Here is a 116,749-nt window from a genome sequence, read left to right as displayed (position 1 = left end):
GCTGGCCCGGATCGCTTAGCCAGGTCCTTTCGCTGGGTCCATCCCCGCAGCCAGGGCGCAGTGGGGTGGGGGATGTGGGGTGGGGAAGGGTTTTTGTAAAAGTCCCATCTGCTGCTTGGGCCGGAGACGTCCCAACTCAAGCTGGGGTTTCTCGGCTCCAGCAGCAGGACACCTCCCCCTCTCCCCCAGCCCCCCCCCCACCCACAAAGGGTTAAGGGCTGAATCAATGATGCACCGGGGTGGGAGGCGCTTCCCCCCGTTCCTACTGCCCCCGATAGACTCCGGAGATATTGTCATGCAAAAGCAACCGACGCCTTGCCCATTGTCTCCCCGGCCCAGCCAAGTATATCACAGGGCGGCGAGTCGGCAGGAGCGAGCTCCGAGCCAAGGGGGGCAGGCAGCCAGGGGTGCGCGGAGAGGCACCGTCTCAAGGCATCCAGGAAAGGCCGAGGGGAAACTTTCCGAGCCAGGAGGACCAAGCGCTGGGAAGAGGGGTGCAGCGGCTCGAGTGGCAGCCGGAGCCCGGGGCGCTGAGGCTGGAGCCCCGGCTCGGACTCCAGAGACCGACCCCTCCCTCGCTTCTCTCCCTCCTCCGAGCTCCCCGGCCATCCACCTGTGCCCTCCTCTATGTACAAGATGGATTACTCCTACCTCAACTCCTACGACTCCTGCATGGCCGCGATGGAAGCCTCCGCCTACGCCGACTTCAGCTCCTGCAGCCAGCCGAACGCTTTCCAGTACAGCCCCATCCGGACCAGCTTTGGGACCAACCCTGGGTGCCCGCCGCTCAGCACGGCCAACTGCACCCTGGGGGCCCTGAGGGACCACCAGCCTTCGCCTTACTCCACAGGTAAAGACCCGAGCCCGGTGACACTGAAGCCAGAGAGGGACAGGGTGTGACTGGAGCTGGACACGGTGCAGTAGAAGTTCTCGAGATGTCCAGGTGCTAGCAAGCCAGAGAAGGGTCTACAGGGCACCCGGAGGATCTTGAGATGCGAGGCAAATTTGAGCCGATAGAAGTGTGGCGAGGGTCTGAGGGCTTTTTGCGCAGCAATCTGCCGCGAGATCTCTTTATATCGGGTTGGCTCTTCCCCCCCACCCTCCCCCGGTTTTTTGTTTGTGTTTTTTTTTAAACAAAAAGGTATAAACCAATTTTGCAAAATGCAGTTATAAAGATATAAGATTTGGCGACTAATCGAGTTAAGGAGCCGTATCCCTGTGTTCACAGCCAAACAAATTAATGGGTGATCAGGTTACAGCAACTGGAGGATTAGATCAAGAAATCTAATTTAATATTTGCAGAAATGACTTCTAGAAATTTTTTTTATGAAATTATTAATTTTGAGACTTGAGGGGTTGGGTTTGGTTTGGGGAAGGGATCGCACCCGCCTGAGACCAGCTGTAACAAACCGGCGCTCACTGCAAAGCCAACGCTGTTCCAGTCCACGCCTTACAACTCTTTCTCTCAGTTTCCTGACAGTTTGTCACTGATCGGACCGTGTTAGTAATTCACAAAAGTACTGAAATCTCCTGACAGCGGCAGGGTCTCTCGCCACTTGATTTTCTCATGCTACGTCCGTCCGAGAGACAAACCCACCCCTCGGCGGCCTCCTGTAGAAATAGATCCGACCCCCGTTTTAGGTACAATTCCTAATACACATGGTCACAGAATCCGCCCGGGGTTCGAAGCGAGCTGGCTGTGCAGACTTAGAGATATAGGGAGACACGTACATTATATGTGTTATCTACATCGATAGCAAGAGTAACATGTAAATATCCAGCTATACGGTGACCTATATTTAGATATAGCTACGTATATATTTTATCAGTAGAAACAAAGATATTTATCGTTATAAATATAGAGAAATCTCTCTCCCCATACAATCGAATCGAATCGAATCTATTCATCCCCATACACCTCATCTATCTAATCTATCTATCTATCCCCATATACCTCATCTGTCTATCTATCTTTCTATCTATCCCCATACACCTCATCTATCTATCTATCTATCTATCTATCTATCTATCTATCTATCCCCATATACCTCATCTATCTATCTATCTATCTATCTATCTATCCCCATATACCTCATCTGTCTATCTATCTTTCTATCTATCCCCATACACCTCATCTATCTATCTATCTATCTATCTATCTATCTATCCCCATATACCTCATCTATCTATCTATCTATCTATCTATCCCCATATACCTCATCTGTCTATCTTTCTTTCTATCTATCCCCATACACCTCATCTATCTATCTATCTATCTATCTATCTATCTATCTAATCTATCTATCTATCTAATCATCTCTTTATTTAACACGCTATTTGCTTAGTAAGCGAACTTGTATTAAACATTTTTTCTCTCTCTGGGCCAAGTTGCTGGTGATTGTAATTAGTTTCCCACCTCCCCCCCCCCCATTTCATTGTATTTCTCTGTGCTCCGTCTTTTGCCCCGTGACTAGCAGTGACTGGGCAGGGCCGGTCCCGGGGCACGCTCCCCGGGTTCCCACAGGGTGGACACAGGTCGCAGCTGTCACTGGTGTCGCTTCAGCCAGACTATTTTGACATTTTAACCATTCGCCCCTGCCTCAGTCTGGTGCGGGGCTTTCGGAGTGTTTCCGAGAGACGCAGGCGAATTGAGCGCCGACGGCTCCTTCTGAGTCTTTCCCAAGGGCGACAAAGCAAAGACGTTTGTCTTCCCTTATGCAAATGCTGCAGTCATGATCCAAACTATCACTGGAGTATGTTTCCCATACAGAGAAAGCCTCTGGGATAGTTATGCAGCATCAGATGGTGTAGCGACAGGGAAATCCTTGGAAAGGCAAAAATACAATAGACTACTAATGAACGAAGAATAAACCAAATAACTCTTCCATACGCTCCTAGAGAGCAATCCAAACAAGAATAATAATGGAATATTTAGTTCTTAAAGTAATTAACAAATTAAAAATGGATCCACCATAAAAATCGTAGCGAGGTAACTATTAATCGCATATTCACTATTTATAAACCAATAATTAGCAAAGCAATCACTGATCAGATCCAAATAGTACTTATCTGCGCGATAACCAAACAACAGTCGACAGTAAAATACTTGTCAGTCCAACAGTAATACCTGAATAGAAACCCCTAAGTGCAATATGATTAAAATAGAAAGCACAGCATCATAGACAATATGAATGAGCTCAACAGTCAAATGCATAATAATGAAACAACAGTCAGCAATGTAAGAGTTGTTAGCCAATGCACTATTGACACGGTAACAATTAGTAAGGCTGGGTGTGTCATAATAGCCTAAGTGAGTTAGGAACCCAAGCCAGTGGGAGTTGGATACAGTCCTTTGTAAATACCGTTGTGACTTGCTATTCCTGTCCCATAGCTATAACCTAGAGATAGCTCTAGACATATTCCCCCTTTAACTGCACTCTCTGCTCTCAGACCCGCTAATGTTTTCCTGCTAAGTAAAGCTCTCCCCCCATGTCTTCCCCTCTCTCCCCTTCAGTTCCCTACAAGTTCTTCTCGGACCCCTCGGGCATCAATGAGAAGAGAAAGCAGAGAAGGATCAGGACCACGTTCACCAGCTCCCAGCTGAAGGAGCTGGAGAGGGTCTTTGCTGAGACCCACTATCCAGACATCTACACCCGGGAGGAGCTGGCGCTGAAGATCGACCTCACTGAAGCCAGGGTCCAGGTAAGCCCAGCCCAGCCCAGTTAGACACGATGTGGCTTGATATTCATTACACAGCTCTTCCCTGAAATTCACTAACCCTTTTATCTAGCACCTTCCATGCAAGGATCTCAAAGTGCCTTACAGACATTAGGGAGTCAAGCTTCACACCATCCCTGGGAGGTAGGACAGTGTCATCACCCCATTGCGCAAATGGGGAAACCGAGGCAAGGAGCAAGACTGTGACTTGTCCAGCTCACACAGTGAGTTAGTGGCAATGCCAGGAATAGAATCGAGGAGGCCTAGCGCTCTGTTGCATGTGCTAACCATTGTTTCACCCTTCCTTTGTTTCGGGCCCCTATTCAACAAAGCTCTTAAGCAGCTTCTTAATTTTAAGCCGGTACCTCTGTCCTATTCAATTCGTTGGGACTTAAAATCTACTTGAAGTTAAGCACCTGCTGCGTTGCTTTCCTCAGCTGGGGGGTCTCTGTGCCCCAGTTCCCCACCTGTAAAATGATAATATTTCCCTACCTCCCAGGGTGGGTTTATAATCATAGAACCACAGACGTGTCAGGCTGGAAGGGATCGTGAGAAGTCACCTAATCTAGTCCCCTGCGCTGAGGCAGGGCCAAGTAAACCTAAACTGGCCCTGACAGGGGTTTGTCCAGCCTGGTCTTACCAACCTCCAGTGACGGGGATTCCACAACCTCCCGTGGAAGCCTATTGCAGAGCTTCACTCCTCTCAAGAGTTACAAAGTTATTCCTAATATCTGACCTAAATCTCCCTGGCTGAAGATTAAAGTCCATTATTTCTTGTCTGACCTTCAGTGGACGTGTGTCTTACGTACGACACTCCTGTTAACACGCCCCAAAATGATATCCGCCTTTTTGTACCTGCATCACATCGTTGGCTCATATTCAGTTTGTGATCTCCAAAAACCCTCCGCTCTTTTTCTGCACTAGTACTGTCTAGCGAGTCATTTCCCATTTTGCAGTCGTGCATTTGATTTTTCCTTCCTAAGTGTAGTACTTTGCACTTGTCTTTATTGAATTTCATCTGGTTGCTTGCAGACCAATGTGTTGAGGTCAGTTTGAATTCTAACCCGGTCATCCAAAGCGCTTACAACCCCTCCCAGCTTGGTGTCATCCACAGATCTCATAAGCATCCTCTCCACTCCATTATCCAAGTCATTAATGAAAATATTGACTAGCCCCTGACCCAGGACAGACCCCCTAGTAGATACATCCTCCCAGTTTGATAGGAAACCATTGATAACTACGCCTTGGATATGGTTTTTAACCATGTGTGCACTCACCGAATAATTCCATCTAAACCACATTTCCCTACTTTGCTCAGACTGCCATGTGGGACTGTGTCAAAAGCCTTGCTAAAATCAAGATCTATTCCATCTATTGCTTGCCCCCATTCAGGAGGCCAGTAACCCCGTCAAAATAATGACGCCGAATACAAGGATATGAGAATAAATACTAAGCAGCTGCTCGGATTGAGGCTGTATGTGTCACTAGATGGAGCATTATGCAGCACAGGGACTGGTGGTCAGGACACCTGGGTTTAGCTCTGCCAGATAGCTGGCCAGATCTGGGCCCCATTGGGTCGGGCGCTGCATAAGCACATGTGAAGACCCGGTCCTGCCCCAGATTCCAGAAGAGAATCATCCCTAGTTAGTAGCCTGCAGGTCAAGGCCCCAGTTCAGGAGCATATCCCTGTTTAGGAGAGCACGTTTAACCTTAAGCAAGTGCTTTCCTGAGCAACTTGCAATAGGTGCACCGTTTTTCCACCGGGAGGGTAATTAACCGTTAGAGCAACTTGCCTAGTGATGTGATGGATTCGCCATCCCCTGACGTCTTTAAATCAAGACTGGCTGTTTGTCTAAAAGCGACGCTCTGGCTCCATCAGAAGTTGTGGCCCTGGTGCCAGAATCCCTGGGTTGGTTCTCTGGCCTGGGATCTATGCGGGAGCAGACAACAGGATCACGGGGGTCCCATCCGGCCTCAGACGCTATGAATTTCTGAAGGCGGAGCCTTTCTTGAATCAGGCCCAAAGTCACGGCTCAGCTCCTACCCCGTGAACACTCGGGGTATCAATCCAATGTGACCTCAGCCCACTTAGGAATTATCCCGTACTGAGCCATCCCAGGGCAGCAGACCTTCGGCAGAGCCTGGCGCACACGAGGGCTCTGCGTTTTGATACAACAGCAGGTCCCCGCCCCGTTCAGACACCCGTTCAGCAGGTGGCCTCCTCCCTCGCAGGTGAGCGGGGCTTTAAAGAACCGCTTGTCACCGGCTGGAAGGCAGGGACCGTGGGGACTGGGTCTGTCTCGCTCGGTGCTTCTGACAGGCAGGCAGGATAATCTGGAGCTCGTCTCTGGAAGTGGTTGCTCCTGGGGCAAAGGAGCTGCCTTTTATGTTTTCTGGGAACGAAGCACTGGGGAAAGGAGCTGGCCCAACAGTGCAGGGGCCTGGTGTCTAGGCAGCAGCCCCTGGCTCTGTGCCGAAGGGGCCACCCCCACTACGTGCCCTCGAAGTACTAGCCAGCAGACACCCAGACTAGGGTTAGCACTCCTCGTCCACTGAACTCAAAGCCCTTTACCCAGGTGACAAGGCCCATTATCCATGTTGGACAGATGGGGAAACTGAGGCAGTAGCCAGGCAAGGGACATAGCCAGGGTCAGCTGGGAAAAGACCCCATGACTCCTGACTTTCATGCTTATTCCCTAAGGATCCTCATTTAGCGTTACCTTTAACTAGGCGTCAGGAGCTGGTTACACAGTCCCAGCAGGTCCCTGTGCCCATCCAGTCCTTGTTCTGGCTCTCTCCGCTGAGTGATGCACATTAGGACCAGAAGGGCGGGTGTGTGTGTGTATGTGGGGGGGTTAAACCCTCCCCCTTGCAAATTCCCTCTCGTAAAACACCCAGCGTCGGTGGCTGTCCTGGCACAATGGCATCACAGTGGGTCTCAGCAGCAGGCCTGGCCTGGCCTGGCCGATCACTGCCTGCCCTCGTCTCCCATCCTAGGGCCAGCAGACCCCGCAGATGCCATGCGGCTGATCCGCCTGGAGGAGCAATGCCGGCTTAGCACCATTCAGCCCCGCCCAGCCCATTTCCCCGGGGGTTAGCTGCTGAGAAAAGGCCACGCCGGCTGTGGGCCCCGTGAGCTCTGACTGGGCTGCTCACTAGCGGCTCCGCTTCGCCTCGTGTGGGGGGGAACCTCTGCACCAAGCACCAGCTCCTCTTAGAAAACAGGCTCTTGTCACTCGGCCCAAACCAGTCTGGCTCCAGAGCTGGGGGCTGGCTCAGCCGCAGCCCTCTCTAGTCCCTACCCAAAGCCATCGCAGGCTGCGTGCTAGCTCGTAACTCCGCTGTGAGATGGCTGCACCGTTACCGAGCCCGGTGGCTGCAGTGCAAGCAGCAGGAGCAGACAAACGGCTGAGGAAGCAAAGCTCCTGCCTCTGTGCAAACATCCCTGTGTCACAAACTACGGCCAGGTGCTGCAGCGCTCAGACCCAGGGCCTTTAGCACCAGCCTTTGCACTTGATCTGGAGGGGCCGCTGGTTGTGTGTAGCAGCCCCTGGGTCGACCTCTTATCTGCCCCTGGGTCGACCACGAGCGGGAGCCACAGCCACACAGAGTCAGCTAAGCCCAGCCACGGAAAAAAGCCACGGCGAAATATAAGAAGTAGGAGCAGATGCTAGTAAATTGAGATTTTGTTTTTCAGTGGTGGGCATCAAAATGGGCTTTGGGAAGAGAGACAGGCAGGGACAGAGACAGGAGACAAAGGGCTTGATTCTCCCCTCACACTCAGAGTTACTCCTGATTTACACAGGGTGAGAGCGAGTGGAACTAGGTGCTTCAGAACATGGACTCGGCGTGGGGCTGTACACAAGGGAGCCTGACCTCGGCTGAGCCCTCCAGGTGCTCCTGGAACGTACTAATACATAAGAGTAAAGGCAGGGGAAGGAAAGGCCTTTTCGTTGATGTAACCGTAACAATCATTTCTCGGAGCCCAGTTCTGCTCTCAGCGACGCCGGTGAAAATCCAGGAAACTCCATGGAGAATCCGGTGCTCATGCTGAAAGGGCCAATAACGAAGTTCCAGTACAATCCGTCAGTGCGTGGGCGGGCACAGCAAAAACTCACCAGCCCCCTGTGCCACAAGAGTGCACAGAGCATACGATTTTCGGGCCAGAGACCGTCCGTTTGTTATCGGTGCACCCAGCACCTGGCTCATGCTGGGGGGCGGGGGGTGTCTCCTGGCACTATTGCAATACAAATGTTCACAAATCAGACCTCAGGCCCCCAAATCATTAGATTTTTTTTTTAAATTGGGATCTTATTTGCCTTGGAGCTTTCCGAGCCTTTATTTATTTATTTATTTATGAAAAAGAAAGTTGAGATTCACAATCTCTTGACTCCAGGAACTGGAGCTTTAAGAAAAAACAGCAGCGATTGTGAGACTGGGACAAGTCATTTCCCCTCCCAGGAGAAAATACGTTACCGGCTGTTATGAAAAAGACGGTGGTCAGTTGTTCTTTATGCCCACTGACTGTACAATCGGACGCAACCAGCTTAACCTGCAGCCAGGGAGATTTAGGTTAGCTAATAGGAGAACCTGTCTGGCTCTAAGGGTTGTTATCTCTGGAACAGGCTTCCAAGGGAGGTTGTGGAATCCCCATCATTGGAGGTTTGTAAGACCAGGTTGGACAAACCCCTGTCAGGGATAGTCTAGGCCAGTGGTTCTCAATCTACTTGCCATTGTGGGCCACATATGCAGCTCGCTCTGAGTTACGTGGGCCCACAATATATATATTACCTATATAGCCCTGAGGATGTCACATGGCCGCAGCTGTGGGCTGATTGGGCTGCAGGTTGAGAACCAGTGGGCTAGATTTACTTGGCGCAGGGGGCTGGACTTGATGACCTCGCCAGGTCCCTTCCTGTCTGACATTTCTGTGATTCTATGAACATCGTGAGAGTTGGCAACACTGCCAATAATAATAATAAAAGAACCAACAGCCTGTCCGTGAAATGAACGGCTGGTAAATTTCCAACACTAAAGAAAAAGGACTAGAATTTTACAGTGACTACAATCACCCGGTGTAGCCAACAACCACCCAATCTCCAGTCAAACCCCTCCTTTAAACTCAACCCCCAATGCATAGCCCACCCCAGAGAAGACAGCATTGAATGAAATGCCCATCAGCACCATCGATGACCATCTATCACTATTGTGTCACATGGTGCTTTTGAGACCAAAAGTGGCTGGTCCCTTCCTGAGATGCACTGAGCACCTCCGTTAACCTAGCCCCCAGATCCTGAAAGGCATTTGTTATGTTCACGGCACGCAAACAGAGCAGTTAGAGAAAAACCTAAATCCTTGGCTGGAAGGTTGCAACGTAACACTGCTTTATGAATTAGAATTCACAAGAATAACACACAAGAACCAAAGAGAAAGAGAGAGAGAAAGCAGGCTGCTCACTGAGGCAGAAGTGCAACTCACCCCACCTTATTCTAGATGGATTGCTGCTAGCTAGGCCTGCTTGAACACTTCCCTGCAGAGCCCCCTAGCCTGCAAGCAGGATCAGGAAAACTTCCTGAGCATTTAAAATACCAGCTTACAATTTTAACACAGTTTTCAATATACTGCAGTATTGGGGCACCTAACTCCAAGTGATGTTAATGGCAGTTAGGTGCTTAAATACCTTTGAGGATTCAGGCCCTGCTGTCTTTGGGAAATCTGATCAAGAAGCGGGGATTTGTATAGGCGATTGGATGGAGATCCTCAGATGGAAGGTGCCATAGAGGTGCAAGTGAAATCATTATTAAGCCTTACTGTGATTCCATCGTTCAAGAGACAGCCGACTAGGTTGTGGGTGGACCTCTCTTTCCTTGCTTGACTTGGTTTTTCTCTCCCCACCCTCCCACTTCCGGTCACCATCCCACCCCTCACCCCATCCAGGTTTGGTTCCAGAACCGACGCGCCAAGTTCCGCAAGCAAGAACGGGCGGCAAACGCCAAGGGGGTGAATGGCGGCTCCTCGGCCAACAAGAAATCTGACCCACGCTCCTCTTCGGAAGACGACGAGTCCAAGGAGTCCAACTGCAGCCCCACCCCGGACAGCACCGCTTCGCTGCCCACCACGGGCAGCCTCAACAGCCCCGGGAGCAGCCTGAGCCCCAGCCCCGGCACGGGGCAGGGCCTCGGACCCAGCCACGCCGCCCAGTCCTTAAAGGCTCCCATCTGGCCAGGGGTCAGCACCAGCAACGGTGCCACCAACACGGCGGAGCTCCTGAAGGCGTGGCAGCCGGCCGAGGCCATGCCAGGACCTTTCTCTGGCGTCCTCTCCTCCTTCCACAGGAAGCCCAACGCCCTCAAGACAAACCTGTTCTAATGACCGGGAACGGACCGCGCCAAACAAACGTTGCCAACTCCTTCGTGTGCCATTGTGTGCGACAACAAATATCTCCCCCCCTCCGCCCCCTTCCCTAGCTAGTAGTCTCCAAGGTTCCTCTCTCTGTCCGCAGCGCCGGGTAGACCCCCTCCCTCCCCGCCCGGCCTCCGGGAAGGCCCCGATTCTCCCAGGCTGGAGGGAAGTACTGAAACAGACACCCGGCTGAGCCACGCCTGCAGCCCACCATTGCTTCTAGCACCACCCAAGAGGACAAATGATGCACCCGCCGCAGCAAACTGCCCCTCACCCCACACATCCCTAGGGAGGTCGACCTCGCCCAGCCATGAGGTCGGCTTAGCAAGTACCGAGCAGCTTCCCGTGGAGGGGGGACCCATGTGGCTGGCCAGGCACCCACCTCCGGTAGAACAGCTGTCTGGTGGATCAGTTACGGGGGGAGCTGCCCCCCCATACCCCCACAACGTGCACTGGCCTCTGTCTAAGAAACATCACCTTTTGCTGCCACCACGGTTCTCCTGGGGTGCTTAGATCGCAGTGGAAGAGTGGTCTCCTTTTTAAGCTCCTGGGATGCCAGGGTCCTCTGGGTGTGCAGTGGTCTCTGGACCAGGCCGGGCTTTGCCTCCTTTTAAATGTCTGTACGTAGGTCGCTATATCTAGGGATGAGGGGTACCCCAATGGCCAGCAGCCCAGGGAAGTGGGGACGTGGAGGGCAGTTAATCCTTCTGCTGAGAAGCAGGGAGCCTTCCCTAGTGTGCCACTGAGCCGTTAGCCACGGGTGGGGCAGGTGTGGGAGGGCGTTTCGTGGCCCTGTTTGGCTGGAGGCCGACGCTAGCCATCTCTTGGGTAAGACGCAGTCAGGGACAAAGCAGAGAGAGCGTTTCTTCAGCTTCCCATGAGCCCTTAAGGAACCAAGGAAGGGGTGTAACAGCCCTGCGTAGTCCCAGGGATGCAGGTGGGTGTAGTGGAAAGCTATGATCGGACAGTCCCTGGTCAGAAACAGCCAGCTTCTCTCCCCCACGTCGTCCATTCACCTAGATCCCCATCCTGAGAGGTAGCAGGGCTCCTCTGTCCGCTCCGGCTGGAAACCTGGTGTAAGTTCAGCACCAACTCCGCCTCACCATGGGGAGATGTGGATGGGCATCATGTGTAGCCCCTTCTGAACCCAGCCGACTGTTTTTGGGGACCACCAGGCCCAGCTCCTTGGGGCCCACTAGTGGAAGGCCCTAGCACCCTCGCGCTTAGCCCCAGACTGGAGGGGGCAGCCATTTTGAAAAACTATCCGAGGCGATGCTCTTCCCCACTGACTCCTAGGACGTAACACTGTGATTGAAAATACCGCAGCGGGCAGCCGGCGCCCCATGGCACTGGCCTGCTTTCTCCGTCAAGCCAAACGAACACTCATTAGCTGGATCCTTGCAACTCCTTCTCCATCCAGTAGAGGGCAGGTTTGAGGCCACGAGGCACTTTCTTTCGGCTGTGGCCAATGCTCATCGTTTCTTTTATTGCTCAGTGTTGAATTTCAATGGAGACATTGCCCAGCGGTGGAAGGAGGGAAGAAAGCACTTTATGGTGGGGCTGGGCAGGCCGGCCGACCCTGCGTCGGCATGTAGCTCGTTGGGTGAGCGAGGAGCAGAACGACACAGGCATGGCGGGGGGCTGCCCACGGCTTCTGCAGACCGTTGCTAGCAGTGCCTGGATCCACTGTCCCGGACTCTGCTGCCGCAAGGACCCCAGAGAGCCAGCAGTGACAGCTGGACCGTGCTCCCCAGGTGCAGAAAGGAAACCAGGCCAATATGTTTGTTTAGGACCCCTCATCCCAACGGATCGCAAAGCATTTCACAGACTGCGCACAGAGGCACCCCGGCGCCCGCCACTCAGACACTGTCCCCCTGTTGTCACTGCTCCTGGCCGTGGAGACGAATGCGGCGTGGAAGTGGAGCCGCGGCGGGCATTTGAGGGAGGTGGGATGATGTCACGCTCGAGGTGGGCAAGGACCCCAGGATTGGTGACTTTCTGGCAGAGATAAGGGCCATGGTCCATGCATGGTTTTGCCTCTTCCCTGGACGACGACAGCTCCAGCCGCCAGCACTGCTCACTAGCATGCAGGGTCACGGGGAGCCCCTTGCCTCGGACACCGTGTCGGGGCGTTGACTGACCCCCCAACCCCGCAGCACAGCATCTCGCTCAGCCACCAGGCTGAGGCATGGTTTGGCCCTGACTCCACCAGAAGGACTCCCCCAGCCCACGCACCTGCACCACCGGGGTGTCTCTTGAAGGTCTCTGACCGGGCCCAGCCCTGTTGACCTGGGACGATCTAAAGAGGAATGGCTGCAAAGTGCAGACACCTCAGACACTGACGTTAAAGCCCAGACGGCTTTTGTGCTGCCGGGCTCGAGCCTCTGGTTTTCAGACGCCTGTGGAGAGAGACGTGACTCGTGCCCCTCGTTCCTTGGGTGAGGGTGAGGGCAGAGGGAGCCGCGTGGTCTTGCCAGCTGCAGACTGTTCCGGAAGCAGACCATGGGCAATATTAACAAGTATTGAACATCTAGGAGCTTGGGAAGGCCTAAGAGCTGCCGAGGGAGGGGCAGGGTTGGGGTCTAACCAGAGCTCAAAAGGGACCGATCCCTGAATGTCTATTGCAGACCCAGAACTCACAGTCGCAGCACACCCAGCTACCGCAGCTGGGAGTTCCAAAGATGCCTCATGCAGTGAGGTGCCCAACCCCCACTGGAATACTGTAGGACTTGGTGCCCGTGCTGGGCATCCCAGCCCATGCTGTAGTTGGCGCCTGTTGTCACAGAGCAGACGCCTGCGGAGGGAGGAAATGGGTCAGAGGAGACGCTAGAGACTGCCCAGGTCTTGTCACAAAGCCTCTGGCTTCAGGCAGGTGTTGGCAGAGGATTGGTCTGGTGTGCCCTGCTGAGGTTAGAACAGCTGCGTGAGCTAGGTGGTGTGTCTGTGTGTTTGTGTGTGTGCTCTTCACAGAGATGGTGGGTGCTGGATCAGTTCCATTTGTGGTTACAGCCGGAGCCTGTCCACATGGACACCCCCACAAATCTACCTTCCATTGCCTGACAAACTCCTGAGCATCACGCACGGCCTGTGGCCATTGGCACCGATGCCCACCGCAGGCGTTCCTAGCACCGGGGCGGTAGTGCCACTTGTGGGTTCGGCCGCAGGGCACGTCCCTGCCTCGGGTGCAGGAGAGGCAGACCAAGAAGAGGTATTCAGCCACTCTCCAGTTACGTGATGTTGTTGTGCGTTCAGCTGGCACTAGGGGTGAAGGAGATATGGGATTCCATCCCCGTAGAATGTATCTCAGAGAGGAACCTACCCATAATGAACCTCATCGCTGGGGAGGTGCCTGCGTATGGGGAAAGTAAAAGGGTCGTTAATGTGGAAGAAGCAAAGTCATTAAGGTCCCCTGTAGATCTTCATAAAGGTCTCTGCTGACTTCGGGCACCTCCTCTGCTGGGAGGAACCAATCACTTTCTGTCCTTAATGACCAGAGTTGAAAGCAGAACATCCCAAAGCGCAGCTGGTAGGGTCAAGCTCATGAATTCAATGAGCCATCTAATCGGGGTGGTGAAGGGCCACCGGCCGACCCCCTGCCATTGAGCACTAGCTACGCAGACACTGCTCACTCACGCTTTTGTGCCTCTCATGGGCTCTTCCATTGTCCTCTGCTGGGTTTGGAAGTTCTGCCACATTGGTGAGGCCAGGCAAACAGGACGCAGCAGGGGCCAGGGGAGAAGGCATAGCCCTAATGCCACAGGGGCCAGGAGCATACCCTTTATTCAGAGGAGGGGGACGCTTGAGACCTTACAAGTGGGCTGTTTATCAAGCATGGGGTATCTTGCTGGCTGAGCCATCCCCATCAGGATCGGCTCCGCAGCCCCTTTGGGCGCTGAGGTCCCCTCTTGTTGGATGCTGTAAGACTGTTTTTTTTTTTTAAACTGTTCTGTAATTTATTGAACCCATTTGCAAATTATACTAATCCAAATAAAACTTAATTTATTGAAGAAGCCATTGGCTGTCTCAGCTCTTGAGGAAGGGGGTCGTGGGGGGCAGTAATGTGGCGGGGGAACCCCAGCTTGGACTCGAGAGCTGCGGGAATGCGGGATGGGGAATGTTAATTGCCACAACTCATAACCCCAGGGATAGCAAGGACAGTTGGTGCCCTGCCCACGGATCTCTGCAGACACCCTTCCCTGCAAATGGCGACAGAAGAAGGTTAAGCCATTGTTTTATTTTGGGATTCAGACTATATCTAGCATCAAGTCCTGGCTCTGGCACAGGGCTAGTCCAGGCCTAGGCATGTGAAGCAGGCTGTCCTGAGTTCCAATCCCTGCTCTGACGTGGTCTCCCTCTGTGGAGCTGGGCAAGTCCTGGCCCCAGTCTGTGCCTCAGTTTCCCCAATAGTACAATGGGGATAAGTGCCTGACTTCCAGGAGTGGGATGGTCCCTAAATGCCTGGAGCGCATTGTGCTGAGTGCTGGGTGTGGGCGGTCTCTGTCCATACTCAGCCTTCACGCAGCCATGATAAAGGGTTCTTCCTCTCGAGGGGAGAAGTCAGTTCCCAATCTGGGGCGCAGACAGCAAAAGAGCACCCCAAAAATGGGCAGAGGTGGGCTTGAAAGATCGAGGGTTTTTTTGCAGCTTTTTAGCGCTGATCACTTCACTCACCACTGATATAGATAATGGAGCGGCTGAAACAGGACTCCATTAACAAAGAATGAAAGGAGGGTAATGTCATTAATGCCAATCAGCGGGGGGTTATGGTAAATAGAGCCCCTCAGACTAACTGGATATGTCTTTTTGATCCAAGTTTGGTTGATAAAGGTAATAGCGTTGCCATAATATACTTAGACGGCTGTTGGACTTGGTACCCCACAACACTGGCTGTTTTAGATTCATAGATACTAAGGTCAGAAGGGACCATTATGATCATCTAGTCTGACCTCCTTGCTAAATGATCTGCTCTAGGGATTATTTGGGGGAAGTTCTCCAGCCTGTTTTATACAGGAGGTCAGGTTAGATGACCACAGTGGGCCCTATGAAATGCAGCCACCTCTGGGGAGGAACGGGGCAGCTATTTACCAGCCACGCAGCACCGCAACACAGTGGTTTCGGACAGGAAGTGGTGAAGAATACTGAACTGAAGGGAGAATTTTAGGGAGGCCACATGGAATTTTACACATTGGAATTTTGCCAGGAAGGTGGGACATCTCTACTCACCTCCTGAGAAAATGCCCTTGGCTCTGTAGCACAGGGTGGCTGTTTAAGGCCCTGTTCCCAGCTCAGCCCAGAACCAAGGCATTCTGGGGCTGGTAGTTCCCAGGACTGATGGGAGTTGTATTAGACAGCAATGCATGCTGGGAAAAGGGGTCATATATAAAAGAGCTCCTTTTGCCCTGGTCAGAGATGGACTGGGGAGGAGACATGGCTTGTTGGGAGCTGTTCTCAGTCTCCTGTTTCCCTCCTGGTTGGTGGAGGAGCTGCATGAGGAACGGCAGGATGGAGACAGAAAGCCTGGACCCAAGTTTATTTCTAATCTGGAACTAGTGGAGGGGACGCTGGAGAGGATAAACCCTGGGAACAAATGGGGCCAGGGGCCTGAGGGGGAGGTGTGGCTTGGAGAACTGGGCCAGGCACTTTCTTCTCTTTCTTTGGGGCCCAGGCCAGGAGCTGCTGACAGAGTGTGGTGGGAGACCTGCCCCCAGAGTGTTGGCTTGACCCTGTTGAGAGGGGAGATGTGGACTCCCCTCCATTGGAAGGGGTGGAGGTTGGTTTGGTTTAGTCAGAGGGTTCAACTGCCCAGGCAGTGAGGGGGAAACTGAGGCAGTGGCCTACCCCATGGGCTGGGTGGAAACCCCTTGCTTGCACGATGCCGGCCCCCAAAAGCATTTGCTTGAGCAGCTCCTTTCGGCAGAGCAGCCCCATCCGGGTTAAAGGAAGAGTGGCAGAGCCTAGGGCGGGCAGAGCTGTCGCAAAGCTGGGTCCGTCTGTGCCCTGACTGCTCTGAAGAGCGTCTAAGCGCGGCTCCTCCTGTTGGGGCTTGTCCCTGAGCGGCCTGGCTGGGTGAGCCTGAGGTGCTTGGCCTGGGGATGAATGAGGCTGTTTCCAGCTCCTCGGGGTGGGGGGGTTGGGGGGTCAGGATGTCCTTGTCTCCAGTAGGCTGTGGAGCCTTTGGCTATGGGGGAGCAGCCTGGGGAGACTCCAGCACTGGGGCCTATCACATGTTCATGCCCAACCATCCCTGGGTAACGTGAACCTTGGGCTGACCCTCCCACTGGCCTATCCCTACTGAGCACCCCCCATAGATCCCTGTGCTCCAATGACCCTCCCCCTAGGACTTTCTTCACTGGCTTGGGTTGGGCGCTTTCCAGCCATCATGTTCTGAGACGTGGGCCCTGCTCAACTCAGGCCAAGTCAAGGCCATCTTGACCTATTCCAAGAAGCAAGCGAAGGCCCCTCTCTGGGGGGGGGGCTCCCCGGCCCGTAGATGCCAGATCTCTAAGGGATGTGGAACCCTCCACGCTGGGATCCTTCAGCACCTCCAAACTGAAGCTAGGAAGGGCTGAAGTTCCCCTGTTTACATGGCCCACGGTCTGGCAAGAAATAGATGGGGGGGGGGTGCCCCAAGGACCTCCTCTCCGCGCTCCACAAGAAGGCGACTCAGGCCAAGGCCCTGCCAATACCCTGGTCTGGGGGAAATTGCTCTGACTCCAAAGGGGCTCTTCAAGTCAGCCCTGCGTACATGAGTGCGAGATTAGGGCATTTAATGGCGACTGGGCCTCCCGGCTACCGCTGGCTCCAAGTACAGCGAGTAAATAACCCAGGCAGAGCTGACCAGGGAGGAGATCGCGGAGAAGAAAGTCTGATGTTTCCACAGCACCTTCTGTGCTCTAGGGTCCCAAATGCTTGATAAACCCTCCATTAACAGATCGTTTTTGTCTGGGATTAGGTGGAGCTAAAGGTCGATCCAGGTGTGATCAGTGGGACTCCTTGCAGAAGGATCTCTTGTGACTAAGGGCTGCAGAGTCAGGCTTTACATCAGCCAGCAGAGATGGGAAAGATCCATTCGGTCAGCTAGCCCCCAGCCCCAGCGGCTTCTGACTGCGCGGTTACCAGCACCTTGTCAAATCTAGTCTTTGATGTCCCAAAGCATGGGGCTTCCATCTCTCCTGGGAGAGATTCCCCAGCCTTGAGCAGCTTTCCCCCTCCTAGGCCTTGTCTACACTGGGGATTTCTGACCATGGGTGGGCCAGCCAGGGGTGCAACTCCACCAGTGCAAACGCCCCAGGTCAACCTTCATTCAGGGCACGTCTACATGGCGATTACACACCCACGGCTGGCTCGGGTCAGCTGACATGGGCCAGCCACGGGTGTTTAATCACCGTGTAGACGTACCTAAGACAGTGGGTTTCAAACTTTTTTTTCTGGCGACCCAGATGAAGAAAATTCTTGATGCCCGTGACCTAATGGAACTGGAGATGAGGGGTGTGGGAGGGGCTCAGGGCTGGGGCAGAGGGTTGGAGTGTGGGGGTGAGGGCTGTGGGGTGGGGCCAGGAATGAGGGGTTCAAGGTGGGCGGGAGCTCTGGGCTGGGGTAGGGGGTTGAGGTGTGGGAGGGGGCTCCAGGTTTGGGGGGGCTCAGGCTGGGGGTTGGCGTCCAGGATGAGGTCAGGGCTCTGGGCTGGGGGTGCAGGCTGTGGGGTCAGGCTGGGGATGAGGGGTTTGGGGTGAAGGAAGGGGCTCCAGGTTTGGGGGGGCTCAGGGCTGGGGTAGGGGGTTGGGGCACGGGCTTACCTCAGGCGGCTTCCAGTCAGCGGCGCAGCAGAGGTGCTAAGGCAGGTCCAGCTCCTAGGTGGAGGTGCGCAAGCGGCTCTGCACGGCTCTTGCTTGCGGGCACTGCCTCACCAGCTCCGATTGGCTGGGAACTGGCCAATGGGAGTGCAGAGCTGGTGCTCAGGGTGGGGGCAATGCATGGAGCCCCGTGGCCTCCTTGCCTAGGAGCTGGACCCTCTGCTGGCCGCTTCCGGAGTGCAGCGCGGTGTCGGAACAATGAGTCTTTTAATGTCTCGGTCGGCGGTGCTGGCCAGAGCCGCTGCGACCCAGTGCCTTACATTCCGTACTGGGTCACGACCCGCAGTTTGAAAACCACTGCTCTAAGAAACTATTTGCTTTGACCTGGTACAGATGGCCTCTGCGTGAAACCAGGTAAGAAGAACTAATGCAAATCCTGGCTCAACCTGTCTACATCAGGCCTGGCCACGATGGCTGAAACCGGAGCAAATGGTGAGTGTGGACAAGGCCTTGCCTGTCACCCCTTCTCCTATCTATCCCCCCTTGTCCCTGTCTGTGTGCAGAGGTGTGAATTTAAAACCATGTGGTTGGAATACGGCCATTCTAGAGCATCCCTGGATCCCAGGAGACGGGGCATTAAAAGCTCCAAGCCCAACCTGACCCAACGCCCCCTATTCCCTGACCAGCTGGTGGACGTAGTCGCAGCAGGTGTTAACATCTCCTTTTGAGGAAGTTAGAGAGGGCAGGGTTCAAAACTGGGCTTATAAAAAGCCAACTTGCCGAGTCACTACCTTGGCACTGATAGATCCCAAACTGCAATGCAGCTGTCTCTGGGGCGGAACACGGCAGCTGTTTAACAGCGCCCAGCAACATGGCTTGCCGGTTTAGGGCAGGAAACGAAGGCGAATAGGGTATCTGCTTGAGGCTGCAGGGGGAGCTAAGGGAGGCGGGATCGATGTTACCAAGATGGAATTTGAGCAGGACGTGAGAACTATCGTGTTGTGGGAGTTTTAAAGAGCAGAAGTAGTGAGGCCTTTGGTTTTGCCCACCACCTACATGCTGGCACTCCCCTCCTACACAGCGCCACGGAAGGGAATTGGGTCAGTACAGCGTCAAAGGGAAGAGCGCCACCTACTGACTCACCAGCGTGACTTCTGCTGCAGCTGGGTGGGTCTGACATGGGTCTCCCACCTCAGCAGAGACCCAGCCTGAGACTGAGGGAGGGAGAAAACGCAGGTAGCTGTTTCTAAGCAAACAAGCCCTTTTATTGCTTCAGAACGTGAGGCTCCTGGACATAAAAAGTGAACATCTCGCAAAGTCTTCCGATCCTAACATGTAAAATTCTCGTCTCCCGCCTCCCCCGAGAAATAATACTAAGCATGAGAAGAGAGTTTCAATAACAATTAAATTAAACATTTAAAAAAAAAAAAAAGCTCGTGATTTCAACCACAACAAAAAACACAACACGACGGTAGTTTAGTAGGATTAAAGTCACACCAAATGCCTCGCAAACTAACAAAGAGACAAGGTGGGGTGCAGAGAGCGTGCCAGGCCACGCGGGCACCGGCTCCTCCCCGCACCTGATAGCTAAACCGCACTGGAAACCAAACACGTCCTTCATTTCTGTGTGAGAGCCACTTCATCAGCAGCGGAGATTCTCCTTGGGATGGGCAAAGGCCCCAGTGATCTAGCAGAGTCCTCCAAGGGTTGGATACGCTGCCCAGTCTCCTGGGGCATGCGTGCTCGCCTGTGTACGGCTCCGGAAAAGCGGATGAGCATCACTGCCTCCATTTTACAGATGGGGAAACTGAGGCACAAAGCAGTGAAATGAGTGAGCCAAAGCGCCGAGGAAGCAAGTCAGCATCAGAGCTGGGAACAGACACCAGGGCTCCCGACTCCTAGCCCCATGTCCACAAACCAGTCACTCAGAACAGCCTCCGAACAAGGTTCCAGTCCATCCTAGCCCAGAGACAGATGTGCTAACACAGGGACAGAAGCAAGCCATGTTTCACTGACACCGAAAGGGGGGTCTACACTGGACCAAATCACAGTGACGATCCCTTTGGTCGGAAAGGGAAATCGGTGAGCAGGGACCTGCCCTCAGCACCAGCCTAAGGGGCTGGCACAGCCAGGGCTGCTCCCCTTGGCAGCTGGTGTCTTTAAATGAGAACTGTGCTTAAAACTGAACTGTGAACCCAGTCACACTAGCCCTGGACGTGCTCTGGCCTTTCGCCCATCCTTGAGGCTTGATCTCTTCCTGTTCCACTTAGCACATCCCCTGGAATATTCCTGATGGCTAACAGGGAAAGGGGCCTAGAGAAAGTCAAGGAGGGAGGCCACGGCTTAACCTCATCTAGCAACAGCTCCTGGCTGCCACTGCTGCCTCAGCGGGATTCAAACTCGCCACAAAGAGGGGGGGTTTGTATCGGTCCCCTGCGCCACCCCTGGGCAGTGGGCCTTAGACTGTGGGATCGATCCCATGAGCAGCTGGCTCCAGGGGGGTTAGAGGAGACAGGTGTTAATGTCACACGCTTGCTCAATGCCTTTGGGTCCCCGCTGGGTGGCTGGTCCTGAGATTAGCAGCCTGCCATTGCTACGAGCTAACGGAGACGGGGTTAGTTCCAGTGAGCGAGGGTGGGGCTGGAGGGGCATGGGTTCTCACCTCACGTGGCCCACGCTGGGGGGTCAATAGAGTCGCCCAGGCCTGACAAAGAGCAGGGGCGAGTGCCCCACTGACTGCATTCCTGCTTGGAACAAGTTAGCCAAGCAGCCGCTGATGCGCTGCGTGTCCAGCAACCAGGCTGACGTGCCCGGCTGTGCGGCGGGCTCCAGTGGCTGGGGAAGGAGGGGAGAACGATGCTCCTCTTTGGGTCCTCGGTAGCAAAGGGATCAGGGTAGGGTCTGCCCCATCTCCATCCACCCCAGGGCCTTGCAGACCACCCTCTTCATGGCCACAAGGGGCAGCCCAAGAGCCCAGGTTAGTTATAAAGCAGCAGGCGAAGCATAGCTGGGAGGAGGCTGCTGAGAAATGTGGTTACGCCCGAGCAGCCTGTGTGGGCGGTGGTGGGGGTGAGCTAAGCTAACCAGGGAACAATTTCTACCCATGGCAATGGAAAGACCCACCCTGGCTCTCTGGTTAACGGGGGCCTATAAACGCTCTGGCGCTGGCCGGGTGCCGGAGCTCCACTCCCCCGAAGAAAACTGGCAGAGCTGGGTTTGGCAAAGGAGCCGCTTATGGTACCGGAAGAGCTACGGCGTCCTTTGCAGTTACAATCTCGAGGCATTCGTGAAATAGCCTCAGTTTCCCTCTCCCCCTAGCCCACAGAGGAGCTGCCGGATAGGGCCTTGGGCACCTTGGCCTCTGAAGGGGGAAAAGAACCCAGGTGTCCGGAGCCCCAGTCCCTGGCGTTAGAACTTTGGTCCTGCCTGGCTTGAAGGGAGGCGGCTGGGGTCACTGACTCGCTTTGGATTCGCTCAGCAGCAGGCGAGGACGCTGCAGACACGGGCCAGCGCTGCACCCAGGTTGTGATTTCAAACCAATTCCATTAAACTGGAGCAAAACCCAGTGCGTGTGCTCTTAAGCCGATGGCAGCCCCGCTTCTATTCATTTCGCTTAATTCAGGAAGGAGTCAAAGCTAACCTACATGGATATAAACAAAGTTTAATTTGGATTAAGGGCGCGGACACTGGGTTTCGCTCTGGTTCAACTAAACCGGTTTGAAATCACACTTTCAGTTAAACGGGTGCAACTCTGGTGTAGCCAGTCTCAGCTGCCGCTTTCTCCTGCTCTCTGCTAGCAGCTCAGACTGGTGGGTAAAGACTCGAGGGCAGTGGAAGGACTTGCTCTGCAGACAGCAGCACGTGGGGCAAGGCTGTAGCCCTCTGCCCCCATGTCCCACCACGAACGCGGTGCAGGCATGCAGCGAGAACGCGAACTCGGGGCTTGTCTTCGCTGCAGAGGGACCTCCCGTTGTAACTCCGGTGCTGCCCCTCGCTTGAGTCCCACCCCCACACCAAGCCCCTTGGCTGGCACATGGGCTGGCCCGCCAGGGCTACAAGCTCCAGCGCGACTCAGCTGACCCCTCCGTAGGGTGGACACAGGCGCGTGCCACCCTCCAGAGCGGGCAGTCCTCCGACAGTTCCCCCTGTGGGCCCAGAAAGGACAGGCAGGTTCTCCCATGCTTCCCTGGGAAAGAACCCCTAGCTCACTGCAGCGCTAAGGCCCTGCCCCCCTAGACATCTCCGACCTGAGCGGGGAATAAGGCGCCGGGTACAAACACTGCCCCCTGCTCTCATGACCAGCGGGCACAGATGAAGGCAGGATCCTTGGGTCCCCATGCCCAGGGAGGAGCAGCTAGAAGATAAGGCAGTGCATGGAGCCTGGCTGGACGTCTGCTGGGCAGGGCTGAGCTGGCAGGAAGGATGCCAGGGAAGATTGGCCAGCGGGTGGCGCACTAGGCTGGGCTGGGGGCGACCTGGGTTCAATTCCTGCTCCGCCAGACTTCCCCTGTGACCCTGGGCACGGCCCGTGGGCCCTGTCTACCCTGGGCGTGCTTTAGCGGGATGCTAAAGGCAACTACCTCACAGCCGGAGAGGAGATGAGGTAATGGGGCCCAGAGGAGGACAGAGGACTCAGTGGAGGGACCACTGCCCCCACCATGGGCTCCCACAGTCAATGAGAAGGGCTGAGATGGTCTTTACTCCCCAGCTGACCCTAGGGACCCCTCTCACTCCAATTCTTCGCTGGGGCAGAGGCACTTGGTGGAGAGACCGTTCCAGACGCAGACAGCCCTCCCCGGCCACCCAGGAAGGGGGGGGTGGGGTGGCTGTTTTATCAGGAGCCCAATGGGGAAAGAAGCAACATCTAGATCCAGCACACGGGCAGGGAATTCCTCCTTGGCTTCCCAGGTTAATTCCAGCCACCGACCCTAGTCAGCACCCATCACCAATTCCCCACCCTCCGGGCGGTTGCAGGCTCGCACCCTCTACCCCGCTAGTAGATCGCTCCAGCCCCTTGCTCAGCCTGGTTGCTCGTCTCCGCTCCCTGGTGACCTGAGCGCTGTAACCCAGCGGCACCTGTGCCCGGGGAAGGGGGAGAGGCCCTGCCCGGCGTTGCCCCCTGCATTGCCCCCACCGTGGGATGCAGGGGTGCAGGAAAGGGCCTGGCTCGGCTGAAGGGGAACGTCGGTGCAAAGGAGGAGGAGAGGCATAAACCAGAGCAAGCCCAGGCTGCCTGGCAATGAAACAAGACAAACCTTCTTCCCTTAGTTCAATAAATACGCAATAACTTAGGCAGCAGAGCGCCCTGCTCCCAGGGCTTCTGCCGTGAGGCCTAGCCCACTTCCATCCCCCAGCTATGGGATGGCCCCCGCCTTCCTCCCACCCATCGCCCCCTTGCTCTGGGTTGGCTCAGTCCCGCTTCCTCCAGGAAGCCATGGGAGGTGAGGACAGGTAGGATCTGTGTCGCCGTGAGGCAGCTCCTCCGCACTCCATGTCCACAGCCCCATCTCTGGGGTGCCCCCCCTGCAGACGCAGCATCAAGCCAGTGTTCCCCGGAGCTGCTGCGGGAGGGAGGCTGGAGCGCTGCCCCGGCCCCCCATGGGGATGCAGCCCGTGGCTGCCTCGAGTCCCCTCCCTCCCCGCCAGGGGGAAGGGGGGCGCAGGCATAGTGAAAGCCCCCGAGATCCTACGTGGGAGGAGGCAGGAGTGGGCCGGGGGACGTGAACAGGAGTCAGTGCAGAGCGGCACGCCCAGGGCACGGCGGTGTGGGAGGCGCAGATTCCCGCTACTTCCTGAGCTTCTGCAGGTTCTCCAGCAGGAGGCGCTTGTGGTTGGGATCCAGCACCCCGGCCTCCTCCAGGTCCTCGTCCGTGATGTCACTGGAAGGGGGGAGAGGACAGGAGCTCAGCAGCCAGCCCCCACCCTGCGTCCCTGGAGAGCAGGTGACGAAATAGCCCCCCTCTGGAGAAGCACAGACACCAGTTAACCCTCGCAGCACCCCCCTGCCCCCAGCCACAGGCAGGGGATATTATTTACCCACACGAGTCAGTGGCAGAGCCCCAAATAGAACCCAGGCGTCCAGCTCTAACCACGAGGAAACACTTCTCTGACTTCTCATGTCACCAAGGAGACTCAGGCATGGGTGAGATCCGCCTCGGCACATGCTTCTCAGGTGCCCGGAGGAAGCAGTGTTTGCCAACAGGGACCCCTGCCTGGGACCAGTGACGCTTCCCTGCCAGGAAGGCTGGCGGCGCCTACCCGGGGCCCTTCCCTGCAGAGACCTGCGCCGTGGGCAGAGGTGGCACCGTTACCCCAATACGGCAGCCCAGGAGCGGGCGTCAGGCGGCCGGAGCCATGCACCCACCCTGTGCCACGTGGCAGGTAACCGGGTGTCTGGACAAGAGGCGCCTTGCGCTACACGCCTGCTCGGAGAGGACAGAGCCCCTGTCGCGGGCCATACAGACTAGTGCCCCTCTCAGCTGATCCCGCTCTGGGAGAAGGGCCCTGGTTCTCCAGGGCAGTGGCGCCCCCTAGCGGCACAAAGGCCCAACTTCCACCCCGTGCTCCCCAACCCGCCAGCATGCTGGGATGGAGAGCGAGGGCCCCGGAGAACCAGGACACTGTGCTGGCCTCGGAAAGGATGTTGGCATGCCACGTCCGTGGAACGGGCCGGGCCCCCAGCAGCTGGCATTTGCTAAGATCCTGGGCAACCGGGAGACATCTCTGCTCATCCGTTCTCCTCCTTGTATGCTCCCCACCCCGCCCCGCTCCTCTCCCCATTCATCACACTGCTCCTTACTGCCTCTGCCCCCACCAACCGGGCAGAGGTAGCTTGTTCAATCCCCCCCACCCCTAAGCACTGGCGTCGCTCTCCGTGGCAGGACGGGGCGATCTCATCAGCGAGGCAGCACCCGGGTCACCGCTGGCTGTCCCATCACAGACGCCGATGGCTCCCCACCTCGGTGTCTTGCCCCTTCCTGCTCCTTAAATTCCCCGCTCCCACGGATTATCTTGAGGGCCCAACCAAATTCACAGCCATGTAAAAAACGTCACGGACCGCGAAATCAGATCTCCCCCATAAAATCGAGCTATTGGAGGAGAGGGAGAGGGGCAGGGCTTCCCGTGAACTGGGCTCCAGCTGCTAGTCCCGGGCCGGGACATGGCCGCTCTCGGTGGGAGATCAGACCAACCTCCGGGTACCTCCCCCAGCTGCAGGAAACTCTGGGGCTGCGCAGAATGAGAGGGCAATCCCGTGACCCCCCTACAACAGCTTTGTGACCCCCAACCCACGACCTCCTTTTGGGTCAGGACTCCCACAGTTACAACACCCTGAAATTTCAGATGAAAACCTCTGAAAACGTGAAATTTGACTTTTTAAAACCCTCTGGCTGTGAAATTAACCAACATGGACCCTGAGTTTGGTAGGGCCCCAGCTATCTCCATCCCCATCTCCTAGGATGGACCCATCTCGCCAGCCTCTCTAGGCCCCGTTGGATTCATGCCCCTGCCCCCAGCCCGAGCTCCCCGCTCCTGCCAAGCCAGCGCCCCCCTGAGCAGGGTGGTCACGCGCGCTGGAGCCTGATCCGGCCAGGTCCCCTCACCTGAGGAACTCCAGGTCGTCCCAGCCATTGTGGATCAGCCCCTCCTCGTACCTCTCCAGCCCGAGGGCCAGGAGCCATTCGCCCACGCTGCACTCGCTCAGGCTGGAGCTGCTCCTCCCTCCCTGGCCCAGCGCCTGCGCAGAGCAGATTGGCACAGTACATCAGGCACCCCGGGGCTCCAGCTGCCTCCATGCCCCTCCCCGGGACCCTCCTGCATGCACACGCCGAGCAAGGGGGCTCGTGCAACAGCTTTGGTGCCTGCTCCATGCATGGGGAAATCCGACTAACCCAGGGCCTGGCTCCAGCATCTCCCATCTTAGGACCCCAGTCACTTTGGACTGATGAATTCATGCCCCTGGGGGGTTGGGCAGTATCTGCAGGCCCATTGTCCAGATGGGAAAACTGAGGCACAGAGCAGGCCAGTAAGCTGCCCATGGCCGTACAGTGAGTCAGTGGCAGAGCTGGGAGGAGAACTCCATTCCCCTGACTCCAGGTGGCAGGACCAGGTAGGAGGCTGGGGCTCTGCCGGGGGCAGGGGACATCGATTCCAGGGCGGCTGAGAACCCTCAGCCTTCAGCCATTTCAACCTGGGGCCTCTTAGCCAGAACGGCTTGGCTGAGCCTGCCCCCGTGTGCACGGGGCAGAGGGACATTGCTGAGGGACCCCAGAGGGAGGGCGCTGGGACCCCTGATCTCATAGGGCCTCTGACAAGCTCCTGCAGGTACCTCTTCAGCCAGGTCTTCCTCGATGCTCTCCCTGATGGAACGGGGTGGGAAGGTGATAGGCCGGCTGTAGTCGGGGTGCATGCACCTGGGGGGCAGGTCCAGCCGCCCTTTGCTGAGCAGATGTGGGGCCGGCCGGCCCTGCTGCTCCCGCCCCAGGCCGCTGCCCCCTTTGCTGCCCGGATAATCCACCTCACTCAGGGTCTTGGCCATCTGCAGCACCGAGCAGGAGCGATCGTCCAGGAGGCCCCCCTGGGCCTGGGGGGCATTGGGGGGCTCCATCAGGAAGCCAGGTCCAGGGGAGGGGGGAGGCCTGGGGTGTAGCTTGGGTGGGGCCAGCTTGGACTCCAAGGGATCGCTGAAGGCCACAGCAGCCCATGGCTTGGCGGTGCTGGGCTCCTCCCGGCCAGCTGCCCCACCCAGGTCCTTGGCGCTGGCGTAGAGAGGGTTTTCGGCCACCTCGAACTCCACGGCCTTGGGCAGCGGCGGAGGCGGGAAGTCGGGGGGTGGCAGGTTGAGGGTGCCCGTGTCCTCGTCCGAGGAGCTCTCCTCGCCCCGGCCCGGGAGCGGCTGTCGGCGCCACTCCGGCTGCACGGGCACCGTGATCTGCACTTTGTTCTTGGGGGCCGGCCCCTTGGAGGCAGTGGGGGGTTCCGCGGCCAGCAGCTGGTGCGGGACCCCCTCTAGCACGTAGTAGGCCGGGTTATTGAAGCTGTTCTTCATGGGGCCGCCCTCGGGCTCCGAGGCCGAGTCCTGCTTGGACCTGAGGGCACAGAATGGGTCGGTCACCCGGGGGCACACGCCAAGGGGCAGGGAGGAGGAGAGGCTGGCCTGCGGGCGGGCATTGCAGGGGATCGTCTGCCTTGTCTATACAGACCGCAGGCTCTTTGGGGCAGGGACTGTCTCTCGCTATGGGGCACGTACAGTGCTCAGGGCCCCTCTCAGCTGTACCCCTGGCTCTGGAGGACTCCTCTACCCCAGGCATCTCTCCCCAACGGGAAGGTCCCCGGCAGCCGCTTGAGACGTCACCACCAAGGCACGTAGGCCCCCAACACTGGGGGTCCCCGGCCGTTCTCCCTAGGGGGAACGTCCTGCCAGCTCTCCGGTGAGAGGCTCCGTTGTTCTAGCTAGCTCACGGTGGTACCAAGGGGGCTGGGGGCCCAGCTTGCCCCTCACTGACCTGGCCTGAGAGGTCTCCTCCCTGGAGGTGCCGCGGAGTGGGGCTGGCAGGCGGCCGGCAGTCAGGGCGCTGGGTTTCTCCGGCTCGTCTAACAGCTTCCCGAGGGGGCAGGCTGCCGTCTCCCCCGGCAGGGGCTTCCGTCCAGCGGATCTAGCAGAGAGGGAGAGACTATTTGCCGATGGAGGCAGGGCCCGTCCATACCCTCCCAGCTGGAAGCTCACCGGTTCTCCGCAGGGCTCCCACGATCATCCCCCTCTCCCCCTCCCGGGGACACCAGGAAAGCGAGGCCGAAGCGCCTGTGTCATTCCCGATGCCCCTTCTCCCCAAACCTTCCAGCCCCTGACAACCCTGTCTGCTCCTGGGAAGCTTCTTCAGCCAGGGCCCTGTCCCAAAAGCCACCCGCCACCCCGGCAGGGTGGACCCTGCATTGCTCGCTGATCTCCCCTGACGCCAGGCCAGGATCCTCCTGCCAGGGAGAGACCAGGCCAGTGCAGAGGGTCACTGACCATCCCCATGAGTGACAGGGCTGACCGGACAGACACGCCCCCGGGGCATCCCTCCCCCCTGCCTTCCCCCCCGGGCCCTGCTTCTTCCCAGAGCGTCATTGCCACAGCGTGTCCGCCCCCAGCCCATCCTTACTTGGCGTGCTCCTGGCTGGCCCGGGAGACCGGCGGCAGCTTCCCCTTGGCAGCTCCGGTTTCGTCCTTGTCGATGCTGATCCACTCTGCGGGCGGGAGACACGCACCCGCTCAGCGGCCAAGCACCCCACCGGCTTAGCTCACTCAGCGCCTCGCCCAGGGCTGCTCCCTGGCTGGCTCGATGCAGTCCCAGGCCACGAGGATCCCGCCCCCGCCCCTTGGAGGGCTCCTTCTACCCACCTGGCACCATCTCGCTGGCTCCCCAGCTCTGGGGCTGGGTGGGAAACTCAGCCCCCAGAGCCCTTGTCTCTCGGGCACCCCCAGCGGTGGAGAGATGGAGCCACCCCCAGCCACTCACTAGATGGCACCACCTTTCCCCCGGCTGCTGGCCTGGCCTGGCTTCAAACCCTGAGCCATGCAATAGCAGCAGCCCAGCTCCGGCCTGCGTCTCTGCTTAATTGGAGAACAACATCCCAGCTTCTTCTAGGCAAATCCCCTCCCTGCCTGCTGGCTAATGGCTCCATCGGACCATGTAATCAGCTGCGGCAGTCGGGCCGCGTTCCCACAGGGTGTAACCCCTGGGTGCCTGGCAGGCAGCCCCTGAAAGGCGGAAAGGCCCCCCCCACTCACCGTAGAGCCTCTCCCGGGTGCCCATCCGCTCGGCCGGGACCCGGACCTTCATGGAGCCCCGGATGTTGCCCGTCTCCTCCCCGCGGTGGGACAGGTAGGTGAGGAACTGCTGGGCAGTGCTGCCGATCATGGACTTCAGGGCGATCACGCACTCGCCTGGAGGACGGGCAGGAGAAGAGGCATCGGCGGGACAGCCAGAAGGCAGGCACCAGTCAAGGTCAACAGGGTGGGGGAGAGAGGTGCCCATGGCACTGCCCTGCCCTCCCCTCCATCCCCAGCAATGTGACCCCAAAGGAGAGTGGGGGGGCGAGAGAGAAGACGCTGCAGAGACAGCACCACGGATCAGAGACAGGGGTGGGACTCCCTCACGCGAGAGCAGCTCCACGATTGCACTCAGGAGCCGAGCCCCTGGAGCGAGAGGGAGGTGGGTTGAGCCTGGAATGGGATGCTAGAGACCTGGGTTCAATTCCTAGCTCTGGAACACACTCCCTGGCTGACCCTGGGCAAGTCACTTAATAGCTCAGCTTCCACCTGGGAAAGGAACATGATGTTTCCCTACTGCCAAGGGGCCGTGTGAGGCTCCATGGGGAGGGGGGCTCAGATGCCACAGTGAGGAGAGGGGCAGAGACAGGAGGTGTTGCATTATATACCAAGAATATCTACACTTGTTCTGAGGCCCAGAAGGAGGTGGGAGACAGACCAGAGAGTCTCTGGGTAAAAATAAAAGGAGGGAAGGGGAATAGGGTGACATCATGGCAGACCACCAAAGGAGGAGGTGTTTCTACCACAAATAACAGAGCTATCCAGAACGCAAGCCCTGGTAACAAGGGGGGGACTTTAACTATGCAGACATCTGATGGAAAAGGCAACACGCAAACCTTTCAGCAAGTTCTCGGACTGTAGTGGGGATGACTCATTTCAGAAAGAGGAGGAAGTAACCAGGGGGGAAGCCATTTTAGACTTCATTCTGAAAGACGCGGGCGTAGGGAGGAGGGTTTTAGGTTTATTAGGAACTGGTGGAGCCTTTTGGGAAAGGAGGAGCTTTCACAGAAAGGACAGGCTGCACAAAATGGAACTAGATTGCTGGGTGTGTAAACTTGAAAAGGTTGTAGAGGAGTTTTTAAGCTAAGTGCCGAGGGAAAGCCAACAGGTGAATCACAAAATCATAGAATATCAGGGTTGGAAGGGACCTCAGGAGGTCATCTAGTCCAACCCCCTGCTCAAAGCAGGACCAATCCCCAACTAAATCATCCCAGACAGGGCTTTGTCAAGCCTGTCCTTAAAAACCTCTAAGGAAGGAGATTCTACCACCTCCCTAGGTAACGCATTCCAGGGCTTCATCACCCTCCTAGTGAAATAGTGTTTCCTAACATCCAACCTAAACCTCCCCCACTGCAACTTGAGACCATTGCTCCTTGTTCTGTCAAGACCATTACAGGTGCTGAGCACATGGTTCAGGACAGAGACATCCCTTAGGGGAGGATCTGTTAGCGGGGATTTTCTCTATCCTCATAAAGAGGAGAGGATTGAAGTTGATAAAGTACAGGTAGGAACTGAAGAGAAACAATCAAACAAAAAAGAGTCCCATTCAGTTACATCACATGAAGGCAGAGAGCTAAACATTGAGAAATGTTGTAAGAGCTTGTCTACAAATGCAAGAAGTCTCAGTACTAAGATGGGTGAATTCGAGTGGGTGGCATTAAATGAGGATGTGGATAAGAACATAAGAATGGCCCTACTGGATCAGACCAAGGTCTGTTATGGACCCTCTTAGGGTGTTGGCCTTCACAACATCCTCTGGCAAGGAGTTCCACAGGTTGCCTGTGCATTGTGTAAAGAAATACTTCCTTTTGTTTGTTTTAAACCTGCTGCCTATTAATTTCATTTGGTGACCCCTGGTTCTTGTGTTATGAGAAGTAGTAAACAACACTTCCTTATCTACTTTCTCTGCACCAGTCATGACTTTATAGACCTCAATCATATCCCCCCTTAGCCGTCTCTTTTCCAAGCTGAAAAGTCCTAGTCTTATTAATCTCTCCTCATACGGAAGCCGTTCCATAGTCCTCAGCATTTTTACTGCCCTTTTCTGAACCTTTTCCCATTCCAATTTTGATGTAACAGGCATCACAGAAACTTGGTGGAATGAGGATAAGCAATGGGACACGGCGATACCAGGGTACAAAAGATATCGAAATGACAGAGTAGGTCATGTTGGTGGGGGAGTGGCAATAATACACACATGTTTTCAATACATGTTTTCTTTCCCACATAGCGCCACTCCCCCACCAGCCCTGCTCTTGCCAGATTCTGTGAGCAGGGCCTGCCTCATACCAGGCCTCTGGTACAAGGGCTCATGTCTCAAGCTGACTTCCTATTACATTAGCTAATGTGACGCCGATTTTTCAAAAAGCCTCCAGAGGTGACCCTGGCTGGTAAGTCTAACTTCAGTACCAAGCAAACTGGTTAAAATTATAGTAAAGAACAGAATGATCAGATATGTAGATGAACATGATTTGCTGGGGAAGAGTCAATATGGCTTTTGTAAAGGGAAATCATGCCTCACTAATCTACTAGAATTCTTTGAGGGGGTCAACAAACATGGGGACAAGGGTGATCCAGAGGATACCGTGTACTTGGACTTTCAGAAAGCCTTTGACAAGGTTCTTCAGGAAAGGGTCTTAAGCAAAGTAGGGAGTCACGGGATAAGAGGGAAGGTCCTCTCATGGATCAGTAACTGGTTAAAAGACAGAAACAAAGGGTAGGAATAAATGGTCAGTTTTCAGAAGAGAGAGAGGTAAATAGCGGGGTCCCCCAGGAGTCTGCACTGGGACCAGTCCTTTCAACATATTCATAAATGATCTGGAAAAGGGGTAAGCAGTGAGGTGGCAAAATTTGCAGATACAAAACTACTCAAGATAGTTAAGTCCCAGGCAGATTGAGAAGAGCTACAAAAGGATCTCACAAAACTGGGTGACTGGGCAACAAAATGGCAGATGAAATTCCATGTTGACAAATGCAAAGTAATGCACATTGGAAAACACAATCCCAACTATACATACATAATGATGGGGTCTAAATTAGCTGTTACCACTCAAGAAAGAGACCTTGGAGTCATTGTGGAGAGTTCTCTGCAAACATCCACTCAATGTGCAGCGACAGTCAAAAAAGCAAACAGAATGCTGGGAATCATTAAGAAAGGGATCGATAATAAGACAGAAAATATCATGTTGCCTCTCTATAAATCCATGGTACGCCCACACCTTGAATACTGGGTGCAGATGTGGTCGCCCCATCTCAAAAAAGATATATTGGAATTGGAAAAGGTTCAAAAAAGGACAACACAAATGATGAGGAGTATGGAACGGCTGCCATAGGAAGAGAGATTAATAAAACTGGGACTTTTGAGCTTGGAAAAGAGACGACAAAGGGGGGATATGATAGAGGTCTATAAAACCATGACGGGCGTGGAGAAAGTGAATAAGAAAGTGCTATTTACTCCTCACAACACACGAACTAGGGGGTCACCTGATGAAATTAATCAGTAACACGTTTAAAACAAACAAAAGGAAGTATTTCTTCACACAATGCACAGTCAACCTGTGGAACTCCTTGCCAGAGGATGTTGTGAAGGCTAAGACTATAACAGGGTTCAAAAAAGAACTAGATAAGTTCATGGAGGATAGATCAATCAATGGCTATTAGCCAGGATGGGCAGGGATGGTGTCCCTAGCCTCTGTTTGCCAGAAGCTGGCAATGAGTGATAGGGAAAGGATCACTTGATGATTACCTGTTCTGTTCATTCCCTCTGGGGCACCTGGCACTGGCCATTGTCGGAAGACAGGATACTGGGCTAGATGCACCTTTGGCCTGACCCAGTTTAGCCGTTTTTATGTTTCTAGGTTATAGCCCACAGGAATCGGCGACAGAGCTGGGAACAGACCTCACCTAGGGCAGCCAGGACTAGAACCCTGGGCCTACAGCACCAAAACCCAGGACTCCTCCCTTTGAGCCAAAGGAGAATGCCAGGCGCTATAGCAGATCCCTCCCTTAGCCACTCTGTGACTCGGCCACTGGAGGGCGATGTTACTCCCAGGCCACACTCCCCCTCCTGCTCCTTACCGTAGGATTCGTAGCCATCGACGGACTTGACTGTGAGCAGCAGGTGCTGGTCCTGGAGATACTCGATCTCGGATAGAATCGGTTTCAGCTGCAGCCAGGGAGAATCCATGGAGAATGGACATTTACTCAGCACAAGGAGGCCAACACGCTGCATGTGGCAGCTACAGGGCACAGCGGAGCACGGTGCAGTAATACAGGGATCCCGCTCCCCCTGCCAATCGAACCCACCGCCCGCATTCTCCCACCCGGACCGAGAGCCGGTGTGCTCTAATGCATAGAGCACTGGCCTGGGAGAGTTGTGTCCTATTCCCGGCCCCGCCACTGGTCTGCTGGGTGTCCCTGGGCAAGTCACGCCTCTGCTCTGTGCCTCAGTTTCCCCATAATGATACTGACCCGCTTTGTAAAGATTATGGGATTGTTACTACCAATAACAAGGTGGTGTCTCCTCTGCGCAGAGGGGATGGCAGGGTGATTGGCTGGGGGAGGGGAGGAGTTCTCACCGTGGGCAGCTGCCTCGAGGACCACTGAACCTTCAGGAAGTTGATGTTGTCACTGCTCTGCATGTCGTTCTCGAAGCTCTTCTTGAACTCTGGGGGAGAGGAAGTGGCAGGCTCGGGTTAGGCACACACTCCCCTGGCCTTCAGACACAGTGGAGCAGTCCCATGGTACGCCTCTCACCCTGCCCCCATCTAGCCAGAATGGAACTGTCCTAGGACTAAATTGACCCCATGTGGGGACAGACACACCCCCAACCCCACCACTCTGCAGGCCTCTGTTGCTTGAGCTAAAGGAGAATCTCCACTAGCACAAGGAGAATTAGGGCTTTTACAACCTCTGCTGGTTGCAGCCGCTGGCGGGCCATGGGCTCACACACAGCAGATGGTGGAGAGGCTCCCGTCTACACTAGCCAGTGAGCTACATGGTATGTGTGAACCAGGCGAGTGGGGGGAGGGAGGGGGTGTCAGGCACGCACCTTCCAGGCAGGTGGAGTAGAACTCGATAAAGAACTTGGTCCTGCTGGCCGTCTTCACGATAGCTTCGATGTTCTCAAACTCAATGTAGGCCTGGTCTGAGGCCTTGGAGAGCCCTGGGAGCAGAGAATAATCATAGTAGAACACCTCACCTGGGTAGCTCTTACCTAGCACCTCTCATCCCTAGATCTCCAAGCGCTGTACAAAGGAGGGAGAGGTCATTATTCCCATTTTACAGAGGGGGAAACTGAGGCACGGGGAGGGAACGTGAGTTGCCCAAGGTCATCTGGCAAGCCAGTAGCAGAGCTGGGGACAAATCCAAGGTCTGCTGAGTCCTGATCCAGTGTTCCAGCCACGAGGCCAGAGTGTGAAGAGGGTTATGGCTGCCCCAAGAAGACAGGACCCACAGGTTCATATGAGGGACAAGGAAGACACCCCCAGCTCAGTTTTTATCACAGCTGGTATCAAGCCTGGAGAGCTACCAGGTCTGCCGGGCCCCAAGCAAGTTCATCTCCCTTCTGGGTTGGGTGATGGAGCCAAGTGTGCCCCAGAACTGACACAGGGCACAGCCGAGGGGACGACAGGAGAGCAGGGCTAACAGGAGGCATGGACCTAGGGTGGCACTGCCTTCTCCTGGGGCAGTGAGACAGGATCATGCAGGGGTCCGGCAATCCTGAGGTGGTGACGTCTGGGGTTGGTGAGGTATGCAGTGTGGTGGGGAAGGAGATTAAAGATCATCTAGGTATGGCCCCAAAATAACAGCCATACTTCGCCTCGGTTTTCAGTAACGAGGATCAGAGCGTGTGGACGAAGGCAGGATGGCTGATGGAAATGAGTGTCTAGAAATGGTAATTACCACAGCCGAGGTGGAAGAAAAACTTAACGAGCTTAATGTGCTTGAATCAGGCAGGGGGGACCAGATCGTTTCCATCCCAGGATCCTGAAAGCACTGGCACATGAGATTGCTAGGCCGGTAAGAAGGGGTTTTTAATGCATCTAGCTATTTGGCATAGCGCCGTATGAATGGAGAATAGCTAATGTCCCTGTATGTAAGAAAGGGGAAAAAAGTGACCCGGGCAGTTACAGACCTTGTTAGTCAGACCGCAGCAGGCGTTAGAACGAATTGTGAAGGAAAGAATAATGAAATTCAGAGAGGTAATTGGCAAAGGAGACATAATGCAACGTGAGTTTACCAACGGTAGATTGTGCCAGACACGGTGTCTCTAGGAAGTGGTTAGGGATCAGTGCAAGACTCATCAGGTGGGTAAGGAACTGGCTAAAGGGAGGAGACAGTGGGTTGTGCTGAAAGGTGGGACAGGAGGGAGGTTCCTAGCGGAGTTCCCCAAGGATCAGCCTTGGGACCAATCTCATTCACTGTGTTTCTTAATGACCTGGGCACAAAAAGCAGGAGCGGGCTAACGAAATGTGCTGACGACCCAAAGTTAGAAGGCAGCATCAGTCCAGAGGCGAACTGGAACACAGGAGGACCTGATGACCCTGAAGGCTGGAGGGACAGAACGGGGATGAAATTCAGTAGTCCAGAGTTCACGGTCAGGCACTTGGGGTTGAGTAAGAAGGGGGGAGGGAATCAGGTTGCTCTGTGAATACACCAGGGGGTGAGCACCAGGGAGGGAGATGAGCTTTGGAAGCTACAGGACAGTGCTGGCACAAGAACAAACGGAAACTAGCCGTGAACAAATTCAGGCAGGAAATTAACCAGCAATACGAGTTGTGGGGGCAAACAACTGAGCTAGTTTTAAGAGCGAGCTGGACAAATGGGCGAGTGGGAACTGCATGACGGGCAGGGGCAGGGCTCGGCAGCCCTGGGGCTCGCTTCCGGTCTATGGCTTACCTTCCCAAAGCTCATGCTTCAGGGTTTCCCCCTCCCCCAGTGTGTTCTGGGAGGGTTTTTTATCTCCTTCCTCTGAGGCAGGAGGGATGGTCATGGCTGGAGACGGGACACAGGATGGGGTGGGCCAGGGCTCTGAGGTGGCCCCGAGCGCTCTCTCTCTCGGCTGCGGGGTTAGCGTGCAGGTCGGTGGCCTGCAGTAGACAGGCAGTCACACCGGATGCTCTAGCAGTCCCTTCCGGATTTAAACGCTACAACTCTGCGACATCCGTGTCCCCACGGAGGCTCAGTGACAAGTCAGGGCCAGGGGCAGGTGGAGAGCGGCTTGGCCATTGCTAGCCGGTGGCCACTCAGCCCAGCGCAGGGCAGGCACATGCCCACCTTCCCCCCCGTACCTTTCTTGGAGACAAACTGGGATGTCACTCCGACTTCGAAGGCTCCGAAGACAGGGGAGTGGTCGCTGGTCGTGATGTCGTCGGTGCATCCTACCAACAAGCAGGCTCCACTGGTGAGCTCGCCAGCGTGCCCGGGGCCGGGAGCGGGCTCAGCAGGGGCAGGGAGTCCGACTGGCAGCTGATCAGGCCCGAGGGGAAGGCATGTCCCTCTCTAGGGGTGGACTGCCCCAGACCCAGGGGTGGAGTGCCCCAGTGCTCACTGGTGGGGCAGCTGAGGAGCTGGACACCGCTGGAGCCCCCTTGCCCAGCCTTCGCTGGGCATCCATAGGCACCTCGGAAACATCGCTGGGGAGAGAACTACGTTTCCCTCATGCCAGAATTCAGTGGGGAATTCTGATAGCCCAGGGGGCCAGTCCTCTCTGCCCACCTGCCGTCCCAGTTCCCCTCGCTGCCCTGCCAACATGCCCACCCCAGGCTCCCCACCGCCTCTTCAGCCCTTGGCCCCCCCGCTGAGGCTGCTCACAAGGGAGGGGGTGCGCTCGGCTAACGGTGATGAGACCCTTGTCCTGGGAACAAAGCCCACCTCCCCCTTGAGAACCGGACGGAGACTCGCAACTCGCAGGCCTCCGTGAATAGACCCGTTTGGGCTGGATTTGAACCTGGGACCTAGCAGGGAGAGACTGTCTACCCCCACCCTGTCTACCCCACGCCCCCGTGAGGGCTTTCCTCTCGAGCCCCCCAGGGCGAGCCCCAGCCCCGCACGGCCTGGCCCCCCTGCACTGAGGGAGGCAGCGCCCGCGAGGTCTGGGCGAGCAGGGCCCTGGCAGGAAGCCTGGGCTGTCGCTCTGCCCCACTCACCATCCCCCCAGGGGTGTCGTGTGGCTCGAGGGGGCGTGAGGGGAAGGGGTTTCTGGGGCTGAGCAGAGAGAGGGTGTCCCAGGCCCAGGGCAGGACTAGCCCCAAGGAACAGCCAGATCTGCAGGCACAGCCGGGGGAGCGCCTGGCACTGGGTCCCTGGTCACCTCCGTGCAGATGCACCGGCCACGGGCTCCTCCGCACACCCATGGGAGATGCTCCACCCCGGCTGCCAGGGGGTGGACCACCCCGGCCAGCCACCTGTGGGCGAGCAGGTGTGATCCCAGCCAGCAGCGGGTGCCGCTGACACCCCCCACTCACCGTAGGAGTTGCAGTTGATGTGGGTCTCGGGGTACGACTTCCACAGGATGCGGTCACACCAGGAGGGGACGTTGGTGCGGACCTGGGCGGGGGGCACAGGACGCTGGGGTGAGGCATTGCCAGGCAGCACCCTCCCCCAGCCCATCAGCCTGGCAGGGCCCCTGGCGCTGGCCCCTCACTGACCCACAGGGTCCGGAGAGCCAACCACGGGAACTGGCTAACCCTCCCCAGCCCCCCCAACGCCCCCCCCCACATACCTTCGCTTCCCCACCCCCAGCACCTACCCCGGTGGGCTTCTGCTTGTGCCACACGTAGGTGTCGCGGGAGCCCCGCTCGTAGCGGTAGGTTGGGGGGAAGGTGATCTCCTCCTCGCCTGCAGAGACACAGCCCAGGGCGTGAGGAGAAACAGCCTGGGCCCGGCCACCCGCAGCATCCCCCAGCAGCCACAATCCACACCCCGGACCCCAGGCCCAGCAATGCCGACCCCTGAAGGGGAGACACCCCCCAGCAACACCCCAGCAGGGAAGGGGAGAGCCCCCAAAGCTCCCCCACCCCAGCAGGGAAGGGGAGACACCCCCCCCCCAGCAACACCCCAGCAGAGAAGGGGAGACCCTCCCACAGCTCCCCCCACCCCAGCAGGGAAGGGGAGACACCCCTCCCAGCAACACCCCAGCAGAGAAGGGGAGACCCCCCAACAGCTCCCCCCACGCCAGCAGGGAAGGGGCAGAGCCGGTGGGGGAAGCAGACACCCGCCCCGCCCGCAGCAGAGCCGCCCTCACCGAATCGCAGGAAGACCTTGTGCTTCTCCTTCTCCAGGTTGAGCTGATCCACCTTGAGCAGCGGCTCGAACTCCTTGCGGTTGATGTAGTTGAGGATCTCCTGGAGGAGGCAGGACCAAGCGGGCAGGTCAGAGCGGGGAGGACAGGCCACCCCCACCCCCCCAGGCCTGCCCTCCCTCCTTTCCCCCCCAAGGGCCTGTGTCCCTCACCTCTCACTTGGCTGCCCTCCCCACGCTGCAGCCCTCTCCAGCCCGGCCCACGCCCCCGTCCCCACGGGCCCGCGCCCCCCTCACCTGGATGTCCATGTCCAGGCGGTAGTTGAGGTCCCCGAACCAGAAGAGATGGGTGAAGCGGAGCGAGATGTCGAAGGAGCTGAGCTGCTTGTCGCCCAGGGACAGCAAGCGCAGGATGTCCAGGTAGTTCTGGTTCCGCCTGCCGGAGAGGGGAGCGGTGGGCAGGCCGAGAGAGACGCGCCCGGCACAGAGGGGGGCAGGGGAGGGGACACGGATCAGAGTCTCCGGGGGCACAGGCTTGGGAACAGAAACCCAAGGCCTAGACTGCTCCGAGTTACTAAAGATCCCCAGGCGCTTCCCGCAAGACCAGCAGGTTTGCTTGGGTGCCCTAATTTGAGTGCTGTCAACCGCCGCCGTGCTCCTCCCCAGAGGCAGACGCGCTGACCCGCTGCGTGGGGCTAGTTACGTGTGTAAGCACCCTCTGGGATCCATCGGGATGGTACAGATGACAGATAGGGTGGTTGTTTAATATTCTCAGGGCTTCTACCAAAGAGAAGGCGTGTGGAGAATGAATGCTTTTCCCAGGCTAAGAGCTCCAGGCCTGACAGAGAGATCGGGGGAAGGAAATGGTGGCTTTCCTCATTTGGCGGTAGACCCACCAGCCGCGCTTGATGCTTAGCCTGGGAACGTCTGTGCTTCCAGAGTTCATCCAGCGGGACCGGAGCGTGCATGCTAACAGCGACAATCGCTGCGTGCTGACCGCCGGGCCCAGGGCGATGCGGCCCCAAGGAGCAGGGTGTGGGATGGTGCATGGAAATACGCCGGGACAGAGTGAGCGCAAGTGTGTCTGAGTGTACGCAAGCGTGCAAGGCTGAGCCCACCTGTATCTAAGAAAGCAAGAAGGAGCATGCAAAGGCCAGGGTGAGCGAGTGTGCCCCAGGGTGGGTGTGCGAAAGGACAAACCTGTTCAAACTGGCGCATGCGTGCGTGGCAAGTGTGCCCCAAACCGAGTCCGGGAGTGCAAGTGGCTGTGTGCAAACACTAGTGGGCCAGAGCGAGCATGAGTATGTCAGAGCGAGCAGGAGCGTGGCCAGGGGTAGGTGCGAGCGTACCCAGCGCGAGCGTGTCTGCATGTCTAGGAGTGAGCAAGCCACGTCTGTAAGCGAGCAGGAGCACGCGAGGGTCGTGCCTCTCCATGGAGACCAAAGTGTCGCCTGTCCAGAGCCATCGGCCATGTTTGCGTGCTGCCCACGGCCAGCGACAGGAGCTACCAGCAGCTCCCCGCTCAGCCCCGTTGTGCCTGGGGGGACCAGTGGGACCATCCCCCCAGCTCAGAGCTAGGTGACGGGCTCCCGCTCTGCCAGGGGCTGCCCTGCCCTGCGCCCCGCACTCACCTGGCTGTCTTCTCGTTGCCTGAGGTCAGGTGGCAATTCACGAAGCCAAAAGAGGTGCCATTGAACATGAAGGAAACTCCCACAGCCCCTTTATTGCCTGCAAAACAAAGAAGGGGAAGGGGTGAGCCCCACTCAGGCCGGGCCGGGGCTCGGTTCCCAGGCTCACTCTGGGCACTGATGGCCCATGGCACAGCGGCCGAAGCCGGCGCCGGCAGCTTGGAGTGAGCAGAAAAAACACAAAGCCAGTAGGGTGGGTGGGGGGAGGAGAGAGTCCCCGCTGGCTAAGAGCTGCACCAGATCCCTGGATCCTAGCCTTCCCTGGCCTTGGGGATAGTCAGACCCAGCCTCTCTCCAGCTGTAACTGACCCCGCAAGCCCCCTCCGCCAGGATCCAGGTGCTGCCCGCATTACCGTTCAGCTGCTCTGGGGCACCATCTACACTGCCTTAGGTGGCAGAGCCAGTCCTGAACCCAGCCAAGGGAGGAGAAGCAGATGCAGAGAGGCAGGCCCTGGGGTCATTTTAAAGCAGGGTAAATAACCAGGGCCTTCCGAGTGAAAGGATTGTGGCATCACAGAACAGTCTGTGCCCTTGTGCTGGAGGATGGTGCCAGGCCAGGGCTCCTCTCACGCCAGAGCAGAGGGAACGTCTGAGCCAACCAGGCTGGATAAAAAAAAAAATCTTTGATTTAAAAATAAATTAATAAAAAACCTGGCATTTAAAATTTAAATTAAATACAGGTATACTTTTAAAAGAGAAACCAATTTAACGTTCAAATGGAAATTAACTACCTATGTTAAGGCCTTAATTTGTTATAATCTATTAAAATCATTTAAATTAACTACAGAAAGTAATATTAAGAAGTACATGTTTGCAAGACAGTCAAAGCACTGAAAGTCACCGGCTAAGCACCTGGACCCAGAGTTTGCTGAAGGGCTAAACCAGCTTTTGACACCAGTAGCCTCTTCTACAGCTGCAACAAGAAATTTTTTTTCATTTCAGTTTATTCAACTCGTTCAGTTCAATGACTAGTTCATTCAAAGTTAAGCTATCAGCTGGGAGCTGAAAAAGCAGGAAAGCTTGGTTTCCTCCCTCATTCTATCAATAAAAACAAGGCGTGAGAGGATGAAATCTACTAGCTCTAAAATCTTGAAGGACATGGTGACCAGAAACAATCAGCTAAATTCACTAACTACAGCTCATACTTCTTGTGGGTAATACGTCACTTAGTTTTAAAGGCAAAACATGTTTTGATGAACTATTTTTCCTGATATCTCCAGCCCATTTATGGTCATTTTATTTAATGTAAAAAGTGGTTTTTGTGCATTTTAAATTGAATTTGGATTTCCATCCAAATAGAGCTTGGCACATATCACAAGTAAAAAATCCATTATTTCAATAAGAAATGTGTTATTTACCATTTCCTAACACAATGAAAAAGGTAAAAATTAAGAATCTGAATAAATGTAAGTCAAGCTCTATAGTGCTTAAATCAATGAGTATAGATGCAGTATATCCTCTTGCCTAGCAAAAAGATGAACCACGTTTAGGGTAAAGGCTAGATTTTGCTGCAATCAGCACATTTTAATGTTTGCCAGCCAACGAGACTCAACCTTTCTTTAGGGAAGTAACTAAAAAGTACCAATGCAAAATATGATTAAAATCGGTGATTTAAATTATGGTTTCCGGCTTGCTGATTTAGCTCACCATTACAATTGATGATTTAAATCAACTCATCTTGGTGCTAACTTGCCCCAACCCTGTGCTGGAGGGGAGGAAGAGAAATTCAGTCTCCAGGGCCCATTTGGCCATTGACCTCTCCGGAATCGGTGTGAGACCCACCAAGGCGCTTCACAAAGGCCAGTGAAGAGGCACAGACAGTAACGACTAGTGACCCAGACCAGATCAGGATGGACAACTGTATCTGAAAGACCCTGCACAGTATCCCAATCCTCTGAGCCATCCAGTCCCCTCTTCCACCACGCAAGCTTCAGTCCCAGTCTCAAACCCCAGCTCTAACCCCCACCCCGAGAATCAGAAAATGCTAATTTTGGATGGCAGCCCCACTGGACCTTGTGGGGCCAGAACATACAGACATGTTGCAAAGAACCCATGTGCACTGACACAACTGCTGTGTAAATCACTCACACGCAGAGAGTGTCTGGGACTAGAACTGTGACCTGCTACTCCAAGACCATAGGAATCTACCACTTGCATAGAAGGACCCTATCGGGAAAAACGTGGATACCAGGGTGCACCCTCACTCACTCCTAGCCAGCTATGCCAAAGGTGAGTGCAGAGTGCTCAGTCTGTCTGTCCCAGGTATCTAGTCTAGCCCCCGCAGGGCCTAGATCGGCCCCTACCTAGCGTGTTGGCGATCCCAGTCTTCACACTCGAGGTGCTGACGTGGCTGATCCGGTTCTCGTGCTCCGGTCTCACCAGGACGGCAATCTTAATGTTCCACAAGGCCTGCATCGCGATCTGGCAGGGGGCCAACAAGACAACGTTACACCTCCACTCTCCTGGCGGGGGCGCCGGAGCCTGGCTCGGAGGCAGCAGCTGCCCTAAGGTCACCGACCCTGAAACCCCACCTGCAGCAAGAACCAGGCGTGCAGCAATGAGAACAAACCCACCGAGACGCCCGGGAGTGCCTGCAGAGCCTCCCTGTGGCTCAGTGTTTGCAAACCAAGGTTTAAATGAAGTTTGGTGAGGTTGAAAGCCGCCAGGGTGGCTGCCAGGAATTGTAGTCCAATCTGTCCCCTGGGCAGACATGTCCGATAGCTGCTGCTCCCCCCCTTCCTTGTTCCAACAAGCACATTTTTGAACCACCAAGGCACAACCCAGATGTTTACAGGAGGCTTCTCTTCCTCCTAAGTCTTTTCTGCCTTAAGGAGTTGCTGGTCTAGCATTATATTAATGGCTGCAGGTTTGGCCTGGCGGGAAGAGTCCTCGACAGCGTGATTTACCATTTGCCTGTGACTTTACTGTGTGTTCAGGACTCCCCCCGCAGCAGGGGCTCCTGTGCCTCGGGGCTGGGCCCGGCTCCCAGCTCCGAGTGTGGTGACCAGGTGCGTGGGGTCATAGCAGCGCTCAGATTTGGCCTAGCCACCCCTCCATCATGACGGAGGAGCAGGGAAAACCGCCGGCTCGGAGTGGAGACAGGCCCGGCCCAGCTGGCGGGACCCAGGAGCCGCCACTGGCCAGGTGAGGGCAGCGTGGGCTCGCTGCTTCTGCACCAGGCCAGGGTGGGGTTACAGCGCCCGGTGGGCGCAGCTGCAGGTGCTCGGGGCCCCTCAGCGGTCAGGACATTTTCACGGAGCAGTCCCTAAACCCGGGACTCTTCCTGAATTGACCATGACTGCAGGAAAGGGATAAAAGCCCTGTTAAATGTAACGCCTTGCGCTTCACGCAGCTCTGCGGGTGCTGAAGGATCCCAAAGCAAGCAAGCGGCACTGAATTCCCCCTCCCACTGAATTCTCACACATGCATGAATAATGCTGCCACCTCTGGGGGGGGAGTACAGACGCCAGTGCGCAACACCCCGAATGCTAGGGCGCGGCTGGGAAACGCTGGCCAAGACACCGCAGCTGAGACCCCTCACTCCAAAAGCCTGACGCATCCACCTCAGGAGGTTAAGGGGCTCAGAGACCTGTGGCCGCAGGCATGGGCAGTGCGTGACTCCCCGCGGGGGGCTGGGCCTGAGTGCTGGAAGCTCCCTCGAAGTGTGGGGGGCCCGGACCGTGGCCCTGCCCTGAGGCCCGCCCCCACTCGGCCTTGCCCCCCCTCCCCCCAAGGCCACGCTGACGCTCCACCCCCACTCGGCCCCAGGCCCGGTTCCCACTCGGCCCCCTCCCTCGAGGCCCCCCCCACCCGTGCCTCTCTCCGCCCCCATCCCAAAGGAGCCCCCCCTGCCTGCACCTCTCTCCGCCCCCTCCCCCGAGGGGCTCCCCACCTGCATCTCTCCACCCCCTCCCCCAAGGAGCCACCCCACCGGGCCTCTCCCCACCCCCTCCCCTGAGGGCCCCCCGCCCGCACCTCTCTGCCTCTCAAGGGCGGAGAAGCGCGAGCGGGGCAGGGACGGGCGCACGGGGGAAGGGGCGGAGCGGAGATGGGAAGAGGAGCAGCGGGGCTGGGGGGGCGCACGGGGTAAGAGAGGGACGAGGGAGCAGGTCCTCAGGGCAGAGCGTGGGGTGGGGGCTACTGCCCAGATGCCCTTTCAGCAGCAGGCGGTGCTCCAAAGGGAGGTGCACCACGTCCCGTCTGGGGAGCCTTAGCCTCCCCCGGCCTATTATACCTGCCGCCCATGGCCACAGGCTTTCACACCCGGTCCCGACGCCCTCCCCCATCCACTCTTCCAGGTGAAAATGGCAACTCCAGCAATGCTGAAGATTCGGGAGGACGGCCACCCCAGCAACCGTCTCCCCAAGCCCTTCCGCTATCCTGCGGCCATCCACAGCCTGGGATCCACCTGGATTTGGAGGCTGGAGGCCGGGGAGTCTAACGGCTGACCCTCAACCAGAGGGGGTTGCAGACATCCTGGCTCTCAATACAGCGGGACAGCCCCTGGAGACGACAGCGTCCCAGCAGGCAAGGCCCCTCTTGAGCCGAGCGGCGCAGCCGGAGCATGGCATGCGGGGAAGCTGTCGCCTCCAGGAGCCTCCCCTCAAGATGCGGGTGGCCCACTATGCGGCTGTGTAGAACTGCAGAGCCCTGGGTCCCAGGCCATCTCCTCAGGCCCTGCCCCGGCGCTGGGGCTCTTACCGGGCGGTACTCTATCTCCGTGAACTCCTTCAGCATGCCCCGGAGGAAGTCGACCCACTCCTTGTCCCCCATCGAGTTCTCCTGGGTGCCAAAGACGTAGATGTCATGGGGGATGGTGACCGTCATCTCGTCCAGGGTCTTCCCCAGGCCTTTCGACGTAAACCAGGACGTGATGCTCTTGGGGGGAGGCACGCTTCCTGTGGGAGAGGGCATGACCCAAGAGAGCCGCAGTCACGGATGAGGTCACCCGGCTCAGTCCCAGGACGATGGGCCCATGGTTGGGCCACCAGCCTGGGACGTCAGAGACCGGAGTTTAGTTCCCTGCTCTGCAACAGACTCCCTGTGGTTTCCTTGGGCCCGTCGTTTAGCTGCTCCGTGCCTCAGTTTCCCCTCTGTGCAGTCGGGCCCAGCCTCACAGGAGTGCGTGAGGCTAAACACATCGAAGCTCGTGAGGTGCTGATACTGCAGTGATGCCCACTGCACACAATGCCCACCGCAAGTTCATAGAGATCGGGGACTAGGCAGGGATCAGCCAGGGATGCATTCTCAGGGGGTTGCAAACAGGTGTCAGGAAGCGGCAACCATCCTGCCTTGCCCATGTCGCTAAAATAGGAGGGGAACCTGATACGGAAAAGACTAATTTAGGGTAGCTATACGGTAGCTCCTCACTTAAAGTCATCCCAGTTAACATTGTTTCGTTATTAGGTTGCTGATCTATTAGAGAACATACTCGCTTAAAGTTACGCAATGTTCCGTTATAAGGTTGTTTGGCTCGCCCCGCTCCACCTGCCCACCTGGCGCTCCTGCCGGGGAGTGGGGTCGGGGCGTGGGGGCTCGCCCCGCTCCACCTGCCCACCTGGCGCTCCTGCCGGGGAGTGGGGTCTGGGCGTGGGGGCTTGCCCTGTTCCACCCACCTGGTGCTCCTGCCGGGGAGCGGGGTCGGGGCATGGGGGCTTGCCCTGTTCCACCCACCTGGTGCTCCTGCCGGGGAGTGGGGACGGGACGTGGGGGCTTGCTCCATTCCGCCCGCCTGGCGCTCCTGCCGGGGAGTGGGGTTGGGGCACGGGGGCTTGCTCCATTCCGCCCGCCTGGCGCTCCTGCCAGGGAGTGGGGTTGGGGCGTGGGGGCTTATCCCACTCCACCCGCCCAGCATTCCAGCCGGGGAGCGGGCAAGCCCCCGACCCCACTCCCTGGCAGGAGCGCCAGATGGGCAGAGTGGGGCTAGCCCCTGCACCCTGACCCCACTACGCCCCACCTCAGCTAAGCTTCACAATCATCATTGGTGAATACAGTATTAAACAGTTTGTTTAAAATTATTTAAAACTTATACAGTATATGTATATCATGTCTTTTGTCTGGCGAAAAAAATTTCCCTGGAACCTAACCCCCACATTTACATTCATTCTTATGGGGAAATGGGATTCGCTTAACATCGTTTCACTTGAAGTAGCATTTTTCGGGAACATAACTACAACTTTAAGCGAGGAGTTTCTGTACAGGAACTTCTCACTTAACGTTGTAGTTATATTCCTGAAAAATGCGACTTTAAGCAAAACGATGTTAAGCGAATCCAATTTCCCCATAAGAATTAATGTAAATGGGGGGGGGCGGTTAGGTTCCAGGGAAATTTTTTTCACCAGACAAAAGACTATATTATATTATATTATATATATACACACACACACAGAGTATAAGTTTTAAACAAACAATTTAATACTGGTACACAGCAATGATGATGGTGAAGCTTGGTTGAGGTGGTGGAGTCAGAGGGTGGGATATTTCCCAGGGAATGCCTTGCTGCTAAATGACGAACTAGCCCTCAAGGGTTAACTCATTGTTAATGTAGCCTGACACTTTACAAGGCAGAAGGAATGGAGGGAGGGGAGACAGCACAGCAGACAGAGACAGACACACACCCTCTGTGTGAGAGAGAGAGAGAGAGATGTGCATTTCCCCTTTAAGTATGCTGATCCCTGTCTTAAGTACGCTGCCTTGTTAATTAGATCAGCAAGCTGAGACCCACCTCAGCTGCTGCCTCCAGGACTGTCCTGTGTCCCCCCGCTCTATGGAAGGTGGGGTAAGCGGGGTGCAGGAGCAGGGTGGAGGGAGACACCCTGACATTAGCCCCTCTCTTCCCCCCCACACAGCAAGCAGGAGGCTCGGGGAGCAGCTCCAAGGCTGAGGGCAGGAGCAGCACATGGCAGTGGGGGGAGGGACAGCTGAACTGCCAGCAATTGCTACCTGCTGGGAGGCTGCTGCACAGGGAAATTAGGGGAGCTGATAGGGGGAGCGGATGGGGGGCTGCCGGCCCACCCTAGTGCCAAGCCCCCACCAGCTCGCTCCACCGGGCTGCTCTTCCTGCAAGCAGGGGACAAAGCAGGTGGCTGCCGAACAACGTTAGAAGGGAGCATTGCACCACTTTAAACGAGCATTTTCCCGAACTGATCCGCAACGTAACAACCTTAACCGGGACGACCTTAAGCAAGGAGTTACTGTATTAATAATGACAGGTTTCAGAGTAGCAGCCGGGTTAGTCTGTATCCGCAAAAAAAAACAGGAGTCCTTGTGGCACCTTAGAGACCAACAAATGTATCTGAGCATAAGAGACTAATAATATGTCACTTGCTGCAAGTTATTCAGCCGCTAGATGGCACTGTGTATTGCATGGAGTTCCAGACAGGTGTGGGCCCTGGTGAACAAGGCAGGCAAAAGTGGAATGCGAGGTGGGTGGAAGCCTGTTTGTTAGTGCTTGAGCTGGCAGCTGTTTTGTTTAAACAACTGCTTCCTATTTAAGACAGACTGTGATCCCTTATGTCCTGTCAGCAGGGGGGCTGGAGGAGAGGTGGGTAGGGTATGTGGCTCGGAGGTGGGATCACAGACTCCAAGGCATCCAGGTGGGAGGTGTTTAGTGGGGCTGGATACGTTCTGTGACCCTGGGCCATGCTCCCTGGGCTGAGGGGGACTCCCGCAGGGCATTGTGTGAGTGCGCCACATCACCCTTGCCCATGTTCCCTATTCCGTCCCGAAAAGCCCTGCCCCAGGTGCCCCGTGGCACTGACCCATGTTCCACGTGCCAATGAAGACGGAGATCATGTCGGGCTCGTCCTGCTTGGAATGTTTGTTTTTCATCAGCTGCAGCAGCTGGCAGAATGCCTCCCGCTTCTGGAGGAAAGGCAGGCAAAGGAGGCAGGTTAGGCAGCAGGAGGAGATGGGCCGTGGACAGGAGACCAAGGTACAATCCCTGGTCCTGGCCACCCACTCGTCAGCCAGCAATGGCTCGGACAGGTAAGGACTATACAATAGTTCACCCACCACTGAAATGCAGCCACCTCTGGGGTGGAATGTGGTTGCTGTTTAACGGGGCACAGCAACACTATGCAGCTGTTTAGGACAGGAAGCGAAAAAATCCATAACCAGTTACAGGGGGGAATCTGGTGCCAGGGCATGATTAACGGTCATGTGTGGTTGTGGCCTTGGTTTTAAAGGCAGCAGCTTTGTACCCCTATTCACTTGCTGGGCCTCTGTTCAGCCCACAGACCCATCTTGGAATTTGAATTAAGCTGGGTCCTTTACTTCTCCTGCATCATCACTAGAAGTTAAGATTTTCTAGGAAATCATGCCCTGGAAGACACCCATGCAACCCCTTTTAATCATGCCCTCAGGCCAGGCCCTTGGGGTCTCTGCAATTGACATTCTGCAAACAGCCTTGTCGATGATGCATGAGGAAGAGAAGCCCCATCCCCCTCCCAGGGCCGGGCTAGCTTTGCAGGAATGAAGACGTCCGGTTGTCACTGCAGTCAGCTGTCCTGGGAAGGTCTCCTAAGACAGGGCTTTCTTTTTTTAAATGTCGTTTCTTTCCGGAATGGAACCGGGCTCGAATGCTTTAATTTAGCCACACTGCCTTCCATCCTGCGGCCTCAGAGCTGCGTGGGCAGGACCACACCAAACACAGTAATAATAGACCCATGACTCACCCTAGCACTGACGAAGACGAAATCTTTCCGCTGAGTTTTATCCTTCTCCTTCTCGAAGACGATCCCCAGCTTATTCTGCACCCGCTGGGACTTGATCAGCTGTCGGACTGGAAAGCGGCACGGAAAATCAGAGCAGGCGTGACCCGTGAAGGGTCAGCCCCGTTCCTCTCCCACCACCCCAGGAGAAAGCCCGAGCTCTGCAGAGGCAGTAGGAGAGGGAAGACCCCAGGGTCCGACTGCGGGGATCCCAAGGCTGTAGGGATGGGCGTAGTGTGATTGGCACACATGGTATCATGCAACTAGGAGGCATCGCGGGTGAGCAATCAGTTCCTGAGTGACGCAGTTTTGGGGCCAGATCTAATCATTTTAGATCTCCGCATGCTACAGGGCAGCCCCAGCACACTGAACACCCCACAGAAACAATGAGATGCGGGGTAACAGCAGCGCCCAGAGGGCTGCAGCTGGTCCCTGAGTGCACGGGGAATACGGGCTGGGCGCAGCACCCAGCGGGGGCTCTTGGCTCTTACTCTTATCATGGGTGAATGTGTTCCAGTCCTCCTGGGAGTCCTTCTGCTTCTTGAGCACCACCAGCTTCCCGCCCTCCACGTCCACGCTCAGTGTGAACTTCTGCGACTTCCCGATCTTGGTGAGGTCCCCCAAGGTGATGTCCAGCTTCACCTGGGGCAGAGAGATGGCTGCACGTGGATGACACGCTTGGCACTGCTCGGGCCAGCCCTAACACCACTGAGTCAATGGAGCTACGCCGGGGAGGAGTTTGGCCCCGTGACTAGTCTTCTACCTGGTATCCCTGGCAAGAGAGACTGCCCGAGATGACAGGCGGGGAGCCACACTGAGGAGAAGCAGCTCCAGGGTTTGCCACTTTCTAACTCCCCCGCCCTGTGCATATCCAGCAGCTCCCGGCTCTCCTAAACACAACACTCCCCCCATTCGAAGGGCAGCAGCTTCTGGGTGGTGTAAGGGGGTGTCCGTACCCTGCACGGGGCCTGGAGGGGTTACAGGCCAAAGCGCGTTCTGGCTGGTGGAGCAGGTTAAAGGGAGCTCAGAAGCCCAGGGGGGTGGGGGGTGGGGGGGCGCGAAGGCGAACCGGCTGTAGGGAAGACAAGGCCTTCTCCTGGAAGTCAGATGAAAGGTGGAGCCTCAGACAGGACCCCAGCACTGGCCAGGCCCCCAGAGAGCGCCTTCTGCAGCCCCCTTCGAGAGCCGACAGCCCTGAGGAGCTCTGCCCATTCTGAACTCTGCTAGCTTCCTGACTTTTGGGACCACAGGGCCATGCCCCACACTGAAGGAGAGGAGTCGTAGGAAGCGGCCCAGGGTGGCACATGAGGAACCTCTACCTGCAGTTTTCCACCGGGGTTGCTCCCCAAGAGGGCCCTGGGCCAGGACCTTGTGGAGTGGGAGGGCCCAGGTCCCCCTTCCCTCCTCAATGGAGGGCAAGGCCCCAATGCCGACCAAGACTGTGATGCCTCCATCTTAGGGATAGGAGCCAGACATCTCTACCCCCCTTGCCTGGGAGGCGCAAGATAGCAAACGGGGTGCACTAACCACTAGACCCCTGGTGACTCTTCCGCAGCTGGAGTTCAGCTCAGAGACTCATATGGCAAAGATTGGCCAACCCTCAATTCCAGTCACCGAGGGCCTTGTCAGGACTGGGCCAGTACAATTTGAAACATCTCAACCAATGGGTGTTGACTAACAGACTCTGGCTAGTATCTATGCCTATCAGATTAATAATATGTATTATCTACACCATATATATATATATGTTAGAATGCAGTAAGTACAAATACTATGGCAATTACATAGCCTGAATTGGCCTATGAGTTGTACACAACCCCATTCACTTATGCTAAGTATCCCATAAGCCCTTGCAGTCACTGAAGTTCATTTTGGCTTGAGCAAGTAGGAAAGCTGTCAGACTCAGGACGTAAAAGGATTTTACCATCGCACCCGCTAGGGAGTTATTCTCCCAGGCCTGCACTGGAATGTCCCGAAGGAAGGGGACAAGCTCGGGGTTGTTCTCCCCTAGTACAGACCTCGGAGGTGCCTTCACACCCCTTGGCACCTGGGATGCAGTACAAAGAGGTTAGGGGTGCACACCAAGGTCCCGAAAACCAAGGCAAAAAGCCCAGGGGTTTCGAATGACGCACCTGGTAGCTTTTCCTTGCAAATGGGAAGGGTACAAAGAGAGGCTTTAAGGGGGTGACTTTGGGAGCTCACCTCCTGCGTGTGGTGAATGTGAGATGAGGGTCATAGAAAACCTTTTCCCTGCACTATGTTATTCTGGAGTCAGAGCAATAAACCTGACTGACGCTGGTTATTTGGTATCCTGAGTATATTTCATAACGAACCCAAGTGGGGTCGAGCAGCTGACTACACGATTTATCACCATTTTCCTTGGTCGAACAGCTGCTTGGTTTGCTCCTCGGCCCTATGGACCAGGAGAAGCTCCATAAACGTGTCGTTCCTGATCATCCAGGAGCCAGCATGTGCTTCGGAGCAACTCTGGAAAAAACACCGTCTCTGCTTTGCTTCTCGAGGGCCAGAGGCCAGGGCTCTGCATCTGAACCCCTTTGGCTAGTCGTGGGGAGAGGGAGCGCTCAGACTGAAACCCCCAGATGCAAATCCACCCCACGACTTTGGTTCTGAGTTGGGAGGGGAGGAGCGTCTGGTTTAGACACCATCAAAACCTTTCTTATGAGATTTTGGTGCTGCCAAAGTTGAACCCAAACCCTGGCTCCGATTCCCCCACAACAATCCCAAACCCGGCCCTGATTCACCTCAGAACAATCCCAAACCTTGGCTCTGGTTCACCCTCAAATAATCCCAACCCAGCCCTGATTCCCCACAAAAACTCCCAAACCCTAGGTCCAATTCCCCCTCAAATAATGCCAAAACCTGGCTCCAATTCCCCCTGGACTAATCCCAGACCTTGGCTCAGATTCCCCCTGAAGTAATTGCAAACCTGGCCCTGATTCACCTCAGAATCCCAAACGTTGGCCCCAATTCGTCCCCGAACACTGCCTCCATTTCACAGCAGACCCCCGAACCCCAGACCTTAGCTGTGATCCCTCCAAGAAACCCAGCCCCCAGCTGTAATTTGGCAGGGAGCCCTCAGCTAACCCTAACACCACGCTCTCTTCAGTCTGTCTCGGGGGCAAAGTGGCACCTGCCGAGTACCGTTCCACGGCCGGGGTGTGGGAGCTTTGGCGGCCCAGGCCACGGGGCGGGGGCCACGGGGTGAAGGCTTTACCTCGAATGCTTGCACGGGGATGCTCTTGGCTTTGCGGGAGGAGGGCTGGGCCAGGGCAGACTGTGCCGTGGAGCTCATGTCCTGGAGAGCTTTCAGAGCCTGGCGGGGAGAGAGAATCGACACGGCCTGGTCACATGCGGCCCAGACAGAGCATTCAACGAGCAGGTCCAGACCCCGCTGCCATGCAAAAGCTGGCTGGCTCTGGCGGGGGCTGCGAATCACTACAATGGCTGGAAGGGCCGGGGCAGGACTGAGAAGGTGGGGGTCAGACCCACGGCGCCATCAGTCCCCCCAGAAGTCGATGGGAGTGGCAGGTGCTCTGCACAGCTGACAGGCAGCTGTGGAGGTAGGTGGCTATGTGACTTGCCCATGGCCCCCAAGGGAATCAGTGTCAGAGTCGAGAGCCCCTTGGTCCCAGCCCTGTGCTCGGACCACGGGATCCCAGCTCCATCCAGCTGCACGGCTCCGTCCCTCGCCCCTCCACAGCCGAATCCAGCAGCAGCAGGAAGCGGCTAAGCTCAGCCTGAGGGAAGCACAGGGCAGGGTGACACCGCCACGCACCCACGGAGCCCAGGCCCGCCCCACTGTGCCGATACAGACCCACGCGGACCGGACGGGTTTGCATCCCCAGCCCCGTTCTGACACGGGCTGCGGGTGTCCAGGGACCGGGCCAATTCACCCACCTTCTTCTCGATGCTGGACAGGAAGTCCTTCAGGACAGACAGCTTCAGCACCAGGCTCTCCAGCTCCTGCTCTCCCGTCTGGCCGGCGGTCTGCAGCCGCGAAAGGGATCAAAGCAGAGAACGCTCAGACAGCACAGCGGCCTCGCGGTCCCAGCAAGGCCCACCGCACGCAGCGGGAGTGTGGGATCGGGGGTGCGTAGGCCAGAGGGGCTCCCCTGTCCCCACAAAGAGGGCTCAGTTTGTCCTCCCGACTTAATGCCGCTGCATCCCCCTTCATGTGAACGGGTCCCAAATGGGGGATCAGGGACCGGGTCCCCTTTTTGGAGGGGGGAAACTGAGGCACAGAGCCTCAAGCCATGTCGCTGATCAGCAGCAGAGTGAGGACAGAACTCAGGTGCCCAGACCCCCAGCCCGGCTCCTTTCCCTCAGGCTCTGGGAACTGACGTGTTTGGGGCATGTCGGCTCGTCGGGAGACTAGTGGGGAACAGGAAGCCTCAGAGTGAGCTGGTGCCAGCCAGGCCGGCAGCGGAGGGGCAAGACGCTCTGGGTTGTCCACCCACACTGATGGCCCCCGGGGACACACACAGTGTCCTCCGAGCCAGGTCTTCCCCGGGGGCAGGTCTCCAGCTGCCGGAACAGAGCATGCTGGGGGGAGATGGTCAAGCCCGGCCAATGTATCCAGGACTACAGGGCACCCTCCTGCAGGGGACGCCAGTCCCCGAGCTGGTATCGTAAGGGGCGAAGGGTGACTGAGTCTAGACCCAGAGTGTGGGGGATGACGGGCGAGCTGTGCCCCCCACCCCCAGGGCATGCCAGAGAGGGGACGCCATCTCCCGCTGCAGCAGCTGCTCTGATGGCCACAGGGTGGCGCCCCACAGCCCCGCCCCACCCAGCTCAGCCTGCCATCACGTGCAGGTCCCCAGCTCATGGGTCATCTCAGCTGCTACGGGGGAGAAAGACACCCAGCCTGGGTCACATCCAGCCTGCAGATCCGGGGAGGGGTAGGCCCTCACCTGGCGGGTCCCCCACAGCAAGGTCCAAGGGGAGGGGCAGCAGAAGTCGAGAAGACGCAGGGCAGCCATAAGCCTGGGGGAGGGATCCTAAGTCCCAGTGAGGTGGGGGATTGGCCCCCTGCAGTACCCCGCAGCCACTATGCCCCACTCCTGACCTTACCTGCTGGAGGATCCGGGAGACCACGGGCGAACTCTGCTGGTCAAACACCTTGGAGAGGATCTCCAGCCCGGACAGGACCTTGTCCACCTCGCTGCAAGGCAGAGGTGCAGATGGACATCAGCCAGCCAGCCCTGGGACAGGGAACCTCCCTGGCGCCCCTGCCCCAGCCTGTGGGCAAAGCTGGCCAGTCACAGCCAGCCACACCAGGGGCCAGCGCGGATTTTACAGGGGGCTGTCCCATGCTATCCAGGGGCCTGCAGATGCAGCAGGGAACAGGCGCCATGGGGCCAGCCCCTGTTGGGCAGTGAGATACCCATAGCGCCCTGCATGCCTCCCAGTGGTAGCTCCCACCCACAGCACCCCGTGGCAGAGGCAGCCCTGGAGAGGTGGGGATCAGCAGCTAAGATGCAGCCTGAGCCACCGGGGGGCGCCAGGCTCCAGGCCAGGCTCTTACCTGTGTAGCCTTTTGCAGGAGGTGACCAGGGTCTTGTTGAGATGGGGCAGGCTGCTGGCCCCGGCTTTGACAGCCTCCAGGTCCAGGGTGTAGCTGCCTTTCAGGTACTCGTGGGAGACTGTGCTGAGGCCGTTGGTGGCACTGTAGGGGGCGCACAAAGGTTAGCAAACGGGGGCCAAGCACTGGACACGCCGGCTGCATCCCGGGCTGAGCGAACGCCCGCGGGAGGGCACAGCGGGAGGGCTGAGTTCTGGTGACCGCAGGTCCCGGGAGAGAGCACTTCCATGGGACCCCCCCGTCTGGAGGGGAGCATCACTCCAGAGGTGGGGGCGCCCGGGAGAGAGTGGGAATGGATGAGGGGCAAAGGCGCCCGGGTGTGATTGAGGGTGATCGTGCATGTGTAAGCCCAAGTGTGCAAAGGTGTATGTGCATTAGCAAGTGTGTGCGCAGGGGAAAAGACAGCCCAAGCGTGTGAGTGCAGCAAAGCGGGAGTGGGTGTGCAAAGGGGAGAGGCAGTGGGGTGTATCTGGGGAGCATCAGAGGGACAGATTCTTACTGTTCCAGCCTGCTCCACCCGGAGCCACCTCCCCAGCCAGGGGGTCGGACTAGCCCAACTGTCCGAGAGCCCCCCAGGAAACCCAGCCTGGCTCAGGACATGACTCAAGGAGTGGGCCGGATGGGTCTCAGGCTAGTTGGTGGAGGACAAAATCACCAAATCATTGCCCTCACGGGCTCCCTGCTCTGGGGAGATCAAGGAACAGAGCGGGGGGAAGGGGGTTTGTGGATCAGGAGTGAGGAGCATGGGCAGAGATGGGGGGCTGCAGGTCAGGAGTGAGGGGCACCAGCAGCCCCCCCGCGGCGGGATCTCTGGGCCCTGCCTGGTGGTTCTGTAGACTGAGGCTCTTTACCTCTCGATGGCCCCGTCCTGCGTGGCTGGCCCGAGGCTGGCGGGGGAGAAGCTGGTGGAGCCAGAGCGTGGCGGCAGTGGGGGCTTTTCGTCCTCCCCATCTGGAAGGAAGGAGCAGAGCCAGGTCACAGGCAGAGCCGGGGTTTGGGCCTCGTACGTCGCCTGCAATAACTGGGATCCCCAGCTCACCCCGCCCTGGAGGGGCTGGGAGCCCGATCACCTTCCTGGGGGAGGGGGTCTTGATTTGATACCCACGGTGACCCTGGCAAACCAGGGGCTAGCTCCTGCCAAGGCTTTGGGCCTCCGCTGAGCATGGACACATTCATTGCTTGGCACCCGTCTGTTTCCCTGGCATGTGAGTACGGGTCAGAGGGGTATTGACCCTGGAACGACGTGTCCAGGGTTCAGGAAATGCTTGTGAGTTGCTGCCGGCATGAATCTCCCTGATCATTTCTGTATCCCCTGCTGCAAGGGAATAGCTAAGGGTTTGCTTTATCCACGTTTGCTCTGGAACTAGCCAGTCAGGTGGGATCATCTCCTGCCCACGGAGAAAGGCCATAGGACTGGCCCACCAGCGTTGTGTTTGGTGAAAGATCGGAGGGACCGACTGCCTCGGGGGATGCAACTCGTCTCTTGGGATGGGAGCAACCTGAATATTTTGTCATCGTTGGTGTACGGGAACCAGCTCTCCCTGAGGCCAGCGTGCCTGGGGGCCAGACAGCCAGGAGTTCACATTTGGTGCTGGCTCGGCAAAATTGAATTACAGACCACACGGCTGGTTCAGGGGCTCTGCCCCGCCGTCGGCACTCACGGCCGTGAGCCGCTCCAGACGGCGCGACAACCACGTCCCGAGCTGGTCAACTGCTGGGGTCCAGACCCACCAGGAGCCCAGAGCCACAGGCCCTATGTGGTGTGGCTGGAGGCGGCAGCAGGCAGCCCTGGCTCTAATCTCTGCATGGTGTGAAGGGGAGGAGGAGTGAGATGGGCCGTGAGTGTGAGGGAGGCAGCAGGACCACCCGATATCACCCTGCCCCAGCCCCCTGTATTGGACCAACAGGCCCATCTACCCTGGTATCCCGCCTCCCGAGACCCTGGATCACAGCAATGGGCCTAGCTACCCTGGTATCCCGCCTCCTGAGACCCTGGATCACAGCAGTGGGCCCCTCTACCCTGGTATCCTGCCTCCCGAGTCCCTGGATGACATCAAGGGGCCCATCTTCCCTGGTATCCCGCCTCCTACCACCCCAGATCACCTCCTGAGCCTGGCTTCCGGGGGAGGCCAGCCCAGCCGGCGAGGCCGGGGGCCGAGCTCCCAGGACATACCTGAATAATCCCTGTCCTCAGCATTCTCCTTCTCCTTCTCCCGCTCAACGGCAAAGAGCAGGGTGCAGACCAGGCCCTGGTTGGGCTGCAGGTAGAGAGCGATCAGCTCGTTCAGGGTCTTGAAGCGCCTCACCTGGACTCCCTGAGACGTCTGGGGGCACAAGGGGACAGGAGGGAAGCCATCAGCGTGAGCTCGGCCCTAGTACAACCTGCCCAGGTCCGGCGAGCACCAGCCCCCGGGGGCATCGGCCTGACCGAGGCCTGGCACCCCGTGCCCAGCTGGGGTCGCAGCAGCGAGAGCCCGTGCAAGGCACTGTGCCAGTGGCCAGCAGTTTGTCCTGGCCCCAGGGCTTCCAGTGCGAGGGAATAAGCTCGACGCACCCATGCCAGGGCTGGACTGTTGGCAGAGCGTCCACACACAGCAGCGCTGGGGGTGAGGCAGCAACACTGGCCCTGCCGTACACACGGCCGGCGGGCAGCACCCGTCTCCCGAGTGCCAGCACCTTCGTCCCCAGCCCAGCCTCGGCGCCCCGGGGCCCTGCTGTACGCAACGCAAACTTGGTGTGAGCCGCTGAGCAGGCCTCCAGGGGGAGGGGACCTGGGGATTTGAGCAGGGACTCTCTGGGGAGAAGGGACCAGGTGGGGGTAGTGGGAGTTGTCCTGTGCGAGGCGTTTGGTGGGGATTGTGCTTTCTCTTGTCCCCTCTTTCCGTTCAGATCCCTCCCCCCTGCCAAGCAGCCTGTCAGCACTAATGCCCCACGGCGATTAACATCGTACACAGAGCAGGGATTGAACCGGGGACCTTCAGCAACCTGGGCGCAGGCCTCTGCCCCTTGAGCTAAAGCCAGAGCTCCTCCAGCCACGGGCCGCGGTCATTTCAGGAGTGGGCTGTGAGAGGACGACCTGCTCTATGGCTTCATTCAGCCACCCTGCGGCTTTTGACGCCTGCTCGGTGTTGTCGGCCGATCCCTGCTCCACAGTGCGCTGGCTGGCGCTGGTGTGTCTGGCTAGCGTTCACGGCTAGCGGCTGGCCTCCGGGGCTGGGGACAGGACAGCATTAACCCTGCTGCCCGTCCTTTCCCCTGCACTAGTGCTCACCCCACTGCTGATCAGCCTGTGCCCGGCTGGGAGGTATTTTAACAGGAGCTTCTCCAATATCCCCATGTCCCGGCCAGGGGCCGAGGGCAGGTCTTGGTGCCGTCCTGCCCAGTGCATCTGTTCCTCCAGCTGTCCCGTGCAGGCTGGGCTAAGCCTTCTCCCAGCCAGAAATCCCTTCTCAGGAGCAGCTGGAGAAAGCCCTGAGCCCCTGCACCTGGAGAGGACAGTGGGGCAGGGCCCCTGAGAACACTGAGCCCACAGGACAGACCGTCATGATCAAACGTGGCTGCGTCCGAGTGCCTTCCGCGCCGGGCCCTCAACGCGCTTTGCTACTAGCAAACGGGTCCCGGCTTTGGCTTGCCAATCTCACTGCAAATCCGGGGCCTGGGCACCCCGTGCTCTAACCACTCGACTACACTCCCTTTTAGCTGCCCCAGAACGGCCTTCATGCATCTTGCAGGGCCTGTTTGTAAGACGAGGGCTAGCCACAGGAACCAGCGATCCGGGAGCTGCAGGCGGCCGCAAAAGCCACTTTTGGTGCTGTGACTAAGTCCCAGGGCCTGTCTACCCCACGCCAGGGGCGGGGCTGGGCTGACTCCCACCGAAGGGGACGGCTTGCAGCTACTGAACCGTGTACAGCTGAGACGGGGGAGTTCAATGGGATTCAGAGGCAGCACTGGGAGCCAAGAACTCCTGGAGCGTAACCCGGGCTCTGACACTGCTCCCCGACCAAGTCACTCTGCTGCGCCGTGCCTCAGTTTCCCCAGAGCTAATAGTCCCGAGCACCTTGTGAGGATTCCCTAGTTAAAGGCTGAGCTACACCATGGGGTCTTCGGAAGGTAGGAGACGACACCACCGCAGGACTTCGCTAATGCCTGTCCGGCTTTCATCCGCTGAGGAAGGGTGTGCAGCAGGAACACGCAGCCAGCCCGCCCTGCGAGGAGCGGTGTCACTGCTCCAGCCGCGTCACGAACAGCTGGGTCACGGCAGTGGCAAGTTTGAAAAATTGAAACCAAAGTTAGTTTCGGGTCTGAACAAAACTGGAAGTTTTGGTGACGTGAAAGGCGGAACCAAGGCCAGTTTCTCAGCAACCGAAACGTCCCGGGCCAACCAAAGCCAGCCGCTTCCCTTTGACTGCGACCCTTCTGGAACGTCGGCGACGTTCGAAATAATGACATCCATGGAGACTGGGAAAGGAAAAGTCGTTCCAAACCAAAACAGCAACCCGTTAAGAGTGGGGGTTGGAAGGATGCGGTGGGGGGCATCTTCCACACGAAGATTTCTGCAAAACCGGCCTGAATTCGTGCCACGTCCTGCCGTAAGCACAGCGGGCCGAGACCAGGTGTCCCTGCTCCACACGACGAGCATTCCTCTCCCGTACCCGCGTGGTAGCCCGTGCAAAGGTGAATCGGTGCCATCGTGTAGGCGGCAACAATTGGCCCGCGGCTGGCAAGTTCCCATCCCCCGGTAGAGATCTGCCCCGCTGAGCCAGGGCAGCAGAGCATGCTGGGGGAAGCGTGTCCGGTGCTCCCATCCGGTACCTGCTCTGAGGCCCTGCCAGGCACCCAGGAGCGGCGCTGGCTCAGTGCCCCAGGGTGCTGCCGAGGCCGGGGCTGTCACTCTAGGGCAGGCAGACGGGGCGGGTGTGCTGACTCGGCAATGCGGCGGGCAAGGCTGGCATGGGAGCTGGAGCACACAACACCCTCCTTTCTGTGGCTGTCCCTCCCCGGGGGCTGCGTTTTCCTGTCTGCCGGACAGCACAAAGGGGTTACTGTCGGGCTATAAATACATCGGCGCATGGACCAGCCTGACTTCCTGCCAAGATCAGCACCGTCTGCCCCGGCCGGCCCCGCTGCACAGCCCTGGAAAGCCCAGGCTCCGCGGCCTGCATTTCCACTGCCCCCGGACAGAGCCCGGGGAGACAGGCGCCCGGACGCGGAAACCCCCGTACTGCCGGGGTCCCCCCCACAAAGGCGGGGAGCCCTCCGGTGCTGAGCTCCAGCCGTGTTGGCGGGGAAACCCCAGAGCAGACAGAGCCCCCGAGTCCATCAAAGCAGAAGAAAGGGGGAGCAGTACAGAGAGCTACACGTGCTGAGAAAAGGGAGAGGAAACGGAGACAAAGGGGACCTAAGAGCCCCGGTGGCCATGAACTCGACGCTCCAGCTAGCTCTGCGGCCCAGCTGTGCATATCTGGAGGGGGTCCCATGGGTGGGGCTCTTTCACCAAGGTAGGGAGGCTGGTCCAAGGGCGTGCCAGGCACACCGCGGGCGGCGTCTCTCCGTTCTCCCCTTCCCACGCCGCTTGGGCTCAGTTACACCCCTGTGCCCTGTGAGCCCCCTCGTAGGCCGCTCCTTCACTGCCCCGTGCCGTGCCTCAGTTTCCCCAGCAGCCTGCCTAGGGCTCATCCACCCAGGGAATTTCACCAGCATCGTTATACAGCTGTAAGCCCCCGCGTAGATAGTCCTACGGCCGGGCTAACAGAGCCTTCTCCGCGAGTCAGCTTCTGTCGCATCGAAAGCCAGAACAAGGCCCTGTAACTCCAGGACACGTGTCCCCCAGGCAGAACCCGAGTAGTGTAACTTTGCCGGTAAAATTCTCCCTGGAGACCAACCCTTAGACGGTGAGCTCTGGGGGGCAGGGACTGTCTCCCACTGTGTGTGGGCAGTGCCTGGCAGGATGGGGCCTGAGCTCAGCCAGGGGCTTCCAGGCCCTCTATCTAATACACCTTGGTCTTCACCTGGGCTTCCCAGTCACTCTCTCCCCTGGCTGCGACTGGATTTTCCACACCGTCTTCTCGGCCCCGGGTAAGTGTCTTGTATTACAAGTAAACACAAAGTAAACTTGTATTATGGGGGGGGGAGCTGTCCTGGTGTGTACCGTGTGATGTGTGTATTGTGTGTGGATGTGCCCTGGTGTGTACTGCGTCTACTCCGTCTGTGTGACCTGTAGCGTCCTGCGGGTGGGGGTGTGCTGTTGGCTACATAAAAACGGCCAGATGGGGTCAGACCAGCGGTGCATCTAGCTCAGGGTCCTGTCTTCGGACAGCGCCGGAGCTACAGAGCGAATGAAGAGAACAGAGCAATTATCGAGTGATTCCCTGTTGTCTGGTCCCAGCTTCTGGCAGTTGGCGATTTAAGGACACCCAGGGCATAGGGCTGCGTCCCTGCCCATATTGGCTAATAGCCATTGATGGACCTATTCTCCAGGAACTGATCTAGTTCTTTTTTGAACATAGTTGTACATTTGACTTCAGGACATCCCCTAGCAATGAGTTCCACAGGTTGACTGTGAGCGGTGTGAAGAAACACTTCCTTTTCTTTGTTTAAACCTGCTGCCTCTTAATTTCACTGGGTGACCTCTGGTTCTTGTGTTATGAGTAGGAGTAAATAACTCTTCCTTATTCACTGTCTCCACACCAGTCATGATCTTATAGTCCTCGATCAGATCCCCCCTTAGTCATCTCTTTTCCAAGCTGAAAAGTCCCAGTCTTACTAATCTCTCCTCCTATGGCAGCCATTCCGTACCCCTCATCATTTGTGTTGCCCTTTTCTGAACCTTTTCCAAGTCCAATATATGTTTTTTTGAGATGGGGCGGCCACATCTGCACACAGTATTCAAGGTGTGGGCGTACCATGGATTTATAGAGAGGCAACTTGATATTTTCTGTCTTATTATTGATCCCTTTCTTAATGATTCCCAGCATTCTGTTCGCTTTTTTGGCTGCCGCTGCACATCGAGTGGATGTTTTCAGAGAACTACCCACAATGACTCCAAGATCTCTTTCTGGGGTGGTAAGAGCTAATTTAGACCCCATCAGGTTGTATGTAGAGTTGGGATGATGTTTTCCAATGTGCATTACTTTCCATTTATCAACACTGAATTTAATCTGCCACTTTGTTGCCCAGTTTTGTGAGATTCCTTTGTAACACTTCTCAGTCAGCTTTCAATTTCACTGTCATGACCAGTTCTGTATCATCTGCAAATTTTGCCACCGCACTGTTTACCCCCTTTTCCAGATCATTTATGAATATGTTGAACAGCCCTGGGCCCAGTACAGACCCCTGAGCCCCGCAAACCCAGAGCCCCCTCCTGCACCCCAATCCCCTCATCCCCAGCCCCTCCCCAGAGCCTGCACCCGCAGCCCAGGGCCCTGACAACCTCCCGAGGCAATTTATTCCAGTGCTTAACCACCTTGACAGTTAGGAAGTTTTTCCTAATGTCCAACCTAAACCTCCCTTGGTGCAATTTAAGCCCATTGCTTCTTGTCCTAGCCTCAGACGTTAAGGAGAACAAATTTTGTCCTTCCTTCTTATAACAACCTTTTATGTACTTGAAAACTGTTATCATGTCCCCCGTCAGCCTTCTCTTCTCCAGACTAAACAACCCCAATTTTTTCAATCTTCCCTCATGGGTCATGTTTTCTAGATCTTTAATCATTTTTGTTGCTCTTCTCTAGACTTCCTCCAATTTGTCCACATCTTTCCTGAAATGTAGTGCCCAGAACTGGACACAATGCTCCAGCTGAGGCCTTATCAGCGCGGAGTAGAGCGGAAGAATTACTTCAGTACCAGGCAAATTGGTTGAAACGACAGTAAAGAACAGAATTACCTGAAACATAGATTCATACGATTTGTTGCGGAAGAGTCAACATGGTTTTTGTAAAGGGAAATCATGCCTCACCAATCTATTAGAATTCTTTAAAGGGGTCAACAAGCATGTGGAGGGGGATCAAATTGATATAGTGCACTTGGACTTTCAGAAAGTCTTTGACAAGGTTCCTCACCAAAGAGTCTTAAGCAAAGTAAGCAGTCATGGGATGAGAGGGGGCTCCAGGTTTGGGGGGCTCAGGGCTGGGGCAGGGGGTTGGGATGCAGGAGGGGGTCAGGGCTCTGGGTTGGGTGTGCAGGCTCTGGGGTGAGGCCAGGGATGAGGGGTTTGGGATGCAGGCAGGGGCTCCGGGTTTCGGGGAGGGCTCAGGGCTGGGGCAGAGGATTGGGGCGCAGGGTTGGGGCGGCTCCCCGTCAGTGGTGAAGTGGCGGTGCTAAGGCAGGCTTCCCTCCAGTCCTGGCACCACGGACCGCGCTGCGCCCTGGAAGCAGCCAGTAGCAGGTCCGGCTCCTAGGTGGAGGCGTGAAAGGGGCTCCGCATGGCTCTTGCCCCCAGGCACCGCCCCCCGCCCTCCCAGCTCCCGTTGGCTGGGAACCGGCCAATGGGAGTGTGGAGCTGGGGCTTGGGCAGCACACGGAGCCCCCGTGTCCCCCCCGCCTAGCAGCCAGACCTGCCGCTGGCCGCTTCCGGGGCACACCGTGGTGTCAGAACAGGTAGGGACTAGCCCCAGAGCCGCCGCGACCCAGTGCCTTCCACTCCACCACCCAGTACTGGGTCCCGACCCGCAGTTTGAAAACTACTGGTCTAGATAATACTTAGTCCTGCCTTGAGTGCAGGGACTGGACTAGATGACCTCTCGAGGTCCCTTCCAGTCCTACGATTCTATGAAGTTCAGCTTACAGGCCTGTAACTGCCAGGATCACCTCTGGAGCCTTTTTAAAAATTGGCATCACATTAGCTACCCTCCCGTCATCTGGTGCAGAGGCTGACTGAAGCCATAGGTTACATTCCAAAGTTAGTAGTTCTGCGGTTTCATATTTGAGTTCCTTCAGAACTCGTGGGTGATGCCATCTGGTCCTGGTGACGTATTACTGTTTAATTGATCAATTGGTTCCAAAGCCTCCTCTATTGACACCTCAACTGGGGACAGTTCCTCAGATCTGTCATCTACAAAGAATGGCTCAGGGGTGGGAACCTCCCTCACATCCTCAGCCGTGAAAACCGACGCATAGAATTGTCATTTCGTTTCTCCACAACAGCCTCGTCTGCTCCTTTAGCACCTCGATCATCCAGGGGTGCTAAAGCTTCCTGCTTCCGATGTATTTTTAAAAAAGATTTTCTTCAGGTTTTGTGTATTTAGCGAGCCGCTCTTCAAATTCTGCCTGGCTGCCTAATTAAACTCTCACACTTGAGTAGCCAGAGTTTATGCTCCCTTCTGTTTTCCTCAAAAGGATTTGACTTCCAACACCTTTTTGCCTCTAACTGCCTCTTTTACTCTGTTGTTTAGCCAGGGTGGCACTTTTGGGGCTATTGGGGCTTTTCCTGTATTTGGGGGATACATTTCGTTTGAGCCTCCATGACGGTGTTTTTACACAGTTTCCACGCAGCTTGCAGGCTTTCACTCTTGGGATTGTTCCTTTTAATTTCCAGCTAACTACCTTCCTCGTTTTGGTGTAGTTCCCCTTTCTGAAGTGAAACACTGCTGCACTGGGCTCCTCTGGCATTTCCCCCGAACACTGATGTTAAATTTAATTACACTGTCGTCACTATCACTGGAGGGGGGGAGGGGAGGAGCTGTGACTAACATGGCGGTGGCAGGGGGTTCTGACTGGCATGGCAGTGCCCGGTGGGTATGGGGGGGCTGTGGCTGGCATGGCAGTGCCCGGTGGGTATGGGGGGGCTGTGGCTGGCATGGCAGTGCCTGGGGGGTCACGGGGGCTGGGGCTGGCATGGCAGTGCCCAGTGGGTGCATGGGTCTGCGGCTGGCATGGCAGTGCCCAGTGGGCATGGGGGGCTGTGGCTGGTATGGCAGTGCCCAGAGGGTGCATGGAGCTGTGGCTGGCATGGCAGTGCCTGGTGGGCATGAGGGGCTGTGGCTGGCATGGCAGTGCCCAGTGGGCATGGAGGGCTGGGGCTGGCATGGCACTGCCCGGTGGGCATGAGGGGCTGTGGCTGGCATGGCAGTGCCCGGTGGGTCTGGGGGGCTGTGGCTGGCATGGCAGTGCCCGGTGGGCATGGAGGGCTGGGGCTGGCATGGCAGTACCTGGGAGGTCAGGGGGGCTGGGGCTGGCATGGCAGTGCCTGGGAGGTCAGGGGAGCTGGGGCTGGCATGGCAGTGCCCAGTGGGCATGGGGGCTGTGGCTGGCATGGCAGTGCCCGGGTGGTTGGGGGGCTGGGGCTGGCATGGCAGTGCCCGGGTGGTTGGGGGGGCTGGGGCTGGCGTGGCAGTGTACGGTGGGCATGGGGGGGCTGGGGCTGGCATGGCAGAGCCTGGTGGGTCGGGGAGGCTGGGGCTGGCATGGCAGTGCCTGGTGGGCATGGGGGGGCTGGGGCTGGCATTGCAGTGCCCAGGGAGCCGGGGGAGCTGGGGCTGGCATGGCAGTGCCCGGTGGGTATGGGGGGCTGGGGCTGGCATGGCTGTGCCCAGTGGGTCGGGGTGGCTGGGGCTGGCATGGCACTCCCTTGTGGCCACGTTTGGGAGTGTCAGTCTCTGCACGGCCACACGCTGTTGTGAGCACAGCTGCTGTGTCTGAGGAAGCCCAGCCGGCCCCCTGAGCGCCGCACGCCCTGTGGCAGGAGAGGGGCCGAGGCCCCAGCAGGCCATTAGAGGGGGAGGCCTTGCTCTGAGACTGCTGAGCAGAACTGCTAACCACACCCATGGCCCGGAGAGAGCCCCTCGCCCACGGCGCTGCACAAGAGCTACCCAGAAATGCAGCCACCTCTGGGGAGCAGGGCAAAAACCTGCTCTTCAGAAGAGCCTCATGGGACCTGCAATGCCCATGCCGAGCAGACGCCCCTCCGGTGTGCGAGGTCTCAGCTACCAGACACCACCGAATTGGCTGACTGGCCCCAGGACTTTCACTGGCGAGGGCCTGGCCTCCTTGGAGCCACTGCACATCTCAGCGCCTCCTCCGTCCCCTCAGCCAGGGAAGGCGGGAGCCAGCCCTTATGGACGGTGCCCAAGCTAAGCCCCCCTCTCGGTAGCCAGCCCCCAACAGCCACCACACGGCACGGCAGGCACTGAACTCGGACCCTTGAGCTTCAGAAGCGGAAGCCTCTATGGCTTGATCCAAAGGACACCCTCAGCCGGCACCACTAGTAGGGCTTTTATCCTTCGTAGTAGAACAGGTGAACACCGGCACAGCTTACGGCATACGCCTGCGTGGACAGGGAGAGCAGGGGCAACCCCCCGTCCCCAGGACCCTGCCCCATTGCTTGGGCTCGAGATCTGGGTCCCAGCAGCGAGGACAGCAGTCTTGGCACACGGCAGCGTGGCGGTCCCTACCTGCACCGCTAGGAAGTCATCCTCATCTGGCAGGATCCGGTAGGTGTGGACGTGCTTCTGGAACCTGCGGCAAGCCGGAAGGAAGAGGGGTTAGAGAGACGGTCGCGGAGCCCCGCGAGGCCAGGGCGCCACAGAGCGGAAGGATGGGCTTGCGGTTAACGCACTAGGCTGGGACTCAAGTGATCGGGGTCCAATTCCCTGCTCTGTCGCTGACTCCCTGTGCGTCCCTGGCCAGCCCCTGATCCTCAAAGCTATTTAGGTGCCTAACCCCCATGGGTTTCAATAGGAGCTAGGTGCCTAAATACCTCTGCACCTTAATCTCTCTCTGCCTCTCTCCCCCATCTTGGACATGGGCTTCAGACTTCCTCTGTCCAGCCCTTGTTTACAGGGGCTCTAAGCTACCCAGGATGGGGGCAGTCTCTCGCTGTGTGTCCGTACAGCACCCGGCGCACTGGCGTCCCAACCTTGGTACAGCCTCTGAGAGCTACTGCAGTACGTCTCGTAGCGCTCAGGAAGAGCGGTGCTCTCACAGATCTCAAAGCCACTTAGAAACGTTCATGAATTAACTGTGGGGAAACAAGGCCCAGACAGGGGACTTGCCCAAGTCCATGTACCAAATCGGGCAGAAGCCAGGAGTCCTGGCTCCTACCCCCAGACTGTAGCTATAGGACCGTCTTTCCAGTGTAATGGCGCACCGGCTTACAATGGGTCTGGCCCGTGGACTGAACCAAGCAGCACAATTCCCGCCACGCTATGCAACAGGAAGCCAGCTGCAGCCCCCGAGCGCCCTGCCCCCGTGCTGAGCTCTAGTCCCCTGCCCCGTGGGAATGGCCAGCACAACCCCCGAGTGGCTGGAGAGGGAAAGACACCAGGGGAATTTTTTCACCCTTGTACAATTAAAAAAGCAGCTCAGTGCGATGGGCTGCAGTGCTGTAAATGCCGTGTGTGGGCCCCGAATGCAGCTATCACTGGAATGCCGCCGGCGGTGTTTTCCAGTGAGCAAAGAGCAGGACAAGGAGGTTACAACTGAAACTGCTTAGCAACCTTACCACGCTGCACTGGAGCACACTGGCTAATGTGTATGTGTAGCACTGCGCTCTGCTAGCTGTTGCAATTGCTCAGCCATGTGTCATCAGCCCTATAATGCCAGCAACTAAAGGAGAGTCTCTCTTGGCTTGGGTACGAGGCAACTACCCTTTTGGAGCAGGAAGATCTGGGTTCTGCCCTTACTGCTGCCATGACGTTTTGGATGGCCACAGTGTGCGATTGTTGTATGCGGTAACACTTACACACACACAGAGACACAGAGTGTCCCAAACAGCTCCCGGGCTACAGAGATAAGACAGACAAAGGACAGGAAGGGAAACTGAGTCACCAAGCGGGGACAGGACTTGCTCAGCGTCACCCAGCCGGTCAGCAGCAGAGCTACGGGAAGAGCCCAGGTCTCCTGACGCCCAGCCCGGTGCTATACCCACTAGACCGTACTGCCTCCCACAAACGAATAAAGGAAATTGATGCCTATGAAGTGCTGTGAGATCCGCAACTGCAAGGGGCTTGAGGCAGGCCAACGGGGCTGTCAAAGCACTGGCAACAAGGGTGCCTTTTAAAGACAAATATTTTGGCTTTATTGCTCGCCCCTCCCTCCCCCCAGGCTCCCCTTCGTGTTGCCAAACAAGCAGGGAAAACGCACTGGGTCTGACACTGCACCAGGCAGCCCTGTTTATTTCACCGGGAACGACCGACGCGCCAGGGAAGCTGCTGAAACAGCAGCCGGCAGGTAAGGGGCAGAGCGGGGCCGATGCCGCAGCCGGCCAGCCAGAGCCAGCCACTCACAGCTCAGCCTGGTGCGGGCAGGGCTCTGAACCGCGCTTCGCTCCCCCCCGCCCCCCAATCTGAGCCCGCAGGCGGACGGGGCAGGAGCGGGGGAGGCTGGAAGGATTTGCCCCTCTTGTCCGTCTGCCAGAGGAAGAACGCTCAGGAAGCTGGATTTGTGATGGCTAAGCAGCTTTCCCCCTGCAGGGCGAGAGGATGGGGGCTGTGTATAGACTGGGTCAGACCATCTCTGACAGTGGCCCCCTACCACAGCGTCAGGGAGAGTGCCCAGACCAGGGCAATCATGGCTTGATCCACCCCTGTCGTCCACTCCTGGCTCCTGGCACTCAGCAGTTTAGGGACACCCAGAGCATGGGGTTGCATCCCTGACCATCCTGGCCAATAGCTATGGATGGACCTATCCTCCATCAACTTCTCTGATGATTTTTTGAACCCCATTATAGTTTTGGCCTTCACAGCATCCCCTGGCAACAAGTTCCACAGGTTAACTGTGCATTGTGTGAAGAAGTATTTCCTCTTGTTTGTACTAAACCTGCTGACTGTTAATGTCACTGGGTGACCCCTGGCTTTTGTACTGTGCGGAAGGATAAATAACTCTTCCCTATTCATTTTCTCTGCACCAGTCATGATTTTATAGACCTCTAGCAGATCCGCCCCCAGCATCTCTTCTCTACGCCGAACAGCCCTAATCTTTTTAGTCTCTCCTTGTATGGAAGCCGTTCTGAACCCTTCATCGTCTTTGCTGCCCTTCTCGGAACCTTTTCCAGCTATATCCTTTTTGAGATGGGGTGATCCGTGGCATTATGACCTTGTGTGTGTGTGTGTGTGTGTGTGTGTGTGTGAGACCGATGCTCTCTACAGGATAGAATCAGAACTGTTCTGCTGTGTGTCATATGCCCTATACTGTTAACAACTAGCAAGGAGCACTGACTGGGTCAGTGCATTACTCTCTGGCCCTAGACAGACTGCTAGGTCTGGGGTGAGGCACATTGGCGGGTGGGCAGAGGTGGGAAGCGAGTGCAGACCTTAATGACCTGGGTGGCACAGTGCCGTGCAATGCAGCCTCAGGCTGCCAAGGGACCACACATCCCCACTCATTGCATTCCCGAGTGCAGCCCCACTCTTCCCTCCTCCACTGCCCCTTTCCTCCCCCAGCTGCATCTGGGGAAACAGCTGCCTTCTCCTATCAGCTGCCCGCTGCCTTCTGTCATCACCCAGCCAGCGGGAGGCCGGTCAGACACGCACATTCATGCCACCGCTGCATCCAGGAAGAAACCTGTTCTCCTAGGATTCCCCTGCCCACGGGGAAAGGTCTCTCTGCTTGTGCTACCCACTCCCCTTAACCACACCCGTGCCCACCTGGCCCCTTTACAGAAGGCCGATCTTCCTGCTCCACAGCTCTGGGCCAAGAGACTGAAGTTGGTTCCTTGTTTCCTGTTCCTTATTCGTGGTTTTCAGGTCCTTACTTAAAGGTCAACGTTATTTTAAAAGAGATCAATGTAAAGTGACGTTGATTTTAGGTTAGTGCGTTAACAGTGGAAATAACCAATCACTGATGTACTCATTAAATAAAGAAGCAGCTGGGTTTTGATAGCCCTTACTTGATGAAATAAGTCTCACGTCACTGCGAGTGTCACATCCCCATCGCCATCAGCTGGTTCTGAAGGAGCTGGGGCATGCCCCTTGCCAACCCGAAGCTTCGTACGGGTGGCCACTTCTCATGTCCCCATCACAGTTCCTTTTCCTTCAGCCCTCCAGTCACCCCCTCTGCGGCACCTGGCATTGGCCACTGTGGGAAGGCAGGATACTGGGCTCGATGGACCTTTGGTCTGACCCAGTCTGGCCGTTCTTATGTAACGGGCGGGTCTTCTATAAAGCCAGGAGGTTGGAAATAGTGTGTGAAGCTGCAGGAGGAAGCCTGCAGTGCCTCTCCCTGAGATAAGGGAGAAGGACCCTGGTAGAAGGAGTCCAGCGGTGAGAGCAGTAAGGCGGTGGAGATGCAGATCTGAACGGTTCACTACAGGGCCCTAGACTGGAACCCAGAGTGGAGGGTGGGCCTGGGTTCCCCTCCCATCCACGGCAGGGTGCGTTTTAAGGGGAGTGGATACGAAGGCTGCCGGAGTCGCTGATGGGGTGACACCGTCAGGGCAGCGGGCGTGAGGATGGCCTGATGCTGCGTGTGGAGAGAGACCTTGAAAGACCACCCTGGCAGGGGAACCGCTGAGCCACCTGGCTGGAGTCATGAGGAAGGGGCTGCAGACTGAGAGAGAGACGGACAGAGAGACAGAGGGCAACCGCAGGAAGGGGCATCGGCCTGGCGGAGCTAATCCCCAGAACAGCCAGGAGGCAGTGTCACCCAGCTGTGAGCAGAGCGCCCCGTCACAACACCCAAAGAGCGCATCCGCCCGTTTTGCCCCGGCATCACTCTGGGAGCTCTTGTTCAGCTGCTTGTCCACTTCCTTATGACTCGGAAAACGGAGCAGAGGGTATTCTTATCACGCTGTGGATGACAGCAAGCTGGGAGGGGTTGCAAGCACTTTGGAGGGCAGGATTAGAATTCAAAAGGGCCTGGATTGGAGAACTGGTCTGAAATCAACCAGATGAAATCCAGTAAAGACAAGAGCAAAGTACTTCACTTCGGAAGGAAAAATCAACCACACAATGGGGAATAACTGGCCAGGCTGAACTGCTGAAAAGGATCTGGGGGTTACAGTGGATCACAAGCTGAACATGAGCCAATAATGTGATGCAGTGGTGAAAAGGGCTAATATCACTCCAGGCTGTAGTAACAGGAGTATCATATGTAAGATGCGGGAGGTAATTGTCCCACTCCACTCGGCACTGGTGAGGCCTCAGCTGGGGAACTGTGTCCAGTTCTGGGAGCCGCACTTTAGGAAAGATGGGGACAATTTTGAAGAGTCCAGAGAAGAGGAATAAAAATGATCAAAGGTTGAGAGAACCTGAGCTGCAAGGAAAGGTTAAAAACCTGGGCGTGATTAGTCTTGAGAAAAGAAGACCAAGGAGGACCTGGGAACAGTCTTCAGATCTGTGAAGGGCCTTTCTAAAGAGGACAGGGATCCACTGTTCTCCAGGTCCACTGAAGGTCGGACAAGAAGTGATGGGCTTAATCTGCAGCCAGGGAGATGTAGGTCAGATATTAGGAAAAATGTTCTAACTAGAAGGATAACTAACGAACGAGGTTCCCAAAGGAGGATGTGGAATCCCCGTCATTTCGGGGTCTTCGTCACTGGAAGTTTTTACGAGCAGGTTAGATGTATTACAATGTATTTTGTTTGACTCCAGATCACTCCGTAGGACTCCTCCGGCCTCATCGTTAGTTACCACACCACCAAGCTTTGTGTCACCCACCAGCTTTATCAGCATTGGGTTTATATTTACTTCCCGATCGCTGGCGAAATGTTGACTAGCATCACGGCTAGTCCAGATGCCTGCTACCCCACACTATGGGCACCCACATGCAATGATGACTCTCCACTAAGGACTACTTTTTGAGACCTATCCATTAGCCACTTCTTAATCCATTTCAAGTGTGCTTTATCAATGCCATATAGGTCTCACTTCTGAATCCGAATGCCATGCAGCACTGAGCCAAATGCCTTATGAACCTCTCCGTGCATCACATCGACTCTAGGGGCTCTTACAGCTCACCACATTCATCGCCACTCCATGCGAGCCTCCGGATTAAGCACTGTGAGTCCACACCCGTCATACGGCATTTGTTTGTTCCTCCTCTCCCCAGGGCCAGACGCATGGGCAGTGGAGTGTCCTGTTTTGTCAGGGTTTCAAGTTTGGTTCTTAGTTGTTAAATATAGGTTTGATTGAAATATACCTGTTGCTATGTGTTTATGTTAGAGAAGGCCTGGTCAAAGACATGAGTCTGGTGACTGGAGGTGAGGAGGTCTGTGATGGTTCTTAGTTCCGGGGGGAGTTCATTCTGGAGTCTGGGACCAACCCACCCGAAAGTTCAGTCTGCTGCATAGATGAGCTTTATCCTTACTGTAGAGTTCCCTTGGGCCTGCGGAGAGAAGGTGTTGACCACGGCCTTTGCTCTGCAGCTTAGGAAATCTTTTAGCTATCCTGGGCCCCGGTTACTGAGCACCTTGAAGATAAGGGCTGAGACCTTGAACTCAAGCCAAAATTCTCCGGGAAGCCAGGTCGGGAGCGGAGGACAGTGGGAATGCTGGGGAGGTGCCTGGTAGCGTTCCGTACTAGATGGAGTTTCCTGGATGCAGAAGGTTTCGTGCTCAGATATGTTGTGTGGCTGCAATCCGGCTGAGCGGTGACAAAGGCATGAATAACTCCGTGCACGGGGATGGGACGGAGTCTCAGGAGATGGCAGAAAGCGTTACTCGTGGCAGCTGAGCGGCAGCGAGGAATCCAGGAGTGCTCCTAAACTATGTGTCTAATTGAGGAATCGTGAGTGTGAACCTTCTGCTACACGATGCTGCACTGTGGCTGCAAACTCTTCACCTGTATCAGTCAAACGTGTGATGTCGTCAAGGAATGAACTCAGCTTTGTTTACAAGACTTATTTTCTAGAAAACCATATTGACTGGAATTAATGATATTCCTTCCCTTTAATTCTGCATGAGACCTGCAGCGTGTCTCTCCCAAATTACACTCCCCCTTAACAACACAACACCTAAGCACCTGCCTATACAGTGTAATTCTTCCTGGTCTCTGGTCTGACTCTGCGGCCTGTAACAGACCGCACCAGCCCTCTCCTGGGCTTTGTTAGCGAGCACACTGAGCCGCACGCCTTGTGGCTCCGAGTCATCAGTAACACTCAAACGAGTAATCATGTCTTTTGCCATCCCCTTCCCCCACCACCTCTTGTACCCACTCCGTCCTTCCCAAGCAGATTATAACCAACCATGGGAACTGTCCCACCAGGTTTCCCTAATGCCAATTCTAATGGGTTTTTTTTTCTCATCAGTGAGAAATTCTAACTTCTCTTGCTTGCTACCCGGACTCATAGCGTGGGCAGACAAGCAACTGAAAACGTCGTCTCCTCAAGCTCTTTGCCACGGCAGTTCAGTTTGTTCCGGACGTCCTGAGTTTGAGTTTTGTGCTGCGTTTGCTTCCTTAGCACCCTCCCCTTGCGCTGGGAGTTTAATGCCCGACTGTCTAGCCAAGTCCCCTACTTGTGACATACAGGCTCTTCCGTGCGCACTGCCCCCCTCCCAATGTGGAACGTGGCCCAGTATTCCATAAAACCAAAACCTTGGGCCTCTCATCTGTCACACAATTAAGAGATCACCTCCAGTATTTTCTGTCTTCTGCCTTCTCGAGCTCACTGAACTGGCAGGATCACCGAGAAGATCACTCAGACTTGCCTTTTCTCCCATGCCGTTCCAAGATGCTTCTTCTATGGTCTGTGTAGCTCCATGCCGAGTCGTGTCATTGGTTCCAATGAGTATCGTCATCATCATCAGTGGACACTCGCCAGACAACTTCGTAACCCCGTCTAATCCTGCCGTCACATCTTGTATCTTCGCTCCAGGGAGACGGCACGCCATCCGCTTGTCCCAGTGTGCCCATCTGTGTTCTCGGTCCTCTCTTCTAAATATGGAGTCGCCAAGGATGATTGTTTGCATTAACAGTTGAAGAACCAATCTTGGTTGCTGCTTGTTTCATACTGCAAGGACACCCATCGCGTGTGTCCCCTGAAACTTCCTGTTCCATTCCTCCAGAGCCAGGTTCTTCGGTAGTTGACTTGCCGGGTGCCTGAAAACGTTTTGCTACGTCTAGCCGGGTTGAATGCCCCTGGTTCTCTTTCCCTTCTTGGTCACAAATCGCCTGAACCCTTCTTTGATTTCTACTCTGTCCAATTCCTGTATCGCCCACTTCCTGGCATCTGTGACAATGATTTCCAAACCTGGTGGTCCAGGGAAGTCTTCGTTTCCTCAGATGCTGCACAATGGTGCAACTTTTGCTTCCAGACTGCATGTTTTCTCCTCCAGTAAGGCCAACAGATTCCTGTTCTATTCCATCTTCCAGCAGAAAGGAAACCATAGAACATCCAAGGCAGGTCCCAGCAGTTGTCCTGTCATCATCCATACCTGCTAACTGGTGGAGAGCCATTCCTAAACCATGATTCACGCTCCCGCTCTCAATTCCTACCGAAATTCATCCAGTTTGCTGCTCCTCCTCACCTGGGAACTGACCGATCTACTAAGCCTCACTGCTCAGCTCTCTCCCTTGCAAACAGAGACCTCAAACACCGTTCTGTTTGAAGGCCCAAGGGTCCCAGTGACAAGGCCCTCCCTGAAACACAAACAGACCTGTCTCGTTGGGCCAGATGAGGGGCCCGCAGTCCAAGCACACAACACTCATCAAGAACAACCAACCAACAGCTGAAACAAAGATGACACTCACCAAGTCCGTCCACCTGCAGCCACCAGATCCACAGCTTTACCTGCTAGCCCCTCCTGTGGCCCCGCAAAAGGGTGTGTACGTGTTTGGGGCGGATGACTGGGGGCAGAGGCCACAAATTTTTGCAAAGAAAAATTTTCAAGTCAGGGAGTTTTACATTTCAGCTACATCAGGACAGCTTCACAGCTGTGGGGACGTGTCACCCAGGGTGACCCAAGACTTATTCTGCCGCGTACAGCCAGACAAAGCCCAGCTTCCTCGTCAACCTTCACTTGCAAATCAGACTCGGGATGAGGGCACGGCACGAGGGCAGAACAAAGCTGCAGGTCGGCAGGGGACTTGTCCCGGCTCGTTCAGAACAGTCTGAGGTCACAGAGACGTGTCACCTCGGGGTGACCCATGACTGACTTTCTCGGGTGCATCCCATCAAATCCCAGCTCCTTATTTCATTAGAGCTCGATGAGATTTCTAAAAATGTAATCTTAGACGGATAGATTTGTAAATGATTTTGGCTTTGGACAATACAAAACTACTCAAGACAGGTAAGTCCAAAGCTGACTGAGGAGAGTTACAAAAGGGATCTCACAAAACTGGGTGACTGGCAACAAAACGGCAGATGAAATTCCATGTTGATAAATGCAAAGTAATGCCCATTGGAAAACATAATCCCAACTGTACACATAAAATGATGGGGTCTAAATTAGCTGTTACCACTCAAGAGAGAGATCTTGGCGTCACTGTGGATAGTTCTCTGAAAACATCCACTCAAAGTGCAGCAGCAGCCAAAAAGCGAACAGAATGTTGGGAGTCATTAGGAAAGGGATCGATAATAAGACAGAAAATATCGTGTTGCCTATGTATAAATCCATGGTACGCCCACACCTTGAATACTGTGTGCAGTTCTGGTTGCCCCATCTCAAAAAAGGTATCTTGGAATTGGAAAAAGTGCAGAGAAGGGCAACGAAAAATGATGAGGGGTACGGAACGGCTTCCGTCTGAGGAGAGATTAATAAAACGGAGACTTTTCAGTTTGGAAAAAGGATGGGGGGGGGAGAGATATGGTAGAGATCTATAAAATCATGACTGGTGTGGAGAAAGTGAAAGTGCTATTTACCCCTTCACATAACACAAGAACCAGGGGTTAGCTGATGAAATTAACAGGCAGCAGGTTTAAAACAAACAGGAAGGTTCTTCACACAACACAGTCAACCTGTGGAACTCATTGCCAGAGGATGCCGGGAAGACCAAAAGTCTAACTGGGTTCAAAAAAGAACTAGATAAGTTGATGGAGGACAGGTCTATCAACGGCTATTAGCCAAAGTGGTCAAGATGCAATCTCATGCTCTGGGGGTCCTCTGAGTAACAGAAGTTGGAACTGGATGACCAGGGCTGGATCACTCGATAATTCCCCTGTTCTGTTCATTCCCTGTGCAGCACCTGGCACCAGTCTCTGTTGGAGGACAGGACACTAGGCTCCATGAACCACTGGCTGACCCATTAGGGCCGTTTGTATGTTCTCATGTAATAAGGAACTGGGAACCCTGGATAACGAGCTGGTACCATGAATAAGGAGCTAAGAATAAGTCACAGGCCTCTGCCACATGAGCTCAGGAGACACTATTGGCTGGTCCTTTGTTCTCTCGACAGACCAGCCCTAGAGGACAACGTCTCACCCACTCCCAAAGCCAGAGCCCCAAGCGGGCGGGGTGATGTGCCGCTGGGGGCTCCCCCGAATCTCCTGCTTCAGCTGGTGATGTGTGCCACAGGTGCCCAGGACCCCCTACCCCCAGCCTCAGTCGCAACTTGGCACCGACCACGCCTGGTGTTTAACCTTCAGTATGAACCGGCCTCCCCCTACTGGCCCCGGGGTCAGCAACCCGCTTACTCTCCTCCACGCAGCGGAGCTGCCTGGGGCCCGACGAACATCACCAGGGCGATGGCGGGTCCCCCAAGGATGGCGGGGGTGGGGGGGCGGCAGCCTGCGTGTGCCACTGAGTCAGCGGTTCTGCTGGCCTCCAACCAGCCATCACGTGGGCAGGCTTTGTGAGACAGGGGCCAGGCCCCCCAAGAGGAGGGAAGGAGCCGTAAGAACCTGCGTAGAACAGGATCAGAGAAACGGCCCCACAGCCCGTCACTACAGGCCCTGTCCTATGGATGGGGAAAAACAGGTTCCCACTTGCAGCTTGGCCGAAGCTACAGCTGCCCCCGGGGCTCTGCGTGTGCAGATAACCCCATGGTATCAGAGCAGGGACAGACTGGGGAAAGAGTCACAGCCCCTCTCCTGGCCCCTTTCACACCCGGCCCTGACAATCAGCTTGAGCTTCGACTGTACATTCTCCCAGGCTGGGGCTGTGTTTGAGTCTGTGAGCCAGGTAACCCTCCCACCAGGTTTTAACGCCCCCCTCCCCGGTTTTAACCCCGCCCCCGAATTTAGCCCTTCATGACATTTGCAAAGTTCCAGGCAAACCCCTGGCGCCGGTAAACGGATTGATGATGATGGTTCTCTGGACCCAGCTGGGTCGGAGCAGCGTAAACCCTGCTGCCCCTGCATTGTCCCAGTGCCTGCTGGACGAAGGGCTCCGGGCAGCCAGGAAGTTATTTATTTTTCAGTGGAAGCTTGCAGGAACCAGGGGCCGTGAGCCAAGCTGGGGGGGTGACGAGGAGGTGTTGAGAGACGGGCCGCAGGATGCCACCGTGACCCGCGGAAGAACGGGCTTGACCCCAGAACGCACCAGGCTTCCTGTGCCAGCCGATTCCAGCCAGCCCTGGCTACTAGCCCCAGAGGCCCCTCTGCTTTGCGGGTGGTGGGAGATTGCTAGGCGAACGGAGGGAGGCAGGCGGGGATAGAAACGTGTCACAGATGCACAGTTCCCAGCACAGGTCTAAGGCACGTCAGATTCAATGCCATGGCCAGTGCTCGCGGGCCACTGATGGCAAGACGCCCACCCACACCTACAGGGACCACGGCGGGAGGGCTAAGCGCTCACCCACACATGCTGCCAGCCCCACCGCCCCCTGCTAATGGGATTTCTCCGGGCTTCAGAGAGGGAACCCCTTGCCACCTTTGTTGTCAGCCCAGGAGGCAACGATGCCCCGGGGGCAAGGAGAAGACAGCTAAGGGGGTTGCACGCACAGAGTCCATCAGGATCCCACGCCCCACTGCTAGCAGCTGGCTGGAGGTCCCTAAAGGTGACTCGACCTGAAAACGCGGGAGGAGCCGGGGTGAGAGGCATCGAAGAGACTTGGCCACAGGACGTTAGACCATACATTCTCTCACTGTGACCGCACACCCGCCTATTTCACCCTCGAGGAAGGAAATCTAAAAATACCAACTGTATTTAAATGCACATGAGAAAAAAAAAAAGATAAAAGGGCAGGGAAATTTCAGTGGGTAAGGCAGGGTTTGCGGACAGCGGATCCCAGACTCAAGCCAAGTTATTCTGCTTTGTTCTAACTCAACGGGACACTCAGGACTTACCCCTGCGGGGACGGGTCAATCCACTTAACAGCCCAGTTTCCTTACTTCCCATTTGAGACGGGCCCGACCCAGAACACCAGATCCAGCTGCCTGGGCCGCAAGGAAGTTTTGATTTGGTTCTGGATCCAGATGCCATGACTCTGGAGCTGCTCCGCTCTTCATAGCGGTCCCCATTCAAACTAAACAGCCATGGTAACAAACAAACCCACCTGTCCCCATGCTGCGCAGAGTGGCCACCCCCACCAACAGCAGGGACTGATTGCTGAGCTGGCTGTTCCAGAATAACCAGCCTCTGCTACTGAGCTAAGAGAGAATCTTCATCAGCTGTTTGCAGTCCCGGGGCTATGACACCCAGTTGAGCAATTCTGATTCCATCCACTAGAGGGCAGTGACTCAGGCACATGAGCCCACCCCTCCCCGTCTCCTAGCAAATACTTTGCTAACATCAACCAAGCGGTGCCACCGCCAACATGGGAGGTCGACACAGCTAGACTTTGGTTGTGCAAAGCATCAGCTCCACCGACAGACCGAGCCACAAGCTTCAAACCCTGCTGGGATCTTCCCCTAGAATGGGGAGAGCGCCTCTGACTCAGTGCAGGAGCCGTGCACACAGGTGAATGTTTCGCAAAACCGCCAAAGGAGACAGAGGCTTCCACTAATTGCGTATCTGATGGGGACAGCCGCCACGCAGGAAAGGATTATTTTAGCTGATTGGGAACGCGCACCTTGTGTCACCTCACAGGGGCGGGAGAGCAGACCAATCAGCATGGTGTTACGGGGAGGCACTTTGGATGGATCAGGTGATAGGAGGGTCTGATTTTCTCAGAGCACCACAACAGGGGCAGAGTTAAGGGTATTTGGGTCCTTGACTGTGCAGTTCCATCCCTTACCGGGTATGTCTGGGAAAGCAAGGGGAGAGAAGCAGGTGGGGAGGGGAAGCACCGCTCTGTGGGCGCTTCGCTGGCATAGGGTCCCCTACGCCGGTCTGCCCCATGGACTGCAGAGCCTGACTGCACAGCGAGCCCCAGCTGAGGGGAAGCAGGCAGCTCCCCAGGAAGGGCAGAAGGTGGGTGCAGGAATGGGAGGGAGAACCAGGAGTAAGTGGGGATCAAGCCCAGCTGGGGAAAGCCAGGCCGGAAACTCAGGGAGTGAGGATAGAGAGCCCCGGGAAAGACCCTGACTAAAGCAGGGAGAAGACTGGGAGACCCAGAGGGTGGGGTTAGGAAGCGGCCCAGGGAAAACCTCTGGTAGAGGAGCAGCCCTGGTCATGCAGTACAGGGCCCTGGGCCGGAGGGTGCGACTGGGTTCTCCTACCCGCCCCCAGGAAGGGGGGCTGCAGGCTGAGCCCAGGAGAGGCTGAGGAAGGGCCCCAGAGAAGGCGGAAGGATTCTGTTTGTGTAAAAGACGTTTTTGGATGTTCAGTTCAGCCAGCCGTGACTCTGGCCGGGGTGGGGTTACGATGGCGACCCGGCCGGAGTGCCGAGTCACTGGCAGAGAAACCAGCATGGCTCTGGAGAGACGGCCGGCGGGGGTGAGAGAGCGGCTACGCCATGCCTGGCCACAAGGGGGCACCGAGCGACGAGCGGACTTGGCCCAGTCGCCGAGGTTAGGGCAGCCCCGAGACCACTCGAATTTACACCGGACTAGTGCAGACGGGTCACCAGGGCCAGGAGCTGCAGGAAGGTCCCTGACATCTCCCCACGCCCCTGCAAAGAGCTGAGCTCAGCCAGAGATGAGAATCTAGCCCTTAATCTCTCTGTGACTCAGCTCCTCTTCTGTCAAATGGGAATAATAATCCCGGAGAGCGTTCCCATGCTGGCTCAGCCCCGGGGTCCGTCCAGCCCAGGCTCCTGGCTCTGGCAGGGGCTAGCCCCAGCCGCTTCCGAGGAAGGTGTGGGAACCCCAGCAGACAGGTGTGGGGGAATCTGTCTGTATGTTAAGGGCACGTCTACGCTGGAAACTTCAGTCAACCTATGATAGGTTCACGTCTACAGAACCCCCTTCTGCTCGTGGTGTGCGTCCTCACCCAAAGCGCTTCCACTGACTTCAGAGGGGCAGTGGGGAGGGCTGAAAGCCTGGGCTCCCCCCTCCCAGGAGCCTGGCTGCCCCCCCGGGCTCTTGGCTCCCTGCTCCTCGCTGCTGGGAGCCCAGCTGCCCCCCTGGGTTCTCAGCTCCACACTTCCAGCCACTGGGAGCCTGGCTGCCCCCAGGAAGGTCCTGAGAAGAGGGTTTTCTCAGGGGAAAGGGCTAGGGGGACGTTCCCAGCGGGAAGCTCTGTGGCTGGAGTCCAGGCAGCTCCTGGCCACCCAGTAGGGAGCCTCAGTGCAGCCTGACTCCCTGCGGGGAGCGGGGAGCCCAGGCAGCAGCCAGGCTGGGAGCAGGGACCTGGTGGGCAGCCCAGCCAGGAGCGGGGAACCCAGAGGGCAGCCAGGCTCCGGCTGGAGCCCCCCACCCACTGTGGGATGCTGGCCCGGCTTTCTTGTCAATTTCATGGCAAACTGACACTGACAGCCAACAGCCGATATAAGTAACCTGCAGTGTCTACTGCATGGCCCTAACTACACCCACAGAAGCCCGACGCCCCTCACGGAGGTGGAGTTATGTCGTCGGAGTAGTACGGCACTTACGCCAGCTGCAGCACGGCTGGAGAGCGCTCGCTGACTTAATGAGGTCGACGTACGCTGCCTCACCTCGACCTGCCTCTGCAGTGTAGACCAGGCCTGGTTTCTGATCGTTACAGATCAGCTCGAGCCCTGCAGCCTGAGGTTTAATATCGCTGCCAAACTGTCTGCTGGCATTAATTATAACTCTGGTTATTCTTGTTCTCCATGTGACCGTCCACGCCCTTTTTCAGGCTTGTTAAGATTTTGCTCTTGATGACTTCCTGTGGCAGGGAGTTCCACAGTCTGCATGCACATGAGGTGAGAAAGTGTTTCCTTTCATCAGCTTCTTGTAACACCTCATTTGTTTTCTCACAGCTGCACCTGGAGCAGAGGACTGCTGGTTGCAGTGACGTCCAGGTCCCATCCCAGAGTTGATACAGTTAATTTAGACTCCTGGAAGGTGCATGACCAGTTTAATTCTTCACCTCCAAGATGCATTACTTTGCCTTTATCGAAAGTGAACTTCACTTGTCATTTCTCCCCTAGCTTGGTCTGGTCTCTCTGAAATTCCTCACTGTTCTCTCAAGCCCTAACTAACCTACATAATTTTGTGTCATCTGAACATTTTGCCCCTTCACTGCTCACCCCCTGTCAAAGTGGGGATTTCACCTTTAGATCTCCCCTTTGAGTCAAGGCTGACATGTCTCTCCCCACACACCCTGGTGGCCCGGTGCAGAGCCATTGGGGGGGGGGGTATATGCCTGCCTCAGTTTCCCCTAATGGGTTTGCAGTGAGTTCAATGAGGCTTTTCTGCCGGGAAGAGTGCCCCTTCAGAGGTCTGGTTTATTTAACCCAAGATCAAACAACCCTTCCCTCCAGCCTCCTAACCAGGAGGGGACGAGTTAACCTTGGTCTGTCTGTTCCCCTGCAGACAATGCATCACCTCCGTCCATCCTCCTTACCAGTAAAACTCTCTTGGCCCAGGACCCCCTTCTAAAGTCTGGCCTCTTGCCATCATCTGGGGAACGGTGCCCTCTGGGCTCGGGCCCTGCAAAGGTCTAGCCGCACAGCTCTCCTCTGCAGTGGTGGGTAGTTCCTCCGGAGCACCTCTCCCAGGTTCCCCCTAGCCAGTTCCCCTGAGAAAACCCTCTTCTCAGGACCTTCCCGACTGAGCCCTCGTTACCCTTCATTAGACCTAGGCGTCCAGTGGCCAGGGCGGCCCAGAGCCGTAGCCACATGTGTGTGGGTGGCTGGGAGGGCGATGGGGATCAAAGGCAATCCCGGGCAACGGTCAGAGTTCTTGCAGGGGAGCGCAGCTGGAGGATCCAACGCGAGGGGCTGGCTCAAGGGGTTGGAGAGGCAGGATCCGGCAGCACGGCAAGGCCAGGCAGCAACCGGCAAACAACAGCTTCCTCTTCCTCCTGGGGCCTCTCTCACAAGCTGGCAACCTCTGAGCACACTGCCTGGGCACACGGCCGTTAGCAGGAAGGCTGCTGGGCAGGGGCAGCGGTTTGGCGCACTGTGGTGGCAGGGCGGCAAAAGATTTCCGGGTTCGAAACCTGACAGCTCCTTAGCGAACGGCCTCCTTCACACCTGATGACTCAGATGTGGCTCGGGGTGGGCTGGCTCTCCTTAGCGGAGCCTGTCCCAGGAAAGCTGGGTCTCCACCCCCTCAGGGCCGGCGACTCTGCCCTGTCCAGATCATTAATACATACAGTAAACGACCCGGGGCCTACTACAGAGCCTTGAGCCCTCCACGGGGCGCTTGCTGCCACGATGGAAACAGAGCCGGAAGGGAGAGCTCGGTGGTTTGAGCATTGGCCTGCTAAACCCAGGGTTGTGAGTTCAATCCCTGAGGAGGCCATTTCGGGAGCTGGGGCAGAAACTGGGGATTGGTCCTGCTTTGAGCAGGGAGTGGAACTAGATACCTCCTGAGGTCCCTTCCAACCCTGCTAGTCTATGATTCTAGACCATTTCAGCCTATTTTTCATTCCCATCTCTGGCCAGTCGTCCGTCCATGACCATACTTTGGCTCTCACCTGCCGCTACTTAGGCCGGCTCCGCCCTTAAAACTACAATGCGCAGGGTGTGAAAAATCGATATGCCTGAGCACCGTAGCCATGCCAACCTAACCCCCAGTGTCGATGATTTCGGTCGGGGTCCCTGCAGCGCCCGGCACATACAAGGGGCCCCCGATCTCGGTCCGGGTCCCTGCAGCGCCCGGCACATACGGGGGCCATAACACACAGAATGGTTTCTTCTATGATGAATATCTTAGAAATATCCTTCAAACTCACTCCCCCACAGCTAAATCCAAAGCACGCGCAGGGGGCTGAAGACCGCAAGATACGAGAACATCTTCTGCTTTGAGATCCCTCAGGCAACCCCCCTGCGCTTAGTAATGACCCCAGGGGCATCTGAGCTCCCCTCACAAGCATATTGGTGGTCCCGCTGGCACAGGACTGAGGCACATTGACAGGGCAATGGGTCGTGCTGTTACTGCCAAGGCCTGGGAATCAGTAAGGTCTAGTGGCCAGAGCACTGCAGAGGGCTTTAGGAGCCTTAGGTTCTATTCCTCGCTTGGTCAATGCCAGGGATGAGTCACTCTTCTGCGCCATACCTCAGTTTCCCCGTGGGGATAATGATACTGGCCTTCCTCGGTAAAGTCCTTTGAGATCCCCAGATGCAGAGAGTTGCTATTATGAAAGGGGAAGTTTCAGGGCTGGTGCCTTTCACTTTGATCCCTGAAGTATGCAAATCAAGGGTGATTTGAAAGTCAGTTTCTAGTTTAATGACCTGTTTGCTGGTAAGAACCTGCCAGGGAACAGGGGACGCCCCCTTCCAGTAAAGATCTGCATGAAATCTGACAGTCCTTCTGCTTTCTATTTCCTGTCTCTCTCCTTCCCAGCACCTGCCCCAGCTTCCCTTTGCGTCCAATTAACACAATACTAGCTGTATGCAGGCAGCCCCGAGCTGCTTTCTCATGAGCTCTCCCCAGCTCAGGGTCAGGCCAGGCCTTGGAGGGAAGATTTCCAAGGGCAAGCAAGGGTGATGCAGGAAGCAGGGCGGGTGACTCGGCACCCGGCGCTCTGACTCAGCGCTGAGCCAACAGCAGTCACCGCTCGGCCCCTTCCTTTCAGTCTCTACAGATGAATTTCTGACTTGTGAGGCTGTGTTTGGAATGCAAAGGCAGGGGGAGTGCGGAGGGCGGCACGGGATTCTGCTCGTGTAGCTTAGGGGGCGCCGTTCTTGGAGAAGAGGGCCCGATCCCTTGAGTTTATTCGATCCCCTGGACCGGCCACAATATCCTGGTCAGCGTGGTTAATTCCATCTTGCCTCCGTCAATTTCCCCTGCAGTTTTCAAATGGATCCACTATAGTCTTCTTCCCTTCCTGTCCTGAACGGCTGCACAGTGTCGCTGTGTGCTGGGAAACAACTGTTATGCTTCACCCCAGAGGTGGCTGCACGTCAGTGAGAGAGGGTGGAAATTCTCTCACACCCTTCCATGAATCAGAAACGAGGGCTGCACACAGAGCGAGAGACCCACTCTGCCCTGGAGAGCCTGATGGCTAAACAGATGGAGGGGAGAGGAGCACAGAGAGGGGGAAATGTCCAAGGTCACCCAGCAAGTCAGAGGCAGAGCCATGGATAAACCCAGGTGTCCCGAATCTCCGTCCAGGGACCCTACCCACCAGGACATACTGCTGGAATGAACAGCATGGGGCCGTGATCCATTGCAAAGATGTATTTGCTGGTACCCTGAGCTGTGAAAACAAGACGCCTGGCTAGATGCCAGCTCAGCCTGTACAAACTTCCTTCTGCCAGCTCCAACTCCCACGGGCATCCCATCTGCTTGCCACGCCAGAACTCCCTGCTCCGTGCCAGCACTAGCTCCCGCCCAGAGCCCTGCAGGGGGCATGGGCACCTCACAGGATGAGGGGAGCAAGCACAGCAGAGCACGCCCCTGCAGAGGGGCCCCATCACTGCAGAGACGCAAGGGCAGGGGGCGGTGGGAACGAGGGGGTGAGCGCAGCGTCGGAGCGGGTGCCCCCGACCCCTTTCCTAGCTCCATGCTGTCGAGGAACCTCCGCTATCCGCTGTTCCCAGGATGGTGATGATGAAAACTATTCCATAGCCCTTCCACGCACAGGGCTCACCCCTCTACCTGCGTGAACCCTCCCAGCCCTAGTGGCAGCCGGGGGAGGGGTGGCAATTCCCCATTTGCAGAAGGGGAAACTGAGGCACGGAGCCGAGAAAGTCGGTGGAAGAGCCAAGAATGGAACCCAGACGGCCCAATTCTAACCACACCCCACGTCTCCAGCTTTGAGAGCCGACACGGGCAGCAAGCTCACCAGTCTGGGGCAGCCCAGAGGTGTACCCTGTTCCCCACCCCCATGCCCACACTGAAAAACCCATGCCAATGCCCCCTGTGGGGAGCCCTGGCCAGATGCTGGGAGAGCCGCGCCGTATTCTGCAGGCTCCAGCTTCTCCCCTGACTCAAGGGCCTGTGGGGCCCGTCGAAGTCACATGCTGCTCGGGGCTCCCGGAGGGCTGGGTTACTGATTTCTTCCTGACTAATCCCACCCTGACAGCCAGCGACTCAGCTCCAGCGGGCAGCTGAGCAACACAAAGAGCCATTGTGCTGAGTGGCCAGCTATTTACTACACCCCGATCTCCCCGGGCTGCAGTGGGGCCGCGGCAAGGCCCCAATGCGGGCTGATGCGTCTGGGCTATTTTAGATGCTCAGAGGAAAGTAATGAGGAATAAGACGCCGCTGGGAGCTGCGGGGCTACACAATGGAGCCCTGGGTTCAGAGGGTGCCACTGTCATACAAATTACCACTAGTCAGAGGGGAAGCGAGTGAACCAACTCAGTCACACCAGGGCCGCGGCAGTGAGAGAAAAGACAGAGCTGCCGCCTGGAACCAGTTATCTTGGCAAGGCACTAGAATGTACGACTGAACGAAGAAAACGTGCTGTGTGGTTAACCCGTGGAACTCATTGCCACAAGAACTCTGCCGGAGTGAAGACAGGTAGCGAGATAAGAAGAATCTCTGCAGTTATGGTAGCCAGGATTAAAATGCATAAGGGATATAAATCCTCAGGCTTCAGGGCTTAAACCAGCCCCTGCCTGAGGGGGTCAGGAAGGCTCTCTCCCCTATAACTGCCTATCTCTGCGGGGGTGCCTTCCTCTAAAGCAGCTGGTCCTGGCTGCTGTCAGGACATCAGCTCTGGTCTGACGCCGCATGGCCATTCCTGCCTCTGAAGTTGGAGGGTGGGGGCGGGAGGGGGATGTACCAGGCTGGGGACGTGGCAGGGGCTGGGAATGACTGGATCCTGGGGATGGGGCTTGCGGCAGTCAGCACTGGCCAGGCCCTCCCTGACATCAGGAGCTCGTCAAAGCCGGACAGGCTGGATAATCCGTGCAGTTTCCCTGAGGCTCCATGCGGCGGGTGCTGACGATGATTCAACCAGGCGGGGGAGGGGAGGGGCGCCCTGCCGCTCCGGGGCCTGGGCACCAGCTGACAACAGAGGAATGCCATGGCTCCGCGACCTGGCTCCAAGCCTCCCAGCTGTGGGGCTCGGGCCATCTCCGCTCCGGCAGCCCGGCGCGGCCGACCGAGCTGCTGGCACTGGTGGCCTTTGCTCTGTAAATTGCTCTGTAAATCGATAGGGCAGAACCCTCTGCGAGAGGAATGTCTCCCCCCCTGCCGAGCAAACATCCCCTCCTGGGCAAACATCCCCTCCCCCGACAGAGCCCCCTCCCCCCGTGCTAATGCCCTCTCCGACTGCTGCACTGCACGGGGGATCAGCACCCGGAGTCAGGAGCGCCCCTCAAAGGCCCGGGGTGCCTGGGTGCATGTCCTTGGATTCAACTGTGATCCTCTCATTTGTCCGCCCAGCAGCTCTCTGTCCTGGGGCCAGGTGGCAGAAAAATAAAGATTCTCCTCTCCTGCTGATTTCAGGGTCTGGCTGCACCCCTCACCCCCAGCGCTCAGCCCAGCAGCAGAGCTGAGCCAGTCGGACGAGATCCCCAGCCCGCAGCGGGCAGGCTCCGAAGGCTGGTCTGACCCCACTGACCCCGAGAGGGGCCAGTCGGCAGGTCAGCAGCTTCCCTCCTCTCGGGATTTCGGCAAGTGCCAGCAGGCACTGCGGTATTGCTCCCTGGCGCCTGCCCCGGCAGCAGGCCCGCGGGTCAATACCTGCTCTGTTAGCCAGATCAACGGGGAGGACGAGTCGGAGCTGGACAATAGTGCGGGGGTGGGGGGGAGGCCGGCCAGGGGCTTTGCCTGGGGAGAAGGCAACGGCGGGGAAGGGGGCGGATGGGGCTCCTGCAGGCTTTTCCAGTGCTGGGGGAACAGGACCAGCTGCAGGGAAAAGGTCACGACTCAGCAAGGTAGAGCAATGGGAATGCGCCCTGCACCCCTCTCCCCACAGAGGCAGGTAGATCTAAAGCGCTGGTAAGACTTTTGCCCTAACAGCTGAGTGCTCTGCTTTCTAGACTGTATCCCTCCTCACTCCGCCCGGGGAAGCAGGGCAGTGCTGGGCCAGGCAGCTCTTTGGGGCAGGGAGTGTCTGGGTTTGTACAGCGCCCAGCGCAACAGGGCCCTGCTCTGTGCAGGGAGCGCCCGGGTCCCCCAGGCTGCAGCTAAAGGATAATACCGGCATTACTCCCAGCTGGGAAACTGACGCACTGGGACATGAAGTGACTTGCCCATGGTCACACGGAGTCCGGGGCAGAGCTGAGAACTGCCTGGCGGCCTCCCAACGTGGCACCAGAACCCCCTAGGCCGTCCTTCCTTCGGGGCCAAGCCAGCGCTGCAGCCTCAACTGGCTCAGATCAGCCAAAACCCGGAGCCTTCAGAGCTCACCGCTGATTTCTTCATCACGCTTTCTATCACGGCTCCGTGGATAAAGGGTTAAAGAGCCGTTTGCAGATTAATCAGTTCCTGAAACCCTCCAGCGCACCCTCCCCGAGGCGCCCGTAACCACCCACCGAACGCGCGGCTCGCGTCCGTTAATCATTAGTCAACCTTTCCCGAACCAGAGCCATCAGGCCAGATTTTCACACCGACCCACGGGGGCACCGGCTCCTCCCGGGACAGGGGCCGAGGCGTGACAGCGGGAGACGGCCATGTTTAAAGATTTCCCCGGGGGCCGCCAGCGCATCTGTGAAGGTGGAGCCCTGCGAAGGGTTAAGGAACCCGCTTGCCTTCCTGTAACCCAGGAACACTCCCTGTCCAACTTCCACGCAGAGTTATTTTTAGGTCCCAGCAGTGGTTTATTTTGCCCTCCGCGACTCAGGCACACACGGCGCCAGGCGACCTCCGTGCCCTCTCCCTTGGTGAAAAGCCCACACAGAGCTGCCGGGATCCAGGACGGGCAACAGACCCAGGCCCGGGGAGCCCAGTCATCAGCTGGGTCAGAGCAGGGCAGCTTGCCCAGGTCTCTGCCGGCCATTTGCCTGGATGGAGACATGGCGGTGGGCAAGACAGAGGCAGCCTGTGAAAGATCCAGCCTCCGTCCCTTCTCAGCCGCTGGTTTGAATCCAGCCCAGGGCTGCTGTCATTTACAGACGACACCAGCCCCTGACTGTTCGGGGGCCTAGCTGAAGCGAGTTTGAGGCATCTCAGCGCAGCGGACAAGCACCCCCACCACATCTCGCGGTGAGGAGGGGGAGGATGGGTCTCAGCCAAGAGGCCAAACAGTGACAGAGCAATGGAAACTCGCGTGCCCCCTCCCCCAGCAGGGAGCCCAGGGGAGAAGATCCAGTCCAGCACCTGCAGTGCAATTGCCGGGGCTCTCCTTAGGCCCCAAGGAGACACAAAGCTGCCATTGAGGCAGCAGCCCGGTGGTAACAAGCAAGGAGAGGGTGGAAAGCCCATGGGGGCGGGGTGGCAGGGGGGGAGGAGGGAAGCGCTCTCCGTGGGGAAGCAGGGGGGTGGGGGGCTGTGTAATTAAAGCTGGCCCTTCTCTGTGCGGCGCGAAGGAACAGAGCGTTCTCACCACAGCACAAAGGCACCATGCATGAGGGGAGGGAGCGGGCATACTCGGCACCGTGCCCAGGGCAGCAGCTGGAGCTGGAGCGTGTTTGCAAAGAGAGGAAATTGCTTTTCCAGGGCCAGCCCTTCGGGGGCTCCAAGGCCAGGAGGAGCTCACAGCGGGAGGCGGGCAAACAGTCAGGGTGCCCAGAGCACCCAGCCCGGCGCAGCTCAGCCCCGGCACTGTGGACTGAGAGGCAGCGTGGGCTAGTGGCTAGAGCACAGGGCTGGGGGCGGGGGGCAGGATGGGTGGGATTCACAAAGATGGGCTCCTAAATGGTGAATCCTGCAGCACTGAGCTCCCAGCCCAGCTTTGCCCTGTGGCTTTCGGCAAGGCGCAAGCTCCCTCCAGCGAGGTACTTCTCAAATACTTTCTGTTCCAGGACCCTCTCCCCTACAGCCGTCCCCACCGGAACTCGTGGGGCCCCTGCTCTCGGCTGGGATTTCCCGGTGTTGCTGCTACCCATGCTGGAATACTTCCACTGAGTGGCACGCGGGCGAGCGGTTTCTCCGCTCACGACAGGGCAGATGCAGAGTCACTCGAGTGCCCGCTACTCGCGGGGATTTTCCTATGGCGCAGGCAGGAGGGGCAGCGTTCCGGCCGTGCCGTTGCCCACGCCGCGTGGCATCCCCGCCGCCACCCCAATCCCCGCATGTCCCCCGCGCCAGCGGCCGTGTTAGCACAGCGCCTCGGCAACGCCTCGCCCCCGAGCAGCGCTGACTAGACAAGACTGAGAGAATCGCGGAACTGGTCCACGAGGCGACAGAAAATCGCCAGGTCATTTCCTCCAGGGCTACCATGTGAGCGGACCTCAGCCCTGCCCACACAACCCAGCCCAGGTCACCAGCAGAACCAGCACCTCTAAAGAAACACCAGCCAGCACAGCCCTGCTCGGGCGCCGAGGGGCCGGACTAGAGGATAGTTTCCTCTCTCTGAGAGGAAGGGATCCGTACAGATCCCCAGACCTTTGCAACGAGGGCGGTCGCAGGCAGATGACTGGCTTGGCTTGGGGCAGATGGATTTTGTAATAAAAGCACAAAGCAGGGACACTTGCTGCCTGGCTCATGAAGGGAGGCCCAAATTCATTGCTCAGGGGTGCCAGCGTGAGCCCAGACTGCTCCCAGGCGGGTTTGCGGAAGCTGCCGTACAAAAAAAACTCTTCATTCCCTAACCTCTGGCTGTACCCCTCTCCCGGAGTCCGGACATCATGATCCACGTGTTTACTTGGAATCAGGGGCCCGAATGGCTGATTGGCAGAGTGCCCAGAGATCCCTAGGCTTCAAGAGGGCCCCAGTCCCACAGCCACACACCGCAACGTGTTGGCAGAATATCCCCAGCTACCTGCGGCTTCCCGGTGGTCATCACCTGTCCACAGCAGAGACAGACCCCCCTCATCTGTCTGCTCCAAGAAGCCCAAGCCATGCCACTTGAGCTAAAGGAGAATCCCCATTAGCCGGTAGCAGTAGAGGACCTATGACACAGTTACTATGCTGCACACAGCCCTGCCGGGACGTTGCAACATAACTGTCCCCTTGGCAGGGCCGTATCAGAGAAGGGACGTGGGCATCCATAGGGAACCTGGCAACGGCCTCACTGGGCATCTCCCCACTGGATGTCTCATTCCCTCTGCCAGTGGCAATCTGCTGTGCCAGGGAGTTTGGACAGGCTGCCCGAGCCCTGCAGGCTCACGGATTCACTTGGCCCACTAAGGACACACACCTCAAAGGGATAGACTGATGGCCCCCGGCGTGGGCCGACTGGACTGCAGCCACGGTTAGTGAGCGCTGGTACTTCTGGTTCCCCCTCCCTGCCCTAGCCAGGGGTTACCAGTGGCTGCTGCCCAAGACAGGCCTGCTACAAACACCCAGCCCAGGCAGGTTCCTACCACCACCTACCACCCACTAGGTGCAGAGACTTGCTCAAGGTCACGGAGCAGCTCAGGCCTCTCGGCTGCCCTCCTGTAGCCGGCTGACCTAGTATGTTGGGAAGCACTGAGCTCTAGCCCCGTGGCATGGTTCGTGTCAGTGGGGCGACCATGCACCCTTTCCCAGGCACCAAGACAAGGAGCCGGGACGGGTGAGATTTGCAGAGGAAGGAAAGTCAGGGCACGACAATGGGACCTTTCTAGAGTGAAACAGGACAAACCACCCCCAGCAGATGCTGCACGGAGCCCAGCGTTGAGACCTGCACAGTGAAAGGACGGGGAATATTCGTGCCACTGCAGCATGAGGCCTGGATCCAAACAAGTCTGAGGAAGTCCGGATGCCGCTCTGAGTTTTGTGACTGGCCCCTGTTGCTACTGTAATGAGCTGCCAAGTGTGGACATGGAACACTGCCCTCTATTGGATGGAATTCAAACTCCTCCACTGTGTGGCATAGGCCCAAGACTGCTAATGCATGGGGATTCTCCTTCAGCAAAAGTGGCAGGACTCTGGACTTTAGAAGCAGATGGATTTGAGTTGCAGCCACGCGGTTGTGAAATTCTGTGCAAGGAGGGGTCCCAGTTGGCCAGAGATTTGTTAGAGAGTAATGGGCTGGACCTACAACACCCTTGTAAACTCAGCCAAAGCTCTGATCTGAACGTCGCAGCCTGGAACCCGGCTCCTCCAGCACTGGAAGGTGCCTGGCATCGGCGCTCACCCTACACGGGCTCCAGTACATCCTTGAGCCCCAGCTGCTGTGAGTTAAGTCGAGTGTCCAGCAATTGGAAAGGGGGCTGGCTGGGGGGGTTAACGATGGAAAAACGCCTCCCTGTCACACTCCCCAAGAGCAGGAGCGAACACTGTTTGCCACAGGAAACATACCAATCCCCCGGAGCAGAGCCTACCGCAGGAAGCTCTGGACCCATTAAGGGCTAGCTGCCCTGGCTTGTAAGGCACCACGGAGCAGACTTTTGAAGGTGCTAAGCACCTATTATAAAAGTCAATGGGAGCGGCAGGAACTCAGCACCTCTGGGGGGCAAATCAGGCCCGGCAGTTATTATACAAGGACAAAGGCACAAGCTAGGAGAGTCTTCGATTTGGGCCTGACAGGGGCAGGAGGGAAAAGAGATGGGGCACTAATGCCTTGTGGGGTATGGAGGCTGCAGAGGGCTCCTGAATGGCCCTCCAGTGCCATGTCGGGGATCCTTTCCAAGCGGAGAACGCAGCAGGAAGGCAAATCGGTGCCCCAGCCCCCACGCCTGGCCACCCTATGGGTTACAAGAAGGCCACTTTGCTGGCCCGGGACACCATCACCAAGGAAATGAGTCAATTTCAAAATCAAAGCCTTAAAGGTCATCTCATGCCCCGGCCCACCTAAGCTGGCTCTTACAGTCCCACCCATCACTTGAGCATCCGATCCCCCACCCCAGAACCCCTTGCCCATGTCTGGGGGGTTTCAATCATGGGTTCTGTTTTTTCTCCCCCATCCTAATGTGGGACAGGCCCACACGCCGTGTCGGGGGAGGGGGAATGGCTGACTCTGCAGGGGACCAGACCCACGGTGCTGTGGGATTCACGCCATGAGCAAAGAGGGAACTGCCTTCTCATCTCTTTCAGCTGCAGACACCTTGCGTCCTACCTGCAAGGCCAGTCAAGGAAGGGGACCTGTAGCTAGCACTTTACCCAACAACCCAGCCCTGCCCCACTGGGAGGCAGGATCATCCCCTCACTTTACACTGCAGTGGCCCAGCTCTGACATGGAGCATAGATGCATCCTACATCAACAGAAGGGTTTTTCCATCCATGTAGCTACCCCACCCCGCTGGTAAATGGCTCAATGGAATAATTCTTCCCTCGTCCCAGCTGCATCTACACAGGGCCTTAGGTTGACCTATCTCCATTGCACAGAACCATAGCTAGGTTATCTCACTTTTAAGTGTAGACCTGGCCTGAGACACACAGAAGTTAAGGAACATGCCTAACAGTCACAGCAAACCAGTAGCAGAGTCAGGAGTAGAACCCTAGGCCCCCAGCCCTGGGTTTATTTCACCTCATTTTGGGGTTTTCTGTCACTCCCATCACTGGAGCCAGAGAACCCCCAAGCAAAACCTTCATGGACTGGGGAAGGTCTGGATTCAAATCCCAGGCCCGCAACAGCCTCCCGGCCTGACCTGGGATGAATCACATTGCTGGTCCGTGCCTCAGGTGCCCCCTCCCGATCTTGCTGCCCCCCGCTGTCCCTAGTAAATCCTTCGAGGCAGGGCCTGTCTCCGGTAGCACCTTGGGGCCCTTAAATTGGTTGGGGCTGGCTCTAGGCACTACAGTCACAATTATACTGACTCCCACTGCCCAAGAGAGATGTGCAGCTGGACCACCCGATCCACAGGTCTGAGGTCCAGCCGCCATGCCTGGATGGTGGTGTCCATTATACAAACAGCTCTGCGTAGGGGAGCGTGTCCATACACACACACACACACACAGTGTTATGGCCTCTAACTTTCTCAGCTCTCTGGGGCTGTCTATTCTGTACAGCCCCTAGCCCACAGGGGGCCTGGATCCATGGCTGGGGCGGAGTACAGGGGCATTGGCAGAGCAGGCTGCAGGATCTGGTGACAGCAGATCTAACCGCCCGCCCCTGGGGTGGGGGGCTTACTCCAGATCTGCATCCTGCCTCCCCTCCTCTATGATCTTACCCGCCCCCGAAGCGCCGGCCGGAAGGAAAGCCAGTCCCCGGGGGCAAGCCCCGTCCCTGGGGCACCCCAGCGCCCTGGGCCCGGCCGGGCCGGAGCGGGAAGTCAGGGCCCGCCGCCAGTCCTTACACTGCACATACAGCCCCGGGGCAGGGGTACCCGCAGCCGGGACAGGCCCGCTCGCCCCGGCCCATTGCACCGTCCCCTGCCCTGCTGGTCTCCTGCACAGGCCAGGGGGTTTTGTGCCTGATCCTCTCCCCCCCCCCCCACGTCCCGCCCGCGCCCATCCCCGTGGCGCCCGGGCGGAGGACTCACAGCACGCAGAGGGCGTAGGCGCCCGACACGCTCTCGCTGTCCCGCACCAAGAAGCTGCCGTCTCGCCCGGCTCTGGCCAGCAGCTCCTCCGCCGCCGCTCGGCTCAGGTCCCGGTGGTACCAGAGCGGTGCCGGGCTGGCGGGCCCCGGGCTGGCGCCGCTCCCCGCGCCGCACGCCATGCCCCTCCCGGGGGCCGGCTCAGCCCGGGGGGGGCCCCCGCGCTCGCGTTGCCAAGGGCGGCTGCAACCACCGCCACAAAAACCAAACCCGAAAACAAACAAACAAACAAAGTTCAGCTCGCTCCAGGCCGCCCCAGAGCGCCCCCGAGCCCGAGCGCCCGGGGCAATGGGCAGCGAAGCGCCCGCAGCCCAGCCCGGCTCGGGGCTATCATCCCCCCGGGCAGGGCGCAGCCGCCTCCCTCCGGGCGCGCCGCGGGGCCGGGGCCGGGGCCGGGGCCGGGCGCGCCGCGGGCGTTGTCCGGGGCCCCCGGGACCGAGCCGGGGCCGCTGCGGTTCGGCGGCGGGGAGCCCAGGCCGAGGCGTCCCGCCCCGCCGCCTCCTTGGCCGGAGTCTGCTCCGCCGGGCGCCCCTCCGGAGCCCGCTCCGGCTCTGCCCCGGGCCGGGGAGAAAGTTTCCTCCTGCAGAACAAAAGGAGGAGAAGTTGCAAGGAGCCGGAGCGGGGGCTGCGCACGGGCTCCCTCTTCCTCCAGGAAGCCCCCTCCGCCCCCGCGCCAGCGCCGATGCGGAGCAAAGGGCGAGGGTTTTCCAACATCCCCGGGGGGGCGGGGGCCAAGCTCCCGGGACAATGGGACATTCAGGGCTGCGGGCAGGAGCCGCGGGCGGGGGGGGGGAGTTGCTCCTGAGCAAACAGCCGCGTGGTTTCTCTCCCTTCCCAAAAAAGGAGAAGGGAGGGGAGCACCAGCAAGCACCGCCGCTCGCGCCTGGGCTTGACTGGGCTTTTCCCCCACGCGGCTGCAAAAGTTTCGCCGGGGCCGCTCACGCCCCCTCGCTGCCGAGCGTCTCGCCAGCCGCTCTCCTCCCCCTTCGCCGCCTGGGGCCGGCCCGGCGCGGCTCCCCTCCCCGGGACCGCTCCCGCAGGCGGGGCTGCTTCCCCGCAGCGCGCCCTCTTCCTGCTAGATGCGGTCCCGCGCCGCCCGTCGGAGCATGTCTGCTCAGCCCGTGGAGGGAGAGGGCGAACGCAGCCACCCAGGCCGAAAAAGGTAGCTAGTGGCATAATAAGTGATGAATAAACTTCCTCCTGCAGCCTTGCGTGACAACGGGTGGCTGCCCTTAAAGGGACAAGTTTAAGAGGAGCAGCCGTGTTAGTCTGTATCCGCAAAAAGAACAGGAGGACTCGTGGCACCTTAGAGACTTAAGAAATTTATTTGAGCATAAGCTTGCGTGCGCTACAGCCCACTTCATCGGTTGCATGCAGGGACCGTGCCTGGGTCGTAAAGACTGGGAGTGGATGGGTCATTACACAAAGTAAAACTAGTTCCCCATGAAGAAAAGGAGGACTTGTGGCACCTTAGAGACTAACCAATTTATTTGAGCATAAGCTTTCGTGAGCTACAGCTCACTTCATCGGATGTTCCCCCTGTTTATCCCCCCCTCCGCTGTTCCTCAGACGTTCTTGTCAAGGGCTGGAAATGGCCCACCTTGATTAGCACTACAAAAGGTTCCCCCCTCCCTCCTGCTGGTGATAGCTCACCTTACCTGATCACTTTGGTTACAGTGTGTATGGTAACACCCATTGTTTCATGCTCTCTGTGTATATAAATCTCCCCACTATATTTTCCACTGCATGCATCGGATGAAGTGAGCTGTAGCGCACGAAAGCTTATGCTTTAATAAATTTGTTCGTTTTTAAGGTGTCACAAGTCCTCTTTTTCTTTTTGCGGATACAGACTAACACGGCTGCTACTCTGAAACCTGCCTGGGTCTTTGGTTCTTTTACTGGGGGGGGGGGGGGAAGCTTATAAAAATGGCTTAAGGGATAACCAACTTTATAGCTCTATTTGGGCATACGCTTTCGTGAGTAAAAACCCCACTTCTTCAGATGCATGGAGGGAAAAAATACGGATACAGGCTAAACATATAAACAAGACTTCAAAGAGAAATGGCAGAGCCACAATTTATTTGCAAACTTAACACCATTAATTTGGGCTTGAGTAGGGCCTGGGTGCGGCTGGCTCACTACAAAAGCAATGTTCCTTCTCTTGGTATTGAGACCTCCTCATCAATTACTTAAAAACAACGAGGAGTCCGGTAGCACCTTTAGGACTAACAAGTTTATTTGGGCATAAGCTTTTGTGGGTAAAAAACCCACTTCTTCAGATGCATCAGTTATTGGGAGTGGACCACATCCACCCTGACTGAATTGGCCTTGTCAACACTGGTTCTCCAAGTGTAAGGTAACGCCCTTCTCTTCATGTGCCAGTATATTTATATCTGTATCTGTAATTTTCACTCCATGCATCTGAAGAAGTGGGTTTTTTACCCACTGAAAGCTAATGCCCAAATAAATCTGTTAGTCTTTAAGGTGCCACTGGACTCCTCATTGTTTTTGTGGATACAGACTAACACGGCTACCCCTCCGATACTTTATAGATCTGTGTTTTAGCGCAGATCTAGGAGCTCTGTGTAAGTCCCAAAGCTGGTCTCTCTCACCAACAGAAGTTGGCCCAATAACAGATATTACCTCCCATGCCTTGTCTCCCTTGTAGCACTAGTCACCTTCCATCGGGAAGGATCCCATTTAAAAGGTTCTTTATGCGGCTGCCACCTCTGGGGTGGATTGCAGCTGCAGCTTATCACCAGGGATCCTAGTTTTCCGTGATAAAAAAAACCCAACATTCTCTGATCAAAAAAACATAAAAATCCGTGTTTTTCCATGATTAAAATGAAATGCTGAATTTAGTAGAATCCCATTTCTCAGAGCCTCCATTATCCAGCTCTCTCTATTAACAGAACCACCAGCCGCCTGGGGCTGACAGCACCAGGACTGGGGCAATCAGCCCCCAGGTGGCTGGGGCTTGGACTGTCTCAGCTGGTGGTTCCGTTAACACAGAGAGCTGGATACTGGAGGCTCGGATAAATGCGGTTCTATTCAATATACTTTTATTTGTTCACAAAATGTAAAAACTAAAGATTCTCTGTAAAAACGCAAATGCTCTGTTTTTCTGTAGCAAACAGATTTCTAGGATCCCTGCTTGTCACCGCCCCAGCCACTGCTTGCAGGACCTTGGGCAGATCACTTAAGCGCTGTGCTTTGATTTCTCCTCTATAAAAGGAAGACAATAATTCTGGCTTGTCTAGTTAGATTGCAAACTCTTCATAATAGGAACTGTCTTGTACCAGGGCTTTGGAGCGAAGCCCAGAGCTGGAGTGTGGAGCAGCTCTGGAGCAGTGGAGCTGCAGGTTTTTGCCTGGAGCTGGAGTCCAAAGCCCTGTCTTGTATTACATGTTTGTACAGTACACAGCTAGCACAATGGGGCCTTGATCTTGGTTAGAGGCACAAGATGCTACTAAATAAATAATCTTATTTCATATTTGTTTAGGGCTGACAACGTGCTCACCACTGTGTAACAGAACATGGCAGGAAATGGTTTATTTCCTCCCATGAAAAATGTTGATGACATTTTAGAAATTGTGTTCCCTGAAATTCTTCTTTCCAAATTCCTCAGGATTTTGTTGAAAAGCCAAAAAACCAGCAAATGAAAATTAAAAAAAAAAAAAAAAAAAAAGTGGCTAGTCGGGTGAACACTTGTGGGCTTCCTGAAAATTTTTGCTCCAGTGGTTGAAATCTTTCAGTTTTACCCAAACTGAACAAACAAAAAAGAAATGTCGGGGTTCAACAAAAAACACCCCTCCACACACACACACAAAACAATTGTCAAGACCAAACATTTCATGGCGAAGTGTCCATGTGGAGTAAAGGATGATTCTTCTTGGAAAAAACCGGTTTGAGTGAACGAGTGTGGTCCGTTTGACTGGTCAGTACACACAACACCAGTCACGGCTCACAGGAGCTTAGGAGAGAGAGAAGACAGAGCAGCCTGGGGGTCGGGTTGCCAGTTTTGGTTGGACATATTCCAAGGTTATTGTTTGATTCCTGGAGGAATCCAGGACTCCTGTGGGATCCAGGCGTGGGGAAGTGTACATGGGATCCTGCTGTTTGTTTAAAAGATACAGGATCATCACACTACCATTTGGGACAGGAAGTGAAGAAGAACACCGGTTGAAACTACAAGAAGAATTTAGGGCAACAGAATGTAATTGCCCGAGTTGGAATTTAGTGAGGCTAGCACCATCAATGTGCTAACTCTTCTGCAAATCAGGAGGGGAGCTCAGGCTCGGTATGGAAAGAGTTCCTCAGCCTTTCAGAAGGGCGGGTGATAATAACAAAATCCACAAGTGGGCAAGGCCCTTGGCCTGGCCTCTCACCCAAATGGCCATACTTTGCCAGCAGCACAGCGCCCCCAAGCACCGCATTGGGGTATTGCTTCGGGACTGGCTGGGGGGGGGAGGGTGCCACCTACTGGCATGCCACTTCCTGCCAGGGGATCGCCTCGGAGTCAGGATTCAAACTCAGCACCCTGCGGAGATCAGCCAGGGTGTGAGCAAACCACTGACCTGTCACTGCTCTATAGCTACAAATAGACCCTCCCCTTTAATCCTGTTTCAGTACAAACCGGGGGGCGGGAGGGGGGCTGCATTTTGTCCCACAATAAGGATGTGACTGGCACGTGAGGCACAAAACCTTCCCCTCCCCCGCGGCAAACATATTCACCCTGAGGAAGGAGAGGGGAAGCCACAGCTCAGCAGGGTGCCTGGAAGCGGGACTCAGCTCTCCCTCGTTGGGCCGCAGGGGTTCTGTACCTCTTGGATCGCTGATGATCCCCCTCCACAACTGAAGAGCCCTGGAGGGGCCTCCCCCACCCATGCTGCCTCCCAGTCAGAAGGGGGAGTGTCACAGCTGATTGATGAGTCACCGCCCCTCGACCCCACCCCTCTTCCAGGCATGGGGAGAAGGGGCTGGAACCCCAGTGGAGTCAATGCAATGACACCCAATGACAGTGGCCGTGAATGAGGCCAGGTCTACACTGTACACGTAGCTGTGTTGGGCAGGGGTTTGATCCCTGACCTGATCCCGAGTGTAGACACAGTTATACTGGCAAAGCTGCACTTTTGCCTGTATAGATTGTTTTGTCCGGGGGGGTTAGGGAGGGCTGGACTAAGCGAGATCCTCATTAGCTTTGCCAGTATAAGCCGCGTCCACACTAGGGGTACGTCTACACTGCCGTCAGGAGGCGTGACGGCGTGTACACGTACCCGAGCCAGCGTGGATCTGGCTTAGCATGTGCCCAGGCCACTCGAGCCGGTACCCAGGTCCTGGGCGGGCAGGGCTAGCTCATGCTATGGCAGCTTCACTGCTACGGTTACTGCTGTGGGGTGAGCTAGCTAGGTCGAAGCTGGCTGGGGTGAGTCTCCACATGCTGCAGTCACATCTCTGAGTGCCGGGTAGCCCCACCCTAGGAGTGCAGCGGGCCAGTACGCCCACACCAGCAATGCACGCCCACCCATGGCTCAAAGCGCAGGGTGCGTTGGCCCAGTCTCTGCCAGGCGCTGACCAAGGGCTGAGCGCAGGTCTCCTGCCCAGCCGTGCAGGGCACCACCCTGGCCTACTGGAGACAGTGTCCGAGGGGGGCTCAGTGTCGAAGGGATCTGAGGCCACCTCAGGGCCCTGGCTTGTATCTCTTCCTGTCCTCTAGCCATGTCCCCAGGGACAGCAGCCTGTGCCCAGCCTTGCAGCATGTAAATGAAGGCCTGGGAGAAAGAGGAAGGCAGAATTTCACAAGCCGCAGCTGCAGGGAGCACTCGAGCGAATCCCTGCTCGGATGGGTGAGCTGCACGGAGTATTTTAGACACCAGCTCCGGCCTAAGACCGAGCTAGGCAGCTGCAACCCTGTAGATCTCCTCGTGGGAAAAGGAAGTAGGATCACTGCGACTTCCTCCAGGCTTGCCTCCCGTGGGCCAAGCGGGGGCAGGGGCCTGGTGGGCGTGAGCCATTACTTGGGAAACACGCTCAAGAGCTTGCCAGAGAGAGGCGCTCCCAGGAGGCAGAGGGAGGAATGGAAGCTAGAATAACAAACCAGCGTGGGCCTCCCCAGAGAGACCCTGCAATAATGAACCGGTGCATAGAGCCGGGAAGTTCTTGGGTCACCTGGCTACCCCCTACCCCTAGCGAGAGGGCGCTTGCCTATGGTGGCTGGTGTCAGCTCCCGAATATCACTGGCCTGTCAGCCACTCAAGCACTCTCCTCTGGGCTAGGCCAGCCCTGGCTTCGCCTTTCAGGTTAACACTGGGTGCACCCCAGGCCCCGAGTCCCTTTGGATCATTCCCCTGTGATAGCCAGTCCCTGGCACTGGCTCCTCACAGAAATCCCACCTCTCCTGCCCCCCAAGGAGCAGTGTACCCCACAGTTAATCAGTGTTACCTTCTATCACTGCTCCTGTAAACCACACAGCACCTGTTAGTAAACAAAGGAAGGTTTGTTTAAGAAAATACAAAGATTCTACTGGAAACAAGCGAGAGCCCTGGAAACAAATGGTTCCCAGACAAAACGAAATCCTGAAACACGAACCTGGGCCTACACTTACTGATAGTTCCCCTGCCCAGCTGATACAGTAGGTTTCCCCCTCACCGCTCAGTCTGTTGCAGAGCCGACTGGCTTCACAGGACCCAGGATCCAGTTTTTTATGAGAACACCCCCGCCCCTCAAGAGGTCTCCATCCTTAGTGAAAGGATCGGGATCACCCACCGTGGTATAGTGGAACAGCCTTTGGTCTCTGTTCATAGGCAGGGCGATCCCCTGTCTGTTGTAATGTCCCATTTTCACCTCCAACTGCTCTCGAAGGTTTGCAGTTTTCTTTGAGGGTTTCCATTGATAATCTTGGGATGGAGCAAGGCTGGACAACTGAATCCTGGCATTACATCCCTGGCTAACTGGGGCGGGGTCATGACTCCCTGCAGCTGGAATGGACCATCACAGAGACACACTATCCCCTGGTGATTAACTTCTACTCCACATCCATAAAGCACACTGTCAATATCAACACATTCTTCCTTCAATATTCCCCACACATACATCTCGCATTGATCATGAGTCTTCATAAGTCAGGAGCTTTCTCTAGATACATTACATAAGGGGTAGGCAACCTATGGCACGCATGGCATACAAGCTGATTTCAGTGGCACTCACACTGCCCGGGTCCTGGCCACCGGTCCGGGGGGCTCTGCATTTTAATTTAATTTTAAATGAAGCTTCTTAAACATTTTAAAACCCTTATTTACTTTACATACAACAATAGTTTAGTTATATATTAGAGACTTATAGAAAGAGACCTTCTAAAAATGTTAAAATGTATGACTGGCACGCAAAACCTTAAATTAGAGTGAATAAATGAAGATTCGGCACACCACTTCTGAAAGGTTGCCGACCCCTGCCTTACATGTTACTCTTTCTGGGTAAATTTCCTGCAAGATGTGTGTTTGGTGCACTGCGTTTGTCAGGTCTGAGGCGGGAGTTGTTGGCAAAGAACAAGGGGCCTCTGTGTCACCACAGCCCAGTGCTCATGCCAGGAAACCCTACAATACTTGGCCCAGAGTCACCCTACAATAACACACCAGTATGTGCAGCCCAGTGCTTATCAGGAGCAACCCTACAAAAACAAACTAGTGTGCACAGGACCAGATTGACTGTACAATAACAACCAGTGTGCTCAGCCCTAGCGTGACTCTACGATAACAAACCAGTCCCCTGCCATGAGTACAGGGGACTGGACCAGATGACCTCTCGAGATCCCCTCTGGTCCTATGATTCTATGCAGCCCCAGACCGGCCGTACAAAAACAAACTAGTGCACACAGGCCGCAACCAACCCTACCATAACAAACCACTGAGGTGAAGCCCCCCAAACTTCCACAAAACCCTACAATAACGAACTAGTGTGTACATTTCCAGAGTGACCCTACACACCAGCGAGCTCAGAAGGAGGAGAAATGTTTCCGTGAAGACTTTGATTTTGGAATCACTGTGACATTCTATGCCCTGGGGGAGCGTACTGTAACCCCCCATATTCCTCATTTTCATATCATCGGGATCTTACATATAAAGCATGCTGTGAAGGCTGAATCCCCACTCTGGCACTCCGAGTGCAGAAGGTGGGGGCCCGCAAAGATTTTAAAAATTAATACTGGCCACTCCAGGCTTGTATTACACTCCCAAGGTTACAGCTTTTCTCTGACCTTGGCTTAGTAAACGCTGCCACCATCCAAATGCAAAAAAACCCCTTGCACCCAGGAAGGAGCACTTGGGAATTCCTCCCTGTGGGGTACCCTCAAGTCCTTTCACCCTCCTCTTCCCCTCCCCCCGGGGAAGAACTGAGAAAGAAAACAAAGGAAATTAGCTGTCTCCACCAGCTAATTAAACAGCATTTGCACAAACCTCTTAGGACACCAAAAATCCAATCCTATTTTTAAAAAAGGTAAATTTTATTAAGAACAAAAAGGAAGAAAAAACATCTGGAACTTAGGCTTTTGCTAGATTTTAAAAGAGCAATTCCAAAAATTAAGTACCAAGAATAGCTTTCTTGGGGTCCAGCTTAAAAATTACAAGCAAACAAAAGCACCTGGGGGTTACCTCCCTGTCCCAGTGATTCCTTCTAGGTATGGAAAATGAATTTTCATACCTGGTTCAAACTTTACACAGCATTCCTGCTTATAGCATTGCTGCTCTGTGTCTCCTTCTCCGGAGAACAACAGACAAAGGGAAAGTTTCTTTCCCAATTTTAAAACGTTCTAGCCTTCCCATTGGCTCTTTTGGTCAGGTGCCCACTTCCTTTTCTTCACCTGGGGGACTTTTTAATCCTTTACAGGCAAAGCAAGCAGAGAACAGCTACCAAGAGGGATTTTACAGCTAACTGGCTGGCTGTCCATAAAAGGGAACTACCCCTCTCCCCCCTTCATTTATCACACATGCCTTGTAAGGTATCAGAGGAAAGCCTATGATCTGCTGAAAGTCATTTCTCTATCCATATATGTATATCACTAATGCATATGAAGTTATGAGAATTGTGTTGTATGGTGGTCACTAAAACATCCTGTAACTTGGGGAATCAACCAGATATTAGCTCCCCAGAGGCAACAGCAAGGAAAGTAACCAATGCCTGGGTGGGATGTCAAATAACCCATCAACCCCATTGTCCAGCAAGGAGCTACAATACAATGACTCACCTGTATGAGGCCACACCAGGGGAATTGCTCAATCTTGCCTGGAGAGACTAATGCTCACCTGACACTCAAGGGGGGGAGGGAGCAAAGCCAAGGGGGAGGAAAGGACATGATAAAAGGAAGAGATGTTTGCCATGCTCTCTCTTTCTTCCACCTCCATCTACAGACACCACCACCAAGCCACTGAAGCGCTGATCAAAGGGGAGAGCCTGGCTGAGGAGCAACCAGCCAGCCTGTGGTGAGAAGCATCTAAGTTCGTAAGGACATTGAAAGTGTTAAGATCAGCTTAGAATGCATTTTGCTTTTATTTCATTTGACCAAATCTGACTTGTTGTGCTTTGACTTATAATCACTTAAAATTCATCTTCATAGTTAATAAATCTGTTTGTTTCTTCTACCTGAAGCAGTGCGTTTGGTTTGAAACGTGTCAGAGGCTACCCTTGGGATAACAAGCCTGGTACGTATCAATTTCTTTGTTAAACTGATAAACTCATATAAGCTTACCGCGTCCAACGGGCATAACCGGACACTGCAAGACGGAGGTTCCTAGGGTTGTGTCTGGGACCGGAGATATTGGCTAGTGTCATTCGGTTGCAAGTAGCTGGGAGCAGCTTACATGCCAGAGGCTGGGCGTGACCAGCCCAGGAGTGGGGGTTCTCACAGCAGAGCAGGGTAAGGCTGGCTCCCAGAGTCGAGGATTGGAGTGACCTAGCAGATCACCGGTCCAGATAACACCAGAGGGGAATGTCACAATCACCGCACTGTGCGGTGGTGTCTCATTGTTCCCTTGTGCTCCCTGTCAATCTGGCTGGGGCACTTCTTGTCTTATCCTTGGACTGTCACCTCTTTGGCCAGAGACCACCTTTGTTTTTCTGTGTCTCTACAGCACCTAGCAGAGTGGTCTGGTCTGTGGCTGGGGTTTGGAGGTGCTGCAGGAATACAACTAGAATTAAAATAGCTGCGAAAGGGTGGGAGAGACTCTGTGCCTCATAAACCATGGAGAAGCTCATAAATTTTAGTCCGTCTGTTGACAAACTGGAGGCAGTCTTAATCTTATAGATTCATGGGTTTTACAGTCACCAGGGACCACTGTGATTATCCACTCTGATCTCCTGCATCACGCAGGCCAGAGAACCTCACCCAGTGATTTCTGCCTCATGCCCCTAACTTGTGGTTGAGACACTGTTCTATCCGGGCCATTCACGCCCTGCCCATCAGCACGGCCTCTGGGAGTCGTACAGCACCTAACAAGCTCCATTGCCAGGCTCTCTTGCTTGCCTCACCCGGGGGTGCTGCATTGCTTTTATACAGCACTCAATGTCAAAATCTAGGCTCTCCTGTGGTGTTAAGTCAAATGCCCCCCCGGCAGTCTAAGGCCTGGTCTCCACTTTACAGTTAGGCCGATAGCAGTACGTTGCTCCCCTGGCCGATGGAACTAGGCCAACCTCACTCCCGGGCAAGGCACAGCTGGGACGATGGAGGAACGCACTGCCGAGGGAGGGAGTGTTCCTACAGTGCTGGGAAAACCCTTCCGTGGGGGCGGGCTGCGGTGATACTGCAGGGTTCTCCCGGCACAGATATGGTGATCTAGCTACGCCCCGTAGTGCAGACACCCCCTCCGTCTGTCACATGAGCCCAGTTCCCTTCCTCGCCCCGATCTGCGATCTCGTCAAAGAACGTCGTTGGGCCGTTCAACGAAGCCATAAAAGCTTGTGTCCTGCTGTTAACGACGCTCCTGGGGCAGCCCCAGGGAAGCCCCGGCAGCTCAGAGAGGAGCAACACACGGAAACGGGGGCCGGAGAGCGTGACTGAGGGGAACTCAGAAGTGCCAACCAGTGACCCGTGGGCGCTCAGGAAGGCTGAAGAGCACCGGGCGGACGGCCTGGATCTCGCCGTCTTCAGCAGCTTCTCCATGTCAGGTGGCCGGACAAGACCAGAAATGAGTGTATTCGAAGCAAACTCTGCAACCGCCTCCCTTGGCGGTTTCGGCAGCTCTCTTGCTAGGGACACCTTGTCAGGCTGGAAGACCAGCGGATCCTGAGGTGTGTTTACCAAGGCCACTAGGTGGCTGGCGAGCACGTGGTCACCAAACGCTTTGGTGGAACAACCAGATTGCCGCTGATGGACATAAACTGCCCTGCCAGCAAGATCAGCTTTCGGACCCAGCCGGAGATCAGTCCAGGATCGTTCTGCAAGGAGCCCACGCACCTTTGGGGGTTTGCCACGGTGACAGTGAAGCGAGCCACACGTGCCTCGCTGGGCTGTGAGGTGGCGAAGGCAGTGGTTTCAATCGGTGGCCCGCAGGGGACCCTGGGGGTCTGCAGCCTAGGGCTAAGATTTCTGAAGGGGTCTGCACCCCCATTCAAAATTTTGCAGGGGTCCGCAATGAAAAAAGGTTGATAATGGCTGGGCGAAGAGCCAAGAGAACCCAGCCCATGCTACACACCAAGAGGAGGAATTAGTTAGGGAGGCGCAGTGGAGGGGGGGGGGGGCACGGGTGGATGAGGAGCTTTGGGACGGAGTGAAGATGTGGAACAGAGGCTTGGACTAGCTGGGGAACCTTCCTGGCAGCCAGATGGGTGCAGCTGTGGAAGGGTCTCTCAAGGGAGGGGGCAGAGGCCCCATTGCTTGGGCCACGGACTGGTGACAGCCCTGGCCAATTACAACAGGGACCGTGGCTGTCTGCACGGGGTGTGCCTGGTGACACCCACTGCTGCTCACTGCAGACGTTGTTCCATGCTGACGGGGTGGCATGACCCGGATTAGGAGTGGAGACTCACTGATGCAGCCAGCTCCGTGGAGTGGACGGGGGCGGATCTTTGCTCCCCGCTGCACAGGGCACCCCTGACCCAGACCCTCCTCCTGGTGCCTGGGGCGTCCGCTCACCCTCCCTCAGCCGGCTGGAGAATTAGCTGAGCGAGCAAAGCTGGGGAGCTGAAGCAGCATCGCTCAGAGATTAAGCCTGCAGGCCCCACTGCACGGATGGCACAGGCTGTTCCCTGGCCCTGCTTGGCGCACCCTTGGCCCTTCTCGCTGGGCCCATCCTCTTGGGCCTGATCCAAGCTCCTCCAGCTGCATGGCATAAGGAGCCTGAGAAGGGCACAGCCCAGGATCTGGGGCACGTTCACCCCCACGCCACTGAGGGCACCATTCCTCTGGGATGACTTGCCCAGCCTGCAAGCCTCTTGCATGACTCACTCGGGCTGGTGCCTTCGGGATGCTCTGGGTCCATGGTCGAGGGGATGCACGTGGACACAGCGCCACCTCTTGGCCCTCAGGAGAGTCTGGGCAGCACCAGAGGGTCTGCTCAGGGGAGGTGGGGTGGGACTGAGCTCTCCTGCAGGGTGGGGACAGGTCAGGGGCCTCATCAGCATGGTGGGACCTGCTCCATTTACCCAGCACAGCCAGGGCTAGGGACGAGGCAGGAAAGGAGCCTCGCAATGAAGAGAGCCAGAGCTGGAGCAAGGAATGCCCGCCCCACACCCATCTCCCCCTGGCCCTGCTCACTGCGGAAGCCAGGCAGCTCTGGTAGCTGGTGATGAGTCCCCGTGGAAGTTGCATGGGGCAGGGTGGTCGATTTGAACAATATACCAAGGCCCCCAGGGATGAGTGAAGGCAGCCAGGCCGGAAGCAGGATGCCAGGCCCAGAGGGATGGGGTGAGGGCCGTGGAACATACAGGGAGAGCCCGGCCCATGGCTTGTGCTGAGCAGAGGGGTCAGTACGCAGGAGCCAACCTCTCTAGGGGATCGATAGAGGCCCACTGTGACCAGCTTGTCTGATCCCCTGCCTAACGCCAGCCAGGGCACGTCCCGGACTAATTCCGGTCTGAGCGAAACCAGAGCTCGTAGGAAACCAGCCCGTCAGGATTTAAAACAGCACCAGGGAGGGAGAATCCCCCGTACACATTGGAGAGTGGTTCTAAGAGTTAATTACTCTCATAGTTAAACACTGACACCTTATTTCCAGTCAGACTTTGTCCGGCAGCGCGAACACGCAGGAGTCTTGATCCAGCCTGAGCCCAGACACAGCTCAAACACAAGCCAGAGAGTGAGAGCGGTGGGGACACCAGGGCTACACACTTGCATTCCAGTGTCTGTTTTCTCATAGATCTGTAACTCTCCTGTGCTCCGCTACCCAGGGAGCTCTTGGGCAGGGCTGCTCCTGAACAACTGTGTGGGCAAGGCCTGAGAGCAAAGGCCCGAGAGCAAAGGCCCCTTGCAGAGCCCACAGGCTGCTTGTTGTAACTGGCACATGGGCAGATTTGGAAGAAGGGGCACTAAGGACAGAGTAGGGTCTAGGCACCCCTTAGGCCCGCTGCCCAAGACGGGGCATTAGATGGGGAGCCTGCAGCCTGGGCACACCCCAGAGCAGCCAGAACTCAGAGCAACCCCTGGAGCCGGGGGGGCTTGGAAGCACCCAGGCCTCCAGGGTTGGGTCCAGTATCAGAGCCTGGTGACTGGCCACAAGGGGCCCCACCCAGCACTCAAACAGCAGCATTGCTGGGCCTGGCGCCAGCGGGCCGTTCCACAGCCCCGCTCCAGGGAGTCTCCACAGAGCTCTGTGCTCCTCCCTGCCAGCAGCTCCCCGTCTCCCCCCACTTTCAGTTACTTCTCTTCCTTCCCCGGGGCCCTCGGCCAGCGCGAACCAGGCCTCCCGGGAATTCTAGCAGTAGGAAACCAGGTTCTTTGTACCCAGCCCCCGATCACTGCCCAGACCAGCTGAGACTGTGGCGTACTGACACCAGGTCCACCCTACTGCCCCATGCAATAGCTACACCGCTCCATCCACACCCCTGAATGCTGTAGCCAGGCCAACCATAGCCCCTGGCATAGACCATGCTAGGTCAACATAGCCATTGCCTCGGGTGGGGATTAGCAATGACAGAGAGAACCTCTCCTAGCTGTGGGGTAGCAGTTCCCCTAAAGCTGCACCAGGGGGCTGCACTGCTGAAGGTGAAGACAAGCCGAGAGCATCCTTCAGGACCTGGAGGTAAGTTCATACCAGTTGTGTATAGGCCCTGCATCTTCCCCTAGAGCATCCTCCCAAGGGCTATACAGCCAGGGTGCAGTGCAGAACTTCTGCCAACATGAAGTTGTCGAGATCTGTCTGGACACCGCTCTTATTAGAAAGGGTGGGGGTATATGTGTGTGTGTAGATCTCTGATCAGAGACACCCCGCTGCCCCCTAGCTTCTTAGTAAAGAGCCAGCCCTTCTGACATTTCCACTCCCAAGGATTCGCTTTCATTCCCATGCAGAACAAGAAATGCACCCATTGGGGAAGGTCTGAGCTGGTCTATTGTACATCCTCAAAACACAGCTCAGCCGGCATTCAGGGGCTGGACCTATCCCTTGCCAATGCCCAGTTTGGGGATGTAGCGTTGTAGCTGCCTGATGTGCCAGGAGAGCAGGGGGTGGGGATGCATGAGTGAGGGGAGCCAGGGGCAAAGTTCCTAGCACCAGGCAGGAGAGGATGCTGCAGCTGTCTGCATTGCCCAGACCCTGCTCTGCAGCCCTGCTGCAGTCAAAACATTCAGGGCCCCCCCCCCGGGTATGAGCAGGGGATGGAGCCAGGCCTCCACGCACTGATCACTCACACCCACAGCCACTCTTAGAGCAGACTGCCCAAGCCCAGCTCAGTTTAGGACAAAAGGTATCCACCCCAAGGAGCCGCTGGCTGGGCCCAGTTCTAGCTTTGCAGCCCCAGGGGCCGAGCAAAGAGGCCATTTCTATCAAGGCTGAGACAAGCACACAGACCAGGGCTAGGACAGTTTATTTTTACCAGATTCTCATACATAAGCTGTGAGCCAGGGGAGGGGACACCTGCATTTCTAGGGAGTGCAGGATGGAAGAGATCAGAGAAGGAAGTAGGTAGCTGAGGGCACCATAATTAAAGGGGACCTGCCCTGGAACCTAACAGAATAAATACATCCAGCCAGTGAGTCACTACCTGTTACAGAGCTCAGATCCCCAGGGAACCAGAGGGATCTCCCCACAGTGCCTGCTGGAAGAGAAGAGTGTGGCAGGGGAGCACTGAGACAAAGTCAGAGGGACATTCACAAGGGAGGGGTTGGGTGGGGACTAATCTGGTTCCATTGTGTCTTGCCAGGATTAGCAGTAACCAGACAGAATCTGGACTCTGCTGGCTAGAGCCCAAAGCAGGGCCACAGGGTGAACACACCCCGTGCCCCGAGCAGAAATGTTTCCTGTATAAGCCAGTGGGGCTGCCAGAGGCTCCCAGCTGCTCAGAGCAGGGACAGGAGAGCAGGAGGCAGGAGCAGCAGGACAGCCCATGGTGCAGGAGAGGCATCTCCCCTGTTCCGGGCGTAGTACTTGGCCACGGCCACATTGGGATTCCCATGGGCAGGGTCGAACCACATCTGGATGCAGCGCCCGCTGCCCCGGTGCTCCAGGGTGTATTTGTATGAGTTGGACCAGATCTTCTCACACAGGTCTGCCGGCCGGGGGAAGATGTACTTGAATGGCTGGCATGTGGAGCCGCGGGGGCACCGGTTGGTCCCTGGAGGGGGAGGGAGGGAGAGAGGGTGGCAGTGAATAAGTATGGCTTGACTCCATCTAGCAAGACCTTCCTCATCACTGGCTGCTAGGCATCTGCTGGTCCCAGGCTACTGGCTGAGCTGGCTTGTGGGAGAAACTGTCCTTCCCTGTGAGGTGAAGTTCAAGGGCTTGTAGCCATGTCACTCACCTCCTGGATTTATCCCTGACTGGCACCCTGATGGGATGGAGAGACAGATGGAGGAACCCACTAGCCCAGGGGACCCCAGCTGGGGTTTCCCACCCCCACAGCTCTGCCAATGCACCTTGATCCTTCTAGGCCCTCCATCACCCTAGGGGCTGTCATGCATTTATCCTCATGAACCCTCAAGTGCTCTTCTCCCCAATAGACAGGTGGGAAACAGACAGAGACTGAATTAAGGTCATACAGTTAATCTATCAAAGATCAGTGCTAGCCAATACAGGGTCCCAACACTTTGCTAGTGCCAAGGCTGAAGGCAGTTTTGCAAAGACGGCTTGTCAAAGGCAAAAATCTATCCAGTCTAGGTCCCAGTACAGGTGCCTTCATGAGCCACTGGTATAGAACACAGCATGCAAGAGAGATTAGAAGAGTCCAGAACAGACACCAAGTCAAGGAAGTGTTACAAACTGGTGGGTTGGGTCTTAGAAGTTACTAAACTCTCCACACATGGCTCACTATGCTGCCAGTGTGGCTTTACTAAATAAATAAAATCTAGTGGCTCTCAGCCTTTCCAGGCTACAGTACCCCTTTCAAGAGTCCGATTTGTCTCTGTACCTCCAAGTTGCACCTCACTTGAACTACTTGCTTACCAAATCAGACAAAAATACAAGTGTCACAGCACACAAAAATTGCTGACTTCCTCAGTTTTACCCAATTATAAAAGATCAATTAGAATATTTATAGTATAAAGAGCAGTACAAGAAGTCACGGTCTGAAGTTTGAGATTAGACTGACCTCACTAGTGCTTTTTATGTCACCTGTTGTAAAGTTGATGTACCCCCAGAAGACCTGTGTGCCCCCAGGGGTTGTGTACCCCTGTTGGAGAATCACTGGTTTAAATGCACAATTCCTCTGCACATCTGCTAAGGTGGACATGCTACATAAAACAAGAATGGCTTGGCAGGAGCAGGTAGGAAAGTCTGTTTGTATTTCACCAGGGGTGTTTAGAGGGAACCACAACAGTGATCTAGTCTGACTCCTGCCAAGGTGTAGGATTGGTTGCGACAATACATTTGGCTTGGTTTGCTTATTTGGCCTCCTGAACATTGAGAGAGCCGGGAGTGTGGTCAGACAGTGGCCACCCCTACAGTCAATAGCAGGGAATTGAAGTGGGTCTCAAGTCACAGGCTCCAAGCACTGGGTCATCCTTCCTCAGTGCATCATCTGCCAGCCACTACTCCAGCCTCGGCTCTGAGCCCCATTCACTCCCCCGCCCACTGAAGGTACATGGGCATTCACAGCCCAGATCTCGGCATCCAGGTCTCCTGCCAGCTCCTTCTGCACGTCCCTGACTGGGGAGCCCCATTTTACACCCTCTGGCTCTGCCCCTAGGATTCCACAGCTGTTGCCTCCTCCAGGACCAGGACCCCCACTGGAGGCAGGGGATACTGGTGAGCAGAGCATGGCATGGCCACAACTCTAGAGGGGCACCACACACCCAGTCGCCATGGGGAGGAAGACCCCAGAGCCCCATGGCCGCCTGCTGGGCAGTTCTGCTCACACAGGAGGCAGGTTTCCTGGCCCCTGCTCCAGCGTGGGCACCATCTCCACAGTTGAAGCTGCCCCAGGGTCACTGGACACCAAGTTCAGTCCAGGAGACCACCCACCCTCCTAGTCCAAACCAAACCAGGGACTGCACCGAGAACAGAGGAGACTACAGCCTCAGCCCTCAATCCCAGGGTGCTCCTCTCACAAGCCCTGCACCCAGGGTCTGGAGCTAGTCTGAGGGCTGCTGCCATCAAGCGGCAAGGAGAGGTGAGAGCCCCTCCTCCATCCCTTGGGCCTCTAAGACAGCCCCAAACCCATAAGCAAGGTGTGACCCTGCCCCACTCAGGGTACAGCAGTCCAGCTACCCCCACAGCAGGCAGAGTTTGTTCTCGGCCGCTCACTGACCCGAGGTCCAGTTCCAGCCCTTGTGCCAGTTCTCTTTGCAGGTGATGGCGTCCTTGCAGTCCTCCCACCACTGCTCGCAGTCCTCCTTGCACAGCGGGACGTTGAGGATCCTCTCCTGGCGCCAGCTGGTATCCGCCTGCCAGGACACAGGCTTGTGAGCATCAAGGGGCAGCTCTGGGCCCCCTGCAGGCAACATCAGTCACCCCAGGGAGCAAGGGTGAGACACATGCTCTCCCCCACCCCCTGATCTAGCACCACTGAATAGAGCCAGTGCGTGTCCCAGCAGAACCAGGCCCAGTCCCCAGGGGAAGGGAGAGCCTCACAGCAGCCTCCCCGCACACCTGAACGGCAGCATCTACAGCTCAACCACATCCTATGCGGGCCACCCAGGTGTCCAGGGAAGAGATCCTGGATTTATTTCAGAGCCCTGGCCAGGAGCAGCATCTGCCATCTTACCTGTTGCCTCCCCAGCAAACACGCTGCACGAACCCACCTCACCCCGGGACAGAGGCAGCGTCAGTCCCGCCGAGAAACCCAGCCAAGCTGGGGGCATGCGCAGAGCTGTGCATTGGTGCCAGGCTCTCTGGGGTCCTAGACAGCAGGGGGGATGGCAGGACCCACGGGGCACTGCCCAGGGAGGGGGAAGCTAAAGGAGCCGTTCAGTGCAGCCTCCTGACCTCAGGACGCTTTGAGGGGATTGTCCTGCCCGCGTGCAGTGGGCCCTGGCCAAACACGGGGACACCAGCTGACAGTGGAGAATGGAACCTGGGGCCTTCGGCCCAGAAAGCACGAGCCCCCGACCGCTCAGGCTGGAGGAGCCACTCTGTGCGGTGCTAGTTCACGCCTCACTATTTGGACCCACCACTAGAGGGAGCCGTGAGCACATGCACCAAGCCAGCCTGCTCTCCCGCCCGCAGCGCCCAGCCCAGCGCCCCCTGACCTGCTGGATCCAGGGCCCCAGGTTGGGCGAGCACTCGTACAGACACGTGTCCTGGATGAAGTGCCACTTGCACTTGTCTGGCATCACCCTGCAGTGGGCCCAGTTGAAGCTGTACAGGTAGGACTGGTCCTGGTGCGCCCCCGTGCTGGTCTCGGCCGTGCAGCAGGCGTTGTCTTTCCACGGGACACACTGGGAACACAGCAAGGGACGGGTGTGCAGGGGACTCCGGCCGCTCGCCCCGGGGGGCGGACAGGATGCTGTGGATGCAGCAGCATCACCGGCCTCCCGTGGTGCACGGCGGGACTGCTCCTGCATCAGAGCACGGCTAGGGCCACGGCTAAGGACCAGGGACTGAAGGGCAGGGATGCTATTTTGCCGAGTGCTTGGAGATCTTTAAGTCAACAAAATGACAAGTGGGGAAGCTACAGACTGGGGCACAAGGGGCAGCCGCCGAGCTGTTATATGGTGTTTTATTAGGGCCTCCAGATCTACCTCAATTGTGATCTCCTTGGGCGGGGGGAAGGTGCAAAGAGGAGACCAACTGAATTTGTCCAAATGAAAAAGCCTCCTAGTTACAAGGCACCACTTCAATGTGATCCTCAAGTTAAGGAATATGGGACTAGAAATCTGAACTAAATTTGTTTGTTGGGAACATGTGTAACTGGTGAGCAAAATGGGATGGGCTGTTCTGCCCCGCCCTCTTTTTTTGGGGGGGGGGGGGGGAGTTAAAACAAAAACCAAAGACCCCAGGACTTTGGGAGGAAGATCAGACTGCCTGCTGGCTGGGAGATGGGGAAGTGAAAGGTGGGACATGGCTGCCTCTCCCACCATCTTCTGCAATCTGCTGGAACACCTTCCTTGTCCTGATCCCAGGAGATCTTGTTACCAGCCTGGGCTAGAGAGCGAGACCCACCTGACATGGCCACCTTCACCAGCTCCAGCTCAATCCTAACTTCGGTTCCTGCTGTCAGCCTCCCCGCCATGCCCCAGTACATCACTTTCCTTCCCGACCTTTGGTCTGCTTTCCTCTCTCTCTCCCTTGTGCCTTCTGTTTAAGAGCCTGGCTTTCCCCACTAAGACTGTATCTTGCAGCACTGCATCTTGCAGCACTGCTGGGAGCCTGTGACCAGAAAGGCAGCACCCAGTGGGGGATGCAGATTTGCTGGGTATTTGGAGCAGCTGATCAGACCATGTGCTGGGCCAGTTTCTCCAGCAGCAAGGTTTCAGAGAGGATAGGCAGCTTCTGTATCTGGTGCTAACTCTTTGATGGTCTTTTCTCTACCCCTGTATGTTGGTCTTGTTTGGTCTTCTAGGACATGGGATCTGGCTTATTGGGATCAGCTCCAGATCATTTCTACTAATGCCTCTTCTCCCAAAAGAGGGAGACCACCATCTCCTAGCAGCCACACAGCAGGGAAGAACACTGCCTTGTCGGGGGGGGGGGAGGGAGCAGGGAAGAGAACTCTGCAGCAAAAGCTAACAGGAACAAGGATTTTGTCAAAGTTACAGCCTAACTCAATACTGTGTTTCAAATTAGGGTTGCCACCTGTCCAGTTTTCACCTAGACAATCCGGATTTCAACTTGTATATGAAATGGTACCTGAACAGCCCTGATGTCTGGGGTGTTTTTTTTTAAATTGGCAATGGAAAGCAGAGAAGGGTCAGGGCCTCATGGGTGCAGTTACCAGCCATTAGAAAGGTGGCAACCCTCTTTCAAATGCTCCAATTGATTCTCTTTTTATATACATGAAGATGTTTTTAATGGTGGCTCTCACCATAGTCCTAAGCAGGCTGAGGTCTCCGTACTGAGAACCCCAAACCACATTTAAAACTGTTAATGAGGCCCTGTCACTGTATAACACCCAGGGGTGCTGGAACAGTCTGTATAGTGGGGGGTGCTGAGCCATTGAACCAAACTGTAAACCCTGTGTATGATGGAAAACGCTTCAAGTCAGGGGTGCTGAAGACCCCCTCCCCCTACACCTCCAGTTCCAGCACCTGTGTTAACACCTTCAACACTTGGGCCAGTTTATTCTAGTGATATTAACAGGGACATATCCAAGTTTGCCCTCAGCATCAGAGGCAGAGCTAGGATTGCAAGGCAGGAGTCCTGGCTCCCCAGCCCTCTGCCTCTGTCCAAGCCCTTCCCTAGGGCATCAGCAAGGGACAGGCCTCTTTAGAGGGATGAAGTAGCCCAGTTCGCATGGCTGCTGCCAGAGAGCTGGGTCCCATTGCCAGCCCAAGGACGTTGGCACCATGGCCCTGCCTGCCGCAGCCTCTTAGGGCTGAGAGAAAACACACAATTCTTGGTGTCACGAACACCTCCAGTCCCTGCCCTGCAGTCCTTCATGGCCCCCCCGAGAGCGTGGCGTAAGGAACAAGCCTGCACTGGAAAGAACGGCAGGTCCAGGGGAGCCAGTTACCCCTCACCTAGAGCTCCAAGTGGTCAGGGATGGACTGACGTGTCAATAGGACAAGACCCTACCTGGCCATGCAGCGCCCCCTCCGGGCCTGGCTGGGTTTTGTGGTGCTTGGCATCCATGCACACGTTCAGCACCGATTCCTTCACAGCACTGGCCAGGCAGGCAGCCAACAGCCCCAGCACGGCCCACTGGGCTGCCATCTCCCTGGGACCAGAGCAAGGGGGGGGCGGAAGAGAAGACATGTTAGTGCAGCTGTCCAGATGAGAATGGGCACCACTCGAGTGCATGGCTCCAAGCACCTAGAGGGGATCCCCAGGCAAGATCATCTGTGCTGCCTGCTATGGAGACAGGTGCTCTACAGAGACCCATGAGAGAGCAACCACAAAGCCTCCTGCTTCACTGGCAGCTTTAATTCCCCCCCCCCCCCCCCCAAAACATCCCACCCAGGCATGTGGGCAGAGAGTTCTATGGGCCCAGGAATATGTCTAAGGTGGGGTCTCTCCCTCAGTCCCACCTTCTGCCCTGGGCACGCCCCCACCACGCATCCCCTGGGCAGTTTCAGACAGCCTGGAGCCCCCACTCACCACCAGCAGCACAGCCGAGCGGCTTCCTGCCTGCCCATGCCATGTGTCTGCTGGCTGGGGTGGGCGGGCGAGGAGAAAGTCTGTCTACACGTGCTGCTCCCACCCCAAGCGCACCTGTGGCCAATAGGAAGCTGCAGAGGCAGCAGCTCGTGGACACCCCCCAGCCTAGAAGGCTCAGGTAAGCACTGCACCCCCACACCCTCTCCCACCCCCCAAACTCCCTCTACACCCCCACCCCTTGTCCCAGGGGAGAGCCTACACCCCCACCCTCTGCCCCAACCTGGAACCTGCACCCAGCACACAAATGCCACCCTAGAGACTGCACCCCAATCCCCTACCCCAGGGCCTGCACCCCAGACCTCCTCTCCCCACCTAAACTCCCTCCCAGAGCCTTAGGCAGGTCAGGGGAGCTCTGGGCACTACCAACATTTCTACAAACCTGCTGCCCCTGCAGGGGAGAGAAAAGCCACAAAGCCTCCTGCTCTACAGGAGCTTTTACCCTCCAAACATCCCACCTAAGGCCCAGTGGGGCAGGCACTTCTCCAAACCCTGCCCCCAGCTTGACTGCTTTGCCTTGCAAGGGGCTCGGAGCCAAGCCCCCCCCATGTCTCGCCTCAGCACGTGCTGGTTTCCACCCTAGCTAGGAGCTCCCCTCCACCCTACAGCCACCCATGGGTGCATTCAGGCCACTCCCTTTGTATTAGCCAATGATCCAGAACCAGACACTGGCTACTGGTTGCCTCATCTGAGCCTTATCCAGAGAGTCACAGCAATGACCACCGAGCTGGACCCTGGCCAGCCATCACCACTAGCCCCACAAGCAGGCTTCCAGGCATGAACCATAGGATAAGATTAGACCTATTAGGTTGCATTTCTTCCCCCTTGTTCGCTCGGTGTTCTTCCAACAGAGAGGCAAAGGAAGCTAGGCCATGGCCCTGCAGCTCACCCTGTCTGGTGACTTCCAGCCCCCTGGGACAGGGTGACCAGACTGGTCAGTTACCCACTAGCACAGCCTTGGGCTGCCAGGCTCACAGAGCAGACTCCCAGCCCACCAACAGCTGGTCACAGGAGACTTAACAGTCAGAGTTATTGCTGTTCAGTTCAGGTCCTATTGGACTCTCCCAGCCCCTGACATGGGGCTTTTACAGCCCTTAGTCCATACAAGGCCTTGCACTAGCTTCCAATTTCTATTTGGGCATCACTTATCCTCCCACATCCCCTCTTGTGGGGCCTCCTCTCCCCCCACTCCATTGGGCCAAGTGGTTTCCTCTGCTGTCTAGTATTGTATCTGGTTTACTGGCTATTAAATCTGGTTAACTGGTTCCCCTATTGCAGCTTTTATAGCAGCCAATCACCCCCAAAGCACCACCTACCCACCCAGCCCAGGAACAAGGAGACACAGGTCACAGCCTAGTGTTTTTTGGAAGCAATTCACCCCCCTCTAGAAGCAAACAGCAGTTACAGAGCTAGTCACATTCACACCCAAACACTAGACCTGAGACACCCACCAGCCCCCATCACAACAGAAAACCATGAACTGCTCCTACCTTGCTGGAAAAAAGCCCATCCCAGCTGCTTCAAGCAAGTGCTCACCACAGCAGCCAGGCCTCTGGAGTCAGCTTTAATAGCCAAGGCCTTTAACCACAGCTGCTAACCCCTCCACGCAACCGGGTTAATGAGGCTTAATGCTCACCAGTGCTCGTTACCTGTAAAGTAGCAGTTTTCGTAACAGCCAAAGAGCTCTGTGTGTTTGCTGGAGGGCAGCTGAGTCCCGTGTTAAGAAGACAATCAAGGATTTGATCGCAAAGATCAGATGTCTGCCCAAGCCCTGGCCGAGGATGAGAACATCAGTCCCACCTGCTGGGCATTCTTTGGAGCAGACTTTTTTCTTTGCTCTGTAAATTGCCCCAGAGAAAGGAGCCAGAGAATGCCAAGATCAGCTGTCTAATCAGCTGGGGCTTCTATTCCAGCTTGTGTCCGCCATGAGCTGGGCAGCCCCAAAGGAGACCAGAGGGCCTTGCTCCGGAGCCGTGCCGGGCGTCACAGTCCATGAGAGTTGCCGGTGCTCGGCACCGTTCACGTTCATTCCCCACATTTGTAGCCCCCGTGGCTGCATCTAAATTTCTATTTTTCTTCACCTCTCCCCCAGGGGCAGCTCCAAGGAGTCTCTGGCCTGATGTCTCGGTCTAGGTGACAAGGGGGTACAAGCTCATGTAGGCCAGGTCCATCA

At 56.5% G+C, this 116,749-nt stretch overlaps 3 protein-coding genes across 3 annotated transcripts; 1 reads left to right on the top strand and 2 right to left on the bottom strand.

The window, feature by feature from the left end:
- The first annotated feature begins 424 nt into the window (after positions 1–424).
- On the top strand, positions 425–12,706 carry PHOX2A (paired like homeobox 2A). The gene is made up of 3 exons (XM_074954455.1): positions 425–850; positions 3,515–3,702; positions 9,655–12,706. The coding sequence occupies exons 1-3, from the start codon at positions 628–630 to the stop codon at positions 10,084–10,086; spliced, it is 843 nt and encodes a 280-aa protein (XP_074810556.1). The 5' UTR covers positions 425–627; the 3' UTR covers positions 10,087–12,706.
- A 6,447-nt stretch (positions 12,707–19,153) lies between these two features.
- On the bottom strand, positions 19,154–92,811 carry INPPL1 (inositol polyphosphate phosphatase like 1). Its single transcript, XM_074954432.1, has 28 exons — positions 92,633–92,811; positions 65,354–65,417; positions 56,143–56,293; positions 54,821–54,920; positions 53,913–54,053; positions 53,459–53,549; positions 52,286–52,375; positions 51,603–51,701; positions 48,859–49,009; positions 48,332–48,438; positions 47,417–47,519; positions 44,358–44,554; positions 41,960–42,077; positions 39,600–39,696; positions 38,266–38,404; positions 37,973–38,072; positions 37,478–37,566; positions 37,194–37,275; positions 36,018–36,107; positions 33,776–33,889; positions 33,303–33,391; positions 32,803–32,890; positions 28,684–28,839; positions 28,055–28,139; positions 27,416–27,565; positions 26,239–26,998; positions 25,514–25,647; positions 19,154–23,791 (listed from the first exon to the last, which is right to left on the bottom strand). Exons 1-28 carry the CDS (start codon positions 92,809–92,811, stop codon positions 23,698–23,700), a joined length of 3,858 nt encoding a protein of 1,285 aa, XP_074810533.1. The 3' UTR covers positions 19,154–23,697.
- A 15,182-nt stretch (positions 92,812–107,993) lies between these two features.
- On the bottom strand, positions 107,994–114,139 carry LOC141981066 (folate receptor alpha-like). The gene is made up of 4 exons (XM_074942875.1): positions 113,998–114,139; positions 111,513–111,701; positions 110,573–110,708; positions 107,994–108,442 (listed from the first exon to the last, which is right to left on the bottom strand). Exons 1-4 carry the CDS (start codon positions 114,133–114,135, stop codon positions 108,168–108,170), a joined length of 738 nt encoding a protein of 245 aa, XP_074798976.1. The 5' UTR covers positions 114,136–114,139; the 3' UTR covers positions 107,994–108,167.
- Between the last annotated feature and the right edge of the window lie 2,610 nt (positions 114,140–116,749).

This window comes from Natator depressus, chromosome 1, assembly GCF_965152275.1.
Source record: "Natator depressus isolate rNatDep1 chromosome 1, rNatDep2.hap1, whole genome shotgun sequence".
Lineage (NCBI taxonomy): Eukaryota > Metazoa > Chordata > Testudines > Cheloniidae > Natator > Natator depressus.
This window is presented reverse-complemented; position numbering and strand designations above follow the sequence as displayed.

What these genes read in the sequence shown, in the direction of transcription:
- PHOX2A (XM_074954455.1), top strand. Translation starts at nt 628, where the DNA reads ATGTACAAGATGGATTACTCCTACCTCAACTCCTACGACTCCTGCATG. An exon ending in GCCTTCGCCTTACTCCACAG is followed by an intron (nt 851 to 3,514) that starts GTAAAGACCCGA and finishes TCTCCCCTTCAG; the next exon opens with TTCCCTACAAGTTCTTCTCG. An exon ending in TCACTGAAGCCAGGGTCCAG is followed by an intron (nt 3,703 to 9,654) that starts GTAAGCCCAGCC and finishes CACCCCATCCAG; the next exon opens with GTTTGGTTCCAGAACCGACG.
- INPPL1 (XM_074954432.1), bottom strand. Translation starts at nt 92,811, where the DNA reads ATGGCGTGCGGCGCGGGGAGCGGCGCCAGCCCGGGGCCCGCCAGCCCG. An exon ending in CACATTCACCCATGATAAGA is followed by an intron (nt 48,439 to 48,858) that starts GTAAGAGCCAAG and finishes GCCGCTTTCCAG; the next exon opens with TCCGACAGCTGATCAAGTCC. An exon ending in TGGGATCGCCAACACGCTAG is followed by an intron (nt 39,697 to 41,959) that starts GTAGGGGCCGAT and finishes TTTGTTTTGCAG; the next exon opens with GCAATAAAGGGGCTGTGGGA.
- LOC141981066 (XM_074942875.1), bottom strand. Translation starts at nt 114,135, where the DNA reads ATGGCAGCCCAGTGGGCCGTGCTGGGGCTGTTGGCTGCCTGCCTGGCC. An exon ending in TGGGGCCCTGGATCCAGCAG is followed by an intron (nt 110,709 to 111,512) that starts GTCAGGGGGCGC and finishes GTGTCCTGGCAG; the next exon opens with GCGGATACCAGCTGGCGCCA. An exon ending in GGGCTGGAACTGGACCTCGG is followed by an intron (nt 108,443 to 110,572) that starts GTCAGTGAGCGG and finishes CTCCCCCTCCAG; the next exon opens with GGACCAACCGGTGCCCCCGC.